Source organism: Triturus cristatus, chromosome 6 (genome assembly GCF_964204655.1).
Source record: "Triturus cristatus chromosome 6, aTriCri1.1, whole genome shotgun sequence".
In the NCBI taxonomy this organism is placed as follows: Eukaryota; Metazoa; Chordata; class Amphibia; order Caudata; family Salamandridae; genus Triturus; species Triturus cristatus.
Genome location: NC_140589.1, coordinates 292,209,168 through 292,353,346, shown reverse-complemented (window position 1 = coordinate 292,353,346; position 144,179 = coordinate 292,209,168). Strand labels below are relative to the sequence as shown.

Genomic DNA, 144,179 nt, shown 5'->3' with positions numbered 1-144,179 from the left:
TTTTCAGTGAATTTCTAGGTTGTTTTTTTTAACGTTAAGCAATATTTTATTACCATGTGTAAAGCCAACCCCGCACCATGCACAGCTTTTAGCCATGCGTGGCGGGAGGTTGGCCAGGCCCTAAATTCAAACCCTCGAGAGCAACCAACCCCACACCACACATGGCCTTCTGGCATGCGCTGAATGTGGTTGGTCTCTGCTCTCAAACAAACTTACTGACCTTGTCAAATAGACACAACACCAAGATATAAAAAGTGAGACTGCTGGATTTCTCAAGAGGTGAGTATATCAATATATATAAAGCAGATCTATCGTTTTTCTCCCAAAATCACCAACATTTTCAATTTAATGTATATTTCAGTACTTCACACAATGCAGTGTTTAATATTAATGAATATAAGAATGTTTAATAGTTTTAAAATGACATGTCTATGAGTCTTTCTTTTAACATCGTTATTAATACTGCATTTTGGGGTCTGAAAGTTGTTAAAAGAAAGACTCAGAGGCATATTGTTTTAAAAAAAAAGAAAACACTCATGTCTCTGAGTCTTTCTTTTAACTAATTTCAGCCACCAAAATCCAATCACAAAAACAGCCATAAGAGGGCTGTGTACTCCAGCTCAAGAGCATAGATTTCCAAGTAGTGGTGCTTTAAAAAAATATGATAAGTTTTGTTGGGGCCATGATTTTCATGGCCCAGGAGACTTACATTTTTTTATGCTGCTGGGGGGCTGCTACACTCCTTGCAGCCCCCTTAACATTAAAAAAGGCTTTGTCGGGTCCATATGCTAGATGCACTATCCAACTCAAAACATTAGTAAAAAAAGCCATCACAGGAAATTATGGAGGTACTCCTTCAAATAGCAGGGAACAATAAGTGAGTGGCTCACTTTATTAAAACAATCATTGGGTAGAGGGGCATGCAGCCCCTCCAACTCAGGTGCCTTTACTACCCGGGGACCCCCATCCCCTGAGACCTTTTTTTATTAAGGAGAGGGGGCATGGGGCCCCACTCCTTGAGCCTTACGGCCCTGGGGTCCATATACCCCAGGACCTTTACTTTTTTTATTGAGGGGATGGAGTACACGGCCACCTTCGCTGAGCCACTAGGGCCTCGTGAGACACCATCGCTTGAGACCTTCTTTTTTAAACAGGAGGGGCACAAGGTCCACCTCCCTGCACCAATAGTGGCCCCAGGACCCTATCCTGTGGAACCTTAGTTGGGTGTCCCGGTGCAAACCCAGGGCACCCACATATCACTATGGTGAAGGCTGTGGGGGAGCCCCAGGGCCTCTGGGACCCTGTCGGCTCCCCGCATGCACCTATCCTTGGTGATTCGGGAACCTGCATTCCTCCAGCACAGCAAGAGTAACTGTCTTTTCATGCTCCTGCCAAGCAGGAGCAACCTGAGTTTCCCTTCCAGCAAGAGTATGGGCAGGGAAGCACATGTGTGCTCCCATTCTGCTGGCACATGTTTAAACTCCATTTGTTGGGAGCAGAAATCCTGTCCCTGAAACTGTGTCCCATGGGTGGATTCCCCGGCATACAGTCATTGAGCCAGCCCCAGGGCATGCGGTCCATGGGGGCCTTTCAAGGCTCAGGGAGGGGGGGTCACATGGGCTCCTTCACTTTTAAGAATATTGGCCCTGGGGGATGGGATCCCCGGAGCCTTAACAGGCTCAAGCCGCATTTTCCCCCCTTCCACTTTCTATTATTTTACATGCCCTGGGGATAGGGTCCCTTGGGCCAAATAGTGGCTTGGAGAGAGGGCTGCACAGCCACCTCCGTTTTAATTGGCATTCCGCCCCAAGAATGGGGTTACCAGTGCCCAATAGTGGCTCAGAAGGAGGGGCCTCACTCACCCCCCGGGTGAAAACATTTATTAAAATGACCCAATGGCCATGGCCCACTCCAGGGGGTCAAAGCAATACATTTATAAATGCTGGACATTTTCTTTTTTTATATATGTTACAGTCAAAGTGTGAAATCCCAGTATTGTATAGAATGCCTAGGTAATGTATAGAATGCCTGATGGTTTTCGGCAAACTATGAAATATACTTTTTTTGTGAAAATGTTACATACTTTTCCTAGGCATTCTATACAATTCCTAGGCATTATACAGAATGACCAGTACCATTTACGCAAAGTGTTAAAAGGCCACAAGATGAGATTACTAGGCATTCAGCAAAGTGTGAAATCCCGGTATTGTATAGAATGCCTAGGTAATGTATAGAATGCCTGATGGTTTAGAGGAAAACTACGAAATTTAAGTTTTTAGTGAAAATGTTACATACTTTTCCTAGGCATTCTATACAATTCCTAGGCATTATACAGAATGACCAGTACCATTTACGCAAAGTGTTAAATGGGCACAAGATGAGATTCCTAGGCATTATACGGAATGACCAGTACCATTTACGCAAGGTGTTAAAAGGGCACAAGATGAGAAGCCTTTATTAATTAATACGCATTTGAAGCTGAAAGAACAAAATTACGAAATAAAGCACAGGATATTCTTACCGGAAAACAATGAAAGCAGAACTGAGATTGAAGTACTTGTTACACTAAGAAAGGCCGGAGTAACACGTGGAATTGTACTCACTTTTATTCTTCACAAAAAGACACCTTATATTTTGGCACTTTGATCTTGTACATACATTTCACGACTTAAAGAAGAATGCGAACAGAATATTGTTACCGGTAAAACACAAAGCAGAACTGGCATGACCTACAGAATGCGAACAGAATATTCCTACTGGTAAAACACAAAGCAGAACTGGCATGACCTACTTGTTGCAGCACAAAAACGCCTTCTATTTTGGCACTTTGATCTTGTACATACATTTCACGACTTAAAGAAGAATGCGAACAGAATATTGTTACCGGTGAAACACAAAGCAGAACTGGCATGACCTACTTGTTGCAGCAGGGAAGGCTAGGGTGACATTTTGAATTGCACTTAATTTTCTTTTTCACATAAAGGCACCTCCTATTTTGGCATTTTGTCTTGCACATACACCTGACGAATCCTTGGCCGCTTACTGTGGACTGAGAAGTAGCTGCAGATCAGAGTGGTATTTCGTGGTCAGGAACATCTTCAATTCTCATTAAGTTCTTTGGACATACAGTGAATTGTGATCTGGCGTAGAGTTGCTTCAAGATTCCTTGTGCAGTTCCAAGTCGGTAAAAGCCATCTTCCGTCACGTTCATAACAACTGCCAAGAGATTGCGTGAGTCACCCCGCCCTTTGTCGACGTCGGGAATCGGAACTCGCACAGTGGCACCCAAAGGCACAGGAGGAATTTTTTTGTCAGAATCCCTTTTCATTTTTTGGGCCTGAATCTCAAGGTTCGATTTCGATTCCATTTTACTTTGGATAGCTTTCTCAATATTGAAGCAAACATTGCACAAAATGCTAACCCCATAACCTTCTACTTCGTTGCCGTCATCGTCTTTAGGAGAATGTCCACAGATGGCATGAACGGTTTCTTTTAAGCAGACGCAACAGATAGCGGAAGAAGAAGGATTTTCGGTAACCACAGAAATGGAAGGCTCTTCAATAACCATGGCTTCATCACTGTTTTGGTTTCCTCCATCATGGATTGCATTCTCAGCTATGTCTTCTGCAGGGAGCTGTGCCTCTTGCATTGATTCATCTTGTCTTTCTTCCTGCTGTTGTGTTGTTTGTACACTCTCTATTATTTTTTTGAGCTCAACCTCAGTCTCTACGTCTTGTAAAACGTCGTCAGGCAGGGACGACGTCGAGAGACCTACTCTAGCTTTGCAGCCGAACAGAGCTTCGTATGGTGACCTCTTAATCCCAGAATGAAAAGCTCTGTTCTTCATAAGTTGGACGAACCGCAATCCCTCACTCCAGCAGCTAGTTTTTTCATCTTGCATCCAAGCACACAGCATATTTTCAATGTCCTGATTAGCTCTTTCGACGCTCCCCTGACTTTGTGAGTGGCGCGGCTTACCATGGACGATCTTCAAGGTGGGCCAATACACCTTTAGGCTGCTTACCACATTGTTTGCAAATTCCCTGCCGTTATCGGACTGTAGAATCGTTGGAGCACCAAGCAACGTAAATATGTTGACGAGCTTGCAGGCTACTTCTTCCGCTCTCTTTGATTTCAGAGCCCTAAGAACTACAAACTTAGTAAGATGATCTTGGTACACCATTATAAACTTGTACTCTCTGTCAGGATGGGACTGAAAATCGATGAGATCGACCTGACAACGGGAGTTGAATTCAGAAAAAACCATTGGCTTGACCTAACACCTTTTTTAACACCTTTTTGCTTCTTCTGGCAAGGCTCACAAAGGTGAATGTACAGCTCAATATCATGACGGGTAATGTTCTTATACTTGGGTGAAAGTTCTTTCAACATCCTGTCCCGTCCTCCAAGTCCAATAGCCAAATGGGCCTTATGGAGTACATCAAATAACTCGGAGTCCGCGACGTAAAACTGAATAGCACTCGTACATTCTTTAACAGGATAGATCAACTTAGTCGTATTATCGACCATCATTACGTCATAGTGTTTCACCAGCCAATAGTCCCGTGGTTCCTTCTTAATGGTCGTCTTAGCCTTTTTCACATCGTCCACTAACTTTTGGTTACTGGTTTCTGTTAGGAAAACACAGTTTTTAGCAGCATTGGCTCTTACTTGAGATAATTCATCGCAGAACCGTTGTTGCATGTCAGCATGGCGTGATTCCTGCCTTGGCACTACACTCCCTTCCAACATGATGATACAAGAACCACAGGAAAGGATGACGGCAGAGCGTCTGTGGAACCTTAGCCGGATGCTATACACGACCTCTGACCCTGCTTGCAGGCAGGTCGCTCCCCACACCACCGCACGGCTGCCACCTGCTCTTTGCCTGGTTACTTGTGCTGTCTCTCTCCCTCGCTTGCTGGCAACTTACGCTGTCTCTACCCCTCGCTTGCTGGCAACTTGTGCTGTCTCTGCCCCTCGCTTGCTGATAACTTATGCTATCTCTGCCCCTCGCTTGCTGATAATTTGTGCTGTCTCTGGGATTAGGTCTATTATATACTTTGCCGGCAGACAATCCGGCAAAGTATACAATGCCTAGGCAATGTATAAAATATCAATCATTTCATACTTTGACGTTTGATTTTCAGGCATTCTATACATTACCTAGCCATTCTATAGAATGCCGGATTTCACACATTGCCGGGCGGGAATAAAATGGTGGGATTAGGCGTATTATATACTTTGCCGGCAGACAATCCGGTAAAGTATAGAATGCCTAGGCAATGTATAAAATATCAATCATTTCATACTTTGACGTTCGATTTTCAGGCATTTTCAGGCATTCTATACATTACCTAGGCATTCTATAGAATGCGGGATTTCACACTTTGACTAACATATATACCGAGTCCAGCAGGATTGCAGCAGGTCCCTCTGGGAGCTCTCACAAGGGCTAGGGTTAGGGTATCCTTACGCTGCCCACTTATATATTTTCTCTTAAACAAACTCAGAACAGGGGATTAAGTCCCCGAGTTCTATAATGGCTGCCTGCTACATTTTCTTTCATGTTGCAGTCAGCCAATTAGAGCGCTCGCTCCAGTGGGAGAGCGAGATGGCCAAGAGGAAAAAAGACCCCAACGCCAATCAGAAGGCACCACTTTTTTTATTGGGTTCGAGACTCTTGTTTGAGTATCCTGAAACCAAAAACCAAAGGAAATGATGGACGGAGTGTTGAACATTGCAAGCACTCACCCCCAGTCAACTGATCTGGGTTTAATCCATCACTGTTCTTTAGCCCACTCTGCCACCCCAGTTCAGACATGGCCATATGCAAATAATTCTGACCCTGTGCCTCATGGGAACAGTCCAGCCCGAACTGCCAAGCCATGTCTTCCCTGGACCGGAAACAAGCTTCCTAGGACCGGTTTCTGGCATTTCAGCCGTCTTCAGCCAGGCTTGCTTGAATCCAGTGGCAAAGTGAGCAAGGGACTCACGTCTGAGCATACCCTGCCAACTTATGGCGAACAAAGCAAAAACCAAAGGAAATGATGGACGGAGTGTTGAACATTGCAAGCACTCACCCCCAGTCAACTGATCTGGGTTTAATCCATCACTGTTCTTTAGCCCACTCTGCCACCCCAGTTCAGACATGGCCATATGCAAATCAGTCTGACCCTGTGCCTCATGGGAACAGTCCAGCCCGAACTGCCAAGCCATGTCTTCCCTGGACCGGAAACAAGCTTCCTAGGACCGGTTTCTGGCATTTCAGCCGTCTTCAGCCAGGCTTGCTTGAATCCAGTGGCAAAGTGAGCAAGGGACTCACGTCTGAGCATACCCTGCCAACTTATGGCGAACAAAGCAAAAACCAAAGGAAATGATGGACGGAGTGTTGAACATTGCAAGCACTCACCCCCAGTCAACTGATCTGGGTTTAATCCATCACTGTTCTTTAGCCCACTCTGCCACCCCAGTTCAGACATGGCCATATGCAAATCAGTCTGACCCTGTGCCTCATGGGAACAGTCGAGCCCGAACTGCCATGCCATGTCTTCCCTGGACCGGAAGCAAGCTTCCTAGGACCGGTTTCTGGCATTTCAGCCGTCTTCAGCCAGGCTTGCTTGAATCCAGTGGCAAAGTGAGCAAGGGACTCACGTCTGAGCATACCCTGCCAACTTATGGCGAACAAAGCAAAAACCAAAGGAAATGATGGACGGAGTGTTGAACATTGCAAGCACTCACCCCCAGTCAACTGATCTGGGTTTAATCCATCACTGTTCTTTAGCCCACTCTGCCACCCCAGTTCAGACATGGCCATATGCAAATCAGTCTGACCCTGTGCCTCATGGGAACAGTCCAGCCCGAACTGCCAAGCCATGTCTTCCCTGGACCGGAAACAAGCTTCCTAGGACCGGTTTCTGGCATTTCAGCCGTCTTCAGCCAGGCTTGCTTGAATCCAGTGGCAAAGTGAGCAAGGGACTCACGTCTGAGCATACCCTGCCAACTTATGGCGAACAAAGCAAAAACCAAAGGGAATGATGGACGGAGTGTTGAACATTGCAAGCACTCACCCCCAGTCAACTGATCTGGGTTTAATCCATCACTGTTCTTTAGCCCACTCTGCCACCCCAGTTCAGACATGGCCATATGCAAATCAGTCTGACCCTGTGCCTCATGGGAACAGTCCAGCCCGAACTGCCAAGCCATGTCTGACCTGGGGTGGCAGAGTGGGCTAAAGAACGGTGATGGATTAAACCCAGATCAGTTGACTGGGGGTGAGTGCTTGCAATGTTCAACACTCCGTCCATCATTTCCTTTGGTTTTTGCTTTGTTCGCCATAAGTTGGCAGGGTATGCTCAGACGTGAGTCCCTTGCTCACTTTGCCACTGGATTCAAGCAAGCCTGGCTGAAGACGGTTGAAATGCCAGAAACCGGTCCTAGGAAGCTTGTTTCCGGTCCAGGGAAGACATGGCTTGGCAGTTCGGGCTGGACTGTTCCCATGAGGCACAGGGTCAGACTGATTTGCATATGGCCATGTCTGAACTGGGGTGGCAGAGTGGGCTAAAGACATGACTACAGGGCCCTGAAGGGAACCGTTTCAATGTCCATTGCTTATATCCTTAATAAACGTGTGAGCTTGAAGTTGCATGGCATTGTTTTAGTTGGTTTACCTTGTCCTCAACTATGGAGAGGCGGTATTCAGATTCTGATATTCTGATATGCGGGTCGTGGCGTTGCAGAGATCTTGACGTATGAGGGCCATGTCAATTCGAACCTCGCCTACTTTGTTTTTGACCGAAGCCTGCAAAGAGCATATGGCCTGGAGGATTGCGTTAGGACTCCTTCTGGGAGGGTATTTTTCTCAGTGATGGATTCGGTGGGCCTGGGACCATTTGAAGTGTATTGGTCGATTCTGATTTGTGTCGCGGACGGTTTTGTTCCCCTGTCCTTCCCCATGGTGAGTGGAAGCAATGGACGACAGCTCGGCAGGGCAATTTCGGGAACACCCGGCCAGTCCCTGCCTGGGGTCTAGAGCCAGTCACAAGTGCAGCCTCTGTCAGACATGGGGGTGCAGCCCTGGGCCTCTTCGGGTGGCGGGCATGCCGTCGGGTGCACCATTTGGACCTTCGAGTGGGTGGGCGCCTCATTGGCCTCTTCCGGGTTGGCAGGTCGGGCCCCTAAGGGCCCAGGGCTCTCAGACCAGGTGTGTATTCTTTGGGGAGGGGAGCTCCTGACAAACAGATCTTGCGTTTCGTCTTTGGTGGTTTCCCCAGAGGTGTCAAGGGGAGATGGCCGTGTCGCTGTCTCTGCTCAGGACCATTTCTGCATCCAGGATCGGCCCTTGGTGATGGGGAGTATTCATTTATCATGCAATGTGGATGGACCAATGGACCAGTGACAAGGTAGCTCTGTTGTCTCCACGGGGGCCCGTGCCTCTTCCTGGCCGAGCCCGGACCCTCCCTCGCCTCCTCCAGGCTTGATTTGATCACTTCGGGGGGGGGCTCATGTTGCTGGAGCATTTCCGTTGTGGATGCGGAGCCACCGGCATCTCTGTAGAGTGGCTCGAACCCACCACGGGATGCCCTAGGGTGTCATTTTCAACAGGACCCCGTTGGCCACCAGTTTAGGCACTAACGCTGATTCCCATGTGAGGTGTGCCGGAGTCTACTTCAGGTGCAGGATTCTTCTCGAAGCTGCCCCCCCCAGGGCTGCGCCGCATCTGTTTCTTCAGGGCGCGACGTACCTCAGAGTACTGTAGACGAGGCCTCTGTGCCTCCACTCCGACTCACACAGGCGTAGGGGGAGCGGGGCCCACGTCACCACCCCCAAGCTTCTCCGGGGTGGGCCACAGGCATTGTCCGGTGTGTCCGCCAGTTTATGCGGCAGTGGGGGTGGATATTGGCCCGTGCGTCATGACCACATCCAGGCCTGGCACTAGCCGGTGACCGACAGTGGATCAGGGGGTTCCCAGGCACAGCTACCCTCTATGTTCGCCCAGAGTCTCCAAGAGGGGGTCCCGCTGTGTCCCTTGCCCGGTGTTAGTAGGCGTGAGGCAGATACTGTCACTTGTTGGCTTGCCCCTTCGCACTCTCTGCATTAGGTCCCCTCGAGGCGGTTTCAATGTCTGGTGGGACAGGGGACTGCGGCAGGCCTTCCACTTCAGATCTGAGGCCAGCCACTTGACTCGAAGGCACAGTGTCTGGGGTGCCAGAAGGGGACTTTCAGTGGCCACCCGGCCTCAGGACCACATCTCAGCTGCGTCCCCAGCCGATTCCAGGGTGTAGCCCCACCTCCAGAGGTCACCGGCGCAGCCGCGGCACCAAGGGACCAGCTGCTGGTCCACCTCCTCCGCTCAAGAGGTCCCGCTGGGAGGCTGTCCGTGGCCCACTGCCGCAGTTTTGGGCCGGGAGGCAGGTAATTCCTTTTAGCGGGCTCTACTGTGCTCTCAGTCCCTGGTCTCCCGAGGCGCTCTGCCGCAGGTTCCCTGACCCCGGTCCAAAGCTGGTGGTTGGGAGAGTAGTGCATGGAGTCCACTCAAAGCTATGGCGTGTCTGCATGTGGGTGAGCACTCAGCAGCCCTGGACAGGCCCAGCACCCTGCTGCGTCCACCTCCCGCCAGCACCCACCATTAGTAATTGCAGGTGCGGGAGTGGCTCTCGGGGCTCCAGCGGCGCCTCTTCGCCTTTGGCCGTGCTGGTTGTTGTGGCGGGGCACAGAGCACTTCTTTGTTGCTACTCAGGGCCCCTGGAGTGCTCCAATTCATTGAAGGTCCTTGTCACACCAACCGGGGTCCCGGGTCCGTCATCTTGCGTTGGCCTGGCGTCTGCCTCAGGAATGCCTCTCGCTGGACTTGGACTGCGTGATGTTCCGCCGCCGGTATCAGCAGACTGGTGCAACCCGTGAGGCTTGCAGGATTGGCACCAGTGAGCCTGTGAATTCAGAGCGGATGATGGAGGGATCCGGAGCACTCTTAGAGTGCGACCGCCATCTTGAAGCTCCAAGCCATGCCCCTTGTGTAAGGATACTCAAGGTGGGTTTCAACACAAATCTTAGCAATCTTCTTTTTCAGGTTGACATTATACCATTCCACTTTGCCCCATGGAAGTGTTGCTTGATCCCTAAAGCCTTTCACTGCTTCTGTGCTACTGAAGAGACAAAGTGAGAGCCCTCTTCACTAGACAGTTGGGTGGCAAAGCGAAACCCAGGTATGAAAACCGTAAGCAGTCATTTGGCTATAATGATACTGTCACCACACAGACTAAGGTACTCTTCAATTGAACCAAAAAATATGCACACGATTACTAGAACATAGGCAGAAGAGCAGCACCAGGGCTTTGCAAAGGGTCCATCTTTAGTTGGACAAAGGGGCCCAGTACGGGTGGGTGGACAGCAGCATTCTTACTTCCTTTCCTAATGTTATGACATTGTCAACTGGAATCACAATACTGATCGGCGACCAAGGAAAAGAAGGCTGCAAACCACTGAGTAGCTGTGGCAGCTATAGCATGATTCATGCGATCACTTCTGCCATGGACATTACTGTATTACAGTCGTTAGCTCTTTTCTTTGTGCAAATCTGGGGACTACTATAAAGGAGCACTTCGCTCGATGGACCAGGAGCAGTGTTAATCCCCTAAGGATGTTGGTGAACCACAGCTGAGCTTGTTCAACAGATCAATACATTACATAAATGTGAAGCACATTTTCTACAGAGAGTATTTTAGTGTCAAACCTTGAAGGTTTATAAAAAAGTTATAGGTTTAGAGAGGGCAAAAATCGGGTTAACATTGATTAAGAATCAGAATGTGTATACTTCGATTAATATGCAATTCAGATTAAATCAAAATTTTATAAATTAGAGGGCAAACCAACATGGGGTTGCCTCAGAGAGAAGGACAACAAATGTCAGTTATCTATCTGAAAGAGTACTCTAAAAAGCTCCTACTCTACCCTGATCTATACTCATCCTCATCATCTGAATTTTAAAACACACAAGCTCTAGCATGTTACGCACCTACACACACAGCTCTCAAAAGACTGCCTAATCAAGTTAAAGCAAAATGATTCAATTGCATGCCCATTAGGTTCACAAGGTTTCTCAAAATACAAGCTTCTCTCTGCGTCCTTCGAACGTATACTATCCGTAACAGGATAAGATGCGTGGACTAGTCTGCTATGCCCTATTCATTAAAGCATTCCACAACAATCACAAAGAAAAAAAACATTTCTTCACATGGGAATGAAGGAAAAATAACATTGCATTCAAAAATTTGATTCCAGCTCGCCAAGAAATGAAATGTCCACGTCTCACAAAAATGATTACATCCAATGTTGGGAATTTTGAAATTCAGGCCCACTTTAGCTATAGTCAATCTAAACATGAATAACATAAATTCTCTCTAGAAATAGAATTTGCATGACTATGCATACATTTTGTTTTGATGCATAACATTTAATATTAAAAACTTCACCAGAGTTCACAATCTTGCACTGCATTTCCTAAGCACGGTGTTTGGAACTTGCCTAGTGAAGTCCATTCACTCAGGTGCAGCATCAGACCTCTCCCCCCACCATGCCTACTCCAGAGGACTGAAACCTATCAGCGCCATGCTCTCACCCACTCTGACCGCTTCCACCTCTTTGGTGAATTTCCCAGATGTTTGGGAACACACAACTGTCCTCCCATTGCAGAATAAACCATCTGCTGATCCTTCAATGCTCGCCAACTACATATACCTAAATTTTTCCGCAACCATTCCCAGCCTAGATCTTTTAGAAAATCATCAACATGGCCTCACCAAATACCTCAATTACCAACAACTCCTCAACACCACTGTTTTCAAACCCAACCACAGCATGGAAACTGTCAAATTCGCTGTCATGGATGACATCCTCATAACTATGGACGGAAGAGACACAGTGTTTATCATCCTCCTGGACATCTCTACAGGGTTTGTAGTGGTATCTCACCCTATCCTCATCCAATGCCTACTCAACATCAAAATTAGAGGACATGCCTTCTGATGGATTTGTTTATTCCTAAATGGAAGGACCCAGTCAGTCGGGCTAGCATTGTATACTTTGGACGACCTGGACCTCATTTGTGAAGTTCCACAAGGATGTTCCCTGACCCTCTTCAACACATACATTAAACACATACATGATCCCTCTAGCCAGCATCATCTGCTGTCATGACATGAACGTACTTTCGCTACCAACCCACAACTCATTCTCTCCATCACGGACAGACACCCAGTACCCGGATCTAGTTCAATTCCTGCATGACTGAAATCGGCCGCTCGATGAAAAACAATTGTCTGAAGCTGAACACAGACAAGACTGAAATCATGACTTTACTATGGGACTCCGCCTGGTGGCCAACAGAGCTAGGACTAATGTCCAGCACCCACGCCAAGAACCTCGGGATCATCATCAACAGCAAACTCAACATCACTGCCCAAGTCAACGCTGTTACTTCCTTATGCTTCCATACCCTGAAGATGATGAGGAACATTTTCTACTCGCTCCCAATCACCATAGACGCCCTGATCACAAGCAAGCTGGACTGTGATAACACCCTCTATGTCGAGATCAATAAATGCTCACCTGAAGGCTGCAGACCGTTCAGACCTCCATGGCTAGAATCACTTTCAATCTCTCCTAATGCAATCACATCACACCCGAAGGAGCTCCACTGGCTCCCCAAACACAAATTAGCTAAATTCACACTCCTCACCTACACTTTCAAGGCACTACATAACACTGACCCAGCATACCTCAGCAATTGCATCTGCTTTCACAAACCTTCCAGACACCTCTGCTCATCTGGATTCCTCCTTAAACTCATCCCACGTATACGGAAAACTAAATCCTGAGTTTGAGCCTTTTTTTACATCACTCTTAAAGCATGGAACGGCCTGCTACTACATGCAAGAGCCTAATCTTCACATATTGAATTCTACAAGAGGCTGAAGACCAGGCTATTCGACTAGTCCCACTAGGCCCTAGGTTCGGCTAGACTCACATCTGCTCAGCACCTGGATAGTCTCCCCTGTGATAGTGCGCTCTACAAATCTGCATATCATAACATAACTGCAGACATTTCTTATCGAACTAGTTTAAAGCAGATAGTATATTATACTCTACGGTCAAATGCATTCAGCACGTTCATGGAGTAATGTGCTATCTTTAATATTTTCCAACATATTTTGTGACTGTACAGTGCATATGTTTTGCCTGTGTTGAATTACTCCATGACAGAAAAATGTGGCATTCATGTTATACAATCTGAATGTATGGGAGTCTTCCTAACAGGTGTGAACACAACAATGAATTAAGGAACAGCTGGTAAAACACATGAGCCAATTGTAGGCGCCATTATTCCACATGCTTCATCGACAGGGAAACAAGCAATGCGTGAGATCTGTACATCACATGATGCCCACAGTCAGGGGCATACACCAGCGTGTTCTATGACGCCCTTGCTAAATCCCAGAGCAGACAGGCTGTCTATTGTGTTTGTTAACTCAAATCAAGCAGAGTCCTTCTCACTCGCCTCAGCCAGTGTCACTGAGAGAGTGATGATGGGGAAAGGACTCATCAGCAGGGAAGCGATGCCAATGTTCTCTCCGTGGAGAGCGGCACCATTGCTGGCATGCTGCCCGAGTCCCGTGCCAGCTGGTAGACTTGAGTTCTTTCTATTTCTTTCACCTTTTCCATCTGGTTTAGATTCAGGCGCCGTGAGCTAGCCGTGCCATTGCATCTGGTGTGTAAGTGCCCACACGATCGATGAACCTGGAGCAGACCGCTGGAAATTGTCACCTACTATCTGTGTTTATTACTTATTCATCTATTTGTTATCTTGGCTCTTTAGTAAATCACTAAATGGCTTATCCGAATGTCTGCAGCCACAATGATCAAGCTGAAAATCCTTTCTGGTAGAATAACTGTGAAGGTCCAAGGTTGTCATGTGGTAACAATTAGGGCATGATTATCATAGGTTCAGGTATATTTGAGCAGCTAACTCCAGTTCTGGTAATTCCAAATCAACATGAAAGTAACTTGACAATTCCAAACGTCCCCTAAGGGTTCATGAATTGATTACACCTGATGTAAAACATGTTTTGTTCACAGGCTCTGTCGCAACACATGAGTAGTCGAATTGGGCATGGCCTGAGAAATTAATGTGGAATTTTATGAGAATTTGCTAAAAGACATAAAATTCGTATTAACTTTCCAACGCCCTTATTTTTATTACAATTCTCTTTTTAATTTTCTATGTCATCATAAAGTTATCACAATACCTTTCAGTCTTAGAGGCATAGTACACATATTACATTATGGGGCATATTCTCAAGGACTTATCGCTGAGTTAGCGGCAATTTATCGCAGCCAAAGTGGCGATAGATATATCGCCCTATTCGCAAGCTGATGCTAACAGCCGATATCGCCAGTTTTCCTGCGATAGCAATCGCAAAAAACATCGCCACGGATGACACCGGCAACTAACGTTAATGAGATGCAGAGTGACCGTTCCCGTGCAAAAAGCCGCGACAACACCACTTCGCAACATTCTCAACGACCAGCCAGATCGGCGATTAGATCACAAAACATGCAATAAGGTGCGTTCCTGGTATTAAGTCGGACGATAACCTGCACCAGAAATGGGAGCCTAGCCTACAGCCACACCAGAAGAACAACAGATGCCACGGAGCTACTGATCATGCAGCTCGGACACTCAAGAGGGCCACAACACCCACTGCCACCCGCCCAGGAACTTCCCCCCAGGGCCCTACCCCGGGCAACCCCCCTTCCCCGCACAAAGATATTTTACATCAACTTCACGAAATCATGAACAAAACAATTCGCCTGATGTCGCACATTCATTCATTTTGAATTTCCAAACAAATTATTTTATTCAAATTAAACTCAAAACAACTATTTGGAAGAGTCATGGCGGGTCTTCTCTGGGCAATCTGTAAGTCACAACCTCATCATGCGCTCATCAAAGGACAGAGAGAGAGAAAGAGATAGAGAAAGAAAGGGAGAGAGAGAGAGTGAAAGGAAGAGAGGGAGAGAAAGAGAGAGAGAGAACGAGAAAGAGAGAGAAAGAGAAAGAGAGAGAAAGAGAGGGAGAGAGAGAGAGAGAGACATTGAAAGGAAGAGAGGGAGAGAAGGAGAGAATTAGAGAAAGAGAGAGAGAGAGAGAGTGAAAGAGAGAGAAAGAGAGAGAGAGTGAGAGAGAGAAAGAGAGAGAAAGAGAGAGAAAGAGAGCGAAAGAGAGGGAGAGAGAGAGACAGTGAAAAGAAGAGAGAGAGAGGGAGAGGGAGAGAGAGTGCCGACACTGCGGACCTAGGCCTCACTGCTCACCTGCTGCCACCGGTATGTCTCCATCCACATGCCGGTATACACTGCAGTCCACCAGGTCCCTTATCTGAAACAGAGTCCAGATTTATGAAAGCAGAGTTTATATCATTGCACACGCCATCATCGCTTGCCCGCCCCTGTGCACACAGGCTGCTTCACTCCAGCCCCTCCCGCTGCCCGGCGGGGATTGCCCGCCCCTGCGCACACAGGCCTCACTGCTCATCTTCCGCCACTGGAGTGTCTCCAAGGGGGCCCACCACGTGCCGGTGCAAGCTCCAAGCCCGGGGCCCGCGACCTTGGCAGCCTCCACATTATATAGCCCCACACTGCGGGCCACCAGGTCACACACGTGATTCTGGGTCTTGATTTCGCTATGGCAGAGATCATATCAGTGCACACGGCATCATCGCAGGCTGCACACCCGCTCAGCTCTTTAGGTGCAACTGACTCTGTGAACCGCGAGGCCACGCCACGTGGCAGTAGGCCCTCGCTGCCCGCTGGCTCAAGCCTACACTGTGGTACAGCAGGGATCACACAAATCCTTACCAGTTCGGACCGCCAGGACGGCGCATCATCGCAGGCTGCACACCCGCTCAGCACTTAAGGTGCCCCTACCTCAGTGCACCGAAAGTCACCGTCCTGTGGCGGTAGGCCAGTGCCGGCCGCAGTGTATCCTGTGCCACCAACTCTGTGCAACGCAAGTCATGGACCCTTTCTGACTGAGTCTCGTGATATGCCAGGCGGACGCAGCCATGTCACCTCTGGCAGTGGGGAGAAACTGGGACACGTACCGTCGTCGTCCCCCCTTTTTACGTAATCCGAGTGGGCTGGGTTGGCGTACGCCAGGTCAGCGTAGGGGTGTGAATAATTATCCCTGGGCTCTGGGCGTGGTTCATTTCTGGGCTGGGCAGGAAACCAACTGATGCGTGTGTCTCTGTTTCAGTGTCGGCACCACATGGCCCGCAATCGACAATGTTGCATTGTTGCATACACCCGGAGGACGGCTGCGCACAAAGGGATTGTACAAGGAGCGCAAGGCCGCTCGGGCTCTTGGCTCATACATGCCAACTGTTGTGTGTGTATCACTATTGGTGCTCTATAAGCCTAAGGCCTAGCCTCAATTGCAGCATGAAAGCCACATCACATTTCCAGAATGCAAGCAGTAGTCAGACTAACATTAGGGATTAAAGCTCCTTTGTCTCAATACATAAGGCGGAAGGACATCTGCACCTCCTACCATGGTCTTGCATGCGGCAGGCACCCCCTGAGAGAGATACCAAAGCAGATGATGACGACTCCCACACTACACACAGCGCTAATGAAAAACCAACGTATCCACACCCCACACACAGAAGTCCTTGCTCGAGGTACTCTTGCATGGAATGCCCTTGACACTTATGTACACAACAACCCATACGTCCAAACGTTGCACACACATACGACTCATTGCTCCGAGCTGTGGCATATCATCCATATAACTGCCACAGGTCAGAAGAGTGCCGGTTCTACGAGAGCCACCAACGCAATGGCAGAACATCCCGGGCACATGCACAACGCCTGTCACCTGGAACTGTACCATGACCGAATGCTGCCTGTTAGCGTCTGATGTATTGGTCTGCATGTTGTGGCCCTTGTCTTGCCCGTTCTGACACGCACATGCTAATTAAGTGTACGCAACTTCACTAGTGTTCAACTGTGATGAGTGTTGATTAGAATGACAAATTGTGTGCCTCAATGAGCATTGTACGTACACAGTGAGGGACTGACTGACACATTTCACTTAGGGGTGAGTCCCTATTGCCAGCTCCACCTCTGTGAGCCAGACATTGTGGTTGGGATAGTTGCTGATAGACCTGTGCTCTTACGTGTCTTCAGCAATGTGAGTATGGTGTCCAAATTCTTGCCATGTGGATCAATGTGATCCATCACTACAGGCTGTGTCCACCCAGTTGAGTGTGAGTGGGTATGCGAAGAGATGTTCTGTTGTCAAATGTGATGGGGGACACTACTTTAGGCCTGCCAACGACTTTGACATTTCATACACAGCCCTATTTCTAACATTGCGTGGGCCAAAGTTGTGAATTTGTGCGATTGTAGTTTCAGAGCAATGAGGCCACAGCTAGTGCACACATTCCCAGTCATCTCACTGCCTATGTTTGTCACGGTCAAACATGCGCATTGCTTTCATTTCCCAGGGTGTACCTTTTTGTGCAATCAATGTCCTTACATTCATCCATACTTTCATACTTGATCGATTATGGACATGACACATCTGTGTGAATTTGAATGATTTATTCACATTCGGTGGAGTGTCGGAGCTGGAGCAGTACATGGCCATTACATTGTAGCCCAGTGAGGGCCCAGACAGAGTCATTTAGGGATTGACAAGTACATCGGAAGAGGAAGAGTTCAGTCCGCAGTCTGATTGCTGTGTCATTGGTAAGCAAACAAAATATGGCAGTCCATGTCGAGGTCCAAGGTGAGTGTTTCGGGGGACAGTAGGAGGTGTTGTTACAGGGCATGATGGAGAGGGCAGAACCAAGCTGATACAGGGCATATGGCGGAGAAGATTGCCACTGGCTCCTTCTTAATACAAAGGTGGAATCACCCACATCTTCGTCCTCTATGTCATCTGTCTGACATGTGTGTGCTGATGTTTGGTCTGCAGCACTGTGTGCCACAGACACATCAGGGGACGGAGATGTGTGTGTAGAAGTACCAGTAGCATTCATCAGCGACTACCTTAGTGGCAGCAATGCGATGATGAGTATCTGCAGGGCATGGAAGATACCAACAACTTTTCGCTGGTGTGCATCCGTAGCAGCCATTCTTTCCTCATGCATCTGCTCCATGTTCTCCATTATCTTCAGCATCTATGCCAACTCTCGACTGACATTGCTGAGGCCATTCTGACTAGACATTTGTTCTCCTCTCAGAGTCATGACTCCAGCGATGTCGGACATGGATTGTTGGACACCATGGAGCAAACTGTGGGTGTCCGTTAGGGAGTGTAAGTGGTCCCTGATGTGACTTAGACACCCACGTATGTCATCTAGTTTGGCTGCCATGAGGTCGAACCCCACCCGCACCTGTTCAGCCACCTCCTTCTGGCATTTGATCACCTGGCCTTGGAATGCGATGTGTTCTTCAGTGAGGTGCTGGGAGCCAGTCGTGGTGGTGGGTGCTTCCTGCTGTGTGGTCTGTGCAGGGGGTGGGGTCTCCTCAATGCAGCTGGGCTGCCCTGCTCCTGGAGGTGGGTTGCGGTAGCTGTCCATGAGCTGTTATAGGGCGTCGGTGTCGAAGGTGTGGAGGTCCTCTTCATCATCACTGATGAGTTGTCTGGTCTGCTCTGCAGGAGGTGTTGATTGTCCTTCTGCAATGTGAAGGGGAGATGCATTTTAACATTGTGCTGACATGTATGTTGACGCATTGTTCAAGTTTACATTCAGACTGCATGACAATGTACATTGTGACTGTTTGGGAGGAGCTGACTATTTGATGCGGGACAGTGGACATTTGAACTACATCACGGATGTGAGGTTGTACACGTACATTATCATCTCACAGTTTCCTGCTATGCCAGATGTGATTGGCCAGTTTCTAAACACAAGCGGAACCAGTTGTGTACACTGTTCTGTAGTGAAAGTGTTGCACTTTGTACCACATTGTCGTCAATGTTGATGTGCTGTTATTGCTCTGTGTGTGTGCTGCATTGTGAGAGAGTCACCCCTGCAGCTGTGATTTTGCTGCCCCTTTTCCCTTTGAGGCGGTGTGCCTTTGACTTCTGTGCTTCTACAGCACTGAGATGTTGTAGACTTGGCTAATTTTGGCTCTTGTTCTGATTTTGGACTCTTGGGCATGGTTTATCCGCAGATGTGTTGTGTGTTGTTAACGTCAGGGGTTGTTTGTGCATGTGGATGTGTCAGAGTGTGACCTGCTCCTTTCCGGATGTGTTCCATGCTATTTGTCATGCAGTGTCACTTGCATTGACAGGGTGGCTCACAGACACGTAGCTTTGCTGGTTTCAACACGTGTGCATGGGTTGGTTGTGAGATTGGTGATGTGTGGGGAGGGACCCCTTAGTGCCCATAGTGGACGGGGGCCTACTTGCTGTTTGTATGTGTGTTGCAGTGTGCCAATGGGATCAGGGACATGATCCAGAGTCATTGTGGGTGTGCAGTTTGCTCTACTTAATTGTGCATGTGTGCCATTGTGCCCATCTTCCCCCGTCCTCCCAGTCCCTGTTCGGTACTCACCCTGGTGCTGTTGTGTCAGGTCATGTCGAGCAGTGTCCGGACCCCCAACTCCTGCCACCGTCTCCCCACTGATGACTGTGGACACCATTTCCTCCATCTCATCCAGCTCCTGGTGTTCCGCTGGACTACCACCTCCAGTCTGCATTGCTGCCTGATGGTTGTCAGCGAGTTTCTTCTTGGTTTTGCGCTTCACATCATTCCAGCTCCTCTTGACCTCTCCAATTGTCCTCCTCCTCGCTCCGACTGCATTCACCCTTGTCCAGGATGGACTGCCATATTGCATTTTTATTTGCCAATGACACGTTGAAGGTGACGTACAGTTGTTGGTGGTGTTCCATCACCTCCGTGATGATGATCCTGTTTTCCTGCGGACTGAACCTCGTCTTCCTCGTCTTCCTTGCTCTTCCGTGACCCCGAGGTCCCAGGCTGGTCCTCCTGGGGGTTTGTGGGGTTCTGGTCATCTTCTGTACTTGCTCCGGCTTCCTCCATGGTGCTACGCAGTTTACATTATTTTGTTTGGGTTTTTCAGTGCTTTTATAGTGCATTTTCCCGCATGACGCTTGGGAATTACAGGCCTATCGCTGGTTATTGCTGATTTTTTTATCGCGGTTGGCCACATCGCAACTTTTTTCACGTTTGTGTTTCACGTATTTTTGCCATCACGGTAATTTTATCACGGTCATTTGACGCGTTAGCGTGAGACTGTCGCATGATACCTCCGTGTTGAGAATACAACGTTAACGCGGCATTATTTTCCCACGTAGACTGCGATGTGCAAAGTTGCGTTAAGCTAATTTTGCGATAATTAGCACACGTTCTTGAGAATATCCCCCTATGTGATTACCTCTTTATCAGATCTCTTGGCTAGGGTATCTAGTCAGTTATCAATGTGTGCATCTGCCTGATTTCCTTTCATCACTTTTGATCCATGCCAGCACCCCCACTAGCCCTCCCCCTCCTCCCCTATCATTCCAAAATAATTCCTTGTCCCTCTTTGAAAAAGCCCATTAGTCGGGCAGAGAAACATGACTTTGCTCCGTTGAACAACCAAAAAAAGTGATATTTATCTACCAATTACAAATGTGAGTTTTTATATACAGGACGAATTTCTTTTGAAATAGTCTGTAATTATTTATTCAGTTTAGCTTTTATAAAATTCTTAACTTATATACTTTGGCATAAAACAGGAATAAATTAAATGCTACAATCTACAAACGTTCTTTGGATGTTCCTGTGTCTTTTTTTAGGCTATCATTTACATTATTTTTGTCATTCCTTGCACACTCATCTGGGGATGCCCATAATGTATTACTTTAATGAGACTGTTAGGTCCCAAGTAGAATCATCTTCCAATTTAACTAGTAGCTTGGGGGAGGGGGGGGGGGGGGGGAAGGTCCAGCTCCTGGCTTCTGACAAGAAAACAAACATGCTGTTAATGATTTGGCTCACAATTGCACACATCCAACAGAAATAATGTGCTAAAACCAAGAAAAAGAATTGCCTTAATTCTGGAAGTTTCTTGGAACTTGTATTAGTTGACTGCCAATCAGTTAAACACATGGGCTGATCCTAAAGTGTAAAGGTGCTTTTAAACCCTCAGCAAAATAGTCATCAAGGACCAGATTTACATAGCCCTTGCGCTGCCATCACGTCACGCAAGGCGGCGCAAGGCAATGTCGGGGCTTCAGTGAAATTTACTAAGTCATGCAATGCCACCTATGGCTCTGCATGGCTTAGTAAATCTAGAGTCACGAAAGGCAGCGCAAGTCGCTGCCTTGCATTACTCTACATCGGGAAGGCATTCCGTTGGTTTTCCATTTATACAACAAAGAATTTTTGGCACAATCCCACATTTACTAAAGCTAGTAAACCTGGGAATGTGTTAAAATGGCATACCTTCCCAACAGAGGTGTAAAGATGGAGAAATATCTTTATATCTACTCATTATTTCCTCTTTCCATGTGTGCTGCATTCTGCAGTACACATATAAAGAGGAAAATGCCTCTGAGAATCATGTTTGTGCAGGAAGGTGACCTTCCTGCACAAAAACAACCCTGCCTCTAACCCAGGCACTCTTGCACCATGACGGAAGTGTGCCTGCATTTGAGATAGGCTGCACTGTGTGCGCCAGTGTAGAGAGCAGGAATGCGCCATGTAGTAATAAATATGGCGCATTCCTGCTCTCCCCATTCGATGCAGCACATAGCAGAAAGTTGTCTTGCTGTGTTGTGCCAAATAATAGTAAATCTGGACCCTAGTCTTCCAGAAAACTCAAGAAAAGGCGGCAGCAACAACATCTAATGGGACTATTAATGGCAGATGCAGCTCATTCCAAAGTGACTTCCTACGTTGCAAGGTTCATCCAGGAAGTGCATCTTGGGGATCATTGTTTCTCCAGCACATAGGCACAATTGCCTCTCCAAAGTTCCCCTTTAACCCACTGAGCAAACATGATTCTCCGGTCCATTCTCAGTGAGTCCATCAACAGCCCACCAGCATTTTGTCTCTGTATGTAAATCAGTATAATCCTAAAGTGTCCGATCAGCCTGATCACTTAATGGAATTTGAGAGTTCCATCTTCTTTGTGCATCTATCTCCTCCATCCTAAAGTTCCAGCAACATTACTTTTCACCTTCATTTGAATTGACCCCTCATTTTTCGAGCCCTTGCTCCACAATTTGGGGCTTGGAGTAGTCAATTATCTTTGTATCTTCCATACCTCTCTTTTCGTGACACCTATGCATGTAAGAGCACTTATTTCTTTACAAATTAAGCACTGACTATAGTTAAATCATTTAGTGTTGCCACTTCCTCAACAATGAAAGGCCAAGTCAAGGAATAAATTGTCATCTCAAATTGCAATTAATGTTTGCATGCTTACTTTTTCCCCTAGGACCGCTTATTTTCACAATCTAAGAGCATTGGGATTTTCCTACACAGAGGCTCCAAAAGAGATTTCAGCACACTTTTGCTAAAAGTTGGGTAACAAGCAGTTTGTATTCCTAGCAGTTAAAAATCTGACTGCGAATTGTGGCTCATCATTTTGAAATATGTATTTAGCATCTTTCTTCACTTCATTATTCCATCCCGCCTCTTACATGTAGATTCTCAGATGTGTGGTTTGACTGTGAATCTACCTAGAAAGAACAGCATCAAAAAATAAAGTTATACAAATCCCACAAACATTAGCCATACACAGTAGAGCTAGACAAATCCTACAGGTTCACACCTCAGTGTTGCTGCTCACTTTAATAGAGAACATAGGTTCAAAATGGTTACACCCGTCTTACACGCTCAGGTCTCATGCTGGAGTAGTTATTGTGAGGAAAGGGCTTTTACAGGTTTTGCCCCACTTTTTGACCCAATTTTTGACTATTAGGTACTGGTGTAATGGCCCAGAGAGTGCACTGAGATCTGATAACGAGACCTCAATGCAAGTGTTTTCATCCTTGAAAGTGTATGTTTAATTGGCTTACACCCAATTGGCATAAATTATCTTACTTTATAAGTCCCTAGTATATAGTACCGTGGGATACCCAGGGCCTTAAGTTAAAGTTTCCCTCATGGCCTACAGCACCTATTGTGCCACCATGAGAGTAACAAAGTAAAACATGTCTCCCAGCCTGCCACTGCAGACCGGTAGAGTAGTTTTAGGCTGCAAATACGACTTTTCTATTTAAACTCCTGACAAAGTCCAGACCTTGTTTTTTACTCCATATAAGTCACCATTAATGTAGGCCTGTCGAGCTCTAACTCAGGTGACTGTATATTAAAAAGTAGGACATGTGCTTATATGTGTTCTAACAGTAAAAACTCAAAATTGTTGTTTTTACTGTGGAAACGCTAGTAGCCCCGTTTGCAAATACAAGGTTACATGCTGATCACTCACCTGTGTTAATTTCTTAATGGGACTACTAAAGTTGGTACTTCAGGTATCAAGAGAATCTTTGCTTTAAACCCGACTTGATGCCCAAGTCGAATTTAATGTAACTTTTAAGCAAGGGTAATTTTAGAAAGTTGTCACCCTGTTGCCCAAGTTTTCTAATGGCCATTCGTGGTTGCTGGCAACGTGACAGCCTTCTGCCCTCTTGGGGAGATGTGTGAACAAGTCCCAGAAAAGGACACAATAGAGGCCTTCCATTGGAAAAGGTGTTACCTCTCCCTGGCAGTAAGTCAAATAGGGTTTAAGCTCAAAAGGGAAGCCACCGTTGAAGGGCAAATGGTGGACACCCACAAGAGGTGCTGCTCTTTTGCTCTGGTAGACAGGTTCACATCGTGGACAATAGGGGGGAAACAGTTGCCATACTAGTTTTCCCATGGGTGTGAGGCCCTCAGGTAGACACACTACTAAGGGGGCTACCAAGCTCCACAAACCACAGGAAGGGTTCTGCCATCTTGGGAGTGGGTAGAATATTGCCCCTGGGATAACTACATGTCACACATTGCCAGACGTCATCAGGCAGGAGGGCACATTGTAGCCCAGTGGCTAGTAGTCACTGCATCCCAGAGGGCAAGTTGTGGGCATAAAAGTGGCAACCACGGCACTCAGACCTCAGATAACATCTGCACTGGAGAGAGGACCGAAGAAGGACTGCCCTGCTGTTCCCTGGAACTGGCACAGAGAGGCTGCACCTGCTGATCCTTTGGCTAGCAAAGAGAGGATAGTGCCTGTAGTTCTCTTTTAGTGGGGGGTGTCCTGCTCAAGGAAAGCAGTTCCCGAGCCTCAGCCAGAAGAGGTGAACTTCAAGAGTCTGTTGGCTGGCTTCCTATTACAGTTCCAGGGCCACAAATGCTGAAGAAACTGCCTTGGCAGCCACAAATGCTTGATCGCCTCTGACTTCCAAAGTGCAGCCTAGGAGACCGAGTCTTGACACTCAAAAGTTGCATGGGGAGTGTCCTCGGAGTGCAGTTTAGTCGCCCAAGATCGACACTGGCCTCAGTTAGTGGGAGACGCTGGTTTTGCTGTGACCGGTAATCAATAGAGCACTGCCACGTGGTTTTTGGCTGGACTTCACCTGGAACTTCAAGGGACATCAACCCCCTTGGCCAATGTCATCCCACCGTGTTTGTGTACTGAGGAGTGGCCCCAGGAAGACCCTTTTAAGTGGATCAGCATCCACAGCATCCTCAGCATCTTCAGCATCCAGTATGCCTTGCAACAGGATCCCGCCATTGATGTCTGTGGCGGTTCACCCGTAGAGCCGGTAACTGGACTGGAGACTGCTTTGTCTACAAGGTAACCATCCTGCAAAGACTTACTGGTCCCTGTGACTTGCTCCCCGCTGGAGTAGGTCGCCCAAAGTGGGCCGAAATAACCAAACACAACTTTACAAAGTTTTCCAGAGTCTCAAAGTAACCACGAACTGTGGTAGTTGCCAGTGCTTGTTTGAGATTAGAGTTAAAAAGATCTGATTTATGATTTAGTTAACAATTTGAATCTCTGAAATCCTTGAGTATATTTGGTTGATTTTGGGGTCTAACAATTCATACAAATAAGATCTATTTTTATAAATTGGTGTTGTATTTCCTTTGTGTCGTGTTTCTTTTTTATTTAATTGTTTGGACTTTTAAATGCTTTGCACTTGCTCCTTTGGTAAAGCCTGACTGCTCAAAGGCACAGCTACCCAGGAATTGATACACATTTTTACAAACAAACCAGACTGGACCCAAGATGGGTTTGTGAGTTAATTACACTGAGATCACACAACAACACCATATGATAAAGCACATTTTCTTGCAGTGATAATATCATAGAAATATGTATCAATGTAGATAGTAAAAAGCTTCCTTACAAGTCATGAAATAAAAACCATAGCAGTAAGTGTCCTCTGATAATAAGGAAACCAAATTAGCTAAATACCTAGGAAACTGAATGTGATTTACCTACTAAATATTAGGATTAAATATATTTTACAAATAAAATAATTTTGTTCAGAACATCAGCTTGCAATTTCTCAAAAAAAGATATTTCAACATTTTGATTCTTCATTAATAAACACAGTTTATTCGAACAGATGCTTGTCATGTTCATAAAACTAGTATTTTTGTTCTGAAACATCATTTTTTTATTTTTAGTAAATACACATTTGGAATTAACATCGGCTTGTTATTTTCACCAAGTACTGACATGCACAGATGTCAAACATGAAAAGATTCAGGGGCATATTCTCAAGGATCTATCGCCGAGTTATCGGCACTTTAGCGCAACCAAAGTCACAATAAATTCATCGCCCCATTCACAAGCTGGTGCTAAAAGCCCATATCACCAGTTTACCTGCGATAGAAGTCGCAAAAACATTGCCACAGATGACCTCGGCAACAAACGCTAAGGAGATACAGAGTAGGCGTTACCGAGCAAAAACCTGCGACAACACCACTTCGCAACATTCTCAACGACCAGCCAGATCTGCGATAACATCACAAAATAGGCAATAAGGCACGTTAGCAGCAGGTAACTAACACCTGCTCTGACCTAGTGTAAAGTCGGACGAGAACCGGCACCAGACAAGGGAGCACAGCCCAGAGCCACACATGAAGAACAACAGATGCCCAGGAGCAACTGAACATGCAGTCCAGGGCCGGCTTTAGGGCGGTGCGACCGGTGCCACCGCACCGGGTGCTGGTTTCCTGAGGGCGCCATGATTGAAAGTTTATTGAGCTTTTGAAGCATCTGCTACAGCGTTTCTTTCCGCTGGCAATTACCAGGCCTCACATAAATGTAAAAAAAACTTGTGTGATTAATTATCTTCCTGGAGAGAGATCAGCATTTTGTATAGTTGAGATTTTGACTTAGGTGAAGTTAGTGCAGAGGGTTAATATGCCTGCTGCAAAGAACTTGTATCAAGTAGATTACAGAGTGCATATGATGTAAACAGATCAGCAGATTACTGCTTTCAAAAGAGACATCCTTTTGTTACTTGCAATTTATAACATAAAGTCCTAATATAGAACAGTGAGCTATTAACCTTCATCCCAGAACTGCATACACACTGCAAAGTATGCATTATTAGAACATTGAGTAATGTTGCAAAAAGGTTTAATTTGGCTAGAAATCGATTCTTATTATTAAAGAAAACTCCCAACTATGCTGTTTCTTTTTCGACTCTGTGTTTGTGCTTCTCCACACCAAGCACTCTTAAACTATACTGCCTACCAGTATGTATGACATGTGCATCCTACACTTTTAGTCCTTTGGCTTATGTAACATTTCCTATACACTGATTTACACACGTATGATTGATTGTCTCTGTGTAATGTGTGTGTGAGATGCAAAGTGCTCAGACACCCTACACTGGTATGAGTGGCGCTATATAACGAATTCAATGCATCTGAGAGAGTGTGGTTATGGTGACTTGGTCACTGTTAAAGGGTGCTAGTGAGAGAATCCGTGGTGGAGGTGGTCATTGGGGGGGCGCCAGCAAACATTGTCGCACAGGGCGCCACCAGCACTAAAGCCGGCCCTGATGCAGCCCGTAGCCCCAATAGGGCAACAACACCCACCGCCAGCCCCCCAGAACTCACTACACCCCCTCCCCCGGGGCCCTGCCCGGCCTCCCCCTAGCCCCCCTTTGGACAAAGATATTGCACATCAACTCCACGAAATCAGGAGCCACACAATTCGCCTGTAGTCGCACAATCACAACACCTAACATACATGTGTGGTCAGAAAAAGGAGAATCATACATTCATCTTAGAATATCCAAATAATCAGTTTATTATAGAATAAACCCAAAACAACAATTCGGAAGAGTCATGTCAGGTCTTCTCAGGACATTCTGTAAGTCACAGCCTGCAAGACAAAAACCTAGATAAAAAGGTGTGTCATGCGCTCATCAAAGTACAGAGAGTGAGAGCGAAAGAGAGAGAGAGATAAAGAGAGAAAGAGAGGGAGAGAGAGAGAGAGAGAGGGAGAGAGGGAGAGAGAGAAAGAGAGGGAGAGAGAGAGAGAAAGAGAGTGAGAGAGAGAGAGGGAGAGAGAAAGAGAGTGGGAGAGAGAGAGAGAGAGTGAGAGAGAGTGAGAGAGGGAGAGACAGAGAAGGAGAGACAGGGAGAGAGGGAGAGAGAAAGAGAGTGAGAGAGCAAGAGAAAGAGGGAGGGAGAGAGTGCCGACACTGCGGACCCAGGCGTCACTGCTCACCTGCTGCCACCGGTGTGTCTCCAACCACGTGCCGGTACACACTGCAGTCCCCCAGGTCCCTCATCTGAAACAGTTTCCAGAGACATGAATGTCAGAGTCCATACAGTAGCACACGCCGTCATCGCTTGCCCACCCCTGCGCAAACAGGCTGATGCACCCCAGCCCCTCCCGTCACCCAGTGGAGATTGTCCGCCCCTGCGCAACCAGGCCTCACTCCTCACCTTCTGCCACTGGCGTGTCTCCAAGAGGGCCCACCATTTGCCAGTGGGAGCTCCAAGCCTGGGGCCCACGACCATGGCACCCTCCACATCATGCAGCCCCTCACCGCGGACCACCAGGTCACACACTTGATTCTGGGTCTTGATTTCGCTCTGGCAGAGAACATATCAGTGCACACGGGATCATCGCAGGCTGCACACCCGCTCTGCTCTTGAGGTGCCACTAACTCTGTGAACCGCAAGGCAACACACTACGGTCCAGCAGGGCTCACACTAATCCTACCAGTCCGGACCGCCAGAACGGCGCATCATCGCAGGCTGCACACCCGCTCAGCACTTAAGGTGCTCCTACCTCAGTGCACCGAAAGACACTGTCCCGTGGTGGTGTGCCTGTGCCTGCCGCAGTGTATCCGGTACCACCAAGTCTGTGCACCGCAAGCCATGGACCCTTTATGATTGAGTCTCATGGTGTGGACGCCATCATGTCACCCCCAGCACTGGGCAATGTGCTGTGGCTGGGCCCTAGGCCCTCATGCACCCAGTTACAGAGTGGAAATGGCATCCAGCACGTGTGCCAGGCCCTTTTTATTGGCAGGGTCACATGTCCTGTGATGGCTGTGCTGGATGGGTGTGGTGTGGGTGTAAACCAGCCATGAGGGAGTGGCTGTGGCATGCTGACAACTAGACCTGTGAGAAGCAGATCCCTACAGGGTAGACCTGGGACATGTAGCGTTGTCGCCCCCCCCCCCTGTGAGTGTAAGCGGAGTGGGCTGGCCTGGCGTATGCCAGTCCAGCATAAGGGTGTGAACAATGACCCCAGGGCTCTGGGTGTCATTCCGTTCTGGGCTGGACAAGGAAGTAAGTAATGCGTGAGTCTCCGTTCTAGTGTCAGCGCCTACCGGAATGCAATCGGCAACGTGTCACCCTGTGACCCAATTCCCACAACATGAGCAACATGGACGTAAGGGGGAATCATTGACCCTACATTCATCCATACCTCCACACTTGCAAGATCATATACATGACACATCAGTGTGAAAATTAATGTTTAATGCACATTCAGTGGAGTGTTATAGCTGGAGCAGTACAGGGCCATGCAAACCCCACCTTGCATTGTTGGCCCATGGAGTGCCAGCCAGAGTCGTTCAGGGAAAGACAAGTACATCAGAAGAGGAGTTCAGTCCGCAGTCTGATAGCTGTGTCATTGGTGACCAAACAGAATATGGCAGTCCATGTCGAGGTCCAAGGGGAGCGTCGCAGAGTGCATCGGGGGACAGTGGAAGGTGATGATGCAGAGGGCACAAACAGGCCATATGGTGGAGATGCATGCTACTGTGTTCTTCTGACCACGGAGGCAGATTCATCCACATCTTCGTCCTCTGCTGTTGCATGTCCCTCACATGTGGGTGGTTAGGTTCTGTCGCCAGCACTGTGTGGCAGTGACACCTCAGGGGCCGGAGGTGGAATGTCCACCGCTCTGTGTGGCACTGACACATCAAGGGCTGGAGATATCGATGGAGTGGTAGCAGCAGCATGCATCAGCGCCAGGCCTTGTGGCAGCAATGCCATGAGGATGGTATTTAGGGCATTGAGGGACCCAGCTACCTCTCGCTGGTGTGCAGCCATGGCAGCCGCTCTTTCCGCCCATGTCCGCTCCATGTTTTCCATGAGCCTCCGCACGAGTCCCAACTCCCGGACAAGCTTGCTGGAGCCACTCTGACTGGACACTCGTTCTTCTCTCAGAGTCAGGACTCTGCCAATGTCAGCCATGGTTCATTGGAGAGCATGGAGCGGACTGTGGGTGTCCATTAGGGACTATGAGTGGTCCCTGATGGGACTTAGACACCCACGTATGGCGTCTAGTTTGTCTGCCATGCAGTCGAACCCCACCTGCACCTGTTCATCCAGCTTCTCCTGGCACCCCAACACACGGCATTGGAAGGCCATGTGTTTGTCGTGGGGGTCCTGAGAGGCAGCCGTGGTGGTGGGTGCTGCCTGCTGTGTGTTCTGTGCAGGGGGTGGATTCTGCTCATAGCAGCTGGGCTGCCCAGCTCCTGGAGGTGGGGTGCGGAGGTTCTCCACAAACTGCTGGAGGGCATCGGAGTCGAAGGTGTGGTGGTCCTCTTCGTCATCGGAGAAGAGAGTTTCGGGCTGCTCTGCAGGAGGTGTTGGATTTCCCCCTGCAACGTGAAGGGGAGATGCAGTTTAACATTGTGGTGACATGTGTGTTGACGCATTGTACATGTTTACATTCAGACTTTATGACAGTGTACATTGTGAGTGTTTGGGGGGAGCTGCCTATTTGATGCTGGACAGTGGACATTTCGACAACATCACAGACGTGTGTTTGTACTTGTACATCATCATCTCACATTTCCCTGCTATGACAAATGTGATTGGCCAGTTTCTGCACACAAGCGGCACCAGTTGTGTCCTCTGTTCTGTTGTGGACATGTTGCGGTTTGTACCACATTGTTGTCAATGTTGCTGTGCTCTGCATGTTATGTGTGTGTGTTGCATTTTGGGAGAGTTGCCCCTGCAGCTCTGATTTGGATGCCCCTTATCCCTTTAATGCGGTGTGCCTTGGACTTCTGTTACAGTGCTGGGATGTTGCGGACTTGGGTACATTGGGCTCTTGGTGGGAGTTGGGACTCTGGGGCATGGTTTGTCCGCAGCTGTGCTATGCTTAATTGTGCATGTGTGCCATTGTGCCCATCTCCCCCGTCCCCCCAGTCCCTGGTCGTTACTCACCCTGTTGCTGTTGTGTCTGGTCATGTTGAGCAATGTCCGGTCCCCCAACTCCTGCCACCGTCTCCCCACTGATGACTGTAGACACCATTTCCTCCATCTCGTCCAGCTCCTCCTGTGGCGCTGGGCTCCCACCTCCAGTCTGCATTGCTGCCTTCCGGTTGTTTGCGTGTTTCTGCTTGGTTTTGCGCTTGACATAATTCCAGCGCCTCTTGACCTCTTCCATTGTCCTCTGACTGCATTCACCTTGTAGTTGATGGTGTTCTATCACCTCCGTTATCAGGATCCTGTTTCCTGCGGACTGAACCTTTTCTTCCTACTCTTCTTGTCCTTGCCCTTCCTTGACCCGAGGTCCCAGGCTGGTCATCCGGGGGGCTTGTGGGGTTCTGGTTGTCCTCTGCACTTGCTCCGGCTGACTCCATTGTGCTTCGCTGTTGTTTGGCTTTTGTATGTATTTTTTTTTCAACTTTTATAGTGCATTTTCCCACATGACGCGTGGGGATTGCAGGCCTGTGGCTGGTTTTCGCTGATTTTTGTATCGCGATTGTCATCATCGCCGCTTTTTTCGAATTCATGTTTCGCATTTTTAATGCGTTGCATTGACTTTAACGCGTTCATTTGATGCGTTATCGTGGGTCTATCGCATGGTGCCGCCTTGTTGGGAATACCACGTTAACACAGAGTTATTTTCCCACGATAGACTGCGATGTGAGGTGTTGCGTTAAGCTACTTTTGCGGTAGTTATCACATGTTCTTGAGAATATCCCCCTCATTTTTTACTGTTTGTTTATCATCCTTACCAAATGCCAAGCATGTCAACACCATTATGCCATATTATGAATATCCAAAGAAGGATGCCTGTGGAAGAAACTTTATAAAATCATCACCTAATTCTGTAATCCAAAATGTACCTTCTCCTGCGTCACTCTTTGCCAAGATCCCCACGTGCGCTGGCATGCCACTATATTTTCAAAGAAAATCTATGTACAGTTTTCTCTTTGGGCTACCCTCATGGTGAATTCCCACCTTAGCCTCCATCACCCAAGAAACATACAATGACCAGCAACCTCCTTCAAGCTAACAATTTCAAATACCTCATCAAGGCCCGTAGAACTGCCAACTGACCATCAGACCCATATCAAGCACAAGAATTCACAAACATATTCTTTACCACCTCTTTTGCCATCCTGGACAGGATCCCCATCAAAGAATAATTGATGATCAGCAAGTTCCCCAGTGATCATACGACCTCCCACATCAAACCTATCCTAAAGTAACAAAACTTGGCCTCTATAAACCACTCCTGCTTCAACCAATCTTTATAGCACCATTCCTGGGCAGACTCAAAAAAATATCGTACTATGCCCATATGTCTTCTTTCCTCAAAGATAATGGCCCTCTTACAGGCAGCTAAATAATATTCTACCCAGGAAAGGAAGGATATAAAATCTACCTTGATAACCATCGGAAAAAATCTCAAAAAAGTGTCAATGTGCTCCTACTACTAGATATTTCCTCCGCCTTCAAAATTGGATCAATTCAGCTTAATACAGAGATCGAAGAAAAGTGAAATTCAGGATGCCGTCTTGGACTGGATTTTAACCGCCAATGATAAAGATCCAGATGTCTTGTTCTGCCTTGCTGCTGTGCTCCATTGAATGCAGTGACTAATGTTCCAATGGGTTTCACCTGTGTTCCTCTGTTAGTTAATGCACACTTCGATCCTCTTTCGAACCTTAACAAACCCATCAATCTTACCTGGTACCTCTGTGCTGAAATTTCTAGATAATCCTAAGGGTTGAAAATCACTGAGACCTGGAGTCATGTTCCTTAGGCCAGTGCCTGAAAGCAGTTGAGCACTGGATGCTACGTAACCACCTTAATCTTAACTAATCAAAAACAGGGATTCTCATGTGTGGAGATAGACAAAGTATCATCCACCTGCACCTGGCACAGGAACCCAAACACCCTCCAATCACCTCGAAAGAAGTGAAAAACCTGAATTTGATCATTGACTCCAACCTGTCCTTAGCTTCACAGGTAAACCAAGTGATAAAATGTGCCTTCTACACCATACAAACTCTGTATGCACATATGGGACTCTCTCATAAGGTGTAGGCCACCGATCTTGGTCCTGTCACCCGTAAAATTTAACATCAGACAGATGCTTGGAGCATCACCCTACCAGCCCAACGTAGATTTCAGAATGTGGCCACCAGACAATTTCTACTTCAATGTATGAGTGACTAAGTGTCTCCAGTCTGCAAATTCTTCCCTGGCTTTGTGTGTTCAGATACATCTCATTCAAGGCTCTAAAAAGAACAGAGTGCAATCCCTGGCATCAGATCAATCTTCCTTCAACTCAAGATCGGGCATGGTCCTCTAGAAGGCACACCAAGCCAGAGTGGCCCAATTTCTGATATCACCTCCATCCAAAAGGTTTTGCATCATCCAAACCTCCTTTTCGGTCCAGCCTCCTGATCTGTGGCACTCACACACAGTAAAACAATTATAATCCATAGCCACTTTGAATTTATTACAAGTATTACAGTGCTTTAAATGTGCTGGTACTGTCCGGTACGGAGTACCAGCACTTTTCTGTTTTGAGAGGGAGAGTACCAGCACTTCTCAAGACAGACGTAATACTTTTAATTAGAGAGTATCTCCACTTCTCAGGAACAAGCAGGTAATCTGGTACGGAGTACCTGCAATTTTATTTCCCTATTTCAAGCATTAAAGTATATTACAAAAAGGCTCATTAGACATTGTCTCAGATGCACCAGGTATCAGCTGAAATACATTTAACTCTCTTAATTTAGGCGGTAATGAGAAGCTAGACATGCTTTTCTGAAATTGATGAAAGTGGAAGTGGCAAACACACCCAACCAACTAGAGAATCGCTTGGAGTGGGGACTTGTTGGCAGCTGGACTGTGCTGCTTAAGGAGTGTTCTACTTTGGTAAAGGCACGCGTTGCCCAGGAGTTTCTTTATAGGCATACACTGGGCTGAGCTGGGCACATTTGTAACATTTGTAGTCAGACGTACCTTCTGCAACGTCTAGAAGCTCTGTATCCACTGTGCCTGGAAGGCAGTGCAGCCAAAAGTTACAATCGAGTGCGGTGACGTCCAAGGGAACTTTGCCTGTATAAAGGTGATACGAAAGGATGCACACAACTATTTTTTTAGATGGCAAGAAAACCATGATTTCAAGTGAGCAAAGAGATACAAAACGTAAAGCCTCTCAAAACCTAATGTAACACTAATCTTTAGGATGGGCGATTTATGTTGTGAGTTAGATAGACAGAGGATTTAGATAAAGTAGTAACAGGACAGTGACAAACAGCGGAATCCTTCCACGCTGAAACCATTGTTTCCGTTCTAACATATTCCACCAAAGGCGTATTAAAGAATGGGATTTTCTCAGTGAACAGCATTTGACAGGAGATTTTGTAAATGATATTCGATGGTATTCAAATCCCCTAGATTGAAGCCATCTCGCACACAGCGAAAATCATTAAAGCATATGGCAGATTGACACTGATGCCATTACCTTCATAAAACAAAATAAGTGAGGTTATATGGTTGTCGGTATTTTTTACTGGTTTTATTATGGTGTTTAATGATTATGGTCTGTGGATATTGCTATCGTTGACATTTGTTCAGTTTGCAGGGTTCTGGACAGTGCTGCTCTGTAACAAATGCAAACACATCCACCCACTTTTATTCCATCAAGCATCCTGGCTTGTTATGTTAATTACATTTGTGAGGCGCTCGTTCACCAACTGGTTTCTTGGCGCTGGCAGATGCATGTCAAGTCTTTCCAGGGTTGGAGTGAGTATGCATGTTTAAAGAGCCAGATTTATCACACTTTCATGTACTGCAGCAAGACACCTTGCTGCGCTTTGTGAAAGGGAGAGGGTAGGAATGAAGCATATTTAACATTATATGGCGTATTCCTGTCCTATCCTTGCGCTGGCGCACAATGTGCTGCCTTGTGCCAACGCAGGCCTTGCACCAAGTTGCAAGCGTGCCTGTGTTACAGACAAACTTGTTTTTGTGCAGGAAGTGACACCTTACTGTACATAAACAATCCTCAGAGGCATTTTCCTCTTTTTAAGAGTGCTGCAGAATCCAGCACTCGTAGAAAGATGAGGAGAGTTAAATATATTTCTCCTCATTGCCTAGCATTTAGATGCATTCCCAGGTTTACCTGTCTTGGTACATCTGGAAATGCAACAAAGTCCATGGGTGGATGTGTGGGATCACCCAGGCTCCACCACGGAACACCTTTCCAGGGAAGAGTAATACAAGGCAACGACTTGCGCTGCCCTTACATTACTCTGGATTTACCAAGCTACGCCGGGCCACGCATGGTGGCCTTGCGTTGCTTGGTAATCCTGATTTAGGGATTGCTCTGCCTTTGCAACGCCCTGCATGATGCAAAGGCAACGCAATCCCTTGATAAATCTGGCCCCAAGTTTTTAAATCGCATTTACAGAACACAACTGCGTTTCACCTCGTACACTTGCAGGGAGAAAGGTCCAGCATTTGGGGCAAATCGAAGAATTGCTCCCCTGCTTTTTGATCTGATGCATTTGGAAACTGCAAGAACAATTGCTGCTGCAGAATGCGACCGACAATTAGGATGATCTAGCCACTCGTCTTGAAATGAAGGAGGGGCCGAATCCATGAATGTCATGCAGAGGGCCTCAAAGTGAGTCCTATATTGTTTAAAAGGAAGCCTGTGACCATATTTTATTGTTTTCTCATAAATATTTATAGTTATACATGGTCAGAGAAGAGCAGAGCAATAACACATGATGTCGTGATACTTTTAGTATTTTTCCTGTGCGTATCTATGGCATTCTTTTCATTCAAATATACATGAAAAGAATGTCATCGATATACACAAGAAAAATAATGAGTATCATAATGTAATGTGTTGTTGCTTGTTGCTGTGCTTTCATATGTCCACGTAAGCGTTTGTGAGTCAATCAATAAATCATGTTCACTATATATTAACATTTTTATTGTAATTTGTATTTATATATCTCTTATTACCACTGATGAGGCGTTGAAGCGCTTTGTGGAAAGTAGCACGTTACTCCGGAACCCAAGATTAGAGTTCATAATTAGTAGATTAGCAAAAAGGTTTTTTTTCTGTTCGGAATAGTTGTGTTAGGTTGGTGCACTTGATTTCTTGTGTGTTTAGTAGAGTTTAGAGTGGGGATACAATGATGAGAATCAATTTGAAAGGGGAAGTACTTTTAGGGGCTCATTAGGATGGCAGGCGGACCTGAGTCCGCCCGCCATCCCCGCGGTGTTGGGACCGGCCACCAGACATGCGTCTGTCCCACACCGCGAATTAGGATGCAACCGCCACCATGGTGGTCGCATTCTGCAATTTAACATTGCGGCGGGATGTTAAAATCGCATTCCAGGCATTTCACTGCACCACATTGCGGGTACCACGTGGTGCCTGCCACGTGGTGCAGTGAAATGTAGGGGGTACCATAGGTACCCCCCAAGTGCACCCCACCTCCCCCAGACACAAGGGGACCCGCAACAGCCCCCAAACACAATCCCCGCCAGCCTTTCCATGGCGGCGTTGCCGCCATGGAAAGGCCTTCCAAACTCAACATCCTAATATAACTCAACATCCTAATATGATGTACGGTGCTTGCTAGAGCCCCTGCTCCGCCCGGCAGGCAATCATGACAATTGCCACTGGCGGCAAAGTGGCGGACAGACTTTCCGTCCGCTGCGATACCCACCGCCATCATAATATGGCGGGGGGTAAATCGCATGACAATGGCGTAATGATCGCCACCCCCGGCCCAGCGGTGGCGATTGTTACACCATCGTAATGAGCCCCTAAGTTATTTTTGTAAGTAGTGGCCGTGTGTAATTGTTAGTTGGGTGATATGTCTAAAAGAGGAGGGGGAAGCTTGAGAGGGATGTTTGAAAATTCATAGCAGTCACAAAGGTTTGGGATGAGTCAGAGAGGAGAAGGATGGGACAAAAGCTGAAGAGAGTTTATCTAATTTTTAATTTTTTGTTTATAACAAAAAACTGAAATTAACTTATACATACATATATACAAATGACACTTGGTAAAGTTTCAGTGGTTGGAGTAGACCCTTCTGTATAAATATCCTTATGTACATAGAAGCAGCAATATTTAAATGGTCTGATGTGCACATTTATGTTGCGGTGAAGTATGCACATTTTGTATTCAAATAACTGTAATGAACTTATGCATACATATATACACAATATTTCGTAATGTTTTTGTAGGAGTTATAAACCCCTCGATATATATGCACCTGTATGTACATAGAAGTAGCAATTATAACATGGTATAGACTTGTATCTTGTGGATCCATTTTTTTACTTATATAAATGTAGCTGCTTATAACAGGAAGCCTAGTCCGATATGCAATGACACATGTACAATGGCAAATCCAACCCCATGCAGTCAGAAGCATAGTTTGTTATGTTTGAGTATACTGTTGTGGTACACTGTTGTGTTTTGAGTATAATCATCATGTGGGAAAGAGCCATCTCTTGACTAATATACTGAGGGTGAGATGTTGTCAGTGTCTCTTATGTTTGTGGGTAGCAAATTCCATAGTTTGGCTGATTGAACCAAGAAAGATGTTTCACTCATGGTTTCTTGTGTGTGGAACTTTGAGCCTAGGTTCCTTTGTTGTATGTATTTGGTGATTTTCTTCCTGATAAACAGGGGTCCTTTGCCATGTATTGATTTGTGTGTGATATAAAGCAGCTCTTCTGGCAACAGGTAACCCGTGTAGGGCCCCCAAGGGAGGGTAGGCGTGTGCTTGTGGCTTTCTGAGTAGAAAACGTCTAGCAACAGCATTGTGAATTCTCTGTAATCCTCTCATAGTTGACAAAGGTGAGCCATGATACAGGCCATTAGTGTAATCCAGTTTTGATAGGACAAGAGAGATGGTAGCTTTAACCTGGAAGGGGAATCCTAGGTGTGGGAAAATGAGTCACAGCGTTTTAATTGTGAGAAAGCTTGGTTTGGAAACCCTATACACTTGTGCATTCATTAACAGCTTGGCATCCATTTTAATTCAGAGATTTCTTACCTCCTTAAATATTTTTCATGGAGGTCCTAGATCGCCAGGTGCGGAGAGGGTCATATTTTCCAGCTGCCACAGTTGAGAATTTCAGTTTTTGAGGCATTCAGTTTAAGGTGGCTCCATCTCAACCTTTGGTCAATGGCACAGAGGCAACTGAATATTTTGAATGTTCAAATATCCTTTAGCCTTTCCAATCCAGGTGAAGTGAAAACGATTAATCAGATCTGGTCATGATTTCATGTAGATTTTGAAAAGCATGGGTGAGATGATTGAGGCTTGAGGACTCCTGCTTTAATGCTGAATGCTTTAGAAGAGAAAGGAGGAGTAGCTATAATATTTGTTCTATTGTGTTTTTATGATCTGATCCAAGTGAGAGCTGTGCCCTCGATTCCAGCTTCCTCAGGTCTTTCAGTTATTGTGTTATGAACCACTGTGTGAAGGCTGCTGAAAGGTCCGTGAGAAGAAGGACAGCAACCCCCTTATGGTCTAGAGTGTTTTAAAGGTCATTCCAGATAAAAATGTGGGCCTATTCAGAAGTTCTTCCTGAATGGAACCCAGTTTGGAAGTCGGAAAGTAGTGAATTATCTTCAATGATTAGTGACATCGGGGTAAAAACTGTTCTTTCTATAAGTTTGCCCAGGATTGGTCAGTTTGGGTATGTAGTTGTCAGGGTCTTCATTTTCCTGGTTAGGTTCTTTTAATTATGGGTGCATGTATGCCTTTTTTATGTCAGTTGGAAAACTCCTGTCATTAAGGAATTGTTGATGAGTGTTCTGACTGGGAAGGCTCCTGAAGTTGACAGTAGACTATTTGTGAAGATTTGAGGTAGTCAGGGGAGCAGGCAGATGGCTTGCTTGCTTTGACAAGATCCAGAAAATCAGTCGATAATCAGTCTTTGAAGGAGCGTAGAGGCTGTGCATGCCTTTCACTGGAGCATTTTGTCAGAAACAGGTTGGGCTGTTGTTCTGTTGTTGTTGTTTCAGTAGGAATCCAACATGTTTGCTTCAGTTGTGTAATGATTTGCCAGTGTGTCACAAAAGTCTTGAGAAATGGGATTGGTATCTTCTCTGTACTTTGGTTTACCGAATTCTGTGAGTATTTTATAAAATTCTTTAATGGCACATCTTGTGTTGTGAATTTGACTTTAATAGCATAGTTTTTGGTCCCATTTTGACTGCTGACTTGTAAATTCTGTTATGTCTGTGTAGGCATATCTTGTTTTTTGATCTTTTTTAATTCTGCATTCATCCAAGCGGTGTTTTCTTTTGCTATGCGTAGATGTGTTTAGAGCAATTTAGAGATTAAAAGCTTTCTTGAGCCACCCAAAGAGAGTCTGTATAGAACTGATTGTGACCAGGTCTGTGTTGGAGGTAGCAGGTTTTCTAGTTCTTCCAAATTCGGCTTGTTCGAAGGTCGATATGTATTTGAGGATAAGATGATTTTAATTGGTGTGAGTTGTGGTGTCTTGCATTGGAAGGCAACAAGGTAGCACGTAAACAGAGTAATCCTTTGGAACTTGACTAGGTTTGAGTTGGCGAAGATGATATCTAACAGCGATGTATGTAGGAATGGTTATGAGCTGATGTAGGCTGTGTGTGTCTTGGCCAATGAGGTTGATTCTGGGGTGTGGCACATTAGGTTAGTCAAACCATATGTTGAATTCACCAAGGATGCATAGCTTTGAGTGTATTGTAAGTAGGTTAGAGATTGTGTCTATCAATGTGGTCTGTAGAGATGGAGAAAGTAACATGAAACGTTTGGGGTAGTGTTGCATCTGACCAGGAGGGCCTCATAACCTTGTAAAGAAGCATCCTCAGTATTGGCGAGATTTGTAGTTTCTTTAAATTTGGCTATGAAGAGTGATATGGAGCTGCTTTTTGTGTATGTTGAAGGTGGAAGGTGTGTGGGTGAGGGGTGGAAGTCGAGTATGAGGGTCATGTTGCATAGCTATTAGATCAGCAATGGGTGATAGACATGTGAGTGAGGGTCCTGTGTTTGTGCATTGAGAAACTGGTGTATTTGTTGCATGGAGAGTGTGATGTAACGATTGGTTTAAATGTGTGTTATTTATAGTGGTATTTAGAGAAGAGTGGGTGCATATGGGTATGTTGGGATGGTGGGGAGTTTTAGAGTTTTATTTTTGATAAGTTTTGTATGTGTGTTTGATTTTGTTTTGTGGGGTAGTATTGACTGGTATTTTGGTAGTGACTTGAGGTGTAGCACTTGAGGTGTAGCGTTTGAGTGTGAAGGACTGGTGAGTTGTGTATGTTGATGGAGAAGGGTGTGGGATTGTGTGAGTAGAGTCTCTCTGTAATGTGACAGAGGAAAAATGTTTATTTTGAGAGATGGTTGTAGGCAGAGTAAGGGGATGATGTGTCCATATTTGTGGAGCAGAGTGTTGAAAGAGGGTTTTCATAGGTTGTGTGTGAGAAGAGGAGGATGGTTGTGCAGACAAGTGGTATGATAGATGATTGAAGAAAGTGTTCAGAGGGGTGATAAGAGCAATGCTAGGACTGGGTAGAGTGTACTGAAGGGTTTTATTTGGAAAGGGTTTAAGTATGTGAGATTAAATGTGTGAGTTTTGTGTTTTATTGGTATGTAAGTAAAATGTATATATGGCTGTACAGAGTAGCCTATGTCAAAGCAAGAGTTTGTAATGTTAGAAGGGAATGTAGGGGTGTGTTATACAACTAGGTAGAGTTTGGTAAGTGAGGGGAGAGTCGATAGACATTGTTTTTTGGCAGAATTTGGTGTGTGTTGTTTGAGCTAGTGTGCATGGCTATGCTTATGGCTGTTTCCTGGAGTGTGGTTCTAGATCATGAAATGAGCATCGTCTCTTGCCCTCTGAAATAACCGGCTCGAACAGGCAGCTCCTTTGTCCTCTCCACCTCTTGCCAGGACGCCAACGCTGATACGCCCTGCGGAGGGGACTTGTAAAGGCTGCTAGGGAGGTCACCTGACCCTTTCTCAGCACCTTAGGCTCAGCTACAGGCTCAGTAAAGTGGTTGTCCAGCAACAGGCAAAAGAGTGCAGCTGGAGGAGGGGTGTGGTCAGCTTTCTAGTCCACAATCTGTGTCTCGTAGAGTAGGTAGGAAGAGGGAAAATGGAGGAGTGAAGATAAAAACTGGGTGTTGAAACAGTACATTTTATTTATTTATTTGAAGAGTTTTATAGAACACTGGCTAGACGCAGAGGTTCAGAGCGCTTTACATGAGGATTAACGTTAGAAAAAAGCAGTGTTACTTCATTTACATCAGTTACTAGAGCATAGCATTACTTAGACAAAAAAAACAGTGTTACATAGTTCCATTAGTTAATAGAGCATAGCTTAACATAGAAACAAGTCCTATGGAGCATAGAAGGAAGTGGGGGAATAGTAAGGCGATGGAATGTTGATCGGGTCAGGCAGACCTGCCAGGGAGATAGTACTTCAGGGGAACCATCAACAAAGTCAGAGTAAACAACCTAACTAACTTGTTGCTGCTATTTTGGGGGAGCAACACTTCGTGTGTCCCAGCCGTCATCCCAGAAAGGTGTAGCGGTAAACCAGGCAACTGTGGGCAAGTCCAGAAGGCAGGTGGCAGCTGGAGAGGTGATCTCCAGCCCATCTCCTCAGCAGCTAATAGGCAGCTCAACCAGGCATCAGCCATGTTGGAACAGGATCCGCAATCGGCAGATTTTCGTTGATTCATCGGAAGGCGAGGGAAGAAGGAGGCGAGGCGGGGAGGCGAGAAACAGTGCCCATGTCCAGAGGGTAGGTGACGGCCGAGGAGGTGAGCCACACCCAATCTCCTCTACAGCTACTTCGGTAACATCAACGGGTATCGGCCATGTTGCTAGGGCTCTGTCCGCAGTCAAAAGATTGTCACGGTTCCATTAGAAATTGTTGAAGTCGGCATTCAAGTTAGATTGAGGGAATTGGGGAATCAAAGGGACACTGTCCATAGATCCCCAGGTGTAGATGGTCCTGGGGGGGGGGGTAGAATCCCAGGGTAGAAGCCAAAAAGGCAAACCCTAGCCAGGGACCTCCCGGTAGGAGCTCCTCACCTGTCGGCCATCTTGGAGGTAGTGTATTTTGGTGAATGATGGCCATGAATGCACAAAGATCACAAACGTTCACAATTAGCACAAGCAGAGTTTGTTACCTAAAGAAATGCTGCTATATAGCTCTAAAAATAAACTTTGATTATAGTCCAAAGTGTACACAGCAAAAGGGCTGAAAAGCACAACTGAAGTCATCAGTAGGCACCCATGAGTGGATAAAGTAAGGGGTCAGACAGAGTGGGGGGGAAACAGGACAGAGGCTAGGCAAAAGCACAGCAAAGAAGGTGAGAAGAGACAATAAATGGAGTAAACATTGGCGGCCAGGTACAGTTTCAAGATCACACAGGGGAAGAGTGCAGAGGGAGAAAGGGTGAGAAAATAATGGGAGCAGAAGGGGGATAAAAAGAAGGAAACAGAGGCGGGAAAGGAAGGGGCTTTTACCCACTTTAACAGATACAATAAAAAATTCACAGAGCTAACAGGATCAGAGTCCAAGTGGACCACAGTGTATTTACCAGAAATCACAAAGTAACAGATATTACCATATATTAGAACATTGGAATGTTGGGAGCTCCATTGATGACAATGGAGTGCTCCCTGCTTCTACGGGCCAGTAAAGGCCCGCAGAGCAGCATTCCAATGTTTTACAAAGGCCTCTCGGAGCTCGAGGGGATTTAAATCCCCTCGAGCTTCAAGAAGCCTTTGTTTTATTTGTTAGAACATTCTGCCCTCTAGTGGCAGAATGTTCTAATAGCCTTATAGCCCATCTTAGCAGGGCTATACCGGCTATTAAAGTCCCGCTCCCTTGTTAAAGTCCCTTGCCTTCGGCTCGGGCCTTTAACGTGGGAGCAGGCCTTTAATTGCCAGTATAGCCCGCTATGGCGGGCTATAAGGCTATATTATATTCTAGAACCAGTCAGACTTGGGTTAAGGCCAGATTCATCAAAGGAGTAAAGGTGCTGCTCTTACCAACAGATGTGTCTCAATAGATCACGAGCTGAAACAGGGGGTGGTAGTCCAGAACCCCAAAGGGTAGACCAAGTGATGGGGGAGGGGTCACTTAGTACAAGCTCAGGCAGGCAATGCCCTGTCCTCCTCGCCCTTAGCCTCAAACTCGGGCTGAGAAACCCTTGGAGAAGGGCCTATAAAGGGTCCTGGGGAAGTCACCTGGCCCTTTCTAAACTTCTTAGGCTCAGCTGCAGTTTGCTAATGCAGATGTTTAAAAAAGCTGTTTGAACACTAGTTTGTAAATTAAGTGAAATGCCACATGCGAAACAGTCTGTACTCTAATTAATATGTAATTAGAATGTCCAAGGTTCAATTAGTTGGCATAATCTAGTTGGGAGCCACTTAGTGCTGAAACCACTGTTTTTAATTCTGCGATTGTTAAAAGCTGTAATATATTCCTTATGACTTTGATTTGAAGGATGCAGTTTGAGACCACTGGAGCAATTTGGGTTTTTACGTCATTTTATTATCAATCTTTGCTCCAAAGTTTTTTGCTGAATGGATAAAGATCCAATCTCAGATGGCTAAGTATTTATCCACAAGTCTGTTAGGCCATTGATAACAATTATTTTGGTTGTCTGCATTCAGCGTTAGTTGAATGTTACACATGAGGTTTCAGATAAAAATCTGCAATGCAATTTGAGTGGACAGGTTGTTGTCTAGGCGGACCATGATTCACGAGTCATAAGCATACATATAGAATTTTCATCCTTTTCATGCAAGTTCCTTTGCTAAATGCTCACATATATATTGAAGATTGTGGGGTCAGGGAAGACCACTGGGGAACTCCACATGCTAGAGGGACTTTGTTTGCTATATAGGAGGAGAGTTATTATAGCTTGAACTCTAGCACACAAGTATGAAGCTATCCATTTAAGAGCTGTTCCTGTCGAGAGATACTCACCTGAATTCCAGGTTATTTCGCTGCGGTGATGCTTACCCTCCTACTCCCCTCAAGAACAGCTCTCAGTTCAAGACTGAGAAGAACTTGGTGTGGCAGTTGTTTCTGAAGGGAAGGGGGGGTGGAATAAGAATCGAAAAAGAAACCTTCGGATTCTTCTATTTGATTGCATTAGGGAAGTGTCTTGCCTTCAGACTATCCCTCTTTAGTGTTAGGATATTTATTCTTGTCAGAGAGGTTTTCATACGTTATCTGCCGACAAGGACACAAAGGTTGCTTATCCAACCTTACACAGTAACCATTCACAAAATACAAAGTTCTCTAAAGGCTTACAAGTACACTTAATATCTTTGTATTAGCATATAAGTCACTGGGATCCTGATAGCTCCTCAGGAACGGTACACAAGTCTCTGGGACAAGAAAGGTTTCACAACAAAATCAGTCAGAGTCTATAGATGTCTATAGCAGATAGTTTGAAATCACTTTTCAAGTCTTTTGACATTCATATAAAAGGCATGTTAGAAATCCGGAAAAAACAATGGGTGTCCTAGGAAGAATTAGGGACCAGATGTACGACCTGCAAAATAGCGCCTCGCAAATTGCGACTGGCAATTTGAAAGGCGCTATTTGGCATGTACAATAGTATGTTTAACACTGTTTGTGATTCCCAATGGGGTCGCAAATTGCAAGGCTCATGAATATTAATGAGCCTCTCACAATTTGCAAGCCCACTGGAAATGACAGGCCCTCCCAGTTGGCAAAATCAGGGCCAAGAACACGGGGCTCTAAATTGCTTAATTTCTGGCTGTTCTTAATTATACTAATTGTGATATTGTAATATTCTATTATTTACTATTAGTGTAATAAAAATTTGAGCTTTCTTAGGATGCTGGCAACTTTGGTAAGTAAAAATGGTTTTAAAAATATGTTGTATGCGAGTTTGTGAGAGTATGTTTAAGTGACAGATTATGCGTATGTGTGAGAAAATGTTTATGTATGTGTAACCATGTGTGTTTTAGTGAAAGTGAATGAGTCAAGTGCCAGGTAGTGAGTGATATTGACATCCAGATTTATTATTCTTTGACACAGAGCAACGCTGCACCAAAGTTGCTGCTCCTGCTTGCATCAACGGGGAGAGAAAAAATGCAATGTATCTAATAAAAAATGGCATATTTTTTCTCTTCACGTACGCTGGCACTTTTGGCAGCCATACACCAACGCACATATCCTGTGCCAGAGAGCAGAGGTTTTGTACTGGTAAGGGTCCCTTACTGTACAAAAACTATGCTTTAAGGCTTTTCCCACTCAGTATGTGATGTACAATGCTGCACACATGCAAAGTGGGAAAAACAAGAAGAAATGAAAAAATCTCTCCTCGTTACGCCGGCCTCGAAGAAGCATAAGATTTTGGTGCAAATTCCTGTCTACCTACGTTTGTAGGACCGGATTTGCATCAAAACCCATGGATGATTGCATGGGAATGCCCATGCAAAATGCATGGAACGCTCCCTTGACACAATGTATTATTTTACTTTATTTATTTTTGAGTTTTAGAGAGCTCAAACTTGACCCGTTATGGTATCAGTGCGCTTTACAGGAATCAGCAGTAGTATACAAAAGACTTGGAGGGGGTGCTGGATACATAGGGATAAAAGGGACAAATAGGTACAATTACATTTACATTTTACGAGAAACGAAGGTCCTAAGGTCCATGGATGGATGCCCGGAGGTGCCGGAAGGATAGTGTCTGGGTACTCCAGGGGATGCATTAGAAAGGAAATAGAGCAAGGTGTCTGGGTGAAATAGAAAGCAAAATTTAGGTGAGGAATTTGCCCATTAGGAAGGTTTTGGCATCCTTTTTGAAGCGAGCCAGAGAAGGGATTCTTCTGAGGGCGGGCGGAAGTGGGATCCATATTATTGGTGCGGCCCCAGAGAAGGCCCGATTGTAAGTTTTCTTTTTCTGAAAACGTGCAGGTTGGAGCAAGAGGTCTCTGGTGGACCGCGAGTTTCTGGTTCCTCTGGATATCACGAGTTATGCAGGGGAGTTTGAGTATAATGCCTTGTGCGTGATACATGCCATTTTGAGTTGGATTCTGGCCTGTAGAGGAAGCTATTTCAATGCTTTCAGATGTGGTGAAATGTGGTTGAACTTCCTTGAGCCTGTTAGTGGCCTGGCGGCCGCATTGAGGCAGCCTTTTAAAGGTGCCAGGGAGATCTTCGGTAAACCCAAGAGGGTAGAGCAGCCATATTCCAGTCTAGAGATGACTAGTGCCTGGACTGCCATTGTTAAGTCGGGAGTATCAAGGAAGGGTTTCAGTTTCCTTAGATAGCTCAGGTGGAATCTGGCTGATTTGGCCAACGAGTTGATGTGATCCCGCATGTTCAAGTTGCAGTCCAGGGTTATTCCAAGAGATTTGGCCGAGTCCACAATGGTCGGAGGGCAGTTTAAGGCTCTGATGGCCTTAATCCATACCTGAGTCTCAGGGTTGGTTTTGGGTAGGGAAATTAGAAGAAATTCTGTCTTCTTTGCGTTGAGTTTGAGTTGATTGGAGGAGAGCCATTGGACAGTCAATTTTAAGGCTTCATTCAGGAAAAGAATCTCCTCAAGAGAGGAAATCTTGATGCAGATCTGGGTGTCGTCAGCGTACATGTGGTATGAGATGTTTGCGTTGTGTAGTACTTCAGCAAGTGGTTTGAGGCAAAGGTTGAAGAGGGTTGGGGACAGGGTTGATCCTTGGAGGACTCCAACCGTGACCGGGGAGGGAGCAGACAGGTTACCGTTAATTAGGAATCTCTGTGATTGGTTGTGGAGGAAGAACCTGAACCATTCAAGAACAGAGCCATCCATTCCCATCCTGAGTTTGAGGCGTTCGAGTAGTTTTTCATGGTTGACTATGTCGAAGGCCGAGGATAGATCTAGGAGGATTAGGAGACAGGTTTTGCCTTGGTGAAGGGCTTGGAGGACATCATCCACGATGTGGAGAATGGTGGTTTTCGTGCTGTGCCCAGGCCTGAAACCGTATTGGAAGTCATCTAGTAGGTGGAAGTTGGTGATGTGTTGGCTCAACTGCTGTTGCGCACACTTCTCCAGAACTTTAGCTACGAGTGGGATGTTAGAAATAGGTCTAAAATTGTCAGGGGAGGCAGGATCCAGTGACGGTTTTTTTAAAATGGGGAGGACTTGGCCAGTTTCAGAGAGTCAGTGTGGATCCCTGAAGAAGGGAGGCATTAATTATTGCAGTCCAGCTAGGAATGATGGATTGGGCGGCGGCAGCTAGGCAGTTAGAGGGGAGTGGGTCACTAAAGTGGTTGTTCGGGTTTAAGGCGAAAGTATTTTTGAGACGGAGTGTTCGTCATAGAATTTAAAGTCGGCCCATTGTGCTTGGTTTTTGGGTGAAGCCTTTGGAGGCGGCACGGAGGGAGGAGGCAGATCTGGAAGGGTTTGAGAGTACGTAGTGGATCAAAGTTCGTTTCCTAAGGCTGTGCTTTTGTCAGAGAAAAAGGAGGAGAATTCCTCAGATGATATTAGTGACTTGGGGGTTTCTTTCGATGTTTTGGCCAGTTTGTTTGATTGGTGTTTGACCAGTTCGAAGAGTTTGCGGGGTCTGTTCTTGGTGTTCCCCAGTTCAGAGCTGAAGAATTCTTTTTTTGAGTTGAGGATGTTCCTGTTGTAGGTATTTCTGGCCTGCGGAGCAGTTTTAAATGTGCGGCTGAGGGGTGCTGTTTCCAGATTCTTTCTGACTGCTGAAGGGATCTCCTCTCGCTGTTGAGGGACCCATTGAACTAGGGGTATCTGTCTTTGATTTGGGTTCTTTTTAGTTTTAGCGGGGCAAGGTAATCAAGAATGTTAGTTATAGCCACAGAGTAATGATCATTGAGGTCACTGACAGTTGTGATATGGAGGGGAGGGAGGTCAGACTTGCAGCAAGCTGCCAGTTCCCTGGGATCAAGGTTCTTGGTGTCTCTAACCCAGCGTTTAGGAATCACCTGTTGCGGTGCCCTTGTCTTGTGGGTGCCAGGTAGTAGGAAAGTGATGGAGTGGTGGTCAGACCAGTCACAAAGGTCTATAGCGATAAGCTTGACTGTTTAATCCTCAGCGATGATCCAGTCTAGAGTGGCGCCTTTCAAGTGTGTAGGGAGTGAGCAGACTTAGGTTAGGGCTTGGTCGGCCAGGAAATCTTTGATGGCGTTGACATGAGGATCCTTGGGGTCGTTCCAGTGCAGGTTGAAATCACCAAGGAAAATGTCTTTGGAGTTGGAAGAAACCTTGGCTGTGATGATTTCCATGAGGTGGTCAGTAAAGGCATCATTCGTGCCTGGGGGGTTGGTAAAAGATGTGCAGATTGCACAGTTGAGTGGTATTGCTGCATATGTAAAGTACGAGGTATTCACAGGAGTCTGTGGTATCTGCCAGGAGTTCCAAGACAAGGAGGTTAGAGCGGTAAATGAAGGCAACGCCTCCCCCTTTTTTGCTAGATTGCCTATCCAGCCTTGCAATGTTGTAGTTGGGAGGGACTAGGAGGTCCAGGCATGGAGATGAGGATTTGTTAAGCCCCGCTTCGGTCAGGATGGCTAAGTCAAGGTTTTGGCTCAGTATGAGATATGCATGCTTAACTACTGAGCTGCAGTTAATTAGGAGGCCAGACAAAGGGGGGTTGTAGAGAGTGTTGTGCGATGTGGCAGATAGGAGTACTGGCGCTAGGTTGCTATCAACCACACATCTGTTGCGCAGGGTATCTGATCTGTTGGGGTTGATTGCGACCATGCAGATGGCATGTTCGACATTCACGTCTAGTGGACTAGGGGTTACTGGGGCAGAGTTACAAAATAAAGCAAAGCAGTGCATAGCACAACTTTGCTTTACTTTGTGATACTATCCAATGCAAATCCTCAAAACTGATGTTAGGGGGATGTTACATGCCTTCTTGGAAAAAAATCAGTATTCAGGCAGTATATGACATCACTTCCTGTCATTAAGGTCAAGGTAATCTGATGTCACTTCCATTACTCCTGGAATTTTGGTGAATCGACACACATGCATCAGACCCATAGCACTTCCACTTTTCCTATGTGCATTCTATGCAAGACGAATAAAGACATCTTTGACAAATTTAAGGTGCATATTGTGCTATGCTGTAAACAATAAACACTTTTCAACGCCATCAGTATTTAGGTGTAATAAGTGCTTTTGTTTATTACATTTTAAAAAGGTAGCCGAAATACACTGGCCATAATCTCTGGTTTGACATAACATACATACTTCTCATTTTCATAAGCATACTGAAATATATTACAAGCAAACTTGTGGGGGCTGACGCTCTATCAAGTCCTCAGTACATATCGAATCCAATTCAAAGTGGAAACTCGGTTTCAGTGTTTTCTAAAAATGATTCTCTCTTAAAAGTATTCTCACACTATCTGTTGATGAAATATATATCTTCACTCCAAATACATATTGGGCGCGATTCACAAAGTTAAACTGAGACGAAATTATAACTTTATGACGTTTGGTATTCACAAAGGGCATTTATGAGCAGTTAAGGTAGACTTTTGTCTCAGTTCAACTTAAGTTTTGGTCTTAAGTTCAACTGAGACTAAAAGTCTAAGGTCTCCGTTAACCTTCAGACCAAAACTTAAGTCTAACTGAGACAAAAGTCTAACTTTGCTACTCGTAAATGCCCTTTGCAAATACAGAACGTTGTAAAGTTAGACTTTCGTCTCAGTTTACCTTTGTGATCAGACCCTGTATCTCTAAAACTGCAGTGACTAATTGTCTGTGGGTTCATTTAAAGGTTTTCCCAATATTGGCTCCCTGCTCTGTCTATCAGTTACTTCTGGCAGGCACCTTTTCCCCAAACAAAGAGTATTAATACCTTTTTTTCCTTGACACACTCATCCAATTTACATGGATGTGCCATGAGTACATTATGACCCACAGCATCTATTACCATTTAAAAGCAGCTAATGTATATTTGTTAACTAACAGCTCCTCCTGACCATCCACTGAAGCTATCCTTCAAACAACAGAAAAACTCTGTTACCTCAAGGATTTCAAGCTGTGGGATCCTTGCAGTTCAGGTGGGCATTAGTTACCTCATTGTCCAGCTCTCATACACCGGATGTTTTACTGAGGAATGGTGGTTGCTTTGCACAAAAACATTTGCGGTTCCAGGAGCCTCTTGCTTCGTAAGCCTGAGAGAAGTCCCTGAAAACTCTGAATTTGAGCTACCATTAGAGTAATATGTATAAACGCCCTTGGCAGTGTTACCTGCATTTAACTGCAGCTTCTGGCCTCCACCCCTTCTCTGTAAACATCTAGCTCCTATATACTCTCCCTCCAGTTCTCAACTTTATCACACTGTGACGTCAGCACCAGTTCCAACATTCCAAAGATGACATCATGAGCGCCTTAGATCTGGCTGCCACTGGAATATTCCGCACAACGGCACACATACACTTGTCATATAATGATATAATTAACAACGGCCAGTGCCTGATTTGTAAACACATTAAGTGCCAGGGCCCAAAGCAGTTCAGAGGAGTCTACTCCAGCTGCCACCTCCAACAGCCCTGCTACCGCTGCTGAATGCCATTACCAGCATTACCTATTTGCTAGATTTATCAGTTTTGAATCAACACTGTTCTGATATGTGCAGCAGAAGAATAGACACACACCACCACCACGTGGTGTAATCCCGTGATAGATGCTGGTGTTTAGAAATAAGTGCTGGGCACCAGAAACCTCTGGCACAAACGATGAAACACAAATTAGTAAATGAGGAATGCCCATGCTAAAGCAGTAACTCATATCAAAGTATTAAAATTAAATTTCTCATAAGCATTACACCAGTCCCTCTGATCATTCCCTGCAGCATGTATGATGCACAGTTTACTCATTATAGCATGGCAGGCATTAGTTCACAGCAGAGATATGGAGTACAAATAGTGGATCAGAAGAAATGGACAGATTACTAACTGGGCACGTGGCAGGAGTTTCCTGAGTACTTCCTGTTGCTGTGTGGGTGAGAGGCTGGGGGCATGGCCCGGGAGCTCGAATGGAAGAAGCCAGTTTGCCCAATGGTGATACATTTTCTCTACTTGCACATTCTACCATCCACACAGTGATCGTTGGAGGTCTGTGTAGGCCGGGTGGGTGATCTGACTGGATGGAAATAAATGAAGGCCTCAAAAGACTCCTGTTCCTTAACATCTTTTTGTTTGAGTATTTAAAAAAGTAATGTATTTATTTATCTAGGAGTTCTGTCACTCTTTGAACTGAAGACCACCGTAAGAAAAGGTTGAGAGACCAAAAAAGGCATAAAGGCATAAAGATAAAGGATAGAGTCTGACCGAAGGCAAGGTCATGCACCCCGATTAGGTATAACTCTATGATAGCTCTAAACAGCACACATAATCAGTGGAATGATGGTCTGGAATGTTCACTCCTCAGGAGTTTTCTCAAATTGCAGTGGTTAAGCCCTGCTATGATTCTGGTATTTTAGGCATTCTAGTGTTTGGGTGCCTGGGCACCCAGAGACTGGCTTCTATATTGTTGATAACTAAAGGAATGAAGAGATGCATGTTCGCAGAATCAAGGTTTGTAGCTGGACCACAGTGTGGGTCTGGCAGTTGAAGGTTCAATACCTTTTGCAAATAATGCAAAGTATTATAAATAAGGCTCACAGTTTTCTGTTTTTACTGATTTTACAGATAAATACATACAGAAACAATGGGGTATATTTATTTCCAAGGGGATAGAGCCACCAGAACGTCACTTTTAGCAACGTTCTGGTGGCGCTTTGCCCTTCTCCATATTTACAAAGAGGCACTAAGCAACTTGAGTGGCTTTAATGCCACCTTGTAAATAAGGCCCCTTTAAACGCATCACTTTGGGGCATGCAATGGGTGTTGCTATGGGCGGTCCACCGCAACACCCATTGCCTTTTGACGCTGCCCCAGATTCACAAGCATGTGTAAATCTGAGGCACCACCAAAAACTAATGCCATGCAATAGCAGGCATTAGAATGGTGCATCGAGGAGAAATACTTTGAATTCTCCTGGTTTTAGATTTTTCTATGTGTGCTGCTTATGCAGCACATACAGGAAGAGCAAAACACCATTAATGATTGTTTATGTGCAGGAATCATTAACCCCTTGCATGCTTCTGACGGAACCACTCCGTCATGAGCCATGGGCGCCGTGTGCTCATAACGGAGTGGTTCCGTCATGCTGCGGCCGTTGGCGGCCGCTCCTCCCACGCGGCGCTAATTCCCCGCCTGTGCGGGCGATTAGCGCAAGTGGGTGGAGTCATGACGGAACCACGCCGTCATGAGCACAGCTCGCCCGTGACTCATGACGGCGTGGTTCCGTCATGAGCATGGCGGCGCCGCAAACCCCCCAAACCCCCAAGCGCTGCGGCGGAATTCGCGCCGCAGCGAAGGGGTTAAATAATGATGATTTGCTACTTTAATGTATGCTGCGAAATGCATACACATAAACAATCATTCCCTGCAATGCAGGCACCCTTGCATTTTGGTGCAAGGTGTCTGTGTTGACGCTAGGCAGCCAATTTTAGCGCTAGCGCTAGTGAAAACACAGGGGTGCACCGTATTGTTGTAAATACAGAACATCCCTGCATTTTGGAAATGTTAGAGAACGGTGCTGCCAAATTTGGAGCAGCTCCACACTGCGACATTTCCTTGTAAATATGCCCCAATGTGTTTTCTCTATGTATTTATTTTTAAAAGCAGAAAAATACACAAATTTGTGCTGCTTGTGACCTTGTGAGTGACTCTTCATGCTGTCCTTTATGAACACCACACTAACAAATAAGGAGATGAACAACAAGAGGAGTTAAAAAACAGGATCAGCTGACCTAAAATACACGCATATGTTACCATATATTTGTATACATGTTAATGTTACATGTAGGTGCTATTTGTCTGCTTCATTTGTTAAAATGCCACCGGCATCACAGTATGAGTGCATGTCTACCAGGTAAATATATGTGGAAATATACCATGTTACAACTCCATTTATTGTCAAAACACAAAATAAATATTAATACCAATAAAATGAACAAAAAATAAGTATGGATTAATGCAGATGGAACTGTTTGAAACCAGGAGTCCTAATTATAAATCTGATCCTGCATTCCACAGTAAATCAACTGAGGATTTTCAAGCCAGGTTCTTGTGGTCATATTTGCAGGGGTTGAGGCAGAGATTGGCTGCATCATTTGGAAGCCTTTGCATTTTATCAATGAGTTTTTGTGAACCTTTTGTTGAATACATTGCAGCAATCCAACCATTCATTTACAGGGATCTTGTTAGCTCCACACAATGATTGGTTTACATTAATGGCAGTATCTTCCTGAACATTGCCAGTTGTAGGTTATTACTTCTGACCACTGCATTAGGATGGGTAGCGAATGAAATTTCAGAATAAAAATTTAGTTTAAAAGACTATGTCCAGATTTGTCATTTTCTGGCATGTGATTGGCTTGGTGTCCAGGCTCTTAATACATTCAAAGGGAAGGCTGTCATGCTCAAGTTCTCCAAGTACTTGGATCTCTGTCTTGCTGCATTCAGGCTTAGATAACTATAGTTCATCTAGTGTAGTTAATGTGTGGTCTGAACCATCTATGATGTTGGACGGAGCCTCAGAATTGTTTTTCAGTGGATGTGAATGTGGGTAATGATGCTTTGGGTGGCAATGCTTTAAGCAATGAGCAAATGCGACCATGTACATTTTGAGGCACCACTGTAATAGGAAGGACTCCCGTCAGTTTGAGTACCTGAACCTGTTCTGAGGGTCTGCTATGATTCCTCAGGAATGGCACAACGCTTAATATGAGCCCACCTCTAGGCACAACCAACTCCCTGCGCAATCCCTGTTTTGCAGCAGCAAAGTGAGGGGTTGAGTAGGAAGGGGAGCAGCACAGAGGGATTTCTGAACCAACAAAAAGGCCTGGATTACATCTAAATTATTTTAGTATTCTTAAGCATTATTTTCCTTACAATTCGTAGAATATGTAGCACCTTTCTTCGTTTTCAACAATAACTACATTAATAGTTCTGCTCCTTCCCTCAAAGACGCATTTCTGTTTTTCGGATCACACATACAATAACATAAGCAAGTGTTAACACTTTACAAAGCCATTCTGTCCTATTATTCTCTTGGATGGATCAATGATTCCAACCCTTCTTGCGATTCTGAAATTAATAATGACCTTGGATTATATTTCACACTCTTGAAAAAATCAACCTCTAAAGTAAATTCATTATAAAAAGATGAATCTCAGTCTCTGGTGAAAGTCTTTACCAATGTATTGTTTTTTCTTTTTAGATTCAACTTGTGCACTGATAATATTGAAGCTTGACCTTTTTTCTTCACAAAGATTGGATTATTGGAGAGTGCCAAGAATTGTGGCTAAGTTTCCTTTCGTCAAAGGCAAAAAAATGTCCATTTCTTGATAAACGCTGAGACACTTATAAGGCGCAACCATGCAATTACCTGTTGTGAGTTACTGGCTTTCCTAGACATTAAACATGAAGAAAGAAAACCCACCAAGACTCAGGTGACTCTCCACTCCACAAAGCAATCAACGGACTCCTCGAGCTCCAGGAAGAACCGCTATCAGAGGAAACCAAGGAACACATCACCATCACAGAGAGTTTTGACTTCAATGATAAGTGCCCATGCCAGGGCGTAGTTCTCTTGCCATATCGGAATCTGTAGTTTCTTGATTGGAGATTGCTTCTGAATTACTGGTAGGTTTGGATAGTGCCAACCACTTATGTATCAGGAATAGGAAATGTCATGAAAGTTGCTGGCTTAAGAACTGTCCTGCATAGTTGTGAAATCTCTTCACACAGCAAATTCTTGAGTAACCTACCATATGTGAAAGGTGAGAAGGGAGTTCAGCTAATGCCCACTAGGTACTTGACCTCTCAGCTGTGACAGCGAACTAGTGTTGAGACCATCTTTCATTTTAGCTCCTCACAAACATCACTGGAACGTCCCACAGTGGTCCATTGTATCTCCTATATTATTCAACATCTAGCACACCTCTTTACCAAACCTGTAACAACTATATAGATGGCATCCAAATTATTTTAAAAAATGGATGGTCTGGAACACCTTTACAATTTAAAACTGAATCACTGCCTTCGGCCCATAAACATATAGATGATTAATAACCATCCACGGCTAAAGATAGAGCCTCAAAGATAGAGCTTATGCCCAGTGCGCAATGACAAATATACCAGTGTACAGCCATATGGCCAAAGGAGCATGAGGGTCCTCCAACAATATCAAGAGAAGACAGAATCCTTGGGGTAAACATGGATTCAGACCTATATTGGATACCGACAATGTACAACAGAGTGCCTTCTACACAATGAAAACACTATGTTGCATCTTCCCATATCTTGGATACCCATAGAAACTACAAGCCATCCTCATAATCTGCAAGCTTGACTATGGTAACAGCCTATACCATTGGTACACCCGCATTCAACATGCACAAAATACAACTCATCGAAAATGCTGCTGCAAGAACTTTTCTCTACCTTCACCCAAGAGAACACATGACCCCAGGCTATCAATCACTTCATGGCTACCTATAGCAAGAAGGGCACTGGCCAAGGCAATTTGCATTGCTCACGGAACCTCCAAGGAAAATGATTGCTAGACCTACAAGCTAAATCCAAGCAACTCAAAACATTTAGGACACTGTACTCCAGGTTTGCACTACTTATCATGACTCCTTACCATAAAAAATCTGTAGGAGGCACTGCTTTCTCAGGAAAAGCCACCAAGCTCTGGAACACACTAATAGCCAGCACTCGAAGCATCTAAGGGCCTATATTCTTCAGAAAACAGTTGAAAACATGGCTATTTCCAAGACAACTGCCCCACCACACATCCTGGCAACAGAACCTGGAAAGACAGTCGCACCCTCAAGCTCAAGCTTTGGCTTACAATCCACAGAATGGAAAGAACCCAACCAGCAAACTACTGTCAATCAGCAGGTCAGGTACATAAAGGAGAGCTGACCTATGCTTCACCCGGGTATTATGTAGTTATGTAAGTTCTATATAACATTTCCGGTCCATACTATCACTAATACCATAACACTCAGCGATCAGCAGCCAACTGTATCTTACACCTCTTGCAGTCAATTAAGGCATATTTCTATGAAGGTTGTTCATCACCAGTACTGTGCAGCCAATAAACCAGCCTTCACTAAATGAACAGGCATGGAATAACTGAAAAGATCTGACACACACTGCGGGTCAATCGGTGAACTTTAATCTAGTCCATTTGTGCAAGTCCCAAATATCTATACATCATACATTTCACAATGGCTTTCAGATATAAGAAGGTAGTAAACATGCAAATCCCAGTAGATCTTTCCACTTCTCTCCCCCTCTAAAAATTCCAGCAAAGGTCCAGAACTGTACACTATGGGACAGATTTACTATGATTTTGCATCAGGCTGTGTCACTTTTGTGGTGCAGCTCCAATGCATAATCATTTTTGGTATTTACTAAGCCATGCAAAGCCACTTTGCGTGGCTCTGTGTAGTTTTGCAAATACAAAGTAATGCAAGGCAGGGCATATTGCTGCCTTGCATTACCTTGCGCTGGGAGGGCATTCCATAGGTGGAGCATGGGAATTTCCATTCATTTACCCATGGATTTGGGCACATACCAGATTTACTAAAGTTAATTTACCTGGGAATGCGTCAAAATGCTCTGCCTCTCCCAGTGAGGCGCAACGAGGAGAAATATCTTTATTTCTCCATGTTACTTCCTCATTCTATGTTTGCTGCATTCTACAGCACACACAAAACAGAAATATTTGACTAAGGATTCTTTTTGTGCAGGAAGGTATCCCTCTTGCACAAAAACAATCCTGCCCATAACACAGGCACCCTTGAACCATGGTGCAAGGGCGCCTCCATTAGCTTTAGGCAGCACACAGTGCAGGAGCGCTATGAGACAGGAGAAATGTGTTATATCTTTGTAAATATAGCACATTTCTGCTGTCTGCCATTCCATGTTTTGATTTGCTGTGTTGTGTTGTGTGAAAATGTAAGTACATCTGCCCAAACGTTTCTGACTGAACTACCCAGCGCGGTAAGTTGCTAAGCAATCTATATATCATAAAAAATACCATAATGGGGCCGGCAGAGCTGCTCCAAGCTGCCAGTGTACTAAAAAGCAATGAACTGTGTGTCTGTGTCTCCCACACCTCATCATCCACCACACTGCTACACTCAGCATCTGATAATAGAATAAATGCGCCTCGGTGGTCATTACGCACAACATGGAAACACTACCCACAATGGATCACCAAAAAATGACAACATCCTTCAAACCACACACCACCCTGTGGCGTAGCTTTCTGCCCATATAGGTAAGCACTTCAGTGCCACACATAGGGGTTGTAAATTCTATACAAATGTGCAATATGATAAAACACAATATTCAGCATTTGTGCATCGCCAAGATTTGTTTTGATCCTAATAAAACATTTGTTTCCATCACACTTCAAAATTTTAAAACTAAATTTGCTTTCTTTTTGCCTTCATAACTGGTGGTATATGTTGAAATATTTGTACAATTCATTTACGAGTATACATTTTTTGTGAATGAAAAACAAATTGACATTTTGCAGAATTTCTTTTTGCATTGCCTGTATGCAAGGCCTCTGGAATTATCCGATTGTGCTGCTGTGCAGTTATGCAATTCTGCTGCTGCTGCATTTTCCTCATAGTTATGAATTTACTGCATTTACCACATATTCCATCATCTGCTGCATAATGTGCAGATTTTTACAAAACCACATTTTTTTGTAGCTCAAACAGATCAAAGGTTACTAAAAAAGCTGCAAAATGTGCGGCTGTGTTGTGGGAGGTACTTTGCAAAGGTTGACTGGTCACCTTTTAGATACTTACAGCTGTATTTGGATATGGAACTGATTCTTATTTGCCCAGATAGTGCTAACATGTACAAATGACAAAATAATGAGGTCATGCTATTGAAAAAATGTGATGCATTAAGCTGCATAATCTGTTTTTTCTTTCCTCAAAATTTAGTCAACATTGCTGCATAATTTAGGACTCCCCTGCTGCATAATTCCAGTGGCCCTGTCTGTACCCTAGAGAGACTGCTGCATAGCTCACTTTGCAGGCAAGGAAAGAGAAGTAAACATTAAAAAACATAAGCAGCAATTTGTCAGAAGTCATAGTCTGACATTTTACCTGTCTTGGAGTCTTAGAACAGCAGCAAATGTAACAAGATACAAACTAAGGGGCAGATTTACAAGCCCCTTGCGCCACTTTTGCGTCACTTTTCCCATGTTAAAAATGATGCAAAAGTGGCGCAAGGGGCTTGTAAATCTGCCCCTAAATTTATAGGCGGGTTTATTGCTACTTCACCTTCTGACCTCCCTCATCTCCAGTCTGTGCCACCTGCCTAGGTCGTTTTGAGGGGGTAAAAGATTATTACAGGCTGGCTCAACACTCAAATGCCTGGTTGTAGTTCCTGCAGGCCAGTAACTCTGCTAGCCGGGCAAAAGTGGTATGGTTGGTAGGGTTTGTGTGTATCTCTTTTCGATGGTGGTCTGTATGGGAGTTCCCTGCACTTATCTTTTACCTTGTCAGCTTGCAGAGATACAAACAGCAGTTGTCCCTGCAAGAGTCTGAAAAAAATTAGGGCACCACTGTGTCGACCTGACTTACCATGAAGTTGATTTAATTTGGCCATAAGGTTGGAATATGCAAAATCTGCATAAAACCTGTGTGATTGATCATTACCATTATTTTAAAAAATGATTAGCTTTACAACATTTTCGACTGAATGCACGAATTCTCCCAAATTCTGGTTAATGATAAAAAAAATTAACTAAATAAAACGCCTTTCCCAGATCTGTGCAGGGATGAGCTGAAACCTGCATGGGTGTACTCATGTATTGGACTGTGTTGTAATTGCATTTATATAGCGCTTACTACCCCTGACGAGGCGTCAAAGTACTTTTTCGGCACCCATAAAGGATTAGTGGTAAATCAGTATAGTGAAATATGAGAGTAATTTGGATATGTTAGTCAGTTATTTGGATTGAGAAGAACAGTGGAGGGACAGAAGAGGGAAAAGGTTTGCATTTATATAGCGCTTTGCTAAAAAAGCAACGTAGCCCTTGGATGTCCCTGGCACTTAGTGAATGGCCCTTGGTGGTTCATTCAGCAAACATTTCCTTTTGTGTTCAGCTGACGCCTCTCTCAGAGGCATTAACATGTCTGACAGGACATGTCTGTGAAGTCAATGTTTGCTCGGAGTTTAGCTCCTTAGAATATTTTAATCGTCTGAACTGATTTTAAGCAAGAAATGTTCTGGCGCTGAAAAAGTAGCAGACCATCATGTGCACTTCCGCTCTTTGCAGAAACCGTGCCATAATCCCAGAAGCCTGTCTGCGCACCTTGAATTTCCTAATGGACACTTCGATGACAGCAGAATAAACAAAGTCCATTGCATTCTCTCAGAAATTGTCCCAAAACAGCAACTTTGATGATTACAACTAATGGACATACATGCCTTAAGGGATGATTGCTGGTAGAATGGGGGTGAGTCAGTAGTTGCCCCTTTACTTAAAAAAACAAAAAAAACATGTGTTAGACTATTAAAGCACAAACAAAGAAAGCACACCTTTGATTGAGCTAGTGTTGACCGGAAGCAAATAGACGCAATTATGTCAGTCGTTCCGAGTTTACAAAAATAAATCACAAAGAAAATTGTACTCAAGTTTATTCCTTTTCCAATGCTCTGTTCTTCAATCTGAGCACGTCTGTAGCTTGGATTTTCATCCTTAAATCCACCCTAGAACATGATGTTCGTGTACGTTTTTGAATAATGTATATCAAAAGGGAGTGATTTAAAATATTCACACCATTAAAGTTGAGTGTTCGAGTACCGAGTGCTCAAGTGTCTTGTAGGAAGCGATAATGTAACCACAGTTCCTTTTCTCTGCCTAGCCGGAGACACAAATGTGTTAAATAGAAATTTCAAATACTTATGGCAGATAAGATAAATGGCAGGTAAGATAAGTGATACATTTATTGTGCTGAATTATAACAGCTCATTTCCCGAGCATCTGTGTTTTAGGGCTTTGAAGAAATAATTGCTTAGTACCTAGCTTCCGCGCCATTTTATATAAGTACATTATTAGTGCTCCAGAAAAGAAATTTTCTGGTTTGTAGGTGCTCATAAATAAAAGAATGAACCTAAATTCTATAAAAATGACAATGCAGTTTAATCCATACATAACGCTGTAGCCTAAACATTAATTGGAGCCAGTAGCACCGATACCATTGCATTTATTTAATACAGGTGTTCACTCTTTATGTGTAATACTATGTGATTTACAGAAATATGTATTACCTGTCAGATATATAGGACACTTAAATCCTAGATTGATAGTGCAGCCTCACTATGGGCCGGTTCCCTTTGCAACTTAATTGTGTGAGAAGTGCACTCTGGAACCAGATATTTATTTACTGAATTATTTTTTTTTGTTTTATAAATTTGTTTTGTAATGTGCCTGGCACTTGAAATGTTGGCACTTCCTAGCACAGATGAGTCTATAAAAGTCAATTCGAGTTCACCATCACTGTTTTCAATCACTAGAGTTGTAACGTGGGTTATTATGTGATGTAGTTGCGAGACCTTACCTTATAATAATGTCACAATCTCTATCAGGTCCAGTTAGGTTTCTCCAATAATACCCTTAGCACAGTCCTGGTTCGCTGTGACACAGAGCAGTCAGGCTCAATCAAAGCTTAAAAGTACCAAACAGTCAATAAGCATACAACACAACACAACCCACGTGCAGGTCGCGGAGGCTAAGGCGGTGTATGAGGAGGGCTTGGCGGACTTGCGGCGATACAACTTTAAACTATACGCAGCTAAGAGACACAGAGAAGGAGATACATCCGGCACACTCTTAGCTTGGTTGGCTCGCCAACACCAAGAAGTCCGTCCAATCACTGAAATTAGGGCCCATTTGGGCGGAATCGCAACATCCCAATCTGACATCTTGCAGCTCTTCCGCGATTACTACACAACACTTTATCGATGTCCTGTGCGAGACAGTCGGGAGGCACTGCCCAATTCCTAGAACCTCTTACAATGCCCCAGATACCGGGCGCAGATGGGAATCTTCTGGAAGCAGAAATTACACAGTTTGACGTGAAAGAGGCGATCCATGCACTGGCCTGGAATGAGACCCCAGGGATGGAAGGTCTGCCTTTAGAATATTACAACACTTTAATTACCAATTGGCACCGCAACTGACCTCTATGTATGCAGCGGCTCTGGAGGGGGAGGGACTACCGGGCTCACTAAGGGAATACCTCATAGTCTCGATCCCTACTCTCTACTGACTGCAACATTTTGGGCGAGATCCTCGCAGACCGCTTGGGCTCCTTGCTACCACCACTCATACACCCAAGACCAGAATGGATTCGTGCTGGGCAGAAATACATCCCAGAATATCTGTAGGCTCTTTCAGGTTCAGGATCAGGTAAAGGGAAGATACCCTAGGGTAGCCTGCCTGATCCTGGACCTTGAGAAAGCGTTTGACACCCTAGCATGGCCGTACCACTTCAAAATGCTAGAGCGAATGGGAATAGGTCCCACTTTTAGAGCATACATAAAACTATTATATACACAAATTACCTCCAGAATATGGTTGGGTAAATACATCTCCTCATCCATCCCAGTGGAGAGGGGTACCAGGCAGGAATGCCCCCTCTCTCTCCTGTTCATCGTCATGGCTAGAGATGCAATAACGACGGGATGGGGATGCATAGGGCATCTAGTCACAGGAACCACCCATATAATATCAATGTATGCGGACGACCTATTACTTTATGTGAGGGACATAGAATCAGATCTCAGTCCCATAGGAAACATTCTTTCGGACTTTGCAGCCACAACAGGGCTCAAAGTCAATTGGGCAAAGTCTGTTATATACCCTCTAAACTCTTGCCTCCCCCCCACAGGAGATATGATTTGGGACCTCTCGCATGACATGGCGAACTGTTGCTCCGCGATACCTCGGTATGAAACTTTATCACTCTCCGACTGACCTCTTTGAAGATAACCACCATCGTGCCTTGATGGGAGCAAGGGCGCAGGTAAATTTCTGGAAGGCTCTGCCCTTGGCACCTATCGGCAAAATTGCCCTGGCCAAAATGATCCTGGTACCACAATTTCTTTATTTCTTTGCCAACACTCCTGCTGTCCCCCTGCATTCCTTTTTTCATGAGTTAGACACTCTGCTGAGCTCCCTTATATGGGACGACAAATGTCACAGAGTCGGACGCTCAAAATTGCAGCTCCTGTTGAACCAAGGGGGGTCTGGAGGCGCCATCCTTCGAGGCATACTTCTACACAGCGCAGACGCAGTGGATTTCTAGATGGACGGCAGGGCTTCACTTAGCAGAGACAGGCTGTATGTCGCCTGTTCCTTGCGGACACACAACCCAGGGTGTCACACTTGATTCAGGTAAAGGTGGCTCGAGCATGCATGTTGCAAATACACCGCATCTCCGGTAACACCCCATTATACACCCCTTTATACCCACTAGCCGGCCTGCCCAAAAAGGAAGAGTTTTGCACCACTCTCACAATTCGAATCTGGATGGATCATAACATTCTGGAGCGTCTCTCGAACAAGACAGGCCTTCCCCCAGAGCAATTTTTATTGCATAGGCAACTATTTCTCAGCAGTCGCCACAAATGGGATCTCACCCAAGGGGAACCAGAAACGCACCCAGTCCTATATGCAACTCTCCACATGGGGCTATGGCGATACTTAATCACTTGGCTCTATAAAGCAGTCCGGGACCTCACTGCCACTACATTAGCCCCGTTGTGATTGAAATGGGAAGACGAGATTGGTGGCCCACTTCATGACAAGGAGTGGGAACAGGCCTTGGAATACCCAAAGAAGGTAGCTAGAAACGTCCACTTCAAAAACATCCAATTCTCCATATTGCACCGCGCCTACATGACCCCAGCAAGGATCCAGCGCTTCTACCCAGTCACACAGTTGGAGTGCCCAAGATGCCAATCCACGGACGTGACATTCATGCACATGTTCTGGTCATGCCCCACACTGCAACCCTATTGGAAGACTATACACAAGATATTACAGGAGATAACAGGACTCAAGGACATTGAGACGTGGGAAGCCAGCTGGTTAGGGGTCCTCCGTAGACGCGAAACCCTCAAAGTCCAAACACGCTTTACCTCCCTAGCTCTCCTATTAGCAAAAAGGGGGATTGCGATGCATTGTGAACGCCCCCCCCCCCCATGGCTGCCTGGGAGGGAGCAGTCAAGAAATGGGGCTCAGCGGAGGACAAATTTCCATGGAATGGGCCATGCTCTTACACCAGTTTCACCAACACAAGGCCAGAATGCATCAACCAGTTTCGCCCCTGAATATGCCTGAAAGCTCCAACAATGCTACACAGCCCGGGCCCCTTCTTGCCGTGGGCGGAAGCGACCCCTAGCCACGCCAAGAGTCAGGACGAGACGATATCCCCATAAAGCAGAACGCTAAGACAGCGCATAATACTCTGATTGAACCATATTCCCAATGACTTACATGCTCCTGGCGGAGCTCCCGATCCCCTTCTGTTTACGAAAACGTATAGCGAAATGCATCTCTTAATCCCTAAAGGATACAGCCGGCACTCGGAGTCGCCAACCGAACCCCCAAGTTCTAAACCCTAGTTAGGCACAAGTGCCCGTAAGTTCTTTCCCCTTTAACAGGCTGACTTTATATTCCTCAACATACCAATCAGTTAAGCAAACACTCAAATTCATGAAGACACCCCACGGCCCCACAAGACATGTATAGTCCAATTGTATTTCCCCGTCTTTCTAGCTTGTAATTCCAAGGTTTGCATCTGAACCAGCAAATCGCAATGTCAGATTGTAATGCCTTGAGCAACTATCATACTTGTATACCTACTTATATGGGAAATAATAAAGTGCCAATAAAATTGTTAAAACAACACAGCTCAGTAACATTCCAACACCAATTTATACAATTCTTCCCAATTTTTTATGTTGATGCCTAGATTTAGACGCCAGAGACTAGGTGGGAGCTCCTTTGTGCGTAATGCTGCACTGGCTTGGAATGCTTTACCCTTGGCGCTACGGAGCACTCAAGATTTTGTGATCTTTAAAAAAAAGTTGAAAACCCTTCTCTTTGAATAATGCTTTGCCCGTTGGCTCCTTTTCTTAGTTCGCGCCGGGACACTCTGCTGAGTATCTGTGGGCGTTATAAATTGATCTAACATAACATAACATAACATAACATAACATAACATAACATAACAAGTAGAGTGTGTTTTTAGCTTTAAATAGACACCAAAATGACAAACATCTATTGAAGGAAACTGGAGATATGATTTTTCAAAAGTACGTGAAATTATTTTAATTCAGTCTCTCAATACAATAAATTGTTGCAAGCTGTTTCACGGAATAAAATGCCATTTAGAAATCTCTTCGACTAGCCACCACAGGTTGCGAGCCAGTCGCAGGGACTACTCACGTCCAGTGGGACAGTTACATTTCACTTCCAGCAGTCTTATGTTCCTCAGTGGACTTATCTCCTTTAACACAGTCCAGCCAAGAATGGTCCTGAGTCTGGGGATACAGGATGGTGAGGATTCTGAATGCTGAAGGTGCTAAAGATGCTAAGGATGCTGGAGAGATGTAGTGATTTTTCCTGGGGCCACCCTAGAGTCTATGAACTTCAGGCGGAATCTCAGCCCTCGGGACTCAATCTCCCACAATGCACCAGTGGAGTCCAGTTCAGGTCCAGTAACCAGTGGTCTACTGGTTGCCTGGTCACAGCAGTGTTAGCAATGGGGTTTCTGATTGGCTAAGGTAGGCACCCCACCCTGGCAGAAACCACCACTCTAGTCAGGGTAAGTCAGATACACACCAAAGATAAACTTTACTCACCCTCTGGTAGCTTGGTGCAGAGCAGGCATGCTTATCTACAGAGACAATGTGTGAAGCATTTGTGCAGCACATTTACACAGTAACACAATGAATATATCACACAAGAGACTTCCCACAGCGTTATATAAAACACGTAATTCCTACATTATGAATAACACCATAAGAACACCAAAACGACATGAATTACATGATTAGTGCAGATAGTGCAGGATTAGAGAAAATCTCCTACATTTTCAAGAAAATTGTAAACAATTGCATTCAGAAAAACATATGGGAACAGAAGCACCTGCGTGTCTACTACACTTTATATGGTAATTTTGTGTGGACTCCAAAGGAGACTGGAGTCTAGTTAGACTTTTCAGTGCAAACAGCGGCTCCATGCTACTCTCAGCGTTTCCCACGGGGTTTCCACCCACCACGTGGAAGAAGATTATCCCCCCAAACTATGGTGAACCCAGAGCCCTTCGTGTAGGGGCGGCTCCTCCGCTAAGGCAGAGGAGCATCACCCCACTGCTTTCAATGTAGTGAAAAAATAAAATGATAGTATCTTTGTTATTATCATTTTATTTATGGTAGCTGCAGGGCTGGGTTAGGGTGGGGTGGGGTCACAGGGGGGGGGGAGTGGTGTCAGCCAGTCATGTGCACTTTGCATGTTCCCCACCAGACTGCATTACACAGCCTAGTGAGGAACCTGTCAAGGCTCCCATTCCCTGTCTGAGCACCGAACTAAGGCGTTCGGACCAATAACAACTCTGCATTGCAGCATTGTCATTGGCTTTGGGGAGGGAGTATGTGTGTGATTCCAGTTCCTGCTTCCGTTCTGGGACGCCAGCAGGGAAGCGAGGAGAGACGAGGCCGGCTGAAGAGGTAAGTATTTTGTTTGATTTTTAGTTTATTTTCTTCACACCCCCATCCCCTACCAGCCACCACTACCTTCGTGACCACCCGGGTCACATCCTTTTGGACAAAAATGAAAGGAAGTCACTCGCAAAGGAAGTGCGGGACAGCTGCATAACTCTCCAGGGCCCGACTCACCCACTGTACTCGTGGTGGGGATAAGCCCTCCTTGGAAGAGGAAGTCCACTGGCCCCAGGACACCCTTCCAAGTGGTGCAGGGATGGTGCTGCCGCAGACGAGTCCTGTGTCATTACCTCAACATACTTGCTGTTTCTGGGGACGGGCAGATGAGCCTCAGAAGTCTGGCCCGCCCCTCGTTACAAGGACAATGCATTTGGGGAAAGCCACACGGGAAATCACTGAAGCGGCTGTGCGGCGGCGGGCCGCACTGCAAAGTCCTCAGGCCAGGCTTGAAGGTACATCATCTGGCACAGGGGGCACAGTTTGGCAAGCTTACCCACGATCGCGTCTTCAAAGGAGCTGTGGGGGTTGGCATAAGGCCATCTGTCTCCCCACGTTGTTGGACTGTGGCTGTGTCGCCAAGGCTGCCTCCTTTTGTCACAGCAATGGGGTCACGCTGGTGGGGCTTCCCTTGCCACTGCAGTGTCCAATTGTAACACAGGGTGCTCGATACAGATGGTAACAACAGCACTATCACCAGCGCTTAACCAGTCTCAACAACATGCTGGGGACCAGGCAAAGGGGGAGCCTCTGCGCTTCAGTTTGGGGCAAACCCAATGATTCCACACATGCAGGAAATCAGGCATCCCTAAGCACTGTGGTCAAGTAGAGTAGAACACTGGTTGGTTTGAAATGTTCTACTTGCCAGACTCAGATTTCCACAGCAATAATGATGGTGCAGAGTCTTTTATGGCCCTGAGACTGAGAGAACAGGGGGCAAGCCAACAAGCCCTTGGGGAACACTTGGGGTGGGGCACAGCAGAAGGTAGTACAGCTGGCCAGCACATCAAAGCAGGATGTAAAGTGGCAGTCTCTCCTGCAGCCCAGCACTCAGCAAGCAGAACGCCAACACAAAAGCAGTTAGCAGGAATGGCAGTTTCTCCTGGCAGCACAGCAGTCCCCCTGGCACTCTGCAGATGTAGAGCCAGCGGTGTCGGATTACAAGATCCACGCAGTGTCTGATTAGATGGGGGTCAGAGCCCCAGTAAATATATTCAATAATGCCTTTGATGTAGGGGATGACATCAAAAGAGTCCTCAGAAGTGCACAAAGATCCTTTTCAGCCCAGCCTTGGCTCCCGACTATCAGTAGGGGGTAAATCAGCCCTTTGTGTGAGGGCAGGACACAACCCATTCAAATGTAAGTGTGAACCACCTCTCACGAATACTATAAATATGCAGATGAATGCAGATGTATCCCCTGTCACGCCCAAACCTTCCTATGTTTTGGCTGTCTGGAGAAAATTCACACAAAGCGTAGCTGTCACCGAGCCCAGACGTGTATTGGAGACAGGTAGCAAAGCACAAAGAGTGAGTAAAAAGAAATGCCCCCTTTCTAAAAGTGGCATTTTGAAAATAGTAATGTGAAATCCAACTTCACCAGTACGTAGGATTTATCACTACCATTCTAAACATACCAAACATGGCAACGCCACTCTTTTCTGATCAGGAATTACCACCTAAAAGTATATGAGAGAATTCCCAATGCTAGCCTATGAGAGGAGAAGGCCTCACAGTAGTGAAAAACTAAATAGGCTGTTTGTCACTATCAGGACATGCAAAACATAATGGTACATGTCCGACCTTTTACTTACACAGCACCCTGCCCATAGGGCTACCTAGGGAATACCTTGGGGGTGACCTACGTGTAGTAAAAGGGGAGTTTTAAGACTTGGCGAGTAGTTTTAAATGCCAAGTCAAAGTGGCATTAACCTGCCCATGCAGGCCCTGCAGTGGCAGACCTGAGACAGGTTTGAAAGTCTACTTCTGTGGGTGGCACATTTAGTGCTGCAAGCCCATTAGTATCATTTAATTTACATGCCCTGGGTATATCGTATACCACTTTACAAGAGTCTTACAAGTAACTCAAATATGCGAAATAGGTGTAAACCAAGCATACCATATTTAGGGGAGAAAGTACATGCACTTTAGCGCTGGTTAGCAGTGGTAAAGTTTCTAGAGTCCTAGAGCCAACAAGATGAGGGTGACAAAAAAGTGAGGAGGAATGTAAAACGTTCAGGGATAACTTTGCAGAAAGGGCCAGGTCCAACAAGCAGTCTCAGCTTTTTTTATGGGAGAGTAAATGTTCTTCTTTGGGGGACCAGGGTTTTCTCCGACTTCGGTCACAGGCCCAACGGGCTTGGTGACACCTCGTGAGTGTAGCTTGTATGTCTGGGGACGGGCAGGTGTTCCGTTCAATAGTGATCTGAGGGCTGTGTGCCAGGGGTACCACTTCTATGCCATCTTCGGGTTTGTGGAAGGGGAGCACAGATTAACCAATAGGGCAGTGGTTCCCTCAAGACTACCCTTTCCACTTTACATCACTTACTAGCAGTTTGGTTAAAAACAATCCCAAAATAACTTTCTGTGCCTGAATCCCAGATGGGACAGGACTTCGTCCCCTATGAGGAGCTCTGGGCACACCCCTAAGGTGTACCTGGCATAATGACCCACTCCTCCTAGAAAACCGGTTGTGCAACAGGTTTTTCCCTCTGGAGGAGATACCAGCCTGTCTGCTGATACAAATGAGCGGGCAGGCTTATGCATTATTGGCATCTGCTTCACTGTGGTAGTAACCTCTTTCAAGCTGAGCCATCTATGGCCACCTCAATGTAGCCATGCTGCTGATGGAGGTCACACCTCCTCCTACCAACAATTCTTTTAATTTCCTGTTCTTGGAAGCACTTCACCACTTCCTTGTGTGGTGGGGGAGCGTGCTCTCTCAAGTGACAACAGATGCGCACATTCAGAAAAGGAAACAACAAACACATAAAAGGGAGTGCCTAAAGAGTCCAACAATTATATTGTAGAGCTTGTTCTCTTTTTTACTCCTCCTTCCACAAAGAACACATAATTCTATAGTGTCATAAGAAAGTACTTGAGGGTGGTGGCGTGTTGTGCTATCCTGTCTGAGCTTACAGAACCAAATGGGGTGTGGATAATAAGCTGCATTATTTATATATGGCCTTCAGTAATTTTCCTATGATAATCTAGGAGCAATATGAGTGTTCCGAGAATTCCTGGGAGAACTGATTCCCTCACACTTAGACATCGATGTGATATTGCTGCAAAAAAAATACATAAACCCTGATTAAGTCCATTTAGAGGACGAAACACGCTGGCTGGGCTGTTTCATTGATGTTTTGAAAAATAATAAAGAAAATTGTTTTGAGACTTCATGTTATGGGTCCCATGTTATTTTGGTCTTGGAGAAAAGTATATTTGTACGACACCATAGAATTATGTGTTCTTCGTGAAAGGACGAGAAAAAAAGAGAACAAGCTCCACAATACAATTGTTGGACTCTTGGAGCACTCCCTTTTGTGTGTTTTTTTCTGTTCAATTGTATTTATAGTTGTAGAGTAGATCGACCATTAGAGGGTGAGTGCCTAATACTATTATCTTACAAGACTAGCATATGTGCGGCCGCTTGTAGCCATAGTACTCTTGCTTCGGGATTATATACATTCAGAAAAGGCTACCAGGTTTTTGGTCAACAAAGTAGTGTCTTTTTAAAGTCACCTTCTGATTAAAACTTACTTTAAATCTAATTTAAGCAATTAATTGGGTTTAATGCAGCAATTAATTTGATACCTTGGAGTACTACCTTAGATAGTCCCCAAATGGAATTAATCACTTAGCGTGCTGGCTAGTGTAATTTCATGTCAGCCAATGGGCTACCAACCTCACTAGTGCAAAAACGGAAATTTCTAGCTTTCACTGTCAGGGCATGTGGAACCCAAATGGAACATAACCTTCTTTTGAATATTTAGCACCCTGCCTGGTGGACTACCAAGGCCTTCTGTAGGAGTGACTTAGTAATATTAAAAGGAAAGGTTCTGACTTGGCAAAAGGGTTTATTTTACCATACTGAGTTTGCAGTCTGGAAGCTGCCTGAGTAGGCTGCAGTGGCAGGCCTAGACGCACGTTTTGACTCTGTCATGGTAGTTGTAGCACAGTTCAGTGCTGCACTCCAAAAGTGACATTTGACTTACTAGACCTAGGAACTAATCTGTAAGTTAAATATGCCAGTTAGGTATTAGCCAATTGCATACATACTTTGAGGGGTCAGAGTACACGCACAGGGCCTGGGCAGCAGGGCTCAGTGCACTACAGTGTCGAAAAACCAGCAGCATCAATACAAAATTTGGGTAAAGAGGGAGTGATCATAAGAAAGAAGGCACTTTCTTAAAATTAGGCAGTCTACGTCTTCATAGGATCAAGAATCTCATGCGAAGTTCTGGTCCAGTCTTCCATGGAGGCCCCAGTGGTTTAACAATGAGATAAAAGAGCCTTTTTGAAGAGGCTGGTGATCAGTTTTTCTTGAATAATGCCATATTTGCTTGATTTCTCCGATTCAGGATACACGATTCTAAAGCTGAGCTGGTAACACCCAGATCAGTCTGCCTCCAAGCGGCTTGCTGATCCATGACAGCACGCTTGTAGTTCTCCCGCCAAGTTTCTTCTGATCGTGTGGGTGGCAAACAGCAACAGGAGGCCTTTTGGGCCACTGCCTACCAGTAATTTGAAGATGGTTTAGAGATGTTTGGTCTTTACTCTTTCCCAGTGAACCAGTCTAGGACTTTCAAAGTTGAGGTGAAATGATTAGCATTCTTTAGAATCAGACTAGGTTTGTTTGCTTTGTTTTGCAGTCTCTTGAGGGCACTGCCACCTTACTTGATATATCATGATAAAACAGTGACCTCAATGACACATTTTTCATTTTTTTCTCTTTAATACAGTGGCCCATGAGCCCCACTTTACCCATCCTTTCTCTTCTTGTGCTGTGCATTTGCTTGATTGCTTGGCACCACAAGTGGCTCTGTATCGGTCACTGGATGCCAATGCTCTCTTTTCCTGTTTCACCTGGCAAGTGCCCCGCAAGTCTCTTTTTTATTTTCACTTTCCCTCCAAATACGAAGGGAGCTTGCAGGACACGGTGCAGCCTGGAAGAGGATGTGCTTGAACTGACTTCTGGTGCAACGGTAACAACTTCTCTGGGCTCCCTTGTCATTTCGGGTAGAGTTTAAAGTTTGTTTTCTTAATAGTTGTGTTTGGCACTTCAGATGTCATTGCCGTCGTTTTTAGGGATTTCACACGTTCATAGAAATACTTTCAGGATACTATTGGTCTCTAGCTTAACTACATAAAGGGACAGATTTACGAAGATTTTGTGTCAGGTTTGCGTTACTTTAAAAAAATATATATATTTTCAGGATTTACAAGCCAATGCAAATTATTGGTATTTGCTTTGATTTGTAAGAAAAGGTAACACAAACCACTGTAAAGCTCTGCTGTGAATTACTCTACATCAAGGGGGCGTTCCATGGGTGGGACATGGGCGTTGCTATTTTATCACCCCTGGATATTGATGCAAAATCCTATCTACTAACAATAGTAGGCAGGGATTTGCACAAACAAATGACACCACTTTGAAGCAGGCATTTAAAGGAGAAACGCCTTAATTGCGCCTTTCTTTTCCCTGTTTAAATATGTGCTGCACTATACTGCACACTCCCAAAGTGGGAAAAGTTTTCACGTTTGTCTAGGCTTAGTATTTTGCACTGGAAAGATATCCTTCCAGTTCAAAACCTTTGCACCATGGTGCAAATGTGTGTGCATGGCGCTCGACTGACTCAGTGCTAGGGAGATAGGAGGAGAGTGCCATATCTCTGTAGACACGGCGCTTTCCTGCTATCCTCTTGCATAGCAATGACAATGGCAGAAATATATAGATGTTAGGGCAGCCTTCTCCAATAAGTAGCTCATGAGCTACTGGTAGCTCTCCAGCTATCTGTAAGTAGCTCTTCAGAGAGCAGCCCAAATTACTATTCATACATGCCAACATTTGAGAACGGGAAAGTGGGAGATTTTGAAAAAAAGGAGGGAAAGAATTTAGCCTATTGTTTTTTTATTGAAGCAGAAGCATTTTCAGGCAGGAGACAGCTAAAATAAAGCAATTTTTGGCCTAAAAAATCTGGAGTCTGCGGCTTAAATCTGGTCTATTGTCATGTATGTATTATATAGGAATCTTCCGCTTGGTTTAATCAATATGTGTGTACCAAAATTAAAAAGCAAGCGTTCAAGATGAAAATGTATGTGTGTGTTTTTAGAACTCATAAGCCACTGTGTAGAGAAAATTGGTTTAATTTCCTAAATAAAATGAGATTTGAGTGACAAATTATTTGGTATTGAGGAGATGTACTACTTATCTTATTTTGGTGCCAGGAGCATTGAATCTATGGCTGTTTTCTATTAACCATGTAGAGGCATTCCAATCTGTTAAATCCTTTTTTGCATTATTGATGGCAACCCTGTCTGATGTACTAAGGTGATCAGTGCTGACAAACTTGCATGGAGTGGTCACTAATTTAATCTTGTCTGATATGGTCACTAGTGCAACACTAATATAATTAGTAGCTTGAGGTTATTTTCTTTAAAAATAAGCATCTCTTGTTAAAGAAAAGGTAGGAGACCCCTGTTTTAGTGGTATGTTTCTCATTTCAGTAAAAGTGTGGCAGACAACAGAAAAAACAAGGGTTTGCCAGAATCTTATCGTTTTCAATTTTCACCCATGGAGAAGACAAATAACCTGGTGGGAAGTGACTGTTTTTTATGATTCTAAAAGATGATTGGGATCACTGCAAGAATATCGGAAACACAAATATTGTGTGGACAGAATGTCGTGCCATAAATATCAAGGACCAAAATATCAAGTAGGTAAGTGCAAATAGGTAAGTATAGATTTACCATTCTTAACTCCACATCTATGTACCTTGAAGATCTATATATATTGTCTAGCTACATATATGTGGAGTTATATATAGTAAAACTTTAATTACCTAGAGAAACCTACCTTCACGTTATTTATGTCTTTGATATTTTTGACACAAACGTTAGTCCCACGATATTTGTGTATCCAATATTCTGCCTAAATACCTGATAATTGTAGGCTAGGTTACTGTCCGGATCATGACTCAACTTTATGGGCAAAGAAAAATGTAAATTCCTAAGTGTTCATTAAAGTTATTGTACAGATGTGGTAAAGTCCTCGCTATCTTTGACCGGAAAGAACTCCGGATCAAATCCTCTTCAACTTGCAAATGCACTACTGTAATTGTCATGTATAATGAAGAGTGATGATCCATTAAACTGTGCCTCTTCCCACCCCTCCCACCCAAGTCACCAGTGGAGAAAGGGATATCCACTGAATTTATAGTGTTGGGGGGCATATTGTGAAACTGTGTGCTTTCAACCTCTGGTATGTTAAAACTGTTTGGGAAATATATTTCTAATAAGGGCACGTCTAACAGTGCAATGTTTTGAGAAACTGTTCGATATCCTTTGATGTCTGTTTTCTTACAGACATGCTTGCAGCTTTTGTACTTCCTGCTTCCACAGGCTAATCTTTTGTCTAAAATCGGGTTGTTGACTTCAGAGATTAGGAAATTGTCCATATGATGATATTTGATTACGATTATGTTTTTCAGGGGGCCAGGACCGGACTGGGAAACCAAAACCAGCCCTGGCAAACACATGAAAAAAGAACTGACCCAAACTGATTCTGGAGATGCAAACAGAGAATACACATTCTCAGTTTGCTGCACCTACATAAAAGTGGGAGCTGTTGATTAAGGTATTGTTCCAGTTCCAAGTTCTCTCCTACCAAGGTAGGGGTGCCCTGCAGAGTACCCAAAGGACCGCTGTGCAACTAGGGCTGGTGTCTGCCTGACAACCAGATCTCCAACACCGTGGATATCACATGGAGTCTTATCTCAAGGAAAACCTGTGTCCCTTGCCTGATGCACATGTAAGTATCCTTCCTCAGAGAAGAGGGAAGGAGTGATCCACCCCTGCAGGAGGAGCTGACTGCCATTGTGGACAAGAAGTGGTTGACCCCAAAGCTGAGAGTCAGTCCACTACAGACTCTCGAAAGCATTCTCCTCAGTCAGATCCAGTCACCCTCGCCAAAGCAGAGGATCCTTGGCACATACCCGGAGTGCACCCGAGTGGATTACGCCATTGACTCAACTGTTGCTTAGTCTGGGGTATGTGTCTGAAGTGTCCCCAAATGGTTCTGAAGCAGCAATCCCACAGCACTTGCCCATAGCACTTGCCCATGATGTACCCGAGTCAACTCTGCTGCTGAACCTGACTGATGAAAAATTGCCCAAATGGACGCTGTACAGAGTGTGCAGCACTTGCCTGATGTGTGCTTGACAGAACTACATCTCACAATTCTGAATGCAGCTGCCCAAGACAGTGACCTGAAGTGTCCCCAATCAGACTGTGACATCACTACTAAACATTTAAAGCACCTTCAAGTGGCCGAACTGCTGCAAGCCGTACTCAGGAATTTAGACAGATTGCCTAGCCGCCTTAACCCTAGGGGTTGCCACTGAAGCCGCTGACTCACCATCCAACATGTGGCCAATGCATGTTACCATTGACTTTGTTGCAGTTCCCACATATCTACTCCATGACCAGGAACTAAGGCTGGGTCCTCCTGTGGCCAATGCATTTTACCATTAAATTCGCTTCAGGTCCCACGTATCTACTGCATGACCAGGAGCTGAGGCCGGGCCCTCCTTTGGTCAATGAATCTTCCCTGAATACAAGGTAGAACACAGACTGTGTGCTGAGGTTTAGCTAAGGCCTTTCACAAGGATTCATTCTTGAGAGAAAACTAAGACTGAGGGGCAAAGTGCACACTTTGCCTCAGGGGGGGAATCATTGCACCTGTGGCTATCCTATGCACCAGACTTCCCCATTCCTATCGAAGAGGGATAGGGGGTGCATTGGGGTGCCCTTCTACGAGGCACAGTGGCCCAGTGCCAGAGACTCAGAGTACCTGCATACTGCAGTGTGTAGTGTTGTATTTTAAAGTGTATTATAATACTTTTTATAAAGGACAAGCATTGGACTGAAAAATCTGTTATCATCACTAACCTCCCTACGAAGCCTGTGACTTTTTGCTATCACTATTCCTTAGAGGAAAATGCTGATGCGGTTGTACTTGGCCCAGTTTGCATAGCCATACTAGGATGGAACCCCGGAACTCCAGAGGCAAACAATCCCTGCTACCACAGCTAACACATGCAGAGTCAGTTTGCCCCATGCCCCCCCCCCCCCCCCCCTGAACAGGGTCTGACAAGCACTTTAAGGGCAGGAAATAAAAAGCCACCTAAAAGGGAAACCCACAATTTGGAGGGGAAAAAAGGATGGGAAATTGAATACCCACTGTCTTTGCAGCCAAGATCCTGTCTAGAATCCTTCTAATATTCTACCCCTGAGCTTATGTCAAGCTGTATTCACTGAATTCAGTGAATAAAGTTCTCAAAAAGTTCAGCTATATAGCAATTTGTGTGAGTTATGCTAATGGATGTTGTGACAGACTGATCGCTGTGTGGACCACTGAACCTATGTTTGATTTCGTTTTTACTTATGTAGCACCTATTGCCATCAAAAGCTTCAAAGCCCTGAAGCAAATATACATATATAGAAATATGTAAAACCATATTCAGCCTCAAACAACAGGATATACATGAAACACTCCTGCCTGCTTAACTGATAATTAAGGTGATTTTTAATTCTTTTTTTAAAAACTGTGATAGATTGACTGTGTTCAATAAATGCCAGCAGGGGTTTTCAAAATGCCACTCCAATCATGTTGTATATTTTGCCTCTAGTTTATACACTTCTAGTTATCACCTAAATTAATTGAAGATCAGAAGTGGCATTTAACATTCAACACATTCCTTAAACAGCAAGCACTTTAAATAGTTGGGGATCAGGCCAAGTCTAGCTTTTTAAACCATAACAATGACCTAACCCCACAGCAAGAAGGCAGACACAGCCATAAAATCTGAACAAGAGAGGTAAATATCCACAATGAATTAATCCACCTACCTCCCAAATAGGTTGTATTAGTGCATCATTCATTTTGGTAAATCAAAAATTGTGGTCAATTACCCAGGGTTCAAGAGTTAAAGAAGCATCTTGTGGGATGGGACTTTTGTCTTGACTGTCTTTGTGTTTCATTCGACTGTCGAAGTATAGTATCTCTGAACAAATCTAAAGAATGGGGTTTGTGAATCCTGAGAATAACATCCTCAGGGAGACCTCGAAGAACTCCTACCTCGACTTCGATCTCCTGGTCAGAGGTTGTAGTAATTGTTAATCGAGCTATCAGGTAGGTTTTTACTTAATTATGAACTTCCCTGGTATTATCTGGGATGGAAGTACTAAATCCCCTTTTACAACTGACTGTTTGCAACCAGAATCTAACAGGGCAGTTGTTCATTTTTGATTAATCCAGACACTTACAAAGACAAGTATTGGCCTAGCCAATAGGTCTCGCCTTTGGGACCCTATAAGTGGTTAGTTCCAAATAATAATGGTGTCATTGGCGCATGTTTGCTTCCGAAAGACAAAAGACACAAGATTCTAAAAACCGGAGCTTAGGCAAACAAAGTAAATAGTGTGTTTATAAACTAAAAATACCGCGTGAATCGAAATCAAATTTCCTGTTTTTAACTGGTGCCACTTTCTGTCCATGTCTGTATCTGTTAAATCAAGCTAGTTTGCATAGATCTGAATAAACTCTTTCATCAGTTGACTGAAAATAAGAGGCATCCACGTGCGGGGACGGGATAGCACAGGCTATTGACGACAGCGCCAAAGCAGTTAAAATAACAGGCAGTGATGGGCGGAGCGGCACAGGCAAATTCCTGAAAAGATATATAATTTAAATCTGCCTCAGAAAATCGATTATTTCCCCAAATAATAAAGGGGATCAGTGTGCGCACGAGACGGTGAGAAGCGGAAAGAGAGAGCGAAATGAGGAGAAAGTGGGAGACGGCGAGGGACAGAGGACAATAGACGGGGGCAGGGGGGTACAAGCTAGAGGCTTAAAGGCAGAGTGGCCAAGAGATTGAGCGAGCGACAGAGGGACAGTACTTTAAGTCGCTGGAACAAATATTTCTGGCTTTTAGCAGCCGTGAATATACAGGTACGCCTTCAAAATCCGGGGCCTCTCAAAGGAGGTTTTACGGGCGGACATGTGTGTTTGTAGAATCTTCAAAGAAGTTATATCGTAGAAGTCATTGTAACAACATTGATAGGCAATGAAGGTGTAGAATCAACCATATGTTAAGTTAATGTATGTATATCATTATTCTAACAGCTCAGATGACCATTACACTCTCTGACCACAATCCCATAAAGAGTTTTTCACACACAAAACACAGTCCTGACAGGCTGAGATCTCGAACAACCACGGCTCACAGCCTATAGGGGGGGAGGAAGCTGGGGTGGAGAGAGGGTAGTTATCTGTAGGACCAGCACTGATGACACAATTTGCATGTTACATATAGAACGAAGGTAGTAAAAAGGTACCAGAAAATCTTAAACAAAAAGACCCTTCATGTAAAATACCTAAACCATTAACTGTGAATCGTGATGCATACAACTGCTACATGGAGAAATCTCCAATCGTACTTACCCAAAAGATCATAAATATGGACAAGACAACTTATAAATACTTCCTCCTATCCAAACACCAGTCAGATGAAGTGGTCTCATTACTACTACCACTGATATCTTGTTAAACTCCCATATATGTTTGGTATTCAATAGTTCCCGCACAGTGACAGTTACCGAGTTCCATATTAATAAGGAAGAGGGCTGGTGCTATGGTGTGGAGAATTCATGGCCGTAAACCAGCCTAGCCAACATCAACTCTTTAAGGTAGAGATCTAAGCAAGAAGAAAAAAAATGTCAGTTTAATACTCCAGAGAAGGTCAGACTTTGAAAGGGATGAAGGTCCGCATTTCAAAAGTAACGCACACACATCATGCACACATAGAAGAGAACACAGGAAGAGGAAAGATAGTCAGGACATCACAGGCACAACTAAGTTAACAAGGGAAGCCATCGCCTCCTCCTGACAGGAGACTGCTTTGGAGGTCAGAAAAAAAAAACAGAACAAACCGCCACCACCGCCCGGAGCAGCTGTTTTGAAGTACACTCGTGCTTGCGCCAGTACTGTACTGGGAGCGCACGTGAGAGAGAGAGGGGGAGCAGGAGGTGAGCCTGGGAGTTGTGTGCGCGCAGTCTGCTCTTTTTCAAAGCACATACTCGTGCTTGTGGCGCACCCTGTGCGCTCCCGCAAGGTGGATGCCGCCACAAGCACGAGTATGTGCTTCGGAAAAGAGCAGAACGACGACTAAAGGTCCTCCTATGCAGCGCATGCGCGCTGCGTAGGCGAGACCTAAAAACAAGGAACCATCTCCTGTGTAAAGTAAATGGAACTTAAGATATAGTTGACCTCCATTGGTTATTCTGAAGGTTTCTTATTTTTACAAACAAGGGCTATACTGCCCCACTCTACACATTTAAAACATTGTGGATTAGGTGTGGTTTGAGGTTCAGGTTTGTACGGATAGTTTCTTTTTGTCTCATTGGAGGTTTTTGGTGATTTCCTTTCACCATGATAGATCCCTTGCTTAACTGGAGAATTAGTACTCTATTTAACTTCTGCTGGATGAAAACATGGCTGGACCTATGAAAAAGTGGTAGCCTTGTCCACTGCCTGGGTGCTGGTGTAACCATTTCTGAGTACGTTGGGGTAATGCTTCTAAGAATTGCTCCAGAGATATTTCGTCCATAATTTCCTTTTTTACTATTTTCTTGTGGGTTTAACCATTTTTCTCCAGATGTTCTTAGCTTGAAGTAGAGGGTTTTCGGCATATCTCCAGGCTTTACCCTCTCTTGTCAGAATTTTAAGCAATAAGCCTCTTCATCAAGTACAGCCCTATCTAAGATAACTTTTTACATTTCTTCACAGCTGGATTCTCCTTGGAGATTAGCGGCAAAGTAGGCGGCCTGGGCCTCACCCGTCAGTAAAGGAGCCAAATAGAAATGCCAGCGTTCCAAGGGCCAAGTACTAGCTCTGGCTATTCGTTCAAAATTTAATAAAAACAAATCAAGATCTTTGCCTTGTAATAGCTTCCGTAGGGTTATTAGGGGACCGGCTATTACAGGTCCCATGTTGTCAGCCTTGGTGTTCTAGGGCCCATTCCAATTTGCGTTTTCCTTGTACTAAGTGTTGAATGAAGGCATTAATTTTGTATCAATGGAAGACAATTGGCAGCATTCTCCACCACTTGTCACTTGGCAATGGAATTGAGGTTCTGTATCGATCCGAACCCGTGTGTTCGGTATCGTAGTACTGACACGATCTTGGTACCAGTGAACCGTAAATGATCCATTTAGTATGTGACAGTGTTTTCGCTGTGCTACGAGCATGGATTCGCTGAGAAATAGGGCATTCCGTTGTAAATTCATGGCATCCATCTTAGATACGGCATCCATCTTGTTTCGTGCCCTCACATAGTCAATGGACAAGCAATGACCCTGGCTGAATCACCTTGTTAAGGACATGTAAGCGTTAGTCCAAAGGAGCTGATGCTGCATGACTAGGCAGAAGCTACCTCCCTTGCCAGAGGCCAATCGTGCTATACTGGTTCTTGTGTTCGTTGGCCTGATCACGATTAGGAGGCCGAAGCCAGTAGCCATGCCCGTTTATGACCCACAAGCATCTCTTATCCTACTTATCAATCTTTCCCACCTGGCTCCGCTCCTCTCCTTCTGGGCTTTTACTATGGGGAGGATACAATTTTTATGATGGGGAGGATCGTCGAAGAATGGGAAACTGACATGAAGACTTGATCGAACACTGGAAACTTACAAATAATTATCGTTTGATATATGTTTATTGTTTGTTTGGGATACCGGGCTAGGCATGAAAGATATTTTTGCAACATTGCCTGAGGACACATTTGGTGTATTTAAGGAGCGACCCACTTTATGCAATTCGAACAGTCTCCTAGATTCTGCCTTTGTGTGGTTCCTACGACTTCTGTGTCCCTGCAGTAAATAAACCTTGTGTCTGACGCCACCATCGAGAAGCCCGTGTCTCTGTTTATTTGTGCACCAAGGCAGGAAGGAACTCAGGGGTCTTTTGGGTGTTGTTTCCCTGACACCTCTGGACTCTAAAAAGTTCTGAACCTCAATTGGCGCAGAGCGTGGGGCGACGTCAACCGGTACCGGTCCAAAGCCTGAAGATTTCGAGGAGCTTCGTGTGAAGATTCCGGAGGGGGGTACCCCACTTCATCGAACCCTGTATGTCGTAAAAGTGGCCCGACGATCTCTTCCACGAGGGTTCCCGCTCCCAGACGGCTACAGAGGACCGCTGCCCTGACTGTCGCCCTGTCTTGGACCCGAGGTGCAGACCTTAGTACGGCGAGACGTAGGCGGGTTCTCCTTGGTGACGTCTTCGACATCTCAGTTAAGTATTAAGTGGGTCGCGCCCAGTCTGATTGCTCTTAGTTGCTCTTGTAAGGATTTATCACTGGTTGCTCTTGTTCGGATAATCCTTTTTGCTCTCTGGGTACGTTTGTTTTGGATTTGTAGATTATCACTGGTTGCTCTTGTTAAGATAATCTTTGGTTTGGTATTGGTTCATTTGATAGGCCTAAGTTCTTTGCGCATTTTTGTTAAAATTTGTCTTCAGTTCGTAATGACTAACCGTAGTAATTGTTTCTTGTCCTGGTTAAGTTGCAGCAGGGATTCCCGGTTGGAGAACTCGTGTCCGGTTCCTCCAATCGGAACTCCTACATATGAGCTCTATTGTAAACATGGTGTGGGTCCTATCACTTATAATGGAGTGTGGGTCCGTTACACCAGGAAAGATGGTGTCCTTAGTTGGCCACCACATGGTAGCTTTGAAACTAAAATTCTAGACAATCTAGAAGTGAAGTTGTTTAAAAAGAAAGCCCGGCCGGCAATGTTCGATTCTTTTCTCTTTTGGCGAAAAGAAGCTAGACAGAGAGAAATTAGAAAAATAAAGAAGGAACAGAAAGAGAAAGGGTTGACTTTAATGCAGTCTGCTAGGCAGTTGCATGTCGACGAAACTGAAAAAGCAATAGAGGTAGCAAATAGAGAACATAATTTGGCGATTGACAAGTGCTACCCTGCCTTGCCATCGTGTCGACTGTGAAAAGGATCCCCTGTTGTCTTACCTATTGAGATCACCTCCACCGTACGTACAGGGTATTGCAGCGCCCCAGTTACCACCCGTTGTGCAACCGGCTGCTGGTCAGCCTGGAATAGTTGCTCCTTTTCCTTTGAATCAAGCTCCTATTCTTCCTGTGGTTAATGTTCCTTCGGCACCCCCTCTGCTCGGGTTGCCTATTCCGCCTTTGCCTGCCGTTTCGCAAACTGCTTTACCTACTACTTCTACTGCTTCTACCCCTACAATTTCATCTGCTCCAGCTTCCCTGTCCCCGAACCCTGTAGACATTCTGACTCCGCTTACTGTTCGTCGGAAAATAACCGACTCTGTAACTAATATTTTGACTCCTCTCTACAGGTCTTTAATGAAGACACCCGTTTCTGACTCTACACAGAGACGTAGTCAGCTCCCTGAGCGAGAAATATTAGATTCGACAGCTCTTAGGTGGATGTCGAAAGCTGTGAAGTATGATGCACGAAGAGTGTTGGATACATTTATGCAATGGAATGAACCAACTCAGCGTTATGTCTTTGACGTGATGTGTTCCCTTTTGCGTGAGGAATGGGATGATGATGACTTAGATTCCGTTCCCACTGACTTGATACATATTCAGAGAAGGTTCGCTGCAGGAATGGTAATAGGTTTCGGAAGTAAAGGAAGCGATAGAACTGATTCTAGCATACAGGTCTGATTCTCCTCTTCGAGCACCAAGGGACTCTGATGGTTCTCCGATTACTAGGAAGAAGCAAGGTCAGTATCCAATGAGGGAAGTTCCGCCGATATGGCGCGATGCAGTTCAAGCTGATGCGGCTAATAATATTTTAGCTGCTCCAGCACATTTCCATAGAGTGTGGATACACATCCCTTGGAAGCGGGCCGAAGTATTAGCAGTAAAACAAGCGTTGCCGGACCCGCGTAAGAATCCTGCTGGGTATTATAAAGAGTTAACACAGACAGTTCAAGCATGCGTCATGAACTTGTCAGACATCGAAATGCTATTTGGCAACGTAGTGCCACAGCCTATATGGGCCAAAATTCGCCAGGAGAATCACCCAGTTGCTTTAGGGGGTGATTGGCCAGCTATTGTAGCAGCAGATGCACAACAAGTTGGTGGTGCTAAACCTGAGCCTCTGATTGCTGCTTTGCCTGGCAGAATAATCAATTTGATGAAAACACTGATGCCAGCGTTACGGGTCAACTGGGATAAATTATCAGCATGCAAGCAAAAGAAGGACGAAAGCGTCTCTGATTTCTTCACTAGATTTGAAGAGACCTTCGTAGACCACAGTGGGCAAGATATGAGTACTGAGGGAGGTCAGAGGCTGTTCGTCGACAAGTTTGTGTTTAATTTATTGCCTGAGCTTAGTAACAAGTTGAAGGATTCTGAGAGTGCATGGGCGGTATCGACGACAGTACAGATACTCGCAACTGCTCAGTATTACGAAAATAGAGAAAAAGAAGAGAAGGAAAAGTCAGAAAAGAAGACAAAAGACTTGAAAACTAAAGTTCTTTTGCAACAGGCGTATCCGTCGCTCTCGAATCAGTCAGACTCGCAGCAACGACCTCAGTTTCAGCAACAGCCACAATTCCAGCAAGGGATGTCCCAAAGATCTGACATGGTTTTCCCCGACAACAGTTAGCATGGAATCAGTGTGCCTATTGTAAAAAGGAGGGTCACTATAAGAATGAGTGTCCAGTTCTGCACTCACAAACTAGTGGTGTCCCAGCTCAGAGAGGTCGTGGTGGGTCTATGCAAACTCTTAGAGGTAGAGGACGTGGTACTATGCCTCCACAGACTGATCGCCCATCTAATTATTTCGATCAGCGAAACGCACAATCTACACAATCAGGCAGATCTCCCCAATACCATGTCGAGGATTACTATGAAGGTAGTGAAGAAGTTCAGCACAGTGAGTACTAGGACAGCCACAGGCAGAGAGAGGGAGTAGTATCCGTTCCAGTTGATCAGAGTGGACCTTATGTCGCAGTAGCTACATCAGGCGTGATTGAACCGTTTCTGTTGGATACTGGTGCAGCAAAAAGTTCAATTATGCACGCGAAACTCCCTGGCGCACCTTTGTCTGGCTCAACGAACATTTCAGTAGGTTTCTCAGGCGCCCCTGTTCACAACCCCGTTTCTGGTCCTTTGTCAATTTCTGTTGGGCCATGTCAACTAGAAGCACCCCTTATCCTGACGACCGGTTGGAATGAGAATTTGCTTGGTTTAGATCTGTTGAAACGTCTGCATGCGACATTGTACTGTTCTCCTTCGGGAGTACAGCTCACGTTGGGCAAGAGAGTCATCACTCCAATGTACTTGTCGATGGATAAGCTCCCATCGGAGCTGCGTTCTCTCCCTGATAACCTTTGGGCGACTGGTCCTAATGATGTAGGCCTTCTGGAAATTCCCCCTTATGTAGTGAGTCTGAAGGCAAATGTTAGATTCCCACGAATCCCACAGTATCGGATTTCAAATGAAGGTGAACGTGCGCTTTTACTGATCGTGCAAGATTTGATACAGAAAGATGTGATAGAAGAAACTAGAGGAAACGTCTGCAATAGTCCTGTTCTGCCGATTTTTAAACGCACTGACCCTTCCAAACCTCCAATCTACAGATTTGTGATTGACCTCAGAGAGGTTAATAAAATAGTGGTTCCACAGTTTCCGGTGGTCCCAGATATCACTGCAATATTGACGTTGATTCCTGCCTCAGCTACATGGTTTACAGTGATCGACTTGAAGAATGCCTTTTTCAGCATTCCGATAGCCGAGGAAAGTAGGGATATTTTTGGTTTCTCCTTAGGTGGCCGTAGTTTCAGGTTCAAGCGCGCCCCACAAGGTTATTGTGAAAGCCCTTCAATCTACAGCCAAGCATTAAAAAGTCAATTAGATGCTTTTGTACTTCCACCTGGTGTTGCTCTGATCCAATCTGTAGATGATCTTTTAATAGCTGCGGACGACAAGGAAACTTGCAAAATAGCTACAATTTCTTTGCTGCGTCATTTATCAGACTTGCATCACAAGGTTTCACCTTCTAAACTACAATATTGTTGCCAAGAAGTGACCTACTTAGGTCATCTCTTGTCAAAGGAGGGAAGAAGGCTGACCCCAGAGAGAATCAAAGCAATTTCACAGATGACTGTACCAAGCACACAGAGAGAAGTGCGGGCGTTCTTGGGTATTACGTCATATTGCAGACAATGGATCCCAAATTTTTCTCTCATGGCAAAACCATTGGTGGCTCTGACTGGAAAAGGTGTTCCGAGTCCTTTGCCATGGTCTGATGAATGTCAACAGAGCTTCTCGGAATTGCGTGATGCGTTATGCTCAGCTCCTGTGTTAGGTACTCCTGACTACGGTAAGCCGTTTACACTATATGTCCATGAAAGAGAGGGTTGTGCGTTGAGTGTCTTGACGCAACAATTTGGTGGCAAACAGCGACCTTGTGCGTATTTCTCATCCACATTAGATCCGGTAGCCAGAGCGTTGCCAAGTTGTTTGAGAGCTACAGCAGCAGCTGCAGTGTCTATTCGACAGTCTGCTGGATTGGTCATGAACAACATGTTAGTAGTCATGGTCCCACATGCTGTGGATACACTCATGAATCGAACGAAAACCCAGCACCTCACCAGTGCTAGACTATCAGGTTATGAGCTGACACTTTTGGCAAGCCACATTCAGATCAAGCGATGCAGCATATTGAATCCAGCAACACTGTTGCCGACTACTCAGGAGTCGAGTGATTCAGAGCCCCATGACTGTTGCTTTAGAACTGAGGAAGAGACAAAAGGTAGGATTGATTTAAAAGATACTCCGTTACCGGATCCAGATGGTACTTTGTATGTCGATGGATCGTGTTTCAAGCTACAGACTGGTGATGTGACGGCTGCATATGCAGTTACGACTTTGAGTACGGTTGTCGAGACTGCAAGAGTGAGTCAGAATTCTGCCCAAGCTGCAGAATTAATTGCATTGACAAGAGCGTGTATTCTAGCTGAGGGAAAGAGAGTGAATGTGTTTACTGACAGCCAGTATGCCTTCGGCGTAGCACATAGTTTCGGTCGCTTGTGAAAAGAAAGAGGTTTTCTCACGTCCCATGGGACTAAGATCCAACATGGACAGTTAGTCAATGACCTGTTGGAATCTCTGACCTTACCGAATGAAGTTGCGATCGTGAAATGCAGTGCACACCGGAAGATTACGGATGATGTTGGCCGTGGGAATGCGTTTGCTGATGAGGTCGCCAAAGAGACGGCCAAGAACACGATGAGCCGAATGTACGTTGCAACGTCTGCAAGATGGATTGCTGAATCAGGAATGTGTGAGAATACGATTGAAAGTGTGAAGGCAATCCAGAATGAAGCAACTGAAAAAGAGAAGAATGCATGGAGGGAGAAAACGGGTAAAATGGATTCGAATGGATGTTGGGTTGATTTGTCTGAGCATCAGCATTGGATGCTACCTGATGCGTATGTACTTGCGGTAGTCACTATGGCGCATGGAGCGGCGCACATCAGTTCGAAAGGGATCTGTAAGATGTTAGCTCCAGTATGGAAGAACGATAGAATTACTAAGTGCACGGAGAGAGTGGTGAAAAATTGCATGGTATGCCTGATGCATAATCCTGGCAAGGGAACCCCAACCCCAGCTGGTCACTTTGCTCCCCCTTCTTGTCCCTTTGAAGTGATTCAGTTGGATTTTATCCACATGGACAGATGTAATAACCTTAAATATGTCCTAGTGGTAGTCTGTGCTTTTTCAAGATGGATTGAAGCGTATCCGTTAAAGGATAACACTGCTATGTCCACTGCCAAAATCCTCCTCAAAGAGTACTTCCCCAGGTATGGTATGCCACGGATTGTATGGTCGGACAATGGGAGTGAGTTCGTAGGGAAAGTTATGCAGAGTATGTGTACGGGTTTGGGAATCAACCAAAAATTCCATAGCGCGAATCACCCACAGGCAGCAGGTTTGGTTGAGGGGTACAATGGTACCTTGAAGCTGAAACTTGCTAAAATCCAAGCTTCCACTGGTTTATCTTGGCCAGACGCACTGCCCTTGGCTTTATTGTCCACCAGAGCGACTGTACACTCTCGAGTAGGGCTTAGCCCATATGAGATTGTGTTTGGTCGCCCTGCTAATGTCTGGGGAGTCCCCAGGCCCAAGGAGTTCAAACAGATCGAATATCCAATGTTGATTGATTACCTTTTTGACCTGACTGCTAAATTGAGTCTTATTCACCAACAGGTATTTGAATCCTTGCCTAAGCTGCCAGAGAGTCCAGGTCACACATTGAAACCCGGTGATCTGGTTGTGGTGCGGAACTTTGGACGGACCCGGAACCTCCAGCCAAGATTCGTGGGTCCGTTTCAGGTGCTCCTGGCCACAAGAACTGCTGTACGCCTGGCTGGCAGGAAAAATTGGGTGCACGCTACCCATACGAAGCGTGTGCCTCTCCCACTCCCCTACGATAACTGGGTGAGACAGGGATTTGGTGTATCCAAAACAGAACCTGTTCCTAGGCTTATCCCGTTCAGTGATGCAGAGTGCATGACGGACAAACGATCTGAAATACAGAACTCTGATACTGCACCGGGAACGTTTCCGTTGAACTCTGAACAGAGTGTTGTACAAAGTGAACATTTGCCACCTGCGGATTTGAACATTACTGCACCTGCGGATCCGCTGTTTCAAGATCAGACAAGACCCGGAAAGTACAGATATAACCTACGTTCTCATTCCATGAACCAATAACATAGCATAATCACCTTTCCGTTTGAAAACTGTTTTGATCTTATCACGTTGCATTCAGTCAGGAAGTTTGCTCTATAATTTTTGTCCTTTTGTTTTTGTTGTTCTCCCGCCTTGCCATCTGGGTTACCGTAGGGTCGTAACGTTTGCCTTGTTTTAACTTGCAGGGGGCCAGACACAAGGTCGGTCTCTTCTGTTTATTTTGGGAACTCCCAGGGTAAGCAGAGGCAATTTTTCACCAGGTACAAACCATCCGTTACGAACGGTTGTAGAAGATGGAGCTTCCTGAACTGCGACGAGCTAACGTCATAAATGCTCGTAAGACAAAACTGTATAGAATTCTGCATAGCAAATGTTTCATGATGCAATGCGCTCTAACCTTTCTGATTGTTTTAATAACTTTGGTGGGCGGAATCGTTTTTGGTATCCAACTGATTTTTGCACCTATTACATCTACAGTGCCTTCCCCTGTTTCTGTTTCTCCGACTGTTGTTTCTCTTCATTCTTTTCACCCTTTTCCTGCACACGAGCAAGCGCGACGCTCTGAGTTTATAAATAACACTTTCATTCAGCTCTTGCACCAACACCAACTAGTAGTAAATACAACGAACTGCTGGGTGTGTGGTCTGATACCACATACTATGAACAAGGGTATCCCCTATCTGGTTCTGCCCTTTAGTTATAATGGATCATTTTGGGCATTTCAGACCATGTTCGCTTATGCTCTAGAGACCTATCCCCCGCGGCCTCCGCGTTCCACTAGGTATAACTCTGCTAATAGAGCCTTGGTAAAGGGAATTACTGACATGGTTAGAGATGTCAGTGACACTCCGTTTATTCCCAAGGATGAGTTACGAGTTTATATGGGTTGGAATGCTACGGAGTACGGCATTAGTTTGGGTGAAAACAAGCGTAAAAGCTCGACTCCGATCTGGGTCGTACCCCACCAAGGTCAGGTCTGTTTACAAGGGAATGGGAGGAATCCGAGAGCTCGACTAGGGAAGAGTGACTGTACTGAAACGTACGTTTTCCCATCACAGTCTTCCCCTGCATTTTTAGCTGCTATGGGTACCTATTTTGTCTGCAAAGATAGAGCATATACATGGCTGCCTGCTGACTTTTCAGGCTCATGTTATATTGCCCGACTATTACCTCCGACTTACACTGCCGCACCGGATTATCACAAGACTAGAGTTGTGAGAGGTGTCTTCGACAAGGAAGATACAGCTGGCCAAGAAGCAGGAGACTTTTTCAAAGGTTTCCTTCTATTCTGGGGGCCCATGGCCAACAGTAGAAACTTGCGTCAACTAACACGGGTAGTTGAATCCACCATTACTGAAACTGCTGGTGCCCTTAGTAACCTGACAGCTGAGCTTCAAGCGGATCGCCTCATGACGTTGCAGAACCGTATGGTCCTTGACGTATTACTTGCAGATCAAGGTGGAGTATGTAAGATGATCCAATCGAGTTGCTGTGTCTTTATCCCAAATAATGCGCCAACAGTATATGAGGCCATTTCCAAGTTACACAAGATCACTGACTCTATTCATGTAGACAAAGGTGATTGGTCACTGATGGGATGGTTCTGGAATCTGTTATCTGCGTGGGGATGGAAGGTTCTGATAGGCATTGGTGTTTTGTTGGTATTTCTATTTTCATGTTGTCTCATCGTTCAGTGTGGTCCTGCCTTATGTGGCCTTTGTGCTGCAACCTGCGTAAGAAGACCACCGGTTTTGGGAGATACGCCACGGGATAGAATAATGCTCCAACAACATATCAGTGACCTGATGAATATAGAGATGGATTCTGACTAGAGTAAGTTATTGCCTATGTAAGGGCAAAAGGACGGTCTGAGGTTCTGTATCGATCCGAACCCATGTGATCGGTATCGTAGTACTGACACGATCTTGGTACCAGTGAACCGTAAATGATCCATTTAGTATGTGACAGTGTTTTCGCTGTGCTACGAGCATGGGTTCGCTGAGAAATAGGGCATTCCGTTGTAAATTCATGGCATCCATCTTAGATACGGCATCCATCTTGTTTCTTGCCCTCACATAGTCAATGGACAAGCAATGACCCTGGCTGAATCACCTTGTTAAGGACACGTAAGCGTTAGTCCAAAGGAGCTGATGCTGCATGACTAGGCAGAAGCTACCTCCCTTGCCTGAGGCCAATCGTGCTATACTGGTTCTTGTGTTCGTTGGCCTGATCACGATTAGGAGGCCGAAGCCAGTAGCCATGCCCGTTTATGACCCACAAGCATCTCTTATCCTACTTATCAATCTTTCCCACCTGGCTCCGCTCTTCTCCTTCTGGGCTTTTACTATGGGGAGGATACAATTTTTATGATGGGGAGGATCGTCGAAGAATGGGAAACTGACATGAAGACTTGATCGAACACTGGAAACTTACAAATAATTATCGTTTGATATATGTTTATTGTTTGTTTGGGATACCGGGCTAGGCATGAAAGATATTTTTGCAACATTGCCTGAGGACACATTTGGTGTATTTAAGGAGCGACCCACTTTATGCAATTCGAACAGTCTCCTAGATTCTGCCTTTGTGTGGTTCCTACGACTTCTGTGTCCCTGCAGTAAATAAACCTTGTGTCTGACGCCACCATCGAGAAGCCCGTGTCTCTGTTTATTTGTGCACCAAGGCAGGAAGGAACTCAGGGGTCTTTTGGGTGTTGTTTCCCTGACACCTCTGGACTCTAAAAAGTTCAGAACCTCAGAATAGAGGATCAGAGTCGATTTCTTAAATTGAAAAATATACTTTATTGATGTAATTTAATTTGGCACAGTTTTATTATGTCTGGTAACAGTCTGTATTCTTTTCCTTCTCTTTAGGTTCCTGGAAGCTCCCGTCCACCCTCGACAGAAAGGACAATTCAGGTAAGTCACTGTTATTTTATCCTTGTTTTGGTCACCTCTTTCTTGTGAGGTTAGTTCTGTGAGCTATTTTTATTAGGAATTATGTGTAATTAGCAGCACTCCAAGAATAAGGGAAAACAAAATATAGAGTGTATAATTTCCTACCCAAAAAATAAACAATATTTCAAGTTATCAGACTTCTGTCTTTTAGCATGGTGATTACTCGTTTCAGGGGATTACAATCTTCCCTCTTCCACCCCCTCCCTTGGTTTTTAATGGCCCTTTTGTTTCCCTCCTCAGTTGAGTGAATGATTACACACCTGGCGCAGCCATGCTTTTCCTGTAACGTGGCGGGTGGTGAGGCTCTGCCGGTTTATTACACGGGTCTTGATTCCCATATTTGTTATCGGCTCGCCCTCTCCCTCTACCTAGTTCACAGCACCGGGCAGTGTCGCTTCAGGTGTCAATACAGCTCCGGTCTCCTCACTCAGTCCTCTGGAGGATTCTTCTCTGCTCTTCGTCTCGTTCTCCGTTCTGACCTCTTGACAATCCACTTCTGGTGTTTTCTCCTCTGCAATGACTAGCTATGCCTCCTTCCTTTCTCAGATGTGCAGGTCTGGGCTGATTGTTGTCCTGCTGCCGTTTGCCTGAGTTCTGGTTGATGTTTCTTTGCTGAATCGATCCTGCAATATAAGAAGGGTGTATTCGTCTCCACAGAGACATGGTAGCCTTGCTTCCTTTAAAGCGAAAGAGGGACATGGAGCAGATAAAGGTCCAGCATACAGCCCCCCACAAAGACCATATGAAAAGAGGGTATGCAGTTCCTATCAAAAGGGGAGGTTGAAGGCTTTCGAGGACGCAGATCAAGGGATCTACTCCCTTAGGAGCAAGGGCCCTCACACACCCCAAGGGGAGTCATGCTTCATATCGGGCATCTGCTCGTTGGGCCAGCGCTGCAATGTTCAGCAGGCTCTGCAGGGGGGCTCTTTGCCAGAGTGCTTTTGATTTTGCCAACATAAAGTGTGAGGGATGATTGTGTGTGTAAAGAGCGAGTACATTGGTCAATAAAAATAACTGAGAACCCAAAATACTATTTAAGAACTGGTTTTTTTGTTACAGTTTAAAACATATGATCTGGCAAAAGATGGATATAATGATCCAATCCAGCACAAAGTGATATTTTAAAAGAAGGTCAACATGTTTCATGCCCCATTCCTGTCATAAAGATCATGGCATTTCATCAGGACTAGTGTCCTAATCTACTCGTGTAAGGGTCGGAAACAAGTACATGGGATTAATGTCACTAGATAGATCAAACTAGTATACAGTAAACTTCAGGACAAAAATACGACCTAAAAGGAGAAATTGTAAAAGCACAGAATATTAAATTCTGTATTATCATGCCGCACAATGCGAACAGAAACATGCATGTAGAAGTCACCACCCTTACGTAGTAGACTGGAAAACACAAAACAAGCAAGACAGACACCTAATGTACGGTGTATACCCTGAGATGGAGCAAACAACACATGAAAGCAAGTGCTTTGGGCCCTTCCATTGGAACTTACAAAATCATAGGGGGGAGAGAGCCCCAATCGTATTGGCAGAACATATGCTCACTGACGTACCAAAGGTCCTAATGGAGGACAAAAGTGAAGGCACACAACCGTAAACGTGACAGAGCAGGAAACAACGGGCCAATATAGCCTTTCTTCCTTCCTAGGTAGGTGACAATGGACTTGATTCCTTCCCTTCCTTCGGTGTCCATCACATTAACAGAAGTTGCTACAACAGATTTAATACATTCCAGAAATTGGGCTGCTAGCTGCAATAATTCACCTCTCTGGCCTGTTAGCATGGCACTGTTTCAAGTTCTGATATTTAGGGTTCTCCATATATGATATAACTAGTATGTTCTTAGCGGAAGTAGCCTTTCACAGATGCAGAGGATATGAGACAGGGATTCTTTTCCTTCTGCTCAGAAGCGGCATTGTCTATTTGAGAGGTCAAAATTCTTCCGGCCATACCAGCAGTTTTTCAGGGGGATAAGCCCAAATCCTAATGTCATGATCTGATTTTTCATGTCCTTGCCAAAGGGCAATGAGAGGTAGATGAGAGGGGTCCGTGGGTCATACAGTGTTGCTGTCCAGGCACCACAGGCCAGTTTCTTTAGGGCCTGGACATCCTGTGTCCTCAATATTAGTTGTGCTTGCTTGATCAACAATTTTGAAACTAAGGTGATGGAGAGGTCATTTGACCAGATCGCTCAGGCCTCCAAATCGTCCAGTGTAAGATTTAAATAGTTATGCCAACTTGTCAGGGGGTTGCTTATTGCTTTCCACATCACATATTTTAGCATGTTATTCTTTGCCTGCTTGGCCTTGAGTCAGGAAGCAGGAAACTTGTCTTCAATATCAAGTGCCGGAAAACAGGCAAAATTCAAGTCGAATTTGGGCTTGGGAGTGCAATCTGGTAGGGCATGACCTCTTCTATAAAAGGTTAATTGTGCCCTGTCCAGCCAGTTTGCAAGCTTGCCTCTTTATATGGTGGGTAATAATTTGCAACTCATCACCTTTAGGTCAGGGCTCAACATTGAATTCTGAAGCTTGTGAAAAGACCATGCCAGAGAATATGCCACCACCTGCTGGGCTTGGATGTGCAATACGACAGGCCCCTACAGTCTAGCCATACCCCGATATATGTGTATGTGTCAACAATTTAACCCATACTGCCCTCAATAAACCAGGCTCCCCTTTTTTCAATCTGTGTGAGATAATCATTAGCTTTGTTTCTGCTACATTAATCTTCAAATTATTGACTTTACAGTAAATAGGAAGTGTATTGAAGGGTCTCTGTAGGCCTCTCGGTGTCTGATCAAAGAAAACCATGTCATCTGCATACTGGAGTGACTGAACTCTGGTCCTGGCCATCTTTGGTGGAAATGCTCTCTCTTTTTCGAAATGCTCCAGATAAAGATTGAATGTTAGTGGCACCAGTTTACAGCCTTGCTTCATGCCTTTATCCGTCATGATTTTTGTGGTGGTAGTCCATCTAGCACCGACTTTGATCTTTACCCAAGTGTTGGAATACAGAGATATAATAGCTTTCAATAAGTGAGTTGGAATGTCCCAGGCATTACATTTTGACCTGAGATTTGTTCTTGAAACACTGTCAAATGTGGTTTGAAAGTCTATAAACCCTACATAAAGGGTCTTGCTTTTGAATGCCACGGTTGCCTCGCAAAAATACGCAATTGCAGATTAGGTTATCTTTGGTGTCATAGCCCTTTTGGAAACCTATTTGGCTTGGGGGGAAGATCAGTTTTTTCTGATGCCCAGGCTTGCAGTTTCTGGTTAGGAATACTTGCATAGCCCTTCCCTTCCGTATCCAGGAGTGCAATCAAGCAATAATTACCCGGACAAGATCGGGACCCTTGCTTGTGTAGGGGAACCATTAATGAGCCTTTCTATGACTCTGGAATAGATGCCCCCAGCAAATACTCTTGGAAAAAGCGAGCCATTACTGAGGCCCATCTTTTCGGGCCCATTTGAGTATTGCAGCTGGAATGCCACTTAGGCCCGGAACTCCACTTGGGTGCATTGCTTTGATGACTTTCACCACTTTGTCCTAAATTATTGATGTTATTTCCCCTTTATTTCTTTGCTGGGGTTCTGCAGCCTCAATGCCAGCTGCAGCATGATCTACATATAGACTTTTGATGTATCATTCTTATTCGGCGGGAGCAATGTTGATTGGAACCGCTTGTCATTATTGAGCTCAGTTGCTGTTTATCAAAAGCCAGAAATTCCTCTGGTCTTTTATTATTGCATGCGATTCAATCCTCCCTTTTTTATGTGTATAGGAATTTCCTATATGTTGACCTTATCATGGAGAGCTGGTTCCTCACCCACCTATTTTTCACCTTTTCGCTTATTTTCATTCAACCTTTGTAATAAGTCAGAGACCATCATCAGGACTAGGGAACAGTGGAGAGCACTATGGTTAGGGTCTGGCGGTCCCTGGAGGAAAAATAACTGGTGTTACAGGGCTATTTTTTGCACAGGACCCCGAACAGAAGAATGAGTCTGTTGTGTTGAGTCGGGTGGTTATTTAGTAGATAAGTAGCGCAGGGGTTCTCTCAGGTAAAGGCACCTGGAGGTGAAGGATTGTCTGATGTTAATGTAGATGGTGTCTGCAAAACCAATGAATGATACCGAAACAGCCAAGTATGGATGCCCTCTGTGGTTGCTAGATTCCAATATGTGCAAGGAGCATAGTAGTACCTTGTTGCAGAAAGACCCAATAAGAAAATCATGATCTGGAAATTCAAGGTGAGCAATTCATTAGCCAGGATACTTGAGTTAATTAACAGCCACTATATCATACTTACAATCTGATGGCTTCTCATGTAAATCTACAATGATTTCAGTGTTATCAGTATGTGTTTGATACTGGAGACTGTGAGGGATACTAAAGAAGAAGAGGTAAAGCCTTCTAATGGTCCTGAATGTTCTACTACAAGGTCAGATTTCTAAGTTTTCAAAGGATATGGTTATATTTAGCTCAATTGTTTTTTTATTGGAAATATATGCTTTGAAAACTAGAAACTTAATGTAAAGTCCTTATGCAGCACACAGACAGTCATAAAGTGGAAACATAACACAATAAAACTCCCACACCAATTTAGAAACAAAGAGTAAGATTTCATATATATAATGAGACCAAATTAGCAAAAACTCAATCAGTAGAACTGGTGATATGTAATTTCAAAGATTAAGGTAAGTAAAGTGCCCAAAAGCACAAATTGCCCCTCTTGGAAAAGTCACAAGTTCAGGCGATCTGTGATGGAGTGTGGGCCGGATACAAGGACCTGATTAGCCTTGCTTAAAAAGTTACCTTCTCAAAGTAAGACCAGAGTCCAGTTCGCAGGAGCAGGAAGAGCAATGCGGATGGTCATCGCTATAGTGCAAAGATCGGGTTGGACATCGCAGACATTTGTTGCTGGAGTAACGCGTTGGTGGTCACCATATACTGATGCTGCAGCGCGAAGAGTCGGGTCCACCAGAGCTTCACGTTGGTGGTCATCACAGGTGGCAGGATCCCTGCATGGACGGACCCATTAGCGATTGTGATGAGTCAAAACTTCAGCATTTCTCCTTTTTGTCACAGGAGTAGCTCAGCTGAAGCCAGCCAAGGGTCCAGGACCTGGGGCGGTAGCTCTTGTGCATCAGAAACTCACTCCAGCAGTGGTCAGCAGGTTAGCAGGGCTTAGGCAGGCCCAGTCGCAGGTCTAGTGCAGCAGTCCAGCTAGGCAGTTACAGGGCGTACTCTAGAGCTAGCTCAGAACAAGGGGTCAGCCACCTGGAGTCCTCTGCCTGGGATGAAGCGAGCATCTTGTCTTCCTTTACAGAGAACAGGGTAGTCCTCAAGCACTAGGGCAGTTCTCTTGCCACAGGGCCGTCCTTTTGTAGTATCCACAGGTCCAGGAGTGTATAAAGAGTTGGTCTGAGGGTAAATTATATATATACCTGGTACTAGCTTTGAGATGGAAGAAACATCTATACTTCCCCCTGCAACTGGTTCTGGAATTTCCTTCCTTCCTCTGCCCAGGCCCCAAGATGTCTGGGGTGACAAAAGCGTGATTTCAAGTTCTTTGTGAGTGTGCTGAGGCAGCACCTTTGAAATGTAAGTGGGGCATGGAACAGCCCCGCCCCTCCCAGCCTGGCAGGATGTCCCATCATGCCAACTCCTATTTCCCCTTTGTTATACTGCCTGGGATGAACACACAAAGGAAACTGCCAACTACACCTAGTCATGTGACGAAGGACAAAGGCTGCAGGCACCAAATGGTTAGGAAAAAAGTTCCAACTTCCTAAAAGTGGCATTTTCAGAATTGTGACTTACAATCTTTACAATTAAATAGAATATTAATTTACAATCCATTAGTGACCAAAAATGACTTTTCTACATGTCATCAAACAAGTCATCACTCAATAAATGTGATAAGGTAATCCAATGTTATTCCTGCAGCGACGGCCAAGTCCAATACAACTCTTCTCCAGCCAAAAGCCAGGGGAAACCAACCAATACCTTGATGAACTTCCCTGCTTACGCGATAGAACATGGACAATTGACCTCTACTGCAGAGGTCCTTGTCAGTTTTATGCCCCACTGAACCCAGTTGTATCCCTTTGTCAACACTCTCCTGAGTCGCTGGACTGGCTCATGGGGAACCCTTCTCCTCACTTGTGGACCCCTTGAATCAGATATCTGTCCCCAACCCAAGGAAAGCTATGTGTTTGAGGACAGCAACCCACAGAGGTCACTGATTACTACTGTCAGTGTCAAGAGCTCGCCCCAGACCATCTACTACCAGGTGGAGGCTCCACGTGGAGGACTTGGGCAAGCATCACTTCTAGCCTTGGGACTGGAAATTTGTTCCCTAACTGCTCTTCAGGGTTCTCTGAACTTTGGGGGTTTCTCAGAGTGGGGGCAACAGCCCCGTGCGTTAGGCACCCTACTTTCACTCAGTCTAAGGATGACATCCTGCTACTGGCCTTTCAGCCCAGAGTTTGCATCCTGAGGATGAACATGAGTCTGGCAAGCCAGGACTTCCATGAGGGAACTATTCTGCCACCTGTTCCTACATCTGGGCCTCTGTACCCTCCATTTGGAAGTGGTACCCCCAAAAAACCTAGCTTTCAGAGTGCCCTGGGCATCTGCGCCTCCCAACTCTTCTAACGTAGCTTGCAACTCTTTTCCCAGAATGGTCATCTGAGGACTAACTATGAACCTCCTGTTGGTCACCTCTCCACTCCATTCCAGTGACACCAGAGCCAATGGGTGGAATAAGTCCTGCCCACAGGCCTGGGTTAACCTACACACCGGTCCGGTGTACTGCGCATGCATTTCCACTACCATGTTCTGGCTAGTCTGGTGTCTCTCAGAGAGGTGCAGGGATTACTATTCACTGTGACCTAGTGGAAGTGACAGCATCCACCCTCAGCAATCATAAGCCTAGCCGCCCAGCCTAGGGAGAATATGGCATTTTCTATCACCTGCCACCGGGGACTACTAACTGCTAAGGCCCTATTGCCACCTCCTTAGAAATCCTACCAGTGAGGGGTTTCTTAGGATAGACAGAATCTCCCTGCTTGTGTCCTATCTCAACAATCAAAGCACTGGGGCTGAAATTTGGGCACCCTGTGCTACTGCCCACCAGAACATCCTTGCTATTTCTCACAAGGGGCATTGGAACCCTTCCCCCCCCACATTATTTTGGTGCTTGTTGGTCATCATTGGCCTCCCCCTCACTCTACTGGGGGAACCTGAACCACGCTTCTTGTGGTCACGCCCAGGCACCTTCTTGTGGACCCTGGTGCTGAGGCATTGCCTCTTTAGCAAGCTCCCTGGGGTCAGTGAGCTTATTATCCACTAGGTGTTGGCGCAGCTCCATAACACAATTGCTGAACATGTGCTCTCTGCCAAACAATTGTATAGCCCTTTGTAATTATTTGCCACAGTGCCCTTCATATAACCATCCAGTTTCTTGCAAACATAGTCCACAAAATCCACCCAGGACTGTTGGGGCAACTTCTGACTGCCTAGAAGTCCGCCAGTACTTTTTAGAGATAAGCCCATGCTGCTTCATATGTGTGCCCCTCGTGAGTGAATACCTTGTCCTATCCCCATTTCCCCAGGGGTAACAGTGCATTCTCGCTTCATTGAGACTTCTCCTCCAATCCTCCTCAGGGACTCATTGCATTTCTAGGGCAACCTCACATGCCTCAAACCACTTGTCTATGTTGTGCCCCTACAACAAGGTCCTTGGGGATGTGGACCCTCCTGTCTCTACTACGCACAGGGGTATCACTGACACCATTGCTGCTGGCCTATGTGACCTGGCTGGATTCTAGATTAAGCTCCTGTTTACTCACTTCATGTGCCAACAGGATTCCCCTCCAGTGACAGGTTCCTCTCCTCAAGGGCCCTCAGGGCAGCAGCCTCCTCTGTCGCCCTATTTCAGCAGCCTCCCCCTTGGCTGCTTCTCTTTCCATCCCATGTTTAGCCAGCTGCAGCCTGAACTCCATCTCTGCTCTCCTGCCCTCCAGCTCCTCTGGGGACAGATTATTGGAAGAGATGCTGCTGCTTGGCAGTGATCTAGCAGCAGACCTCACTCCTGTGGGTCCTCTCATCTCCTCCGGAGCTATTATCAGGGGGTTGCCATCCTCGCCCTCCATTTCCTTCTCCTGCTTCTCCTTGTCGCCCACCTCCTCATCCTACTTCTGTGTCAGAGCCTGTAACTGATGGAACTCCTTCCTTCCCTGAGGGTCTTCTGCAACTCCGGCTTCACGGAGCTCGTAATTGCTGGAAGCCCCCTTTCCCTCCAGAGCTCAGCCACAGTGTAGCTATCCAAGTTGTTGAGCTCAAATTCCATGCTTGTAGCCAGTAGAGACACAGGTGCACAAAGTCAGATGGAATAGAAGTGAATTTGGAAAAAGCAAAAGGGGTCACTCAAGGAGAATTTGAAAAGAGTTTGAATCTGGTATCAGAATATTTAAATGGGGTTTAAGTGTTACACAAAATCACTGAATAGCACTGCACAAATACATGTACTGAATCCCACCGCTGCCACTTTTTATTGGGAGTGAAGACCCTTCTCAAGCATCTTTCAAAATCCCTTTCAGATTGACCCACAAAAGTCTCTAAATTAAACTGTGATTAACCCTCCCGTAGCTTGGTACAAAACCAGTCAGGCTTAACTTAGAGGCAATGTGTAAAGTATTTATGCAGCACAAAAACAGTAATAAAGTGAAAATTCCACCCCATTTTAGAAAAATGTAATAAATAAAAATAGTCAGAAATGACAACAAATCCAATTGGTAGAACTTGAGATATGTAATTTCAAAGATTTAGGTACATATAGTGCCCAAAAGTTCAAAGCGCCACTCAAGGTTATCTGGTCGTGCTAAACCGGTGGAAAGTCACAAGTTCTGGCAGACTGCAATGGAGCATGAGCTGGATACAGGGACCAGGGTAGTCCCACTGAAAAAGATACCTTCTCAAAGTCTGACACGTTCAGTTCATGTTATATGAATTTGTAGAGCGTAGCTAATCACCCGTGAGGGTACCCAGGCGCTGAGTAGGGCAGACCAGAGGGGAGTAGGAAGAAATCATGCCTGTTTTATCTGGAAGAGCCATGTCTTGAAGTTTCTTCAGAAGTCCTTGAGGGGGAGTGAGGTTCGGAAGTGTTTCGAGAGGTCGTTCCAGGACGCAGATCGAAGGTGTGCATTGGTAGAATTGAGGCGTGGTTAAGGTAAGCTGGACCAATGTTGTGGAGTCCTTTGTAGGCATCGGTGAGTAGCCAGAACTTACATCTTCCCTGGACTGGGAGCCAGTGGAGATTGTTGAGGTGTGGAGAGATGTATTTATTTTGAATATGACACTTTACAACTCACGTGCTGCAATGCGTGTCATTACAACAAATTTTTTACATCGCAAAATCCATTACAACGCATGGCGTTACAACGCATAATCCATTGCAACGCAATTACTATTCTAACTCCGCCGGGGCGTTACTTTGGGGAATGCATTGTGGTGGATCTTGCGATGTGATGACATGCGTTGTAATGGATTTGGCGTTGTAAAACATTTGTTGTAATGACACACGTTGTAACACGTGCGTTGTAAACGATGTTTCCCGTTTAGTTTGCTCAATGTTCAGGATGAGTCTGGCGGCGGCGTTGTGGACGGTTTGGAGTCGGCATAGGACATGGGCTGGGATTCCGACATAGAGGGCATTTCTGTTTTCAAGTCTACTTGTGAATATTGCCTGGGTGACTGTTTGTCTGGTGTTCAGTGGGATCTACTTCAAAATCTTGCGTAGCATACGCAGGACGTGGAAGCATGATAAGGAGATGGCATTGATCTGTCTGCTCATGGAGAGCTTGGTGTCCAGAATGATCCAGAGGTTCTTGACGTGGTCCAGAGGGGTGGGTGGGGGGCCAAGTTCGGAGGGCTACCAAGAGGTGTCCCAGGGGGAGTAGTTGTTAAAGAATATTAGGGCTTTGGTGTTGAGCTGGAGGCAGTTGGTTCTCATCCAGGCAGTGACATTGCTCATGCAGTTGATGAAGTTTGTTTTGGTGGTGATAGTTGAGTCGGTAAGGGAGAGTATGAGCTGTGTGTCATCAGTGTAGGATATCATGTTGATGCTGTTGGCTCTGACGATGTCCGCAAGGGGTGTCATGTAGACGTTGAAAAGTGTTGGCCTGAGGCATAATCCTTGAAGGACTCTGCAGATGAGTTTTTTAGGTTGTGAGGTTTAGGGGGAAGTCTAACTCACTGAGTTCTGCCCATGAGGAAGGAGGATATCCACTTGAGGGCTGGTCCCAAGATACCCAAGTGCTGAATCTGTCTGATGAGTGACTTGTGGGAGAGCATATCAAAGGCTGCGGAGAGGTCGAGGAGCATGAGTGCAGCTGTTTCTCCTTGGTTGAGGATGCTTCTGATGTCATTGGTGGCCACAATGAGGGTTGTCTCTGTGCTGTGGTTGGTGTTAAAGCCTGACTGAGAACTGTCTAGGGGTGGATGGAGTTTTAGGCGGTCTGAGATTTGGGTATAGATGGCTTTCTCAATTACTTTAGCTCGTAAAGGCAGGAGCGAGATGTGTCTGTAGCTGCTGACGGTGCTTGAGGTCAGCTGTTGGCTTCTTCAATAGGGCGTGGACTTCTACATTTTTCCAGCAAGATGGGAAGGTGGCGGTGGTTATGGAGTTGTTGATGATAGCAATGAGCGTGGAGGAGATGATGGTTCTTCCAAGGTTGTGTATGAAGTGGAAGTATGGGTATGATGGGGCTCCTGACTGGATGATGTTGATCAGGGCAGTGGTTTCTTAGTTCTAGAGGGGCTTCCAGTTGCTTAGCGGCTGCTGGGCAATGAAGGAGGTGTCCGGCACATTGGCAGAGTTCGTATCAGGATGCTGTGGGTAGATAGTAGAGTTCATGGTGGAGGAGGCTGTGAGGAGAAGGGACAACATCGCAGATAGTCATCGCTGTAGCACGAAGATCCTCTTGAGTATCACTGATGGTCATTGCTGGAGCCTGGCGTTGGAGGTCATCGCAGGCTGTCAAAGCTGTAGTGTAAAGTGAAGATATTGCATTGCCGGTCATCGCTGGTGGCTGCTATAGCCCGAAGAGTTGGGCCCACTAGAGCTTCTCATTGGTGGTTGTGACGGACCGCAAGATCTTGACACAAACTGACCTGTTTGCAGTCGTGACGAGCCAAACGTCAGGATTTTCCTTTTTTTCACAGGAGAAGCTCAATTGATGCCACCCAAGGGTCCAGGATTTGGGGAGGCACCTCTTGGGAATCAGGAACTCACTTCAGTACTGACCAGCAGGGCTCAGGCAAGCCCAGTTGAAGGTCCAGGCAGGTCCAGTACAGAAGGTCAGCTGGGCAGGTTTAGGGAGGCCTCTGGAGCATTTTGGAACTCTGTAGCTCAGAACATGAGGTCAGCCATCTGACCCTTGGAGTCACTCTGCCTGTTCCCTTCATCCCACTGCATTGGATGAAGGGAGCACGTGCAGTCTTCCTTCTGAGGGAGCAGGGCATTCCTCTAGCAGCAGGGCAGTGTTTTTTCTGTAGTATTCACAGGTCCAGTAGTGTACTGAAGAGTTGATCTGAGGGTCCAATATTTATACCTAGTGCCAGCTTTGAACTGGAAGAAATTTCAAGACTTCCCCCCACATCTGGTTCTGGAATTCCCCTCTTCCCCTGCACAGGCCGCAAGATGTCTGGAGTGACAAGTTTGATGTCAAGTTCTTTGTGAGGGTGATGAGGCAGCCCCTTTGAAATGTAAGTGTGGCAGGGAACACCTCTGCAACTCCTATACTGGCAGGATGACATATCATGCAAACATCAAGTCCCCCTCTGTTACACTGCATGGGAGGAATATACAAAGGCCAACTGCCAACTACACCTAGTCCTGTGACCCAGGACAAAAGCTACTGGCACCAAATGGTTAGAACAAGAAAATGCCAAATTTTTAAAAGTAGCATTTTTAGGATTGTGACTTGAAATCTGACTTTACCATTAAAGAGGGTTTTAAATTGCAATTAGAGACCTAACATGACTTTTCTATCCATCCCCAGAAACCGTTCTCACTTATTAAATGTAAAAAGGTAACCCAATGTTATCCTATGGGAGAGGTAGGCCTTGCAGTAATGAAATATGAATTTAAGATTTTTTTTACTACCAAGATATGTAAAACCTAAAAGTATATGTACAACTTTTTAAATACGCTGCACCCTTCCCTAATGGCTGTTTAGGTCTTACCCTAGGGGTGACGTATTTGTAATAAAAAGGAAGGTTTAGCCCTGGCAAAATGTTTATTTTGTTACAAGCTAGTCCACCAAAGGTGACCTAGACCCAGATCGCACTACTATATGCCTATGGCTACAACAGTAATCGTTCCTCATACACATTTCAGCTATGCAGAGAGTGGTAAATATGTTTCTGTATAAGATTTATTCTAAACATTTTAATTAAAGATTTATGATACAAATGTTACACCCCACTTAAAATGAAACTTGCTGTAAGAATCATTAAGAATCATTCTGAAAGACTGAAAGTTGACATTGATTTTGCTGATATAACCCAATGTATTTCGGGTGAAGCACCTTTCGTCAGGGGTATCTATGAATGAAGGAAACATTTTTCAAAAGACGACATCTTGAGATTCAGGTAAAAAGCAGAATACAGTGAGAAAAGCAGATGAATGCGAAGAGTAGTGAAGATCTAGAAAAATGCAGAAAAAGATGAAAAAAGGCATATTGCGTGACCATAATCCATCCAATGGTGAGGCAGAAAACCAGGCGGAAGGCGGATATGTTCATGTACAACCTCCACAGTAGGCCTATTGGTAACCCTCACTTTAAAACAACCATGGATCAATACATGCATACTAGCTATGAATTTATAACGAATGAATGCCCCAAAAATTGACGGCATGAGTCCCAAAAAACAAACCAATGGTAGATGTGCAGGCGAAGTCCTAGTTACTAATATGACTATGATACCCAGCATGCATTTCGATGAAAACATAAATTCAAGTCATTTGTCTATAGTCCACCCTATAGAGAGCCCAACAGTCCGAGCTAAAAGGGGATGAAAAACGAATATACTCATGTGCAACCTCATTAGTAGACCTGGGGATGACCTTTACTTTAAAACACCTGTGAATTAAAGCTCAAACATGACAGAATACATGCCAGAAAAAACTAGCAGCTAATGTACAAATGAAGTGCTAATAACTAATTTAACTACGAAAGCCAGCGTGCATTGTGATGAGAACATGTAACGGTAGTTGCACTTGGGGGTGGGGGTAGAGAGGGGGCGGGGTGGGGGTGTTAGGGAAGAAAATGCTGTGCCCCTGATGCGCCTGCTCAGTTGGAGCCTCGGGCGGTGTCTGAGGCTCCGGGACACGATCTCGGGGACAGGGTCATTACGGGCCGTGGCAGCGCTGTATGCACAAACAAAGGGAGTGTAAAGAAAAGAAGCCTGTCAGCTTCGGGACCCGAGACGAGTGAGACCAGGGCCTCTGGAGCTGCAGGGAAAGGAGCAAAGGCTCCATTCTTGATGATGCTTGGAGGGGGATGGGGGAGTGGCAAAGGGGACATGTATCTGCACGGTGCTGATTTCATTACACGCGCTCATGGTATATCTCAGGCTGGGAGTAGGGAAGGGAATTGAGGCGAGTAACGCCTCCAAGATAGTTGGCAGGGCACAAGGGGACATGTATCAGTGCCGTGCTGATTTTGTTGCACGCGCTCGTGGTATAGCTCAGGCTGGGAGTGGGAAGTTGAAAGCTGGGCCCAATTTTGAGGTAAGTAACACCTCCAATGCAGTTGACAGGGCACTCCCGGTTGGGGTTTTACAGGGGGGCGAAGGAGAGTCCCAGGGGCGTTGGGTGAATTTTTCTGCAGGAGGGGGGTGATTCTGATCTGCATGGAGGGGTTTATGAGCTTAGAAGCTCAGATGAAGGGGAAAAGGACAGTATCCCTGGGGATTGGGAGCCTGTGGGGGGCACACAGGCCTGGGAGGGATTGGATATTTTCACCTCATGTAATGAGGAGGATAGGGCCTAGATAGGGTGGGCCAACTAGATGAAGAGCTGGCTAGCAGAAGAGAAGGGGTGCAAGAGTCAGGAAAGGAGGCCGTGGCTGGCAGGGGTTGGTTCTGAGTCTGTTTTTGGGGTTCCTGGGAAGAACCTGGTGCAGGACCCAGCATCGGCGTGCATTGCTGCCATGCTGGACTGGAGTGGGGAGGAAGAGGGAGGGTCAGTGACAGCGAAGCGGGGAGGGGTTCAAAATATGGACTAGAATGGGCAGAAAGTAGTTTACGTATAGGTAAAAAGAGGAGAATAGAGCAGGGGGTGTGGTCAATAGGCCCAGCACACCAGACCAGACGTTTATTTTTCAGTTGAAGGAGCAACGCGGAGGGACGTAGTCGGCAGAGCTGGGAGCGGCGGGAGAGTGGAGCTTAGAGCGGCACGGCCATTACCAACGGGGGACCCCGTCGTGACCAGCATATGTAGGCCCCGAATGACCTCACTGGCCCCAACACCCAAGGGACCGCGGCGGTCCGCAGGGAAGAAGGAGAAATAGACCAAACGGACAGTAGGGCCAGTGGAATACCGGCAGGTGCAGTCATCACCACCAGAAGCAGGGAGAAAGGGGTCCAGTAGGGACACCAGGGTGGAGACACATAGTGAATGGCATCAAGGGATAGGGTGTGAAGAGCTAGATTTTGATGAGGAAAGCCTTGAAGAAGGCGAGTTACGTGAGGAAGAAGACAGGGAAGGGGGGGACAGATTAACGTGTCGACTAGTGTGTTTCAGATACCACGGGAGGGATCGGGGCCTGCGGGGAGGCCAGAAAGTCATTGCTTAACACCGGGCCACTGGCGAGGCGGACTGCAACTACACGGGCACCCTCCTTGGAACCATGTAAGGCCAAGGGCTTGAAGGAAAAGCCCAAAATGGCGGTGGCATAGGGCAGAGGGGGAGGACAGGAGAGGGGGAGGGTAGGTTACGGAAGGGTAGGCATGTCACAGACATAGGTGTGGGCACAGACGATGTGGGTATAACAGGAGGGAGCTATATCGATAAAGACAAAGACATAAGTAAAATAAACAAGGGAGACAATCCAATTTGAGGAGAAAAAAGATAAACTGGAGAGCAAGGATTTGAAGATCAAAAAACTCCCTTACATGGGAGTGACTAAGCCACTGGGAGCGCATTTTATGCTAACCACTAAAGAGCGCATTTGGAAAGGGGAATATGTTGAAATGCTTAAGCTGCTGCATAGAGAGGTGCGAGCGAAAGAAGGGTCAAAGGAAGAAGAATATGAACTGGCCAAGCGGCCGAGGGTCCCATTGACAATAGAAAACTGGACAGCAGCATTTTTTATATACACACGCGTTTACTGCGAAAAATATCCTGAGCGCTGCGTAGAGCTATTTAAAAACATGGATGTCATTAAGAAAGCTTAAATTACAGGGGGCATACGCTTAAGCGCAATACGATGAAGGGTTTAGAGCGTGCATGGCATGGGACCCGGAAGCCAAATTGGGAGAGTTGGACACTGATTTCTGGCAACACAACATGGGGGCAGCAAAAGGGGGTAAGACCATCTTCACAACTAGTGGTCTGCCAATAGTTTACCGGCCCTTTCAGGGGAGATCCACCCGGGGAGGGGTGGGAAGTACAGGAAGAGGTCAGACAGGGTCAGGTGGGGCTTGTTTAGATTTCTACAAGGGTCTGTGCGCTCGAGAGTTTTGTAAATTCCGCCACGAATTAACGAAGTGCGGGGCCAACATGTGCTGGCCAACTGCTTTGGGGCGAGGGGAAGCTACCACCAAGGAAGCCAGCAGTGGCAAAAAGGGGGAGCCACTGCAGGGAGTCAACAATAATTTGCAGGTGTGCAGGGGGCTAGAGGTGCTCAAGGGTCTGGGCCAAAAGGCTCGCCCTTCAGTTATGCCAGAGAAGGTTGATGCTGGGCTACAAGACCAGGGGGCAGCAAGAATTTTGAGGGAGAGTTTTAGATGGGGGTTCCGTTTGGGTTACACGGGTCCGAGGCACAGGAGGTGGCAGGGAATTTACAGTCAGCTAAAGAACACCTATAAATAGTGCAAGAGAAATTGGACAAAGAGGTGAAGGAGGGAAGAATGGCTGGGCCGTTCAATGATTGGACCATGGAGAACTTGACGGTTTCACACATTGGGGTGGTTCCAAAGAAGGAGCCGGGTCAGTTTCGGCTAATTTAGCATTTATCATGGCCAGAAGCAAGTTCAGTAAATGACTTCATTGATGAGAAGGAGGCCACAGTCTCATATTCATCAGTTGACGTGGCCATGTCACTGGGTGTGACGGCGGGCTCAGCTGCACGAATGGCAAAAGATGACATAAAATCAGCTTTCCGCTTACTTCCGGTCCATCCAGATGATTGGGATCTTCTGGGTATACATTTAGACGGGAAATGGTATGTGAATAAAGCATTACCGATGGGCTGATCTATGCCATGCGCATTATTTGAGTGTTTCAGTGCCTTTTTGCAGTGGCTGTTTTCACAGCGCACAGGGCACCGGTTAGTGACACATTATCTGGACGATTTCTTCTTTGTGGGTTCCCCCAGCTCCACGGAGTGCCAGGAGGCTCTGGAAAACTTCAAATAGCTGATGGGGGAGCTGGGAGTGCCGCTGGCACCGGAAAAGACAATATGCCCTAGCACTGCACTGTCTTTCTTAGGAACTGAAATTGACTAAAGGCCAATGCGGGCGTGCTTGCCAGAGGACAAGAAAATGTAATTGTTGGAATTGCTGAATGCCATGCTAGCTCGTGATAAAGTGAAGGTCAAGGAGATGCAGGTCCTGTTGGGCCATCTCAACTTCGCATGCAGAGTAGTGAGCGTAGGGAGGACTTTCTGCAGAAGGTTGGGGCGAGCACTGTCAGGACAACAGTTACCTCACCATCACGTGCGGCTCTCTGCAGGAGTGAAAGAGGATTTGAGAATGTGGAGGGTATTTTTGCAGTCTTTCAACAGGATTCCGCTTGCAAGAGAAGACGACTTGTCATGGGACGTGCAAATATTTTTAGACGCAGCAGGCAGCGTGGGTTTTGGCCTGTTTTGGCAAGGGAGGTGGTGTGCAGAACAATGGCCTTTACACTTGAGAGATGGGGGTAAGAGCATTGCTTTTCTTGAGTTTTCCCTCTTAGTAGTAGCAGTGACATTGTGGGGAGAACAGCTGGCACACAAGTTACCTTCAGAGTAGATAACATGGCAGTAGTGGAGATAGTGAATCACCGGTCAGCAAGGGATGAGCAGGTTTTGAAGTTGATGAGAGTTTTTGTCCTAGGTTGTCTGCAACATCACATAGTCTTTAGAGCGGTACATGTTCCAGGTGTGGACAATGACGTAGCGGATGCTTTGTCTCGTTCGTAGTGGGGGAGATTCCGTGGGCTAGCCAAGAATGCTGACAGGACTCCGACGCCAATGGCGCCGCAGCAGTTGTGGTAAGTAGGCAACACAGGATGCTACAACTGGTTGTGGGGTCTCTAGCAAAGTCAACCAGGGTAACATACAGTTTAGAATGGAAGGAATTCCTTCTTTCGGGTGCCAGGAGTGGGCAACGTGTAGAAGATGTCGTACAATTAATTTTGGATCTCATTGACAAAGGACTGTCCAGAGTCACAATTGCTGGGAAGTTAGCAGGGATTGCCTTTGTGGGTAAGCTGCTATGGGGCTACCCGCCATCAGCAGGTGAACTAGGAACAAGAATTTTAGAAGGGTGGGCGAGAGAACATGGTCAGAAGAAGCATTTGAGGAAGCCTTTGTCTTGGCGGCTGCTAGGCTGCTTGCTGGAGATAGTGTCAGGAATTTGTACAGACTATTTTGAGACTTGCATGTCTTCTACACTGATGGTGTGGATGTTCTCTGACGCTTTCAGGGTATCAGAGCTGTTGGGTGACAAAAAGGGTGGGGGAGTGAATTGGGAAGACGTGGTCCCGCGCAGTTCAGGGGTCCAGATATGGTTGCAAAAGTCTAAAACAGATCAGAGGGGACTAGGTAAATGGGTATTTCTACAGGCAGCCTGCCCCTTTAGATGGGTGTTGGGGGGGGCTCAGTCTGGAGGGTTTAGGGGGTCAGTTTTTAGGCATGCTAATGGGGGCAGAATGACAGCATTCCAGTTATTAGCGGTTTTGAGAAAGGCCTTAAATAAAGCTTGGAGTCAACAGCGTGGGTTTTGGCACACATTTGTTCAAAATTGGGGCAGCTTCAGAAGCAAATAATAGAGGTTGGGAGCAGGAAGACATCATGCGGCTAGAGCCCTGGTCATCTGAATGTTACAAGTGTTACCTGAGAAGGGATGACGGGGTGGCTGGCTCAGTTGTCAACAATGCGTAAAACTCATGCAGATTTTCTCGTTTCAGGTTCTGTGTTTGGCCCCCTTTCTGAGGAGATGGCTATTTGGTTGGTGGGGCACTCGTTCATGAAGTGGGCCCAAATTCAGGCCCGCCAGAGATATTTTGGACAAAATCTAGGTTTTAATGAACGTCTTTTTAAAGTGGTGTGGAAAGGGAAAGGGGGTATGTGCTGGAATGATCTAGTTCCTTGTTTGAATAGTTTGATGGTGGGCGGCAAGGGCCCGGACATCTTGGTGATACATTTAGGAGAGAATGACTTATGTAAAGAAAAAGGTATTGTTTTGATGCGTAACATGAAAAGGGATTTGGCTTTAATTAAAGAACAATGGGCAGGTTGTTTTGTTTTGTGAACCGAATTTGTTCGTCGTAGAGTTTGGCGTGCGGCACTTAACCCAGGCGCAGTGGATATGGACAGATGGAGACTTATTACAGAGATGGCATATTTTTGTAGAGGATTGGGAATTGGTAGGATTTCCTATAAAGCGATTTGTTTTGACACAGTTGAATTTTTCAGAGGTGATGGAGTACACCTTTCCAGGATTGGTATGGATTTATACCTCCTAGAGGTCAGGGACATTTTGGCCAGGCAGGAACCCAGTGGGGTAGATGGGAAGGGGGGCAGAAAAAAGGGTATGAGTTAAACTGCATCCCTTTTGATCTGAGTGGTGAGGTTTTGAAGCATTGGCCAGGGTTGGCAGAGGTTTTTGGTTAAGCGTTGGAAGTTGTGAGCAGGGGCAGGGAAAGGGTAGGCAGGTAGTTTAAGTTTCAGTTGTAGACATTTTTGTTATTTACAGTTTCAGAAAAGGCAGGTATGGGTAGTTGGTTTTATAGTAAGGCAAATATTTTAACTTCAATACATTGTAATGTTGTTGATATATGTTAATGGCAGGGTGTGGGTATGTTTGAGGAGATCTTAGGGGCGGGGGTGGGATCAGAGGTCAATTGTTGGATGTATAGCAAGATTTTGCCAGGTATGGTATTTGTAATGTGCACCTGTTTCAATAAAACAGCCTTTTTCACACACAAATTGGTCTCAGTCTGGTCTACCCCCCTCTCTCCCAATACGTGTCTACGCTGTGATATGCAACTAAGAACTCGCTTGAGGACTGCTACCGACTACATTGTTTTACCCGTTGCTGCAGCTGTTATAGTAAAAGGTGTGTGTACAGCTGTACGGCTTTTGAGTGCAGCTGTGTATGATTGGAGACTTTCTTTCTTGTTAGCGGATCAAAGGTGTCTCCTGTGTCCAGTTCTTCGTGCGTCCAAAGACCACACATTTTTTGTACTTTACCACTCACCTCTCCGTGGAGGTTGACTGGTGGTTTTGTCTTGAGCGTTGGAGCATTTTTCAAAAGGCAGAGGGGATTCCATTTTGGTGGATCGCAGCTGACACGCTGGCCCACAGGAAAGAGTATACGTCATAGTCCGATTCTGCTGCTGCTTGGCCGTGGAACGCAACTGAAGATCTTACGTCACAGTCCAATACTGTTGCCGGGCCATGGAATACGGTACAAAAGGGGGTGGTGATGGACAGAGCATCAGAACCAATCAAACACTCACACCCAGTCAACAAATCTGGGTTTGATCCATCACCATTCTTTAGCCCACTCTGCCACCCCAGTTCAGACATGGCATATGCAAATCAGTCTGACCCTGTGCCTCATGGGAACAGTCCAGCCCAAAATGCCAAGCCATGCCTTCCCTGGACCGGAAAGAAGCTTCCTAGGACCGGTTTCTGGCATTTCAGCCGTCTTCAGCCAGGCTTGCTTGAATCCAGTGGCAAAGTGAGCAAGGGACTCACGTCTGAGCATACCCTTCCAACTTATGGCGAACAAAGCGGTACAAAAGGGGGTGGTGATGGACGGAGCATCAGAACCAATCAAACACTCACACCCAGTCAACAGATCTCGGTTTGATCCATCACCGTTCTTTAGCCCACTCTGCCACCCCAGTTCAGACATGGCCATATGCAAATCAGACTGATTTGCATATGGCCATGTCTGAACTGGGCGGAACTGAGCGGAGGCCCGATACCCAAGACTCCCACTCCTGAGAGAGACTGGACTGGACAATCTTGAATGCAGCTTTTGCCTGATGGAGCACGCAAGTGGTTACACACCCCCCCCCTTTTTATATTCTTTGTTAGTCTTCTCATTTGGTCGTTAATGTATGGTGCTCTCGGGTCGGGCAGACTGGGACTGTTCTAGTGTTGTTCACATAGAGGGCACGTGATAGGTTAACGACGGGTGGGATAGCGAGGGAGGGCGACAGGCCTACTCCGCCAGCAGTCCTGTGTTTGTGGAGAATGGGACTGGTGGGGGGGGAGGTGGGGAGGGGGTGGGAGCGGGGGAGTGTTGGGGGTTTCCAGTTTGGGGATGTTGGGGGATGGGAGGGGGAGGGGACGGGACAGTTGGGGCTGGTTGGGTGGGGAGGGGGTGGGGACAGGTCACTACAGGCACGCACGACACAACACGGGGCTTGACCGCCAGCGAGGTGCCCCCACAGCAGTCCACACAGGTGGAGATGCAATGCCAGACACGCAGGTAACACAGGGAGTAGCCGGGGAAGGGTTCTCGATCCTAACGTGGAACGTCAATGGGCTTGGTAGTAAAATTAAGAGAGGCCTGATAAACGCATACCTTAAGACGGCAGGCCCAGACGTAGCGTTATTGCAGGAAACGCACCTTATGGGGACTAAATGTGGATTCCTAGCCCGAGGTCAATACACGGTCCTAGCGCATGCGGGCTTTACCCAAGGTTCGAGAGGGGTGGCAATACTGGTACGGAAAACACACCCGTTTAGAGTGACACAGACATGGACGGACTCACTGGGGACTTACGTGGGGGTCCGGGGAGTGTGGCGGCGGAAGGAATACACATTAGTGTCGGTCTATGCTCCACCTAAGCTCCAGGCGTCCACATTAAAAGGCGTGGTGGAAATACTGCTTGACACGTCAGACACGATGCAAGTGCTTGGGGGTGATTTTAACGATGTACTGGCCCCGGCGCTGGACAGGACGGGAGATAGGGGGAGGGACCGGCCTCTGACGGCCCTCGCCACCATGATGGAGACTCTAGGTCTGACAGACGTATGGCGTTGGTTACACCCGACACGGCGGGAGTACTCCTTTTTCTCGGGGGCCCACAAGGTGTATTCCAGATTGGATTATATCTTCATGGCGCGACACATGTTAAATAGGGGGGCTCTAGCTGAATATAAAGCAAGGGGCTTGTCGGATCATTCTCCCATTCTGGTGACAATGGCCTCCCGGGTACCGGGGCGGGGGCAGTGGCGAGTATCAGCATGGGACCTCCAGAACTCGAAGGTGCTGAAGGGCATCCAGGCAGATGTTAGAGTCTGCTTAGCCGAAAATGTAGGCTCGGTGTCGTCGCCGGTGATCCTATGGGAATCCATGAAGGCAGTCATGAGGGGTAGGGTCCAGGTTAGGATTGCGGAGGAAAATAGGGAACGGCAAAGGGAGCTACAGGCGCTGGAGAGTCACGTACTTCAGTTGGACAGGGAATACCTCGCGGATCAGGCACAGGAGACACTGCGCCGGTTGCTTGACGTTCAGCGGCAGTATAGAGATCTGGCTACGGGAGAAGCCAAAAAGCAGGCGTTGGCGACACTCCACCGTTTGTATGACGTCAGTGATAAGTCGGGCAAGCTACTGGCGTGGCTCAGTAGAAAAGAGAGGGATGCGAGATGGGTAGAACAGGTGCGAGATGAATGGGGGAATTTGGTAAATTCCGATGCACAGATCTCGGAAGCCTTTGCAGGGCACTTTCGGACATTCTATGCTGCTCGGGACCTGGGCTCGCAAGATGACGCGCTACAGTACATGGCGGATCTAGACCTACCGACGCTCGCGGATGTGGACATCAAAGAGCTGGAGGCCCCCCTTACGTTGGACGAGGTTAAAAAGGCGCTGGCCAAGCTGCGGGTGGGGAAAGCACCGGGCCCGAACGGGTTCCCGGCGGAATTCTTTAAAAAAACGGCGGATCTTTTGGCTCGCCATCTGTTGGCATTATTTGAGGGGGCACGAGGAGAGGGGCGCCTCCCCCCGGATCTCAGATTGGCCACGATCGTCCCGATTTTCAAGGAGGGGAAACCGTCAGAGGAGTGCACATCATATCACCCAATCTCACTGCTTAACACCGAGGTGAAATTACTGGCGACGGTGCTGGCCCTCCGGCTGAGGAGGGTGATCCCAGATTTGGTTCATCTGGATCAGACGGGCTTCCTCCCCAGCAGGGCGACGAGACTGAATCTGCGGCAATCGCACAACTGGCTGCAGGCGGTGAGTAGCCGACGGGACCCCCACTGGTTTCTCTCCTTAGACGCGGAAAAGGCGTTCGATGCGGTGCATTGGCCCTTCATGGAGGGGGTTCTGGGGCGCATGGGTTTCGGACCTGTCTTCCGCCAATGGGTGGGATTACTGTATACGGACCCGAGGGCACGGGTGAGGGTAAATGGGGTCACGTCGGGGGAATTCCCTATCTGCAGGGGTACGCGGCAGGGATGCCCGCTGTCCCCCCTGCTCTTCACGTTGACGATAGAAGTGTTGGCGGCGCGGGTCAGACAACATCCGGGGATTCGGGGTTTTCGGAAGGGTCTGCTAGACGAACTGGAGGAAAAATATCCCTCTATGCAGATGATGTCCTTCTTTATGTTACCCACCCCGACACGACGATCCCGATAATTTTCTCAGAGCTAGAACGGTATGGTGCCCACTCGGGTTATAGGGTGAACTGGCATAAGTCGGTGTTATATGCCCCGGAGGGGCGGGAGGACTGGCCGTGTCTCCCAGACAGGCTCCAGACAACGACGGATGGGTTTCAATATCTTGGAGTGTTTATAACACTGGACCGGACTGTCTCCTACGACAGGAATGTTGGGAGGGTTCTGACCAATTTCGTGGAGGACGCACACAGATGGCGTCGGCTGCCGCTCACAATATTGGGGCGTGCAGCCATGTTTAAAATGATAACGCTGCCCAGGTTCCTGTAGGCGTTCCAGAATGAATACTATCCGGTTCTTAGGCGGGTCTTTCGAGAGATTGACTCGGAAATACGTAGCTTTCTCTGGTTAGGTAGACAACCCAGGGTGGCGCTAAAGACCCTGCAGCGGCACCAATATAGTGGGGGGATCTCGCTTCCCAACATTGAGGCCTACTACTGGGCGGAACACCTGGTGTACATTAATGACTGGCTCCATGCCCCAGCAATGCACCCAACGTATGCTCTGGAGAGGCATGTCATGAGCGCCCACTCGTATCATTATTACTTATATGGTGGCAAGGGTACGGGACGGTTACTGACGGCCACTAAAATCACCTTGGCGATATGGAAAAGGGCGACCCGGGAGATTGGCTGGGACAGGAAACTAAGTAGACAGACGCTGCACGTGGCTACCAGAACTGAACAAGTTGAGGGGGTTCACGCACTGGGATAACATCGGGGGGTGTCGACACTGGGAGACGTGCTAGTGAGGGGGGAACTGAAGTCCTTTTCGGTGCTCCGCAAGGAATTTGGACTGCTCCCCACGCAGTACTATAAGTACACGCAGCTGAAACATGTCTGGCAGGCAGAGGGGTTACAGACTGTCTCTCTTCCCGAATAGGCACCACTGGAGGGGAGACTGCTGCAGGAACACATGGTGGAAAGGGCGGTGTCCCTCACATATCGGACCCTCATGAACAATATGCCCGATACTATGGGGGCGCTTCGGGCAACATGGGAGGCAGACGTGGGTGAGATGGACGAGGTGGATTGGGATACAGTTCTCATGCATCCGCGAGAGGTGGCGATTAAGTCCAGGCTGCGGCTGATCCAATTCAATATTCTGCATAGAACATACTTTGATAGACTCCGACTGTACAAAATGGGACGGATAGGGGACACGTCATGTCTGAGGTGCGGAAGGGAAGGAGGGAACTTCTATCACGTACTTTGGCTTTGCCCGCAGATTCAGGGGTACTGGCGGGGGATCCTAGGGGAACTGAGTAAGGTGCTGGAGGTGCCACTGCAGGAGGACCCCAAGTTAGTGTTACTGGGTATGACACATGATGTGGACCTCCCCCGCCCGCTGCTGACTTTCCTGGTACTGGCCCTGGTGGTGGCAAAGAGGGACGTGGCAAAATATTGGGGGGCGCCCTCGCCAGCCCGACTGGGGGAATGGAGGAGGGGTCTTGACGTATACATGGCGGCCGAAAGGGTCACGTACAAAGCACGGGGCTGCCCCAAAAAATTCAGCAGGGTGTGGTCCCGGTGGCGGAGATATCATGGCCTGGAGGGGGGTCTCTAGAGGGGCGGCGGAGTGGAGGGGACCGGCACGGTTCATGGACGGTGTGTACAGCCCTGGGGCACGGGCGGTGGTGTATACTGACGACGATGGTGCCACTCGCAGAATAAGTACGGAACAGACTTCTTGTGTAATGAGAGAGAGGGGGGGGTGGAGGGCGGGCAAGGTGGGTGTGGTGATCAGTGCTGACCTGTTCGTTAGGTTGTTTTATTTTGTGCTTAGAAGAAAACCAAAAATGCCAATAAAAATGTTTATAAAAAAAAAAAAAAGAAATGAATTCAGTTCTCTTAAGTTTGTTAGGTCACATAATTGTTTCCCCTGTCTTTTCCTCTCTTGTCTTTTTTATACACATTCTCTTTCCATTCTTCTAACTACAAGTAAGATTATTTCTAAATACGGATTCTAAAGTTAATTCTCTAGTCTCTAGAAAAAATTCACCTAACACTTTACCATGTTTTACTTCAGGAACTACTGGTACTTGTGAAAAAATGTTATCTACATCGGAAAAATAATATTCTAGTTTCCCTGTTTTATAAAACAAACTTGCTAATACACTACATGTTATTCCAGATGTTACTGGAAGGTGATGGTAAGTAACACCCTCAGACACTGATGCAGGCAACTACATGCATACATAGCAGTCTCTCACATCCACTGTTTTTACATATTCATAGAATAATTTTGAAAAAACATTGTTAGAAAAATCAGTTATGGACCTATCTTTTATGTAAATAAGTTCTATCTATTCCTCTAGTTGGATTATTATCATGAATCTTCTCTACATCAGTCTTATTTTCACCATGACCTTCTATCGTCTCAAATTGTTATTTTAAATGAAACTATTAAAGCTAACGCACTCCACAGAAGCATTGGTAATCCTGTACAACAGCAACACACCCTGCACCATCTTCGAAGGAACACACATTCTCTCTGACTGCGAAACAGCACTAGCACGCGGCAGCTTAGTTACCTGTTCTTCGTTGTAGAATCCTGTCTCATTACTGTATTTCTGAGGATTTACGCTCTGTGGAAAAGGCGGTTTTGGCACCTGACACTGTTGGGCAACAACCTGCTGCTGTCGCTGCGGTTGACAACTCACCTCATTCTGCACCTGTGGATTCAATGATGCATTATCGCCATTAGCACTTGGGGGAAATTTACACTCGGTTCTCCAATGCCCTATCTTTCCTCAGTTATGACATGGCCACTTCTTTTTGGCTTCTTCTATACTAATCTGTCCTTTCCCTTTCCCAATATTGGGCTTTTGTTTCATGCTCATACCATTTGCTTCTTCAATCAGTTGGGCTTCCTGTCTTTCTGCCACTTTTACTTAAGCCCACATGGCTTTTTCTTTTAACTTACGTTACTTGGCTTCAATCTCATCGCTAAAATATTTTGCATGTCTCAATACTTCATCTATCTTTTTATTTTGCCAGTCCACTGTATGCTGTTTGATCATTACACTTACTTCAGGATGCAACCCATACACAAATCGATACACAAAATGACTCAAATCTTTCTCACTCAAATTTTTATCACCACTATATTGTTTAAAAGCCAATAATAATCTTTCATAATAGGCATGTACAGATTCTTTTACTTCTTGGTGAGTTCTATCAATCTTTACCCAATCAGTTTCTTTTGGAGGCACTTTATTTTTCAGGAAGGTGACTACCTGTTCATATTTTCTCATTACTTCTGGATCAGGAGCACCTGTTTTTGGATCCCTAGGGTATTCTTGAGTAGGCCAACCTATTGTAATTTTACATTCTGCCCATAGATCTGCTGGCACAATTATGTCAAATAAACTGTTCAAATCAATCCATAGTACTTTTGATAATTTGACAAACCTGTCTACCTGCCTGTACCACTCAACTGGTTTCTCGCGTAAGCGAGGAAAGTCATTTGTAAATGACAAAATGTCCTGTCTGGTCCATGGGACATGCACATAGCCTCCTCCTGGAATCTTCCTCATGGGACACTCAGTTACCACCTTTTCTTTTTCTCTTACCGGGAAAGCTGCGAACGTTTTGTCTGTTGCATCGTCCCGTTTTCGAAACCACCTACTTTTCCATTTATCTACGTCGCCCCATTTTCTTAGTAAAACAATTAGCTCTTTAATTTGAGTTATTCTTCCTGCTGTTTTCAGATTTTCAATGTCCTTTTCAGCAAAATCTACTCTGTATGGTTTTTGTAATGATTTTATTTTTTCAAAATCGATACCCATTTCACTTGCTACTTCTTCCAATTTTTCATGCAAATTTCTCGCTCTCCATGTTATACTTTTACATAAAAACATTAGTTCTTCATCCTGATATGCCTTTAATATTTCTGTGGCAATAGTTCCTACTATTAATTCTTCTAAAACTATTTTTAATTTTGCCACATCTAAAGGTCGAGGTACAGCGTCTTTTTGCTGTAAGCTTCTTAACCATTCACTCAGTTCCTCAGAAGTAGGACCTACAGGATTTGGTTCATTTCTCGTTTGTTCTAAACCTTTTGGTGACCCTGGTACTGATTCTGTCGTCATTATTGCACTAATAGCTAGACTCTGATTTACTGTCAAATTTTTAGGAGTACTTAGTCCAGAAGTTCCTATCACTTGTCCCCATGGATTTTCTCTTGAATCTCTTTTTTCCATTTCGGTTTGTTTATTACTGTTGTAAGGGATTGTTAGACAATGTTCACTGTCCTTCTGCTTATCGAAAATAGGCATTACTGGTCCTATTGTTACAGGAACAGTTACAGCTTCCATATTTTTAGTCAATTCCCTAATCTTTTCAGTTAACTCTAAAGTAGTTCGGGCTAATTCAGTTGAATTTTCATTTGTCATTTTACCAGGTTGTGTATTTTGTGTCTCTCTGAAAGGATTATTTCTCCCTATCTCAGGTGGCATTGACTCAAACTTTATATTTTGTGGTTTCTCTTTTAATGGGGCACTTGGTGTCATCAATGTGGAATTTGGTTGGTACGAGGGAGGATTTTTATAAAACATGTCCTCAAGTACATCATCCTCCGACTCATGCACACCATACTTATAACCCTCTGATCCTGTATTATTTCTCTTCTCTGTACATTTTCTACTACTAGTCTCTTCAGCATTTCTCATAGGGAACATACCATCAGCCATATTTGCACTTCGCCGTCTCCTCATTCTGTCATCATGATTCTCTTGTCCACACAGTCTACCAAACATGTATTAATACCTTCCACCACTCCGCTGTCGTTCTCTTTCATACATCTCATCTTCCCATTCTGTCAATGCTTCAAATTGAGTAGGTCTAGGTCTCGGTTCTAATTTCATCATTCTTTCTCTCAAATTCGTTAATACCGCTAAATTAAATGAACCTTGTTCTGGAAACGCTAAAACTCCATCATCTTTTGTATACTTTGCCCAATTGTCTAGCCAAATACATGTATGATACCCATATTTCGCAACCATGAAGGATGCGGGCGATTTCGGTGGAGGAAGCAACTGTCCCTCTCTCATCACAATCGGTTTATCCTTTTTAAATAAATTCTTGATCTTTCCGAACCAGGACTTTTTCTCTTTTTCTGGTGGATCGTAATACATCATTTTCTTTTCTTAGTGTCGCTAGATTTCTCCTACGACTATTCTGTTGTCTTATCCAATCGTAGCGCGACTCACTCTAACGCACCAATCCAGAACGTCTATGTTACTTTTGCAATTCTCCAATCCCAGCACGACTTACACTAACGCACCAATCCAGAACGTCTACGTCTCTTACTAGCTTGCCAATCCCAGCGCGGTCTTTCTGACATCAGCTTGTCTCGCTACTCCTGCTTCTGCTGACCCCTCCTTTACAAAATTTATCGGCAAACTTTTCTTACGCTCACTTTTACTCAAAATCTGTTAGTAACGACATAAAATCACCACCATTGTCTGTTTCGCTAACAAAAGAGATAGTTTTGACCTTTCTCACAAGAATTAAGTTTTTCCCGAGAACAGCACTTACCTCTGCCCTGCTACGGAATTATTGCATTCGCCGATAAAGTAGCACTTCCCTCTACCTTACCCTTCTAGCAAGCATTAGCTAACCGTTTCTCTGGAAATAAAACACCTGTTGGAGACTACACTGCTCCTGAGAATTAAGACCAGAGTTTCACAATTAAGCCGAATGCTATTTCATTTATACACATTCACACGGAAAATGTAGTTCATTCACACAGAATCCTACCTTTCCCAAGAGCAGCGCTAACCTCTGCCCTACTACAGAATTATTTCATTCGTTGATAAAGTAGCACTTCCCTCGACTTTACCCTTCTATCAAGCTTAGGGAACACCTATTACCTTTCCAGTGATAAGCGTAATCAGAGCTCACAATGGACTCCTGTTACTTAAGACCAAAATTTCACAGGTGGCCTTCGCTATCCATACACTACTTTCACACAGATATCCCTAGCAATAACACACAACGATGTTACCAATTCGAACCCAGACAATGCGTCGTGCGACTCCACTCGTGACACGTTTTCCCCGTGTACCTACAGGGCAACACCATGTGACTTCAATTGCCACACGGCACCCGACTTCCTACATCCCAGAAGTCTTCAAAAACAACATAGAACGCGACGCGACTCAACACAGAATATTAGAACATAAATCAATAATCATCCAAACATTCCAAATCAATCATCAATAATCAAAAATCAAAATCAATAAGCAATAATCACCAAACTAGCCAAAAATAACCATCATTCTGCTACCAGAAAAACTGATCCAGCACGCGGAAGAAGAAGAAAGAGCAGAATGTACAGATCCTCCCTGCGTCACAGACCCGTCGTCACGCTAACTCATTCACACACGCATTCATTGGTGGGGCCCATAACACCAACACTCATACGTTTCTCTCACGAGTCTGCACACAGGAGGAGCGATGCGCTGGACATGTGGGGAAGTACCTTATTACCTATAGGGAAGAAGAGTTATTCACAGAATATACATTTGCATCACCACCTATAGAATCCTAACCTTAACATCAAGGCACTCCACCACTTAGTCGACGGACCAATTTGTTGGACTGGTTGATGGTGATTTAGAACCAGCTAAAACACATTTAAGCTTCAGAATCCTTTAATCTCCTAACGGAAAAAGCAGAAACTCATAATTTCTGTTAATCACATTTTGTTTATCTAAATCTTATTTGCAATTATATAATTTGCATTTTGGTCAATCAAAGTTGAAATTTAGTCAAATAGCACAAAACGCATGACATCTTATATTTACCTATTCTTGCTATCGGGGCTTTTCTAATTCAATTGGCTCTGCATAAACCGAATTTTTCTGCTCAATTGTCCCAATAAAGCAGGCCAAGTCTGGAAAAAGTTCTTTGCTCAGTACGTCACAGTCCCAAAGATCTCCAAAGGACCAGGAATCTTGCAAGCATCTAGCTCATCTGTCATCACCTGTGGGGTCGGTAGGGGTGTCTGCAATGGGAATGGTAACTCCTCCCTATTCTACTACCCTTTTTATAATAAAATTTGGGATAACATGAAACATTTTTTTGACAATGCTATAATCCGATTGGTCCATTTGAAGAAAATTATAACATCGTCCTACTTTCGATTACTTTTGGTTCCCAAAGAAGTGTTAAGTCACTTCCTCGGTCCAGGACATCTCCATGAAACATTGTATTTCTCCTGGTTGTGGATATTCATTGTTCTTGTATTGGTTTGAGGAAGGCGGGGCCAGCATAGGCCCCGCCGCCATTATGGTGGTCGGCCGTGCCCCCCGAATCATGCCCACTCATTGGCCCCGCCTACGAGAGGGACCGTGCCCCGGAAGCGATTGTAATCGCTTCCGGGTCACTGGATGCTCACCCGCGCCCCGGAAGTGATTGGATCACTTCCGGGGCGTGGTGGACCCTCAGGAACCTTTAAAGCCGGGGGGAGCGCGAGGAACGATCTCTCGCTCCCCTCGGCAGCACACCCGTCGCGTGTGCCTCCTCCCTCGGGAGGACCTCTAATCCTTTTTTCCCCACCCACCATCCCTGATATAAGAGTTCGTTGAAGGAAAAGTATGGTTTATGTAATTTTTCCACAGGTTGTCAAGTATTAATATGTTGTATATGCCTTTTTTGTCGCGTTTTAGGCAGTATTCCAGGGCGGGCGGTAAGGTCATAGGTTGGACAGACTAAATTGACTCATCTTTTGGGGCGCCTTATTAAGTGGTGCGCCCAGAGGGGAGGGACATGTGGCTCTCACCAGACTCCAGGGACAGTTACAACCGGTTGGTTGGAACGGTGCGGGGACAAAGGGGGGGTTACGCTTTCCATTGGCTGGTTGGCCACCCCGCACGCGGGCGTAAGTAAGCTGCGCTGTCTGCATGGCCCCTTTATGGAGTAAGTCTTGAACGTATGGGGGTTGCCTGGGGTAAGTACTTCCGGGTCAGCTGGACCCCCTGCGCATGCGCACTCCGGTTGGGGTGCGCGGGACAATTCGGTAAAAGGGGAGGGGCCAGCGTTTTGACCTTGCCGTAGGCCTAGAGGAATACGCAGAAATGTGATCACCAATGTGTTTAGACTAGGATAGGAACATTTATGAATTAGAACTTTGTTAAAGCTAGGAATGAAGCAAATGTACCGAATCCAGTCTTGACATTTCTGCGTTATTGTATATTTGAATATACCTTGTGTTTTGTTTGTTAATAAATACGATCGGGGGTCAACGACCCCCTATTCCAAACAAAGGTTATATTGGTTTTGTCTCAGTCGGGGAGGAGGGGGCGGTATGCCGTACCGGACCATAGAGGAAGGCGGGGCCAGCATAGGCCCCGCCGCCATTATGGTGGTCGGCCGTGCCCCCCGAATCATGCCCACTCATTGGCCCCGCCTATGAGAGGGGCCGTGCCCCGGAAGCGATTGTAATCGCTTCTGGGTCACTGGATGCTCACCCGCGTCCCGGAAGTGATTGGATCACTTCCGGGGCGTGGTGGACCCTCAGGAACCTTTAAAGCCGGGGGGAGCGCGAGGAACGATCTCTCGCTCCCCTCGGCAGCACACCCGTCGCGTGTGCCTCCTCCCTCGGGAGGACCTCTAATCCTTTTTTCCCCACCCACCATCCCTGATATAAGAGTTTGTTGAAGGAAAAGTATGGTTTATGTTATTTTTCCACAAGTTGTCAAGTATTAATATGTTGTATATGCCTTTTTTGTCATGTTTTAGGCAGTATTCCAGGGCGGGCGGTAGGGTCATAGGTTGGACAGACTAAATTGACTCATATTTTGGGGCGCCTTATTAAGTGGGGCGCCCAGAGGGGAGGGACATGTGGCTCTCACCAGACTCCAGGGGCAGTTACAACCGGTTGGTTGGAACGGTGCGGGGACAAAGGGGGGGTTACGCTTTCCATTGGCTGGTTGGCCACCCCGCACGCGGGCGTAAGTAAGCTGCGCTGTCTGCATGGCCCCTTTATGGAGTAAGTCTTGAACGTATGGGGGTTGCCTGGGGTAAGTACTTCCGGGTCAGCTGGGCCCCCTGCGCATGCGCACTCCGGTTGGGGTGCGTGGGACAATTCGGTAAAAGGGGAGGGGCCAGCGTTTTGACCTTGCCGTAGGCCTAGAGGAATACGCAGAAATGTGATCATCAATCTGTTTAGACGAAGATAGGAACATTTATGTATTAGAACTTTGTTAAAGCTAGGAATGAAGCAAATGTACCGAATCCTGTCTTGACATTTCTGCGTTATTGTATATTTGAATATAACTTGTGTTTTGTTTGTTAATAAATACGATCGGGGGTCAACGACCCCCTATTCCAAACAAAGGTTATAATGGTTTTGTCTCAGTCAGGGGAGGAGGGGCGGTAGGCCGTACCGGACCATATTACTAACTGAAGTTTGGCAGTCCTCCATGTTCCTATCCTTGACCAGGAACACTGTGCTCTGACTTGAGGTTGCCTGGAGGTCTGCGGAACCATCCGAGTCTGCGCAGTAGACATCGCACTCACGAGACGGTGGCCACATCTGAACTCCATTTTGGATGTCATGGTTTGGTAGGCCCAAATGCCAACTTAAGCAAAACAAACACAAAAGAATAATTAATACACTGAAATGAAGATTCTAATGTTAAATCTGCACTAATCCCTTTATGTATTAGTATTTGCCCATCTTATAGTGACATTTAAAGCAAATAAAACTCACCACTCGGTCCAAACAGGAACGCAAACGTCACAAAAGCAACATAAATCATGCAATATTCTATTACAACATGTACTACTGTTGATAGGCGTACCACAATTAGTTATCAGGGTTATTCTGCCATGCAAATAGCAATGAGTTCCGGGTGTAATTTGTGTTTACAAAAATTGCAAAAGGTTGATTAATATAACACAGCAATCAGTTAATTCAATTATAATATAAGTAGATTAAATGATTAATATTTTCATGCAAAATAGAGGAGGTATACAAAATTTTGCTTTACCTGCTCCCTCAGGTACACCAAGGCACCGTATACAATAAAAAGCATTGGCATAGCCAATAGGTCTCGCCTTTGGGACCTTATAAGTGTTTAGCCATGCAACAGATGCATAAGTAAATACTTATTAGGTCTCAAAAGCGAGACCTATTGGCTATGCAAAGCGGCCGTGCAGCCGCGAAAGTGAAAGTGATCGCGATCACGATCAAACATGAAAGCGAAAGTAATCGCGGTAAAGCGCGGCGCGCGTGCCCGCGCACATGCACTGTAGCTCTAGGCTGGCCTGGTAGCACTTTTTGGTGCCCTCTCAATAAGTCTCGCCAGACCAGCGCATGCGCTGGGTCAGGCGAGACCTAAAAATCTGTCCCAATTTAATGTTATGCAGAGTGGTATTCATCCTTTCAGTTCTAGACTAGGCCATGCTTCAAGTAGAAAGAAACGTTCCTGACACATGAGGAACTGGAAGCTGAGAAAACACCGAAAGGAGCACTCAGTCAGTTAAAGGTTACATGTGATCGCTTTTTAATGGAAAATTAAATCAGTGTAACGCATGGTGTAGACTGTTCTTTTTTTATTATATGTAATTATTGGTTTCTGTCAAGACGATTATTACAAGAGCAATAAATAACCTCTTGATTCTTCGCTGACACTGCCGGGGGCGGCTACGATTATTTCACTCCCCCCTCTCTTTGAAATGGATTGCGCGCCTCATTCTAAAGCGAGGCCTGGGGCACAGGAAGGCTAACAGCGTGCGCTGGCCCTACGTTTTGAACCCAGGAGACACTATTTAAATCTTCTGCACAGGGCAAGTCTCTTTTCAAACGGGTCCCATTCAGGACAACTGGCATATAAAATCAGCCTTGGAATTCATGCTAAATTCGTTAAGCCGTTTTGACAACTTGCCTTGATGGTTGTGAGACGGATTCCCTTTTTTATGTAAAAATAAGTGGCTTGTGCCAAGCTGAGGCCCGCCCGCCCTCATTACGCTGCTTCCTTGATATGATCTTCCGGGTCCGCGGCTCGGAAGCGCGCGCTGCATTAACACCTCATCATTTACTCTTCACTTCAGCACTCCCGAATGGCAGGACCTCGCAGAACAAGGGCAGAGCCAAACTTCAAAGCAAGGATCTGTGAAATTACCCACTTACATAGTATGCTGACTCAAAGACTTTATCTGCATCACAAACGTCGCTCTGCCCCTAATTGTTCGGTTGGGGGACCAGGGGTGACCTGTCAAAAGAAGACCTATGAATGAACAGCGTATTATTATTCCCTCTCAACTCCTCAAATCACCATCGCCTTTCAATTAGCGGAGCGCATAAATAATTAGCGTTTAGAGAGGGTCTTCTTGAGTTATTTGCATAGCATTCTCTCATCACCCACCCTTCTGCTTCTTTCCATGGCAAGCCATTCACTCACTTTTGTATGAACGCCAGGTTCTTAGCCATAGTCAATATGGAGGGCCCGCATCTAAATACTTGTGGGCAGATTTATGTTCCCTGGCGCATCCTTGCAAATCAGCATGGATGCGCCAGTGAAGATGCGGTGCATCGTGGCGCAAGGACAAGCAGATACGTGACGCATCTGCCGGCGTAAGGTTGGCGCAGTGCTGAAGTTGCGTCGCGAGCGCTACGCAACTCCAGCACTGTTCCAACCTACCCTATCCCTAACATGGTGCGTCAAGCCTTATGCCTGCTTCAAGCAGGCGCAGGGTTTTAACGCATCAGCGTTGGGAAAGTGACTCAGTGAAATCTTATAGATTTCACTGAGTCACTTTTCAGGGGCGTTCCTGCGACGGAACGCCCCCCGTGTAGAAACGCCCACATGAAACCTGACGCAGGTTTCATGTGGCGTAGGGCTTTACACCGTGACGCATCTCCATAGATGCGTCACGATGTATATGGGGCGTGACATGGCGCAGGGTTTACGCCGCCGCTGCGTCACAAAAGTGACGCAACGGCAGCGTAAAAGGGGCGCAAGTCCCTCATAAATCTGCCCCTTGGTGGCAGATTTACAAACCCCTTTCGCCACTTTTGCATCACTTTTCCCACATTAAAAGTGACGCAAAAGTGGCTCAAGGGGCTTGTAAATCGGCCCTTGTTATCTAGAGCTCTAGGTTTACCCCCTTCTCATTGGTGCAGATCAGTAAACGCTCTGAATTCACAAGAAAAGTCTCAGGGCATATTCCAGGAGAATTCGTGGAAAACTACCTTTTTTACATGCATGTGCACATGAGTATTTGAATCTAGCGTACAATTGCATATATTAAAATGCCTTTACCCATGTTCGTTAGAGCATTTATCTTGTATTTCTTCTCCATGGAAAAAAGAATGCATCCTAATGGAGAAACCCGCATCATTACACCTTCACATGTGGGGGTATTTCCTACCCATGAACCCCTTGAAATGGATTTACTCCTTCAAAGAGCAGTATATCACCGGCTCTTTTCAGGGTGAGATAGTTTTAGCTAAGTTTTAGTACTTGTAAACCATAGTAATTGTAATTGCATTTATACAGCGATTACTACCCCTGACGAGGCATGTCTACATGTAACATGAACTTACATATGCAAATGGTTTTCTGGAATCAAGCACTCATATTATCAAAAATCCTCTGGATAGCGGGGTGGCTTGTGATCTTTGAAAGTGGTATGGAAAGAATACTTGCACCAAATTCCAGAGAATGAGCCTGACTTCTAGGAGGTTTTTAGTGCTTCGTTTCCTGTCTCTAACTGACTCAAACGGCATTTTGCCTTTCACCACATTACGAAACAAAGGCAGCAGCCTGCTTTGTAATCCTTCCTTCAATCAATCAATCAATCAATCAATCAATCAATCAATCAATCAATCAGTACATTTATAGAGCGCACTACTCACCCGTGAGGGTTTCAAGGCGCTGAGGGTGGGGGGTGAGGGGCTCCTACTGCTGGAACAGCCAGGTCTTGAGGTGTCTCCTGAAGGTGAGAAGGTCTTGGGTCAGTCGGAGGTGGGTGGGGAGGGAGTTCCAGGTCTTGGCGGCGAGGTAGGAGAAGGATCTGCCGCCTGTTGTTGTTCTTCTGGTGCATGGTACGGTGGCGAGGGCGAGGCTGGCTGAGCGGAGTTGGCGAGTCGGGCGTAGAACGAGAGGCGTTTGTTGAGGTATTCGGGTCCGGCGTTGTGGAGCGCTTTGTGTGCGTGGGTGAGGAGCTTGAACGTGATCCTCTTGTTGACGGGGAGCCAGTGCAGGTCTCTCAGGTGGGCGGTGATGTGGCTGTGGTGGGGGATGTCCAGGATGAGGCATGTGGAGGCATTCTGTATGCGTTGCAGTCTTTTCTGTAGCTTGGCCGTTGTCCCTGCATAGAGTGCGTTGCCATAGTCGAGCCGGCTTGTGACGAGGGCTTGGGTGACAGTCCTTCTTGTTTCCATGGGGATCCATTTGAAGATCTTTCGTAGCATGCGGAGGGTGTTGAAGCAGGAGGAGGAGATGGCGTTGACTTGCTTGGTCATAGTGAGTGATGAGTCCAGGACGAACCCTAGGTTGCGTGCGGGGTCGGTGGGTGTCGGTGCTGTGCCCAGGGCGGCGGGCCACCAGGAGTCATTCCAGGCGGAGGGGCATGGTCCAAGGATGAGGACCTCCGTCTTGTCTGTGTTCAGTTTCAGGCAGCTGATCTTTATCCATTCAGCGATGGCCCTCATTCCTTCTTGGAAGTTGGATTTGGCGGTGACTGGGTCTCTGGTCAGGGAGAGGATCAGCTGGGTGTCGTCGACGTAGGAGATGATGTTGAGGTCGTGTGCGCGGACGATGTTGGCGAGGGGGCTCATGTAGATGTTGAAGAGCATCGGGCTGAGTGATGAGCCTTGGGGTACGCCGCAGACGATCTTGGTGGCCTCTGAGTGGAACGGGGGTAGGCAGACTCTCTGGGTTCTGTCGGTGAGGAAGGAGGAGATCCAGTCCAGGGCCTTTCCCTGGATCCCTGTGTTGTGGAGACGTGTTTTTAGGGTGCGGTGGCAGACCGTGTCAAAGGCAGCTGAGAGGTCTAGGAGGATGAGGGCTGCAGTTTCTCCGTTGTCGAGCAGGGTTCTGATGTCATCGGTGGCGGCGATGAGGGCGGTCTCGGTGCTGTGGTTGCTGCGGAAGCCAGACTGGGACGGGTCGAGGGAGCCGTTGGTTTTGAGGAAGTTGGTCAGTTGCTTGTTGACTGCTTTCTCAGTGACCTTCGCCGGGAAGGGGAGCAGGGAGATGGGCCGGAAATTCTTGAGGTCCTTGGGGTCTGCTGTCGGCTTCTTAAGGAGGGCGTTGATTTCAGCGTGTTTCCAACTCTCAGGGAAGGTGGCAGATTCGAAGGAGCTGTTGATGATGTCTCGGAGGTGGGGTGCGATGATGGTGTCTGCTTTGTTGAAGATGTGGTGAGGGCAGGGGTCGGATGGAGAGCCGGAGTGGATGGTGTTCATGATCTGGGTGACGTCTTCGGTGTTGACGGGGGTCCAGCGACTGAGGAGGGCGGTGGGGGTCGTTGGTTCTGCGGCTGGTGGAGGCGTCTGGTTTGCGAAGCTGTTGTGTATGTCGGCGATCTTGCGGTGGAAGAAGGCCACGAGGGAGTCGCAGAGGTCCTGTGAGGGGGCATGTCGTTGGAGTTGGAGCTTGGGTTGGAGAGTTCCTTCACGATGCTGAAGAGTTCCTTGCTGTTGTGTACGTTGTTGTCTATGCGCTCTCTGAAGGCCGTTCTCTTGGCGATGCGGATGAGCTGTTGGTGTTTGCGTGTGGCGGTCTTAAGGGCCTCGAGGTTTGGCGGTCTTAAGGGCCTTCCAGTTCAGACTGTCTTGTACATTCTTTGTCTTGTTAAATCTTTTGACAACCCCACTTGTTTCTAGCTGCAGGATTCTGATTCCACTGACCTATGTCACTTTGAGCCACCTGAAGTCCATATCAACCACAACAAAAAGATATAGAGTGGTCTGTTACCCCTTAAGTGTCTCACAATGTCTAGGGCTACTGTTATGGTTTCTGTAACTCTGTGGCAGCTCGCCTGCTGCTGCCAGCTTGTGTTTCTATGACATGTCTTACATTTCACAGTCTCATGCTTAATGTTCAATCTAGTGACAGTTGGCAGTTGTTTCTTTGCCTGACCGTGCTGGTTGAGTGTCTGCGCTGCCTCCTGATTAAAGCTTTTACTTCTCAATGAAGAACTGTTCTCCGTTTTATTTACAATATTTTTGGTGATGATTGGAGGCACTGTGCCAGGCATTGACAGGAGGCAGCAAAACGGACTACCCCGAAAAACCTATGCAGTACTACGACATGCGTTGTGTCTTTCCCCTTAGGCTGCACCACATTGCGAACACCAGGGAAGTGTTCGAGCTTTACCACAACACCACGTAAGACATCAGACAATGATACCCTGCCGGCTGAGGTACGTTGACTTTTATACCCTTTGTGGGCTATACCGACGTGCGGATATTCACCAAAAGATTAATCTCCTCACCTGCATCACGGGACTGGCTGTCTGTCTACATGCTTTCCTTGTCCCGAGATTGCAGTCCGGAGAGGAGTGGGTGGGTGATCGTCGTTTGGGCAGCGTGACACATACACCCAGTTGCAAGCTCTTAAAGGGGCGGTGTACTTCAGCAGTGACACGCACACCGATCCCAGCCTTACTTAAAAGGGCAACGGTGTGTCACCAATATGGGTGTATATTAAACCAAAGTTCAAAGGTGTCAGTCAGAGTTTGCTTCAGCGGCGACACACACACTCCGAACTTCCCAGTTTTAAAGGGGCAACGGCATGCCACTCAAACCATTCTGTACGAGTAGTTTGTTTTACCGGTGACACACACACCCCTTCAGTGGCTGTGTTACACTTATTGGCGGTGACTTGCCCACCCATTATTAACAAATAATGCATTAACGGTGACACGCACACCAATTGTTATGAAAGACCTGCCTAACCTGAAATAACGGTGATATGCACACCTATTCATGCTGGTCTGCGTGCAATAACAGTAACTGTGGGTTAATTTGCATTTCCTATTATCTTACTGTGCTGATGTTGGTTAAGCTGTCGATGATTTTACAATTTGCAAACTGTTGAAGTTATTCTGCTTTGTCACGGGTGAAATATTGGTGAACAACCATTACAACGCAACTTTTACAACACACTGCCATTACAACAAAACTGTTACAACGCAAATGCTGTGACAACGCATGCCATTACAACGCAAGTCTTTACATCGACTTGCACTAGATGGCGTGCTAACATTAAAAATAGTGTAGTTTACTATCCAAACACCTTCCCTACTGCAACGTGGACTGGAGTTAGAATAGTAAATTACCCTTTTTTAATGTTAGCACGCCATCTACTGCAAGTCGATGTAAAGACTTGCGTTGTAAAGACTTGCGTTGTCACAGCATTTGCGTTGTAAAACATTCGTTGTAACAGCATGCGTTGTAAAAGCATGCGTTGTAACATTATACATCCGAAATATTAGAGTGTTTCTTGTCTTCCCACCATGAATATTGCCAATACTATCACTGCACCACCACCGTTCCTCATGTCAGCTGGGGAACCTTCCATGGAATGGGAGGATTGGTGTGACTGTTTCGAAAACTACTTGGTGGCATTAGATGGGACAAGATTTTCAGCAGTATGTAAAAAAGCTTTATTGCTAGGTGCGTTAGGAAAAGAGGGGCAACATATTTTCAAATATCTCCCAGCTACCGGAGATGAGGTAGATGATGTTTTCAAAGATGCCATTATTAGGTTAATTACTAGATTTGCAAAGCAAGAAAATATTGTCATACGTAGACACAGATTCTACACTCAACCACAAAAGGCTAATGATTCTATTGACAAATGTGTGTCAAGGTTGAGGGAGTTATCGACGAAGTGCCAATTTGGTGCAATGCAAGATGACATGATTAGAGATCAATTTATTGTCCAGTACTACAGCAAAAAAGCCCAGGAGAGGTTGCAGGTGGCCAGTAATCCGACTTTAAAAGAAGCTATTACGATTGCAAAAGTTGTAGAGGAGTCAGAAAAATGTATGAGGGAAATGAAGTCCATTCAACCAGAAAATGGGTTGGAGGTTGCCGCTTTGCAGAGTAATTTGGAGGAGGTGAATGTGGTGCGCAGCAAGTCAAATAGGGAGAGCACTAGCAATAGCAAACCAAACACTGGTAAGAGCACAGTGTATCCTTTACAAAAAGGGTCTAATCGCATTTGTCATAGGTGTAGCAGTACGTTTCCCTTAGCAGACTCAAAACATTTTTTTGTTCAAGGCAAAGAGTGCCATAAGTCCAGAAAGAGGGGGCACTGTGCTCGTATATGCAAGGCTTCTGGAAAAAAGAAAGCAGTGGTGGAGGAGGAGGACGATAGTGATGTCAGAGTGATGATGGTCAAAAGAGAAGAGTACTCCTCTGACTTGGGTAGAATCAGGATTCACCCCAAAGCTGATTTTAGTGGCAATGGGGAGACAGTGTTCTTAATGGTGGACACTGGATCGCTATATACTATTGTTCCAAAATCTTTGTGTGATTCGATATGGAAAGATGTGAAATTAATTCCCTCTGATGTGATTCTGAAGGGATATTAGGGAGCTAGCATTGGTGTGTTGGGGTTTATGGAAGCGGAATTTGGATTTGCTAAAAGACAGACCAAAGGAAAGGTTTAGGTTGTTCCGGAAGGTCAGCTAAATTAGGATGGGTTCACCAGTATGATCTTAACATTAGGGTGGACACAACAGGTTATGAGTGTAGATGACACTGGAGTACAAAGTATTTTACAACATCATGCGAAAGTGTTTGACACAGTATTGTGGGAAGCAGTTGGTTAATAAGACTGTGGAAGGACTCTGTCCCCATCAAACATGTTGCTAGAAGAATCCCAATGGCGGCCAGAGCCCAAGTCAAAGATATAATCAAGCAGATGCTGGATAAGAAGGTCATTGAAACTGTGGAGGCGGCTGAATGTTTGTCTCTGGTGGTTATAACCCAAAAACAAGATGGCTTTTTACGTTTTTGTGTGGACTTAAGAAGCCTAAACAAGAGTGTCATCAAAGATATTTTTCGATTCCTAACATTATTGAGATCATTTTGATGTTGGCTGATGGTAGAGTGTTTTCAAAGTTGGACTTATGCAGTGCGTACCATCACATTCATAAAAACTGAAGGCACGTACCAATTTAACAGACTTCCGTTTGGCCTATGCTCAGCAGCCAGTGCATATCAACGTATTATAACGGAAATCTTAAAGGGTATTGAGTTGTATTTTTTCAAGATGACATCCTAATATATGGGCATAATGTCAAAGATCATAACTCCATCTTGGAACAAGTACGATCTCGCTTGGGTGGTGCAGGTTTGACATTGAGAAAGGATATGTGAGTCTTTGCTGTTGAGGAACTTGATTATTTGGGATAGAACCAAGTCCTGTGCACACGTATAAGGTTGATGGTTTTAGTGTGAAAACCAAAATTAAACAACTTTTTTTGCAGAAATCATGAAGGTCGACATCAGGAGTATCTTAATGGAGATGTTTATATCAACCCAGATCAATACAGAAAGAAAACCAGCCGACACGTGTTTCGTCACAACGTGGTACAATTGTGACTCTACCTGGAAACTTAGATGCTAACACTACACGCCGGAACCAGGGAGCATAGATAGCCCCTGTATGCAGACCAACACGTCCGTTGCGCTCGTGTCTCAAAATATTACTGAGACACCGATTAACCTGTGTCGCTACCGGCTTGGAATTATCACCGGTACTGCGACCCTCAAGCCAATTTTGCCACATTACAGCCCTGAAGAGTCACAATTGTACCACGTTGTGACGAAACACGTGTCGGCTGCTTTTCTTTCTGGATTGATATAAAAATCCCCATTAAGATACTCCTGATGTCGACCTTTATGATTTCTGCAAACAAAGTTGTTTAATTTTGGTTTTCACACTAAAACCATCAACCTTATACGTGTGCACAGGACTTGGTTCTGTATTACAGTGTGGGTCTTGACCTACACACTCGCAGAGGTGGTTTTGTTTGGGTTTGTTTCCCCTGACCTGATAGCACCGTGCTCATTTGTCCGCATCCTAGACTCCTTTGCGTACTTGCTAGAGCGCAATTTCTTCCTGTCCTTAATCTAAACCCTCCTCCGATTTAGTTGATTATTTGGGATATCACATCACAAAAGAAGGGATTCAACCCAAGCATGATTTCGTTAGTGCCATTGTCAACGTCAAAGTGCTTGATGACAGGGACAAATTGAGGTCATTCATGGGCATCGTTGAATACTATGCCAAATTTGTTCAAGTTTTGCACACAAGGTGGAACCTTTAAGAGAGTTACTAAGGAAAGGCAAGAAATTTACATGAGGTGGAGAGCAACATAAGGCTTTTAATCTTCTTAAAGAAAACATTGCACATGCTGACATTTTAGCACCTTTCACTCCTGGCTTACCCACCATTTTGACTGTGGATGCCAGCGCTGTGAGCCTTGGTGCAGTTTTAGTGCAGAAACATGCTGGACAAGAGAAAACTGTAGCCTTTGCTTCACATTCATTGACTGAAACTGAGAGGAATTACTTGATTATTGAACGTGAGGCATTGGCGTCTGCATGGGCCACTAAACATTTTAGAGTGTTTTTGTGGAGTATTGTTTTTACTTTATGAACGACCATAAACCTCTTATCAAAGTTTTGGGTCCTGATGGCACAAAAAAACTGTTCTGGTAGGCTAGCACGTCTGGCCTCAGGATACAAGATTTCATGTGTGAGGTGGAACATGTACCTGGATGGCGTAACAGTGTAGCTGATTGTTTGACTAGGCTACCAGACACCAAAGCACCATCTTTTGACTTTAATTATGGAAGAAGTGGTGGCTAGCCTTGACGATGTCACTAAGGATTTGGGCAAGGCCATCACTAGAGAGGATTGGGTAGAAGGAATGCGCAAAGATGATACCCTTGCTGGTGTTATGAGAATGGTCAGGGAAGGGGTTTCAGGGAAAGCACGGTGTCAGCAGGTTCAGTTGCAGGATGAGTTATCGACACAGGGTTATTTTGTTGTGTTGAGGGGCGAGAGGTTTATACCACCTGAATCTTTAAGAAATAGAGTGATTGGTTTAGCCCATGAGGGGCATCTAAGTCAAACTTTAAGGGGAAGGAGAGTGAAAGAAAGATTTTGGTGGCCAGGGATGGATAGTCAGGTGAAGGATTGGGTGGAGAATTGCAGCAGCTGTGAGGAGTCTGAGAAAAGTTTGCGGGTTGGTCTGAATAGACCAGTTCCATCTCAGCACGTCATTGGTACAGAAGGGGCTTGGCGGAAAGTTTGTATGGACTTTATTGGTCCGTTGAATGACTTGCATGATAATGAAAAGTTTGCAGCTGTTTTGGTGGATGCAGGTACGAGGTGGTTGGAGGTGGTATTCATGAGAAACATTACCACAGACTCCACCATCAATGTTTTAGGTGAGGTATTCAGGAGGGAAGGTATCCCAGCTATCCTTCTTACGGATAATGGCACACAACTTACGTCAAATGAAATGGAGGACTATTTTGACAAGATCGGTTTGAAGCATATGTGTACATTTCTTTACAAACCGCAGAGTAATGGCTTGTGTAACAGGGTGAAAAGGTTGATGAAAGGCACTATGCAGTTGGACTTAACGTCTAACATGCCTGAGCAGCATGAAATCAAGGAAAGGTTATGGGCGTACAGCACTACTGTGCATCAAGGTATGGACAAATCCCCGTTTGAATTGATGAGGGGAAGGCAGGCGGGCACCAAAATGGTTCCCACCTGGTTGTATAAAAACAACACAAATCGCTCATCTTTGGAACCCAACAGAAGTGTGGATGAGAATAGGATTGTTCAACCTGGTGACTTGGTAAAAGTCAAATCAGGGGGTGTTATTAAAGGCTTCAACAAATTCAGAGGTCCTTTCTAGGTGAGGTCGGTAGGAGGAAGTTGGGTCAAGTTAAAGAATGGACAAACCTGGAATCTTAGGTGGGTGGCTTTGTACCAAAAACAAGGAAAGTGTTTGCAGAATCCCACGGTCACAGGTGCAGGGCAGGGGACTGGTGAGAGGAACAAAGAAATGGACCGTTCCACTGCTCCCGTGAGGTCTTTATCTGAATCGAGGGAGGGCAGTCAAAAGTAAAGAGTGTCCAGATGCCGGAATATTTGAAGCATTATGTATGTGACTAGGTCATCAAGGAAAGGAGTGGGGGGCGTGGCTACAGGGCCAATGAGGAAGGACGCGTGAACCCGGAGCTCCGCGCCGACCCCACCGATTATCCTTCCGAGAGAGCCGTCGGACGGTGTCCGAGGGCCCGAACCTGCAATTGCTGGCCCGGGGAACCACGAGCGGTGGTCCTGAGCATGATCGAGGTCTCGCTGAGCGTTGGTGACCGAACGAGGCGGATAGCCCGGCTTGCGCTTGCTAAAATGGCGCCGACCGTGGCGGATCGGCAACTACAGTGACTCTGGGGAAGCGAGCAGAGCCGTTGTCCCGTTGCTGTCGGGGCTCCTGCGAGCCGGATTCACCTTACCCACCTGTGCCATCGGCGGGACTCCCGGAGCGCCGGATGAGGCAGAGGCCGCTGAGGGCTGATTTCCAAGGGAGCTGGACTGGCTGCAGAGACGCTTGTTGCTGCTGATAACTGCCGGGCTGGATAGAGCGACTGACGTGTTGGCTTGTGTCTCCCTGTGCAGGTGAGACCCCGGGAGGTACCTGGGGCTGCCTCCCTTGTCAAGGTGCCAGCTTGTTGCCCTCGGCCGAGCTGCCGGGAGCAGATCTGGCCGCCATTTTGAGCGCACCAGCGGTGGACAGTAGCTGGTCCCAGAGACGGCCCGAGGCGGTTCCCCAAACGGCGGCCGAGCCTGCTGCCCTCGGACATTCCATACGGGGCACTGGGACAGAAGAGGGTCCTGACCTGCCCTCTCAGTGCCCGTGCGGTGAGGCTGAAGTGTACACCGCGAGAACCATACAGGCATAGGGGCCGCAAATTTAGACGTTGCTGGAAGACCAGCCTGGACTATCCATAACCCAGAGGTCCCGGCTGGGGAGAAGGGATGATTGCTGTGGGAACCACCGCCCAGCTGATAAACTGTCAGCACTAACCGGTCGGAGGCGAGGAAAGGGCTCATTAACAGGACATGGAGCGGATCTTTCACCCTCTGCCCTTAGGTGGGCTCTCCATTATTGACTCTGTGTGGAGCAGGACCCGCGAATCATGAGAATAACCTGGAGACCACGAGCCAGTCTGACAGAGCGCAGTGATTCACGGGAGGATCGGCTGGAGACCTTGTGAACCAGGGACTTTGGGGAAACCACGGGGGAAACAGGGGGGAGCGCCCCCGGATTCAGAAGACTTGACACAGATCATGGGAAATAGGATGCTACTGAATCGCAACCCAAGGCCTTGATGCAAAAACAAGTGGCCCAAATATTGAAGGCCATCACAGAAACTAGAGATGCCCTCCAGCAGGATATCGCGAATGTGGCACTGGGGCTGGGCCTCCTTCGAACGGAACATGCCAAACTAGCCGACCGGGTAAAACAGACGGAGGTGGCGCTGGAATTCCTTGAACCAACCCAAAAGACACTGGTGGCCCAGATGGGGGGTGTCACTCACAGACATCAGGCTCTGGAGCGGAGAGCTGAGTACGCTGAAGGCTGCAATCGCAGGAATGATATAAGGGTAGTGGGTCTGCCGGAAGGAGTGGAAGGGGCCAACATGATTGACTATTTAGAGGGCTGGCTACGATCTAAGGTGGCACCTGAGGGCCTGTCTCATTTTTATACCCTGGAGAGGGCACATAGGGTTCCAGCTCGCCCACTGGCACCAGGAAGGCCTCCTAGGCCAGTAGTGGTACGCTTACTAAACTACAAAGACAGGGACCTCCTCCTGCAAAAAGCTCGCTCTTCAGGCCCTGACAAAGTGGAAAATAGCAAAGTGTCACTATTCCCAGACTACACCCTTGAAGTGCAACGCCGTTGAGTTTCTTTTTGGCGGTCAAGAAGGCTCTGCGAGAAGAAGGCCTACAATATTCATTGATGTTTCCCGCGTGACTGAGGATAATCCTGGACGATAAGACGCACTTTTGTGATAACCCTGAGGAGGCATGGGCCTGGCTGGAGTCTTATCGAGCAGGGACTGGGGAAGCAGGGCACAGCGTGAGACCACCCGTGGAAGGTCCGCGGCCTTGTAGATCAAAACGTGTGAGGTGTCGACGATCTGGCCTGCAGGGGCCCACAGCATCCCAAATGGAGAGGGAGAGATCAGCCACGTTGCAGGCAGTGTCGGAAATCTCTCAGGAACGACTTTCCCCATCGGTGACGGACACGGAATCGGAGAAAGGGTCGATGGAATCTGATTCTGATGGAACTGAAACGGAAAGTGTTGCAGTGCCGCACGTCATGCCGGGGACAGCTGATGAGATTGCCTGATGCTTAATTCTGTAGGATTTTGTCTTGAGAACTTTTGTGTAGGGCTAGTTCCTTCCTTTTCTCCTCTCCTCATTTGTCTTAGCCTTGTAGCTGATTTGATGATGTGATACTGCTAAAAAGGTTATTGTGATATCTGGGAACTGGAATGAGAAGGGATGTGAGCCCCCGGGGATGGGGCTTAGTTGTTAACGGGGGTATGGTGCCACATAGTGACAGCACTGTTGGTCTGGTCTTCTTGGCTCGCAGCCAGCTCCCCTCTTTTCTTTTTGCTCCTCTGTAGCTACTAGAGGAAATAGTTTGTTCTTTAGTTTGAATGGGAACTAGTGTTTTGGTACCTGTTCTGGGGTGGGGATGTTGGGGGGATGTTTGGGTTTGTTTTGGGGTAGTTGGGGCCGCCGGTGTGTCCTGCTGGAAAGTGCAATCAATTGTGGGATTACAACTGCAACATGGGGGCGTTACTTGAATTAAAGTGCATGACATGGAATGTTAGAGGGATACATACAATGTTGAGGCGCCATAAAGTGCATGCTTATTTGGTACGAAGGGGGGTCCAAATCGCTTTTCTCCAAGAAACACATATTACTTGCGCTGAAGGGCTGGGCCTGCAGCACCGATGGAGAGGGAAGATTTTTTGCACAACATACTCTGCATGCGCATGGGGTGCGCTGGTTTGTATTAGAGCGGGAGTCCGTTTTCAGCCTACTCATCATTTAGTGGACCCAGAGGCTACATTTGTGGTGGTAGCGGGTCGCCTTAATGGCAAAGATGTGGTGCTGAGTAGTGTCTATGCTCCCAACATGGATCAGCCGGCGTTTTTTAACCAGTTATCCGGGAAATTAGCACTATACTTGACTGGACCAGTGATTATGGGAGGGGATTTTAATTCTGTAGCTGATACAGTCATGGATCGATCCCACCCTCCACTACCTGAGGTGCCCATACACAGAATCTCCAAGGCTAGACGAGACTGGCAGAGTAGATGAAGTCTGATAGACACATGGCGAGCGAAGCACCCAGGCGTGCGAGATTATATTTTTTTCTCGTCGCTGCACGAGCTGCATGTGCTATTGGACGCGATACTATGCACTCCAGACTTGCACGCTAAGGTGGGACACAGCGAATACCTTGCGAGAACACTGTCAGATCATAATCCATTATTGTTAAGACTCCACTGGGCTCAGGAGCATCCTGTGGTCCCGACTTGGAGACTGCGACCAGAAGCTTTGGAAGACCAGGTCTTTCGTGCAGAGGTTGAGACAGGAATCACTCAATATTTTACTGAAAACGAAGGTACAGCATCGTCAACTGCAGTAGAATGGGACGCTTTCAAGGTTGTAGTGAGGGGATTGTGTATAGCTAACATGGTGGGAGAACGGAAGACGTTATTACAGGACGTAGATACAATAGAACAGCGCTTGCGCAAGGCAGAAAGAGCCCGCCCCGAGTGTCCTGATGAGCAGGGGTGGTATCCGACGCTAGAGAGGTTGAGAGTTTGCGCTGTTTCGATCATAAGAAGTACCTGGCACGCACACATGCAGAACAGGATAAGGCGAGCACACTGTTGGCATGGCTGGCTATTCCGTCTCGCTGAGGAACGCCCATACTAGAACTAGATGCCCCGACGGGAGACCCGGTATATACCCAACAGGGGATTAATACGCTGTTTTGGGGATATTACGCAGAGTTGTATCGGAGTAAGCTACAGGTTGATGGGGACTCCATAGGGGAATTCTTGACAGATATAGGACTGCCGCAGCTGGAAAAGACACAGGCTGACTTACTAGGACAGGAGATAACGCTGGGGGAAATTCGGAGTGCGATTAAGCATATGGCGCGCAATTAAACGCCGGGAACAGATGGACTACAGATAGAGTAGAGTTCTACTCGACTTATGTAGATCTATTGGCCCCTAAGTTACTGTCTGTTTTTAACGAGGCGAAAAAGGCTGGAGTATTGCCGACTTTCACCCGCGAGGCCGTCATTATTCCATTATTGAAGCCCGGGAAGAATCCCTCGGATAAAACAGCCTATCGCCCCTTGTCCATGCTCACGACTGACTATAAAATCCTGAGTAGAATTCTTGCATCGCGACTGCACCCACACATGGTCCAACTGGTTCCAGTGAGACCAAGCGGGCTTTATCCCAACTCGAAATACTGCCACTATTGTGCAGCGACTTCTTCGCATATTGGGAGAGGACTCTTGTTCTACTGCCTCTGCTGCCATTCTATCGGTAGATATTGAGAAGGCGTTTGACAGCCTGGAATGGCCATACTTGTTTCAAGTTATGCGCACATTCGGCCTTGGAGATGCCTTTGTGGGATGGACAGAGATTTTATCCAAATCGGCTACAGCCCGGGTTTGGACAGGGCCTCTGATCTCCTCCTCTTGCGCAGTAGGGCGCGTGACACGGCAGGGTACCCGCTTTCCCCCTTGTTATTTGCACTGGCCATAGAGCCATTAGCGGCACATGCCAGACTGGGACGGCGATATACTGGACTTGACCTGCATGGGGCTGTGCAGTACATATCACTCTATGCCGATGACTTACTTATGTTTCTAGCTAACACGACGGACGCCCTAGATGGAGCGACGAGCCTACTTCGGGACATTGGAAGGGTTTCAGGACTCGGGGTGAACAGGGCGAAGACCTGCCTGTTCCCAGCGGCCCCGTCGAACGCAGGCCTATCCCATACTAATGGTATAAAGTGGCAACAACGCTGTTTGACTTACCTGGGTACCAACATCTACCATGCACCTGCTGATCTTTTGGATGGCAATGTAGGCAGAGCTATGCGGAGTCTCTGAGGGAGTTTAACATTTTGGGGCACTTTGCCGCTTTCGGTGGCTGGGCGAGTAGCACTCTTGAAGATGGTAGCGTTCCCCTGGTAGTTGTACTACTTTAGAACATTGCCTAAATTGATCGGATCTGTTTAAAAAAGGACCCCGGAACCCAAATGGGTTCCGGGGTCCTTTTTTGAACAGATCCGATCAATGATTGGGGGTTTTATCTGGGCGACTGGGAGAAGGCGGATCGCACTAGATACCATGATGCGCTCAAAGGCCGAGGCTGGCAGCGCTGGATTTTGAAGCATACTACCTAGCGGCCCAGCTGCAATGGCTTGCCCAGGCTGTAGCACTGGAGTTTCGGGGCCCGGACGGCCGAGACGGACATGGAATTTCAAGACACGTATTGTCCTCTATTAACCTCCAGTAGCAGCTACGACTCAGCACGCTTACCGACGAGGTGCGTACGATGAGGTTATGCTGGAACCGGAGCCAGCGTAGAGCTATGTTATGTTATGTTATGTTAAGTGTTGCTTATAAAGCGCACTGACACCGAAGCTTCCTGGCGCTGGTAGACAGAACAAAGTGAGGGGGAGGTAGAGGAACAGAGTCTACGTGGGGGTGGGAAAGAAGTAAGTTTTTAATTTTTTTCTAAATTTGAGAAAAGAGGAGCAAGATTTAATAGAGGAAGGGAGGAGGTTCCAGAGCCCGGGGGCTAGGTGAGAGAACCGGCGTCCGCCGAATCTCTTAGTTTTGCTCCTGGGGGTGATCAGCAAGTCGCGGTGGGCGGATCGAAGATTACGTGTGGGGCAGTAAGGGCGGATGGTAGATTTTAGGAAAGCAGGGGAAGGGCAATGAAGTGCCTTAAAGGTGAGACAAGCCACCTTAAAGGCAGCCCTTCGCTCAACCGGGAGCCAATGCAGGTTCGTAAGCAAAGGTTTAGCTGATTGCCATCTGGGTGTTCCATGGATCAGGCGGGCAGCCTGGTTCTGAACGATTTGAAGGCGTTGAGTCAGGTATTGTGGCAAACCGTGGTAGATGGCATTGGAAAAATCCAAACGGGAGAGTACCAGCGAAATGACAGTTTGGGTGAGTGCTGCCGGGGGGAGAAGGTGGCGGATTTTGCGGATCCTCCGAAGTTGGAACATACAGGAGGAAACCACCGCTCCCACCTGAGCACTAAGAGAAAGCTCGGTGTCGATAATGACACCCAGACTTTTTACTGATTTTGCTGGGACGGGGGGGGAGCCAAACTCCGGAGGCCAGAACTGTGGACCCCAGTAGGTGGCACTGAGTCCGGGAAGTAGGAGCTCAGTTTTACCGGGGTTCAACTTTAATTGGTTCTGGTTCATCCAGAGTTGGATATGGGTCATGGCTCCATGAAAAGTTGTGATGGCATTAGGTGAATTAAGGGGGAAAATGATTTGGAGATCGTCAGCATAGTTATAGGTGACGATGTCCCATTTCAGAAGCGATTGAATGAGTGGCCGGAGGTAAAGATTAAAGAGGAGCGGGGAGAGGGAAGAGCCTTGGGGGACACCACAGGATGTGAGAGATTTTTTTGCAGTGTAAGGACCAAGGCGGACCGCCTGTGTTCTCCCTGTGAGGAAAGACCTGACCCACTCAAGAGCAACGCCCTGGATGCCCGCCTGTCCGACACGGTGGAGAAGGATGTCATGGTCCACCGTGTCGAACGCGGCCGATAAATCCAGTAAGACGAGGGCTTGGGGGTTTCCCGCGTCCGCGTTGCCTCTGAGTGTGTCAAGGACTGCCAGAATAACAGCTTCTGTAGAATGGGCGGGTCTGAAGCCGGCCTGGGTAGGTACAAGATAGCCGGAGGATTCAATAAACCCGGACAGGCAGTGAGTGACATGGGCCTCCATGAGTTTAGAAAAATAGGGGAGAAGAGAGATGGGGCGGTAGTTCGATGGCTCCGTCATGTCGGCGCCAGGTTTTTTTAGTAAGGGTACAAGGATAGCTTCCTTGAGGGAAGTGGGGCAAATGCCGCTGCTGAGGGAGCTATTAAGTAGATGTAGAATACTGTCAGGTAGATTAAGACATATGTTCCGCAGAACGGACGGCGGGCAGCAGTCATTTGGGGAGCCAGATTTTACGCGAGTGGCTAGTTCCGCCAAAGAAGAGGAGTCTAGAACCGGGAAAGAAGTGAAGGACAGGGGATTATTGAGGGAGTTATCCAGTAGTGGCAGTTGGTGGAGTGAGGAAATGGATTTTTTGATAGTGGAAATTTTTTCTAGAAAGTACGAGTTCAAGGTGTCACAGGCCTCCTGCGTGGGAGTCTGGGCTGGTAGGGTCCTATCATCTGTGGTTAACTCGTTCATAACTCTGAACACCTCCTTAGATTTATTAGCTGCCTGAGATGTCCTACTGGCGAAGTGTTCGGTTTTAGCTAAACGAATAGCTATTTTAAATTCTTTGCGAGCGGTCAGATAAGATTGTTTGGCTAGGTCAGAATAATCGTGTCTCCAGATGCGTTCCAGCTGGCGTGTTTTAAGTTTCCGGGCTTTGAGGTCGTCGGAGAACCACCTGTGAGAGTTCCTGTGTTTGGTACAGGGAAATTTGACCAGAGGGGCAAACAAATCGCTGGCCGACTCGAGCTAGGTGGCCACTTTTTGTTCCAGCCCGTCCATGTCGGTGGAGTCAGAAATCACCGGGGAGGAGTCAGCCAGGGCAGTTAAAACTCCCTGGGAGTCATATGAGCTCCATTTACGGGCATGGCCGCTGGCCATCAAGGGAGCGGGGGTCTGAGCAGCAACCGTGATGATAGTGTCTACCAAATGATGGTCGGACCAGGCACACGGACGTATGTCTGGTGGGGACAGCTCCAGGTTGCAGGTCCAGATCTGGTCCAAGACGTGTCCCTTGATATGAGTAGGTTGGGAGACGTGTTGGACAAGGTTCAGGCTTTTAAGCGTCTCAAAAAGCTCAGTGGCATGAGAGCCGGCGTGGCTATCGCCGAACCAGTAATTCAGGTCGCCGAAAATGGCGAGATGGGAATGCGATATAAGAAGGGAGGATAGTTGTTCACTAAGAGTGGCGGAAAAAGATGGCATGGGATATGGGGGCCGATATAGTAAAAGAAGAGTGAGGGGATCAACATCCGTCTGCACGTTAATAATTAGGTTCTCCACCTCAGGTAGAGGAAGGGAGTATGAAGATATGGATTTAAGGCGCTTAGAAATAATGGCCGCCACCCCACCACCAGGCCGGTCGCCAGGGCGGTCTGCGCAGAGGATGTAGTAATCGGGGGGAGGGCTGCCAGGATGTCCGGCATGGACTCTGATGTGAGCCATGTTTCTGTGAGTAAAAGCATATCGGGGTTCGAGCTAGTTAACAGGATAAAAATATCCTCAGAGTGCTTCACCAGTGAGCGGGTGTTAAGGTAAGATACCTTGAGGAATGTGGTGCTCACTGGTGCCAATGCTCGGGGTGTGCAGCCTCTGAGGAGGGGTTGGTTGGGGCGCATGAGGCCCGCCGACATAATGTGATGTAAAGCCATAGGAGGTGGTGAAATTGCAGTGTGCTGAAAGTCCCTGAGTGCTTGGGAGGAATATGTAATAGGCAAAGCGGGATGGCATGCACTCAGGCCCGTCCTGGCGCGGACGGGCGCAGACGGGCTTGCCTTTGGCGCGCCTTTGGCGCGCCGCCGGCGCGCCCTCTGCGCCCGTCCGCTGCGCGGCCGTGGGAGGCACATGGTTTATGTAAGTGAAGAGCAGGAAGGGGCGTGGCCCGTGATGAAGGGGGCGTGGCCTGACCAGGCTTCCCCAGAATGACGTGGCAGTGAATGGCGGCCTGCAACAGCGTTCAGATCGGCTGTGCGGGGGAGGGGAAGTAGCGAGAGTGTTGCCAAAGGTTTAATTTTTAAAAGTACACAAATAATACACCATAAAATACAGATTTCTGCGTGCTCGTTCGTTGCTCCCGGCTTTCCGCCTCAGGAGTTCGGTCTATCTGCCGGCGCCTGTGAATTGGTGCGTTATAAGGTGGGGGGGCGTGGCCCGTGATGAAGGGGGCGTGGCCTGACCAGGCTTCCCCAGAATGACGTGGCAGTGAATGGCGGCCCGCAACAGCGTTCAGATCGGCTGTGCGGGGGAGGGGAAGTAGCGAGAGTGTTGCCAAAGGTTTAATTTTTAAAAGTACACAAATAATACACCATAAAATACAGATTTCTGCATGCTCGTTCGTTGCTCCCGGCTTTCCGCCTCAGGAGTTCGGCTATGATTACCCGCCCCTGTGCCCCGGAGATACCTTTGGCTATGTGTACTGCGTTTTCGCATGGGGGGATTGGGCCGCGTTGTCTGAATGGGAGACACTGGGGATACAGGTGCTGGGGGACTTATATGAAGACGGCGCCCTATTACCATTTCAGGCCTTGCAGGACAGATATGGCCTCCCACGTGGGGACGTCTTGCTTCATTCGGCCCTTGTCTCGGCAATACAGCGTCACTGGTGGGAGGGGTTATCGGAGCCGTGGACGTCCATGCTATGTCAGTATGTAGTAATGGCAGCAGGGACCTTCAAGGCAATTACATGCTTATATAGGCGTATGATAGATGAGGGGAAGGTGCCATTGAGGGACCTGCAACAGAAGTGGGAACTGGACCTGGGTAAGGAGATCCCCAAGAAAACATGGGCTCAGACAGTGACGGCCCGTGTAGGGCGTTTTACCGGGGCGGTGACGTGGCGCAGAGGAGGGGCAGGGTGGGGGGTTGCAAAATGCGTCAAACGGACGATTTCAGGTAAGTTACGAAAAAAATTAATAAAACAATTTTTTTGTGCGCGCTGCATAGCATTTGGCGATGCAGCACGCACAACAAAATTCGTTTTAATAATTTTTTCGTAACTTACCTGAACTCGGCCGTATGCCGCATTTTGCAACACCCCACCCTGCCCCTCCTCTGCGCCACGTCACCGCCCCCGTAAAACGCCCTACACGGGCCGTCACTGGGCTTAGATAATCAGAAGGGCGTGGAAAAGCACTAGAAATGCCCAATTCCAATTGATCCACTTCTTTATACTACACAGGGCGTATCTCACTTTCGCCAGGATTAACAGATATTTGAAAACAGACACTGCGAAGTGCCCGTGCTGTAATCTAGAGGGGTCGGAGTTTAGCCA

The 144,179-nt window shown here is 46.3% G+C and overlaps 1 long non-coding RNA gene across 1 annotated transcript; it reads right to left on the bottom strand.

Moving 5' to 3' along the window:
• Positions 1-27,758: 27,758 nt before the first annotated feature.
• LOC146816776 (uncharacterized) lies at positions 27,759-115,507 on the bottom strand. The gene is made up of 3 exons (XR_014962489.1): positions 115,374-115,507; positions 33,771-33,866; positions 27,759-27,823 (listed from the first exon to the last, which is right to left on the bottom strand). It is a non-coding gene; the product is annotated as an uncharacterized LOC146816776 (long non-coding RNA).
• Between the last annotated feature and the right edge of the window lie 28,672 nt (positions 115,508-144,179).